The following is a 124,103-nucleotide window of genomic DNA, read 5'->3' as shown; positions in this document are numbered from 1 at the left end:
GGAGCGTCTCTGACAGAACCCATACCGACAATCAGAAAGAAGGTTGTTATAGGAATGATGCTTTAAATTTTTTTTTAAGAATAGACTCGAATACTTTTAAGACACAGGAAATTAAAGCAAGTGGGCGATAGTTAGAGGGTTTGGAATGGTCACTCTTCTTTGGAACAGGCTGAATGACAGCAAACTTCCAGCAAGAAGGAAAGGCAAAAGTTGAATGATAAAGGCAAAAGAGTTTACCTAGGCAGGGTGTAAGCACAGAAGCACAGTTCCTGGGGACAACAGGGAGGGACCCCATCAGGACCATATGCCTTGTTTATTGAGGCTACTGATGGCAGAAAATACAGCAGCTGAAGAAATTTTAATGTCAGCCATAAGGAAGTCAGAGGGGGAAAGTGATGGAGGAACAACACCGGAATCGTCTAAGGTGGAACTGGAATAGAGAGCCAGAACGAAGAGATCTGCTTTATCAGTAGAAGAAATAGCTACAGAGCCATCAGAGTACAAAAGAGGAGGGAAGGAGGATGAGGTAAAGTTGTTAGACAAGTTTTTGGCAAGGTGCCAGAAGGGGCGGGAAGAATTGGAGAGTTGAGAGCATTTAGTATGAATGAAATTATTTTTGGCAGGGCGAAGAGCAGGCTGGAGTGGGTTGGCTCTGGTACCTTTTATAGGCTCTTTCCTAGTTGTGGACAGGATTAGAACAAGCGTGGTAAAACCAAGGCATTTTTGCATTAGTCAAAGGATATGAGAAAGGAATGTATGCTTCCATGCCCGAACTGAGAAAAACCTTGGTAGTGTGCAAGGCACACTCAGATGGCTCCCGGCCATGGATGCAGTAATCATCCGAGGAAAATCGAAGAAGTACTGCCCGAGGGCCTCCCAATCAGCAGATCCAAAGTGCCACAAGTGACATTTCTTTGGAGGGTACAGGCCGTACTGGTGTGATAGGACAGGTTAAGGTAAGAAGGTTGTAACTGGAGGAGCCCAACAGAGGAGAAAGAGTAACAGCGTAAGCACAAGGATTAATTGAAAGGAAAAGGTCAAGTATGTATTGGGATATGGGTTGGGTGCTGTACATTCTGCACTAGGTCATTAAGGATAGAAAAGATGTAGGCTTGTTCACCAGGTGGATCAGTGAAAGGAGAGGAGAGCCAAAGGTGGTGGTGAACATTGAAATCTAAAATGGAGATTTCTGAGAATGGAGAAACGGATTGGATGTGTTCCATCGTAGAAGTAAGATAGTCGAAGAATTTTCCATAATCAGTAGAAATAGGAAATATGTAAACAGCACAGATATATTTAGTCAGAGAATGACAGGAAAGCTGAAGCCAGAGAGTAGAGAATTCGAAAGAATCAAGCTCAGGAACACTTGAACAAGATAAGTCGTTACATACACATATACAACAGCCACCTTTGGCTTTGAAATGAGTATAGAGAAATTAGGAGGATGCAGAGAAGGGTTTGCTATCAGTTGCCTCAAACAGCAGAGTCTTAGTTATGAAGAGGTGAGGTATTGTACCGTACTGTATTGTGGACTAACACTTCAAACTGAACCCCGAACGTTGAACATGCATCCCATCGGACACTGTACTAGTTGACTGAACTAGTTGAAAACTGAACATTGGTTGACTGCAATTATTATATGTAGACTAACAAAATGTAGGCCTGTTCAATGGGATTTATTACCTCATTAACTCTGAAAACTGAACAATGGTTAAGACAGTTTATGTTGACTAATGAAATGTAGGCCCGTACACTGGGAATTTTTACCCTCCCACTCGTTCCCCTCTTCCCGTCAGTAGATGCGAAAGAACAGCGACCCCGTTCCCGATTTTCTGGAACCGCCCTGCTCTCTTTCTTTATCTCTCTCTCTCTCTCTCTCTCTCTCTCTCTCGCGAGGAGACTGGGGAGAGCTACCGCTAAAGTTAGCTTGAGCTCCGCTGGTCCTCATCTCATGATACGTATGGCTTTAAGGAACGTGGTAATAAAAAGTGGGAAATTTTTCAGCAGGAAAAGGTAATTTACCACCCTGAAAATAGAAATATACAGAAAACGAACTGGAGGAACATGAACTGTTAAGGTCCTTTTACCGCTTCTAGTAAAGCGTACCTATACCATATATATATATATATATATATATATATATATATATATATATATATATATATATATATATAACTGAAATGTTTATCGATGAAAGTGCAAAAACAGTCTGAATCTAGTCACGTGTTAATGTTTATAGTTGAGACAAGCAAAGCAGAGAAGTACAGTGTTAGTTGAGAGTACTGTACTTGTAACCTGCCCCTTGTTGGGAAAAGAAATATTGGAGGTGAGAAGGAAGGTCACCGTTAAATACCATGACTTCTTATTCCCTTCCTCCCCTCTCCCCTTAAAAATTGAGGTTTTGTTGCCATAAACTAAATGTGAACCGATATCCCTTTGCAGTGTCTTTTCTGTCTGAGACTGAAGCGGTGGCTGTGACTGAAACATTCCTATAAAACTTTATGCCATTATCGGCGAAGATTCGTGAACGCTACGGCCAGCAATGGGAAAAATACCAAAGAAAAAGCACAAGGGAATCAAAGATCCTTATAAACAACAAGAAGTGCGCCAAAATTTGTAAGTATTGGCATTTGTATGGTTTCGAGACTAGAATGGTATAAAGGAGACTGAATCACTAAAAAAAAAAAAAAATAAAATAAAAAAAAAATAAAAATAAATAATAATAATCTTTGAACTTTTGAACTGATTTTGTGGCAAGGTAAAGGTGTACAGAGGTGCCTTTTCGATTATGAAGATAACAGTAAACAAGGAAAATATGATTACATTGTGATTACACAAGGGACTGTTTAGGTTAGGTTAGGTTAGCATGAAATTGGTTAGGTTAGGTTAGGATGTTTGGTTAGGTTAGCATGAAATTAGTTAGGTTAGGATTTCAGTAGTTCACACACCACTTAATTTTTAAACAAAAAGTATTTTTTCTGGTCGATTTTAGTGTGATATGAATGAATTTTTTTTTTTTTTTAAATCATTTTGGAGATTAGGCCTACCCAGGGCAAACTCAGGGGCACACCTGGGGGGAGGGGGCACTGGGTCTGGGCCCCCCCCCTTAGCTCTCTGGGTCCTTTAAAAATTTGTATATATTTCAATAACAGCAGAATGTGAAAAACTGGCAAATGGGGCCTTCCCCTTAGAAAATTCCTGGATGTTCCCCAGGGCAAAATGGTATGATTTTACAACTTGTGACCATGTGGTACAGGGATATTACCACCATAAATGCATAGTATGATACCTAACTCTAAGGTAAGCATTCCGCTGCAGCAGGTTAGGTTAGGTTAGGTTAACTTGTTGTGAGGGTGTCTTGGCAAGTTGTAAAAATTTACTGGCAAACTATACTTATTTTTGGGTAGTTTAGGAAGCGGCAGGTCGCCTGCTGCAATATTTACCAACGGTTGCTCCGTCTGGCTGCATTGTTTACCAACCATCACTCCGACTGGATGCGTCAGTGTATCCTGTGTCAAAGCTGTAGGAAACATTGATTTAACCAAACCTAACTTAATCCAATGTAACTGCACTTGTGTTTGACAGCCAGCTTCCAAATGTAAAAAAATGCTTGTTAAGAACGTTAAAATACGGCCGGCTACTGGCAGACATTGGTGGAGATCTGAGGTACCAGTAATTAAATATAGGATTCTTACGTTAAATATACATTTCCAAAAAGTTCATAGTGGGTTAGATTCAAAATAATGTGGTCTACAACGCAGTTATGTCAGATTGCCTGGGTCGATTGATGTGAACTACCAAAAATAGACCCAAAACTGGTTAAGTTAGGATATACAGTAATCCCTCCAATATCCGACGTAATAGAGCCAAAGGCATGTCCGGATAGTAATCCTGTCCGGATATTGGACCCCAGCCTCCTGGACTTGTACTTATGGACCCTAACTCAGAAAAACACCTATACAACTCCCTCTAGACATGCATTGCACCTATTTAAGACCCAAATCACACCAATAAGGGACATAAAAGACTGAAATAAATGCAAAAGAACCATAAAATGAGGTGTTAGAGGTAAGTTTATACAATATTAAACATTCTGGGTACTTACAAGTCCCTGGCTCCTGGACTGGTATGAACCGCCAGTTTGCAGTCCACAGTTAATCCTCTGCACTCTAAATTCTAATTTTATTAACACTGCACAACACTGTAAATTCCCATGTGTTCTAGTGGCTAGGTATTGCAGTTTATTCACTGTTTATTCACAAAAAACAAGCACCTGTGGCTTGCACTGCTATGAGCATCTGCTTTCGATCGGAGTTTGGCTGTGACTGTTGATGATGGCGGGGTAACAGAGTTGCCAGATCGGAATGGCCACATTACCAATCTCCAACTTTCATTACCAAATTTAACTTTTCATTACCAAATTCGTAAAGCTAGCATTTATTCTTCACTAATTACTGTATATATACAAGTGTAAATACATGTAATCACTCTCCTTATAATTAACACCATGTTGATTATTTGATTATTTGTGTAAGAAACAGAATCTGAAGGTGAATGTAGGGAAGAGTAAAGTGATGGTCTTTGAGAGAGGTGAAGTCAGTGAATGTACAGCGAGGTTGGATGGTGAGGAATTGGAAAATGTGAGTACGTTTAAGTACTTGGGTAGTGTGATGAGTAAGGATGGAGGTTTGGAGGGTGAAGTGCATGAAAGGGTACAGCAGGGAAGAAAGGTTGCTGGTTCTTTGAAAGCAGTGACAAGAAACAGGGAAGTGAGCATGGAAGTGAAAAAGTTACTACATGACAGTATTGTGATACCAACTCTAACGTATGGAAGTGAAGCTTGGACGTTGTTGGAAGGACACAAATCAAGAGTGAGAGCAGTGGAAATGAGTTATTTAAGAGGAGCCTGTGGAGTCACATGGAGAGAGAGGCTGACGAATGAGGATATAAAGGAACGTTGTGGTGTTGATGTGGATGTGATAGGGAGCGTTATGAGGAACACACTGAGGTGGTTTGGCCATGTGGAGAGGATGGAGGGTGAAAGACTGACGAAGAGAGTGTATGTGAGTGAGGTGGAGGGGGGAAGAGGGAGGGGGAGGCCGAGGATGAGATGGAGGGATGGGGTGGAGAGGTATATGAGAGAGGGGTGTGTGAGTTGGGAGCAGGGTAGTGAAATGGCGGGGGACAGGGCGACTTGGAGGCGATTTGTTTGTGGCCACCCCAAACGGGATTGAGGCGTCTGGCAATAGATAGATAGATTATTTTCACGCTATGTAGGGTAGCAGATTAATCAGAGAGAGCAAACAATCCACCATCTCCATCCTGTTTATCCTCATACATGTGAAAAATCCATTTGGTAATGCATTATTCTGATTCATTACTAAACGAATTTTTCATTACCAAATTGGCCCACATTTGGTAATGAAAAATACCAAATGGCAACCCTGACAGGGGAGGGGGAAGGGGGAGGAAGGAAGGGGTGAAGGGACCATGGTGTAACAGCTGTTCGGCGCCATGCGGCAATTTCAAATTATGGGAGGGAAAAAAAATCAAGATTTTTTTCAAATTTTTTGCGTTTTTTGGCCCATTTTGGGAATATTGGATCCCGGGATGATTATGTCCGGTTAGTGGGGATGTACAGATATTGGGCGTTCGGGTATTAGAGGGATTACTTATATTTTTTTTCAACTCACTTCTTTGGTGGGGAGTGGGGGTGCAGATGAAAGATTGATAAACATACGCCTTACTTTAACTCTTTCGCTGCATTTTATGACTATGGTCGTTCTATGAATTATACCCTTTCACTGTGGAATACGACTGTAGTCAACGGGCCTCAGAAAATGGTTTGAACTGGTCGCACGGTACTCCAGGCTCTCGCCAACGTTGCTATGGCAATGGCATCCCAGAACATTCTGCCATCATACTAGCAAATCAAAACATGTCAACAAACATGCCCGCCCAGCTTATCTGGCGCTTGGCCGAGCGTCACAATTTTCTTGGAGATTTACCGGTACCATTATTTAGGTGAGTTATATGCAATGTAATTTGATTAGATGTTTTTTAAGAAGGTGCTGGACGTGTAAGTGTACAAAAAAATGCTTGACAACGAATATAATATTACGGTTAACTCCGGATCTTTACATATCAGCCAGCCAGCATCTCAGCGTTCTTTTAATTAAATCTCCGGCAAATTTTTGATGTAGTCATCGTCCTGCTGATAATATATGTAGCTCTTAAGGAAATTTAGTACTGAAAATTGAAATGTAAGATTTAGGCAAACAAAAATGTTGTAAACAATTACCGGTACCTAATACGATTTTGATTTTTTGCTGGAGAATTGACACTTTTTGAGAATCAAGCCAAAAATTAATTCTGCAGGCAAAGGGTTAAGCAGTAGAGGCATCTTACCAATCAGGTCTTGCTCGCGGATGATATTCTGGAAGAGGCTCATGCCCGTGGCTGCAGATCCTCAAGTTCTTCACTATTCTGGTTATGGCTGTGTGTGATGGATGATGTTCCATATTCAGTATTTAAATTTTTGGTTAGTGGTAGGTGGTGGTGACCATCATCCACTCACTTGTTGTAGTGCTGCCTGCTTCTTCCTTAGCCTTTGTCACTCTTTTTCTGTGCCTGCTCTCCTCTCCTCCTATTTCTCCTATCTTTCCTGTCACTTCCTATTGCTTTTCTTTCCTTTACAGGTGGCTTTACATTAAGTGACAAGCCAAATGGTTTCCTGTAACCCAAGAAACCATTTACAACGTTGGGTGATAACCATATAACGAAACCATACATGCTCCCTACATGTCAACAAGTGTGTTGTGGAGGGTCAGTGCCCCTCCCCGTAAAACAAATAACTCAAAAGTCAAATGGCCACCCCATATGGGATTGTGGTGTCTGGCAATAGAATAGAAAGTATTGGTCTTGGTGAATCGAGAATTTGTCTAACCATTCAGATGTTTCATCATTTGCCTGAATTGACAAGCCATTGTGGCAGACCATTTTAAGTGTTTATTACTCTCATGGTGAAAGAATATTTTCTCAAATTTAATCTTGTATATTCCTTGAAAATCAGTATTTATTTACTTTATTACCGTTTCTTTAGCGGACAATCTTAACACACCCAGTGAATTTATGCTGTCATATAATGTATGCCTGTATGTTTTTTTTGTGTGGAAATGCATACAGTAATCCCCGTACTATCCGGACACCCACTTTCTGGACACCCCACTTACCGGACATTGTGGGCCTGGACCTTAGGAACTTAAAAATGGCCAAAAAAGAAAAAAATCCCCCCCAAGATCCGAATTTTTTCCCACCTGTTAGTACTTGGATGGGTGACCGCCTGGGAACACCAGATGCTGTTGGCATAACTCCCTACGTGTCAAGTGGGGTTGGTGGAGGATTAGTGCCCCTCCCTGTAAAACAATTAACTCTAAGCCCTTGGCCACCCTGTTTGGGATACATGGCATCTGGCAATGAATGAATGAATGAAAATTTGAAATTGCCGCGCGGCACCGAACAGCTGGTTTAAACCATGGCCCCTTCACGCCTTCCTTCCTCCCCCCCTCCCCCCTCCCTTCTCAGAGTTGCCATTTGGTATTTTTCATTACCAAATGTGGGCCAATTTGGTAATGAGAAGTTTGTTTGGTAATGAATCAGAAAAATGCATTACCAAACGGATTTTTCACATGTACGAGGATACACGAGATGGAGATGGTGGATTGTTTGCTACATAGGGTGAAAATAGTCAACATGCTGTTAGTTATAAGGAGAGTGTTTACATGTATATTCACTTGTATACCCAGTATATAATTAGTGAAGAATAAATGCTAGCTTCATGAGTTTGGTAATGAAAAGTTAAATTTAGTACCGGTAATGAAAATTGAGGAGTTAAATTCTACTTGTATATATAATTAGTGAAGAATAAATGCTAGCTTTATGAATTTGGTAATGAAAAGTTAAATTTGGTAATGAAAATTGAGGAGTTTGGTAATGTGGCCGTTGCGATGTGGCAACTCTGTTTCCCCGTCATCAACAGTTACTGCCTAACTTCGATGGTGAGTAGATGCTTATCACAGTGGAAGTCACACATGCACGTTTTTTGTGAATAAACTGCAATACCTCGCCACTAGACCACACGGGAATTTAGTGTTGTGCAGTGTTAAGAAATTAGAACTTAGAGTGCAAAGGATCAACTGTGTAGTACAAATTGGCGGTTGAAACTGGCGTGATGCAGTTAGGAACAATGCGTAGTGTTAAACAATTGTAACACACAGTGCAAAGAATTAAGTGCAGCACAACACTGGATTACTGTATGTGCTTCAAGAGCATTTTCACCACTGCCAAAGCCTTAGAAAAGGCAGCCACAACATGCTGTAAGTATCCTGGCTGAGGTACAGTCACTTCTAATTCCTCATTCTTTGGTTCCTTTTCATTCATTTTATGCTTTATGTCCATTATTGGTGTGAATAGGGTGTTAAATAGGTTTAAATAGGTGCTATGCATGTCTGGTAGGGAGTTATTTAGGTGGCTTTCAAAGTTAGGCTGGGTTAGGGTCCTTAAGTACCAGTCCAGGAGCCAGGGGCCCACTTTCCGGACATGCCTTTGGCTCTATTACATTGGATAGTAAAGGGATTACTGTTTTACTGAATCTTGCTCAACATACTGAACATAAGAAGAGAGGATAACTGCAGTAGGCTGGTTGGCCCATGCTAGGCAAGTCCTAGAAGAGTAACTAAACTACTAGAATGAGATAAGGACAGCAAAGAAGAAGGCTCTCCCCCGCCCTCCAAACCCTCCAGCCGAAGCCGGCAGGAAAAAGTCGGAAAGAACACCACGCAGTACCGGTATAGAAAAACTGGTGTGAACATTTTATAGGAAAGTGTGAAAGGAGAATACAGACTATCATAGTGTAACCTGAAAAGGAAAAGGTATGAATTAGTATTGTATTGGATATAAGATTTTTTTGTTTTCTATACCCACCCCTTATTTTTCATACACTTATCTAGCCTATGCTTGAAGCTCTCAATGGAAGAGGCAGCAACTACTTTACTAGGTAGCTTATTCTATTCGTCTGCTACTCTATTACCAGACCAATTTCTACCTATTTCCTTACTGAAATTGAATTTTTCTAGTTTGAAACCATTACTTCTAGTTCTATCCTGTATGCTCACTTTAAGTACATACCTTGCTAATATCTCCCTTATTTATACATGTCATCCACTTAAACACCTCAATTAGGTCTCTTCTTACTCTGCACCTCTCTAGTGAGTGAAGAATTAGTCTTTTCAGTCTGTCTTCATACGACAGGTTCCAAACATCGTGTATCTTTTTTGTCATTCTTCTCTGTACAGTTTCTAACGAGTTAATATCCAGTCTATAGTATGGACACCAAAATTGTACTGCATAGTCAAAATGTGGCCTTACTAATGCTAGATAAAGTTACAGTATTACTTCTGATGACCTATTGCTCACGCTTCATGAAATAAATCCTAGGACCCTATTTGCTTTATTTCTCGTATTAATACATTGTTGCCATGGTTTGAGGTCATTACTAACCATAACTACTAGATCTCTTGCATTACGATTTGCTAATATCTTTGTTATCTAAGCTATATATATTTAGTATCCAGTGGTCTTTCCAACATTAAATACTTTACATTTTTCAACATTAAATTCCATTTGCCAGGTTTTTGACCATTTGGACATTATATCGAGGTCCTATTGTAAGTTATGGCTATCGTCATTTGAGTTAATGATACGCTCTATTTTTGTAATGTTGGCAAATTTCTTATACTGCTAGTGATTCCTAAGTCTAGATTATTTATATACAGTCAATACTCATTTTACGTTGATTCGGTATACAGTAACATCTCAGATAACACGAGGGTTAGGTTCCTGGAGAGGTCGTGTTGGTTAAAAATGCGTTACTTAAACATAATTTTCCCATAAGAGACAATGTTAATATTGGGGGTTACTTTCCTGGACTCTTGGAAAGTCTGCACATTTGGGGAGTTATGCTACTCTAAATTTTAAAGCAACAATATTAATTTGAAAGAAAATCCACGTAAAAAACAAAAACAGTATATCTGGGGAGAAATAAACAAAATTTGAGCCCTGGTTGTGCCGAAACGTTGTTTACTTCTCCCCAAATACATAAAGTACTGTTTTCATTTTTTACCTGGATTTTCTTTCAATTCTGCTTCATTCACGGCATTGTGAAAGTTCCTCAACATTATAAATGCATTAGTAGGTCATAAAAACCCTACTGTAAAAGCAATGTTTTCATTACAGTAAGTAGGTCACAAACAATAACAACACACCGCCTCACTTTATCTATGCATCACTTGTCATCTGCTGCTGTCCTTCCTCATCCCTCTACCCCACATCCCGCCGCTCCCCACCCTAAATTTGTTGTCCCTCCTCGCTCTGCTGTCCTTCCTCTTCCTCTGACTCCTGTGCTACTAGTGATGAAGATAACTCCCTAAAGTTTTCTGTCTTTTTCATAAAGAACTGCTCTATCTTGGTCTGAGTGGTTTTCTTCTTTCTGTTCTGCAGCATCGAGTTGTAACAATTTAGATCTGCCATCACTTTCCTGGCCAAATTTTGTCTGAAAATGAACCAAATTGCTCAGAATGGGGCCAAATTTCATTTTTGAATACCATGGTTCGAATAAAACCAGTTTAAGCAACAGGCCAAAAAAAAAAAATTATTTATGCATAACTGCCACAAATAGTCTATCAGCTCGGGACTGTCCAAGGCGCGCGCGGATAATTTGAAACCATTACGTACGTGTAAAGTCGCGTTAAATTGAGAAACCCTTGTTAGTTAAACATATTACCTTAAATATTTGTTCGTATTAAAACGAAAACGTGTTTTTTAAACTCTCATTAGTTGAGAGGTTACTATACAATAATTCACCACAACGATAATAGAAAAGTTCCACCCCAAAATCCGATTTACGATAAATTTCCCGCTATAACGATATTACCATTGGAAAATTTCGTACAAAGCACCAGGCACACGCAAGGTGACCTCGCTTGTCTCAGGCAAGATGGTGGCCCCAGCGTGCAGAGCATTGTTTTGGTTCTGTTGCGGTCCCACCACCCCTTCAAAGCCCTGGCTTTTCTACTCGTTCATGTGTGCCCCCCAGCTATCGTCACCTCTCAGCCAAGCATCTTGCTACTGTAGGCCTATACATTGTGTATCACTAGACCAATGTTGCGCAAGTGTGTTTGTTGTGTTGTTGCAATGATTTACTGTACATGAATAACGCTGCCTGTGTTGGTGTGATAGTGTTTGTTTTGGTCTCGGATACAACTTGGACTGACGTTTCAGTGTTGGGTAGGTGACTTTGGGAAGTTGAGTTGACGTAACCCCCCTTTTATAATGTGTTTCAGTCTCCTGATTTACGATAAAATCGTTATACGTTGAGGTACGACCTGATGTAACCCCATCGTAAAACGAGCAGTGACTATATATAATAAATAATAAAGGACCGAACACTGAACCCTGTGGTACACTGCTAGTTACTGCTCCCCAGTCTGACTTAGTTCCATTTAATACTCTCTGCTTTCGTCCTTTCAGCCATGATTCTATCCATTTTAAGATATCGCCATTTGTACAGTACTGTGTGCTCGAACCTTTCTAACAAACCTTTCATGTGGGACCCTATCAAAAGCTTTAATAAAGTCCAGATAAATAATATCCTAAGCTTTTTCGCCATCTACTGCCTCATAGACCTCTGAGAAAAATGACAACAAGTTTGTGAGGCAGGATCGTCCTTGCTTGAATCCTTGCTGACTTTCGTTTATAAGATTAAATCTTTCTGAGTGTTCTCTAATCTTATTTGCCAAGATTGACTCTAACATTTTTCCCACTATTGATGTTAGACTTATCGGATGATAATTCGACGCAGCTGCATTATCACCCTTTTTAAAAATGGGCACTACGTTTGCGGTCTTCCACGCCTCTGGAACTTCTGAAATTAATCCCTTAACCGCGGGGATTTCGGAAGTGGTCCATGCCATTCCCGTGGGGATAATTGTGCTCTGATTGATTTTTTAAAAATATCTGCCAAAAAATCAGTTATTAGTCCTAGAATATTATAATTACATATGCATGCGGCATATATACAGTATACCTTCAGCTTTCTCCTGGGATGTTTGTTGAGCCTTTGTCGACTACCGTAGGACTTGCAGAGACTTCTGAAGTTGGGTAACAAGGTCTCCACTTTACACTGCCCAACACCCTGTAATATGATTACCACTGCCTGATATTACCACTAGAAACACTATTCTATGAATTTCAAGTAGTTTGGAATCCATACTCCAAAAAAAACACTGTGAAAGCAATGTAAATTACGAGTGCGTACGAGCTGTCCATCCGCGCTCGTTCCCTGCTGGTATTCTGTCATTTATTATTCATAAGCACACTCACACTTTATATTCCTAGTACTTTATTACACTTATTTATATATACAGTATTTATCCATACATTTCCTTCAGTAATAGTTTATTTTCACTTAAGGCATTCACTTTCTCGTCCAGTAAACTAGCATAGAGAGCGAAGCTTTTGCTTTAACTGTCATTACTTCAAGTATCAGTACTCATATGCTTATATTACTAATTATTTATATTTCTGTTTACATTTTCTATTTACATTATTTACATTTTATTTTATTTACCCTATGTTATGCACTGGTGCACTTGCAGTAACTTATAAAACTATTTTCCACTGTTCAGTTATATTTACATCCATTGCTTTCACTTGCTATTTACACATTTTTTACACATTATTTACATTCCCATTTGCACTGTTTTAGAAATGCTTCAGGCTGTGGTAGTCAAAGAAGCAGGGTACACAGAGAGGAACTTTGCACTCAGCACACTGCCAAGAGGTGCATTTGTGCTCAAGTGTGCGTCAGGTGGTATGTGCACACACCTGGCTCCTGCGGATCGCAGCCTTCTTCTTCGTAGTGGCAGGCATTTGCACCAGTCTGTGCCGATCCATGTACGCTCAGGTCTGTCAGGAAGTCTTACAACATGGTGCATTGGAGCTGCTGCTGTCACCCAACCATATCTCTCAAGCAGCTGCTGAACACAGGTCCTGGCAAACAACCTCAGGGAGAAGGACATCAAAATAAAGTTGAATAGTGCTATAGATGCATGCATAAGAAAGGGGGAAAAAAAAAAAAACAATAATTTGGTGGGAAACGTTCGCACCTTGCTGGTGCTAATCACAGTCGTGATAGCCTGGGCTGACCCCTAGCTGACACACCAGGTAACAGGAACATGTGGGTAAAATACAAAGGAATTCATAAAAATAAGTAATCAGTAGTCAGTCATGAAATATACATGCACGTAAGTGTGTTCATTGTGAAGGAAGTGCAAAAAAAAAAAAATGCTGACCAACATTGTCCCATGTAGTGTTGTGTGTTCGTAACGCAGCATTGAGGAGAAAAGAGATGTATACAAAATTTGGAACGAAAGTAATAACTATAAGCAGCCTCAAAGTATTGAGTTGAAAAGAATTAGTGCAAAAAGTATGCAATGCACTGAATCATGAGTTATTTGTTATGTATAGTGCCTCCCTAACTAACTAACTAACTAATAACAAACAGGCAGACAAGTTGACCACGAAGGGCTGGTGGTTGTGTTTACCCAGAGTAAATGTTTGCTTGGAGACGGAGACTAATCAGAGATACTAATCTGGGCAGGTAGGGAGAATGAAAAAATATAATAATAATAAGATGCGTTGTATGTAGTACAACATATAGCATTCTCCAACTACGTACATATGGAAACTGGTAGGTACGACGTGAGAAGTGAACAGAGTGAGGTGAAATTATATGTAAATTTGGAAAGAAGTAGGCATAATATGAAACAGGTATATATATCAGGCCTGATAACTGTCAGGGGTCTGTAGGGGGTTGGAAGGGTAGTGAGGGACAAGGAGGGAGGGATGGAGTGGGGTTTGGGGGGAGGGGGAAGAGGCTAGCAGGGAGGGAGGAGGGGCATGAGAGGGCAGGTAGGGATGCAGGTGGTGGTGGGAGGAGAGATGCAGGTGCGTGGAGGGGTGGGAGAGTGATGGGGAACAAGGAGGGAGTGAGGGAGTGGAGCAGAGGGTGGCATGGAGGCGGCCGAGAGGGGGGGGGTTGCCCCCCCACCGCCTGGGTTGGTCCAATCCCCTTTCACGCCACATCAGGGGCGAGTTCTCATTGGCCTGAAGCCATGTACTTCATAATCGGGTTGGAGCAAGCTCTCCGCAGTGTTTTACAGGCCCTGTTCAATTGATGTGATTATGCATTTTGGCATAAAACTCAAATAGAATCAATTGATGCGATTAGGACTTTAAGGGTTAAGATCCCACTTCTCTTAGACAATGCGCCAGGTCACTCACTACTCCGACAATCGCTACACGAATATCAAGGTTGTGTTCATGCCTCCAAACACAACCTCACTTCTCCAGTCCCTCGACCAAGAAGTGATTGCAGTGTTGAAGGCAACCTACACCTGGAAGACCCTTGCTATGCTGCAAGCTGCCACCAACATTGATGAAGATTTGGATGAGCTGGCAACTTCACCAGATTCACCTACTCTGGCATGAGCTGTGACCCACCACTGCCAACACCACAAAGCACTCTAGGGAGGCACAGTCTGTCATCAACTTTTCGAAGCCATATAACATAAAAAACGGAGTGGAAACCATTGTTGAAGCCTGGAATGAGCTGACGCAGACCACGGTTCATCACTCCTGGCGCAACATTTTATGCAAGGTTTGGCCAGGCCACAAGCTTGACTTAGAGACCAAACTGTGGAGTGTTGATGCAGCGGTTAACACAGTGGTGGAGGCAGCAAGGAGAGTCGCTGGCATGGAACAACTTGACGCTGCTGGCAGACAGGAGGTTCTTGCCCCAGACCCCACCCTGGACCCCAAGGAACTGTTGGACCAGCTGCTGGAAGAAAGTGAAGAACAGGAAGAACCAGAGAAAAGGCCACCAGGAGGAATAGCAACGAGCACGCTGAAACTGTTGAATTGTACGAGAGGCTTACCTTCGCCATCACCAACCAGGACACAAATAAGGACCGAGCTGAGCAAACTGCTGCATTAGTGGCCACTGATGTGAGGCAGAACACAGAGAAGTTTAGGGAGAGAGTGAATGCTTGGCAACAGGAGATGATCAGACTTTTTTAGAGTTCATCAGGAAGCTTCACAACAACCATCCTCTGGCAATGATTCAAGCCTCGAAGACCGTGCTGAACCAGACGAAGAGGTTGTATTCATCGTTTCCTCCATGGACTTTGAAGGGTTTGACCCCAACGATGAAGGCGACCAGCCAGTCACATCTTGACAGCGACTACAGAGAATGGGGTCTGGGGATGCCGGGGACAATGAGTATGGCCAGCAGAGTGAGTTAGGTTAGTGACCTAAGCTTTTTTTTTATTAATGTCTTGGAACTTTATATATTTTCAATAACTTCTTGTATATGAGTACCAGTGAATGTCAGAAGGGTGTATTTTGGAGGGTTTGGGTGGGATTTGGAGTGAAAAGGAAAATGTCCAGTCTAGGTTAGCCCTTTGTAATGTAAACATATGGAATGTATACTGTGGAAAAGTATTCTGCAATATGTGGCCAGTCTGCATTACCCGCATTAAAAGGAGGGAGCACTGTATACACACACACACACACACACACACACACACACACACACACACACACACACACACACACACACACACCGTACTATAAATAAGTACGGTACCTATACTTTTGATATTATGGCATTGCAGTATAATTTCTTCGTGGAGGAGTGGTCACACCTTCAGCATTTTCTTCAAGATTCCCACATAACCTGCAGTTTCCAAAAACCCAGTTTCACCAGATCCACCAGCAGCAAATGTAAGTTCAGATACAACCCAAACATCACACTGAACAGCCATGATTCTAAGTTTACAAACAGTCTTCTGCCAGCATTGTGTCCTGCCTACAATATTTCTCATTCTTCACAAAAGGACAGGGTGTCCATTCTTCTCATACTCTGTGTGCTTCATACTGATATCATGTAAAAATAGTTTATGTAACACCACCCATTGCCACAGCCAGCAGAGAAGTTTTAGTGTGCTTTTGATTACGGCTTTACCTTTGCCACACACTCAGGATCTTTGCCACACACTCAGGATCTTTGGAGTGACATGACACTGGACTCACCTTCAAGGAGCACATACAAGACATTGAGTTGATGCACCCCCAGACTCAGCACACTCAGGGGACCTAACAGTGGCAGAATGGGCATCAAAAGGAAATCTTTCTCTACTCCACAAACCATAGCCTATATCAGAACTGGGATGTCGTCTGCTGCTTGGCATGGGCCCCATCCTATATAGCACAATACAACACCATGTAGGCCATACAGAACAATGCTCTGTGCATCATCACAGGCTGCACCAACACCACTCCCACAGCTCACAGTTTTAAACTAAGGTCTTCTCTGTTAGAGGATATTTTGATATGAGAGGTACACAGTTCTATGCAGGAGCCTGTGCAAACACACAGCATCCCTGTCATTATATGACAGTGCCACACAACACAGCTAGATACCTGGTACTTTAAACAGTCACCACACAAATATTACCGGACTCTCTTCACAAACATCCCACTTCCGCAAAACTAATAGTGAAGAAGCAGCTACATACTCATTTCACTTGCAGGGCAATACAACACCTCAGTCAGAGCACTTTAGAGTATTACAGGCCATCCACCCATCAGCAGTACCATATCATACATTAGAGCTGATTGAGTACACCTAGCTAGGCTTAGATCTCGGTTATGTGGAGATACTGTAACACATTCCTCACTTGCAGAATAGGACCCCAACATAACACACATAATGGAGCACTGCACAACATATGCCACACTGTGGTACAGACCCAGCATCAGTGATGCAGGGAAGCTATGAGATGACCCTTTAGAGGTAGTTGCTTGCCTGCGGTTGATGGTCTGCTGGACCAGGCAGACCAGGGATGAGCATTTGTTAATCTATCACAGTCTACAGAGTGGATATGGGGGACTGGGGGATGGGGGGGGTATATGTTGGGTTGGGCGAGAGACACAGGTAGGGTCGAGAGGTACATGTGTGGGGGTGAGTGAGGGATGCAGAAATGACAGGAAGATACAGACTTAGGAGTGTAAGAATATTGGTGCTAATGTCTTTCTCATCCCTGGGTATCAGTTTGCATACCTTTATTCCCATCCTTTTCCAACTGACCTTGAAGCCAGATTGTCTTGTTTACGGGTGATCAGTAATCTGAAAAAGAATAATTGTGAATAAACTTTTGTGTGTGTGTATGTGTGTGTGTGTGTGTGACAATTTTGAGATATTTTGCAGCTTCTTTGTTACAGGTGCATCTACAACAACAAATTTAGAACCTAATGTAGTCCATTATCTGCCTTAGTTTCAGAAATATCAATTCCCCGTATGATATTTCCTTCATTGATTCAGTCACACTATATGGTACTCATATTTCTATAAACAAATTATTTATTTATGCATGTATATAGTTGCTGGAGAAGCTTTGAAGTGTATGGAGGAGTTTTTTTTTTTTAGTGGACTTTTTGTGCTGGAGGTGGGGCTGTGACTAGGTAAAGCAATAATTGGAGTAGTTCAGGGAGGTTTTGCCTCTCCTAACATTGAAAAGGCTCTCCCTCCATGACAAGGGAACTCTGTATGTTGCATGTGTTAGGAATGTATGGCTTTGAGTCCTAGGCAGTAAAGGAATAGGTTCAAACATACAGAAGCGACAGTGATTAGTTGGACATGTAGTACATCCTTGCACACAGGGCCTGGGAGGCTAGTATTTCAAATGAAGAGTTGAGAGGAAGGATGGGACTTTAATGTATTGGTGTTGTGTTGAGGAAGGGTAGATAGAAATGGTTTGGGTATGCTGAGAGGATGGAGGATGACAGTTGGGTGTGGAAAGGGAGAAGTGTGAATACTTGGGCTAGGGTTGTGAGAAGCATACCAAAAAAAAGATTTGGGATGAGGTCATAGAGTGTAACTTCAGGGATAAGGGACTGAATAGGGAGGCTGCCTGAGATTGAGCAGCTAAACTAAAGGAAAAACAATGCTTCCCAGCCACTAAGGGGACTCTGTCCATCTCTTAGCTACAAAATCTTTGTAAATAACTTAGTCATTCTGACCATAGGGTGAGTCAAGTTACACATCATTACATCAGTGTTAATAACTTAATCAGTCATTCTGACCATAGGGTGAGTAAAGTTATACATCATTACATCAAAGTATCAGAGTTGGCATAAGTCATTTACTGTAGAAAGAGCTAGGCAGCCATACCCTGCCACCAACTCCCAAAATGTTTATTACACTCTGCACTTACTTATGAAATACCTCAGTAGATATCAGTGATAGAGATAAGCTTCTGATTTAGGTGGAGTAATGATTCAGAATTAACTGAAGTGCTGATAGGATTATTTTAGGGAAATTTAATTAGAATAGTGTGATATGTTGCTTGAATTAAATCATGTTCACAAGGACAAAAATTAATGGTTAGGATTGGTTAATTATGAGAATTTGGTTAATTATGAGAATTCCATATACAAATGGATAAAATTTGATGGTTGAGAATGTTGACATACTAGTTACCTGTATGAGAAATGTGAGAAAAGGGCCATGTGGTTCACGACTGAATTGCAGAAACAGTACTACATAAACATCACCAGTCCAGTCCCTCCAGTCTGTTATGGATTAATATTTGGGTGTTCAGCAAAAATGTAAATGTAAACTTGTGAACCCTAAACCATTTACATTTATTTTCATAAATTGCAAAATCCACTCACTTGATGCAGTGCTGCCCACTGCTTCCCGCACCTTTACCAGTCTTTCTGTGTCTGCCCTCCTCTCTTTCTATGTCTCTTATCTCTCCTGTCACTTTTTATTACCCATCATTCCATTCCAGGTGCTTTACATTGAGTGACAAGCTTAACAGTTTCCTGTAAGTCAGGAAACCAATTACAATGCTGGGTGGTAACCATATAATCAACCCATACTTGTTCCCTATGTTTCAACAAGTGGGTTGGGAGAGGATGCATACCCCTCCCCTTAAAACAACTAACTTAAAGACAAACAGCACCCCTTATGGGACTATGAACCCTGGCTATAGATAGATAGATAGACCTTCTGCAGAATGGTAAGAGCAAGCTTCATTTTGTTAGTGTAATGTTCACATTCATGTGAGTCATCTGGTTTATATGAAAGGAACATGTGGAGTAACATGATGTGACAGACAGAAAAATGAGGAAGTAAAGGAGCATTGTGGTGTTGATGTGGATGTGACTGAAAGTGTTAAGACATTTTGAGATGGTTTGGCCATACATTGAGGATAAAGAATGATAGACTGACTAGACTAGAAGAGTCTGTGATTGAGTTGGTGCAAAAAGGAAGGGGAAGACCAAGGATGAGATGAAGGAATGTAAGGGAAAGATATATGAGAGGGTGATGTGAATTGGAGGGAGGGCAGCAAAATGGCAGAGGACAGGGAAGTGTGAAGGTGATTCGTTCGTGGGCATCCCTTCTGGGATTAAGGCATCTGGCAATAGATAGATAGACTTGAATAATAATCAAGGTTGCCTAAAAATGAAATACTGTACTGTACAGGTATACAGTAATATCTCGATATACAATACCCCTAGATATGCTACCCAGGCTTAACAGTGGGGGTAGAAATATCGTCATACCCTGCCTAACGATGGCCAAAGCCCGGTTTAATGATGGATTTTGAATTTTTAAAATGGATTTTGATGATATTTTAGACTAAAATTTTGTGTTCAAGTTGATTTATAAATTGTTTTTAGACTTAGATTTTTGTGTTTTAGCCACATATTTATTTGATGTTTTTCAGGCTTTATTTGTTGGTTTCAGTGAGTTATTTACAGGTGTTAGGCTTAGGTTAGCTTCCTTGACTGGTGGTAGGCCATTTAGATTGGCCTTAAACTTGTTTTGGGGCTCATTTATGGTGGGTTTTGGGCTTGGTTAGGGGGGAAAAAGAAGGCTGGTAAATGGTCCACATTTCATGTTAAAAGTACGGTACCCTGATATACGATACCCTGCCCAACGATGGGATTTTACCCTTCCAATTACATTGTTAAACCGGGTATGCCTGTACAGGTTTTCAATGAAGAAAGTGTAATGTTTTGATCTGGTTTGTTTGTTTTTTTGCTCATCCACACTCATTGTGGTCCTCAGATATGCACCCATGAGATTTGTGTGGTTAGTCATGTAATATGTGAATGAGTAGATGTTAATACTGTACTGTGATCAGATGTATATTTATTAGATGCGTGAAGTGTGGAAAATGGGAGTCCACTGTATTGTACAGTATTACATGGCATCTGATTGCCATTGTTTACCAGAGGCCTTCCCTGAAGGTTAAAGCAGTGCACACTTGGGTCACCCAGTCTGATCTGTAATCGGAAATGAGCACTTAGTAATCATTCCTTACATTGATTCTGAGTTACTCAGCAATAACAATTTGTTTCTTGTATTGTGCTTTAATTATACCTTCTGCAAGTTTTACATCCTTAGAATTTGAGAAAAAAAAAGGGGGATGTTACCACTGATTAGCTGTCCTTCCACATTAGACTTATTAAACTCATTCCCTGAGCTTTCCTTGTTCAGTTTTCATTTGTTTTTCTCATTGTGTTTGATGCCACAGATTGAAGAACAAGGTGAATCAGAAGCCTGGATCTACAGAAGTACAAGAATTACCGAGAAAGCTTCAAGCAATTGCCAGTTTTAACAACCAAAACCAAGACAGGAACATCTCTAGTTGGATGAAGAAGAAGAAGAAGAGGAGGCATGAGAGCCTCATTGATGGAACAAAGTAAGTTTGTTTTGTTATTGTTTTCTTTGTGTTTTTAAATTTTACACCATATTTATGCTTTTCACAGACTTATGAAATTCATTTGCTCCCAACGTTTTTGCTCTAATTTTCCATTACATTTGGTTCATGTTCATCCATCATTGCCTTTCTTCTCAGCTTCTTTGGTTCAGTCTTTCATTTTGAGTAGTCCTCCTGCTCCATACTTTCCATGCTTCTCTCAGTTTCACCATTCATACCACGGACATGTGTTTGATAAGCCTCTGCACTGTCTTCTCACCTCTCTGATGTTGGTAACATTCCCAAGCATCTTTTTCTTTACAGGCTGTGCACAGTTGCAGTTATATACCCAGTGGTGTCTGTTTCCAGGTGGCATAACTGCTACTGCCTGTAGCAAGCTGAAAACAGGGAAAAGTTTTCACACTCTTAGTTTAGCACTTTGTGACACCTCAGTTTTAGCTACCTTCCAAGGAAGATAACTGAGTTGCACCCCACTTGCTTGTGGTGACCATGGAGACCCTTTTTCTGGGTAGAGTAACAAACAGGGGTGGCATTCCATGGATGTATCCCACGTTGTATCATTGCATTTTACCTTTAAATAGTGTTTCCATTCTTTTAATCATGTGTTACATCATCATCATCATCATCATCATCATCATCATCACATCGTCATCATCCAATCTTACATTGCCCCATGAGGAGTGTAAGAGCCTGGGGCTAGGCAAGTTGGTCCTGAGTGACCAGCCTTACTCATCCCTGAGTGGCATTACATAAGCAATAAACCTCAACCACCCCTTGGATATAAACTTTCACTGGCTCAATCCAATTGGAACACCATAATTACCCACTAAACCACCAGGTGCCAAAATTTGGTTTTATGGTTACCACCCAGTGTAGTAAATGGTTTCCTGGTGTATAGGAAACCATTTGGCTTAATGGGGATTGAAAGTGGAGAGTCAGGTGGATTAGCCTCTGGTCAGCTCCGATTAAAGGTAGGGGAGTGGAGGTGCTTTTAGCTGCTCCCACACCACCTGCATGGCTAAAATAGAATCATAATGCAGGTTCAAAACTATGAATAAGTCAAATTATTAGGAATAGAGAGACAAGGCAGAAATAAATACTTACATTATACTGACAGGAAAAAACGTATTTTCCCCATAATAACACTTTTACGTTTCTGTCATTTTACTGTTATTTTTGCAATATATGGTGCTGTCTTTGTGTCGTGAGTGTGGAAAGTATGATATATTCTGCCTGGGTAAGGAAAAAGGGTAAAGCTGTATGTTTGCCTACACTTCTCATGGTCAGAATACAATGAACTCAGAGTATCACACGGTAACTGTGTGCGATATCATACTCATGTCCTACGCATAATTATATTGCTTTCAGTGTGATTCTGCAATGATGGTGAGTAGTTCAAATTCATAAACGGGTAAAAAATACATGGATAACAACATGTGGTGAAGTGGTAGGAATTGGTGAGGTGGCGCGAGAGGTGGTGTGGGGCGGTGAGGTGGTGCGTGCAGTGGTGTGATGTGGTGGCAAGGTGGTGCAGGGTGAGTGCACCCGCACTCCAACCTTCCCTTCCAACCCTTCCTCTCCCTCAGTGAAGAGCCGCTTCACCACCGTCTGTCTCCTCTTTGGTGTTGCTGGAGCTGTACGGTGAGGTGGCGGCTGCTTCTCCTCACTCTCCGAGCAGATGTCACTGTCGTCCTCCTCGGTAGCAGGAGAGTGACACCACTCATCACCACTCTTGTCACTACTCCCTACCATACTCTCCACCTCCAGGTCAGACCCAATTCAGTCCTCGTCTCCCTCCCCACCACGGGGAAACAGCTCCACCCTGTTTTCAGGGCTGGTGAGCAGCCTATAGGGCCGGAGAGGGCTGCGCTGGGTGGGTTTCGGGGTAGGGAGAGAGGCGAAACTCTTATGTCCATTCATCACGGAAGTGTGCGGTGTACTGACGTATGGGTGGAGTATAGGGTAGGTCAGTTTCAAGACATTCAGAACGATCGTTCACTTCCCAAAAATTTTGTCCTTTTTTTTATAGGCCGAGCTCAGATGACTCCTTAGCCATTTATTGGCTAAACGTTATTCGACGCCAGCAGCCACGGAGGTGTTAATTCATTCATTCATTCATTCATTGCCAGACGCCATGTATCCCAGACGGGGTGGCCAATGGCTTAGAGTTAATTGTTTTACAGGGAGGGGCACTAATCCTCCACCAACCCCACTTGACACGTAGGGATGCCAACAGCATCTGGTGTTCCCAGGCAGTCACCCATCCAAGTACTAACCAGACCCAACGTTGCTTAACTTCGCTGATCGGACGGGAAGCGGTGTACTCAACATGGTATGGCTGTTACTTTCTAAAAAGACAGTACAGGATGATACACCAGCCTTTGTGGGTACAGTGCAGTGTACTTACCCATGGAATAATGACAGCGAGAGTTTGCCTTGCAGTACATTATGGACGATGAATGACGAATATTCGGTACTGCATGGCAAGGTGTACTCTGGTTGAATAAAAAAAATCAATTATGAACCACTAGGAATAACTGATTCTGTGAGAATAGCAGGAAATGTCTTCCTGTGAATGTTTAAAATACAGTAATTTACTAGAAAAATACGCCAATATGCAAACCTGTGAATAGCGGGGGTTGCCTGTATTATAGGGCATTTAGCAGTATTGTAGGTGTGTTTTAGGTACTTGTAATCTTTATTCTTCTGTAAAATTACCTGAACCTGAGTTGGTGAGTGTCATTTAGCATGGCCCTTTTTTTCCCATAAGTTATGTACTCTGATTTACGAATTTTTGCTCTCCGAGCAGTCCTCCATTAACATATCCCACTCTTATAACGGGACCTGCCTGCACTTTTGCAAATGAAACAACTGGATGCAGTAGGGTTGCATCAAATGAAGACCTATTGCATAACCAGTTATCACATAATGAGGTCAATATAACATGGATTCAGTTGGGTTAGGGAGGGTAACCTCAACTGCAAAGCCTTTAAAAAAAAAAAAAAAAAAAAAAAAAAAAAAAAAAAAAAAAGCAAACCACCTGAAGTTTGGCCTGTGCCGTTCCGAGTCGTCACCAGGGTTCCCCTCGGAGGCAAGGGGACAGCTGGAGGGCTTGGACAGTCATTTCAGGTCCTCAGGAGGAGGTGAAGAGTGGTATGGAGAGTGATGTGACGGTGACAGACAAGTGATGCAGTGAAGCCGAGGGAGAGATGAGTGGTGCAGGTGAGGGAGAGTGATATGGTGAAGCTGAGGGAGAGCAGAGCGGTGTGGGTGAGGGAGAGCGTGGGGGGTGCAGGTGAGGGAGAACATGGTGGTGCAGCAGAGTGGCATATGAGTGTGTCAGTTGGTGGCAGAGTGCCATATGGGTGTGTCAGTTGTCAATGAAGATGATAGTCATGATGGAGGCAGGTGATGCAAGACGTTTCTTTTGATTAACACTCGTTGATGGCTTTGGCTCTTCCTCAGTGCTCCTGTAAGGGGAGAAGATGGTGGTCTGGCATGCTGCTTTTTTCTCAGATGACACCAGCTCCCTATACACCCTTAGCTATATCCCTACCCAGTTGTAACTTTCTGTACATTACCCTGCCATGCCCAGTTGTGCCTTTCCTTACATTACCCTGCCTTTCTTTACCCATTTGTGACTTTCCGTACATTATCTTGCTTCTCTGTATCATACTTTACCTCTCCTTGCCCCACTTTGCCTCTCTTTACCCTACCCTGCCTCTCATTGTTGTACCTTGCCTCTCCTAGTTATATCTTCCCTCTCCTTGTCGTACCTTGTCTCTCCTTGTCGTACCTTGTCTCTCCTTGTCGTACCTTGCCTCTCCTTATTCTACCTTGCCTCTCCTTACTCTACCCTACTTCTTGTTCCCCTGCCACCCCTCTTACTATCTATTCATGCCCCTCCCTACCCTGCCCTGGCTTTTCCTACACTACCCTGCCTCTCTTTACCCAGCTTTACCTCTTCTTGCCATACACTGCCTTTCTTTACCCTACCCTGCCTTACTTACGCCACCCTGCCTCTCCCTACTCTTTCTTTCCCTCTTCCTACCTCTCTACCCTGCATTAACTTTCCCTGTCCTACCCTGCCTTTTCCTACCCTGCCTTTCTTTTTCATATATTTTCATACCCTACTTTCCCTCTTCCCATCTTTTCATGTTTCCCTCCCCTCCCCTGACTTTCCATACACTATCCTGCCTCTCTTTAGCCTATCGTGCTTTTCCTTGCCCTATCCTGCCTTTCCTTGCCCTATCCTGCCTTTCCTTGCCCTATCCTGCCTTTCCTTAACCTACCCTGTCTTCCCATTCCCTCTTCCTTCTCCCCTCCCCCTCCCCCTCCCCCATAAAAAGTGCATAACTAGTAATAAATATATTAAGTGATAGAAAAATAAGTAAAAAAGTGACAAATTTCAGTGAGTTCAAGTGCTAAACTTCTTCTATCGTGTGGCAACTCAGTGCATCTTACTTCAGTACCTTATAAGTGACAGTGTCACCATAAGCGATAAATTTAGTGAGAAAATGAAAAAGTTGCAAGGAAAATCTGTTGTTGCCTCAGTTACTATTATGCTCATATATCATGTTCATAGCTAAGTGAAGCACTTGTAACTTTGCTCATGTACCGTAGGTTACATCCATACCACAGTACAATGCAAGAAATGTCTTTATGGTTGAAAATTAGTGAATAACTTTTTGTGTATGTTATAAAGCACAGAAGTTGCATAACTTTGTGTTATGAAGAACAGAAATTGCATGAATAAATTTTTGTGTATTATGAAGCACGGAAGTTGTGTGAAAAACTTTTTGTTTGTGTCATGAAGCACAGTTGAGCAACAGAAGTTGCAGGAATAACTTTGTGTGTGTGTTATAAAGCACAAAAGCTGCATGAATAACTTTTTGTGTGTATTATAAAGCATAGAGGTTGCCTCCCAATCTTTGTCCCACACATAGCATGGTGGTCACTTGCAATGCTGCTCTGTGTCCGTCTGAGTGACTTGCACTTACTGATTGTAAAAAAACACCTCCTCATCATTTTGCTCTTGTTCTGGTGCTGGCATCACTCCCACAATGAGTTATGTTCTCACATTACTATGCATGTTATACATGGGTGTGTTTATTGATATTTGATGGGTATGTATAGTAGTGTTGAGACAATTAACCAAATACTGTCGAGTGTAGTGTGGGAGAGAGAGAGGCTGCCCCAGACATTGCCGAGGCTAGCGCTTTTAGACGTAGACAGGGAGATTAAAGGAGGGGTGAGGGAAGTGTATATGTGTCAGTACTACATATGCTGTTAGTACTGCCTTACTGAGATGTATGAAGTGCATTGTAGAGTTGTAATTCACACCTACTTGTGTACATATCTCCATGTGTCTGAGAGATAATGGCATCTCTTAATTTGCTGACCTGTGTCGCTTCCCGGGCTAGGCAGAGAGGGCAGTCAGACAGCTTCTAGCTCCCGCCAGAAGTAGACGCTCTATTCTGTTATCTCTCTTGTCAGTGCTGTATCTTTCTGTGGCATAATAAAGAGGGAGAAACACACCTGCACCTGTTTTCCTGATTCACCTGACATGCTACCTGCTGCTGATCACGGGCTCATCATCATTGTCATAGTTTCGGCGGCTAACTGTGGAATTCAGCAGAGACAACGCCGGAACATTTAAATTGGTGGCCTAGTGCTGGGGTACAAAAGGTGCCAAAAAAGGAGACTTTAACTTATGTGAAGTGAGCAACGCTTGGAACCGCTCGTGTTGCATGTTAATCTCAGGCGAATAACAGAATATCCAAGGAAATCCCACTTTTGCAAAGGGACTAATTGCAGAGTGAGATAAAGGATAGAAACAGTGAGAGCAGGAATAATCGGAGTAGTGAACTTGTTCTCTGAAGATTTGCATCTCTGTCTCTAACAAAATCTCGGCGAGATAACTCTCCCTTACGGGGGAGAAGCTCGAGAGCACTGAGAGGAGTAACATCATCCTGAGAGGTGAGGCGCGGGAGAGAGCGGCAGTTGGCTCGAGGAGAGCGTAGAGGGTACATCTCAGCACAGCTGGAGGGACGAGACCTGGGCGAGTCTGTGCAACTGTGGAGTTGCAGTGCGAACCTACCTGGATGAGCAAGGCAAAGTGCACACTATTGTGTATGCCAGTAGGGCACTAAGACCCCCAGAAAAGGATTACTCAGCAACACACTTGGAGACATTAGCAGTTGTGTGGGCTTTAGGGCATTTCCAGGATATCATCTTCGGTAACCGGATAGTTGTTTTAACTGACCATGCACCCATACGCAACTTGTGCAAAGGGAAGAACTTGCATGGTAAGGTTGCGTGTTGGTACAGCAAGGTGATGGAGTTTGACCCAGAAGTCAGATATTTACCAGGTCATCAAAATGTTGTTGCCGACACGCTGAATAGAAGCATTGCTGCTGCCATGTCTGAGGATATCCCCCCCACTGGGTATTCCCTGGACACAGTAAAAGCAGAACAACGTAAGGATGCGATGTGGTCTCAAGTCATCTATACCTTGGCGTTGGGTGACGAAACTTGTCTACCTGAACTCCCGGTACCGATGACTCACTTCCACCTTCAACAAGGTCTCTTATATAAGAAACTACTGGGAAAGTGTGCTGTGTATCAGGTGGTTGTTTCTGCTACTCTACAGCAAGCCATGTTACAGTTGGTTCATGACGTACCTCAAGCGGGTCATCCCGGACGCGACAGATGCATACGTGAGGCAAGGAAGAAGTACTATTGGCCAACCATGAGGAAGGACATAGAAGCCCACGTTAGCCAATGTGTCAAGTGCGCGGAAATACGAGGAACGACTGGACCTCCAACTCCCATCTTGGAGTATCCCCTGCTGGAAAAACCTTAGGATACAATCTCCATTGATCTGTTGTCGATGCCAAGAAGTCGTCAAGGCTCACCCTATGTGTTAGTGACAGTGGACCATTTTCACGATTCACTGTTTTAGCACCTTTACAGACAAAAACTGCAGAGGAGGTGGCGCACGCTTTTGTAACCTCAGTGATTTATCCAAGGTATTGCTCAGCGATAATGGCAGTGAAATTTGTAACCAGGTGTTCATCCATCCATCCATCATCCAATCCTACATTGCCCCATGAGGAGCATAGGAGCCCGGGGCTAGGCAGTTGGTCTCGACATTTAAGATGAGAGTGACCAGCCTCACTCATCCCTGAGTGGCATTACATGAGCAATCAACCCCAACCACCCCTTGGATATAAACCTTCACCGGCTCAATCTGACTGGAGCGCAATAATTACCCACTAAACCACCAGGTGCCAAAATATGGCTATAGGTGTTTCAGGAAATATTTTGTACGTATGGTGTAAAGCAAGTCTTTGTTACGCCTTACAGTCCCAAGAGCAATGGCCTTGTGGAGAGGACAAACAGGAAGATATTAGAAGTCCTGAGACCAGCAATCAACTCGATGGAGGATGCCTGGCAGAACTGGTTACCACATGTAGAGGCTACCGTAAACTCCTCAGACAATTCGTCAACTGGGAATCTCCTCATTACATCCTCTATGGAGAAGAGAAAGTGTTGCCTGCTAGCTGGACCTCCTACTCCGGTATACAATCCAGAGGATTATAACAAGGTCCAACTTGCAAGATTTCAATGCGTGCATAGTGAAATATGGAAAAGATTAAAAGGCTCAAGAGAAGAGATGATGGCAAAACAACACAAAGGTAGTCAAGAAAAGATGCTGGAGGTAGGCCAGAAGGTAATGGCCCAGACTCTTGAAAGAACTTCTAAGGTCAGCACTAAGTTCCGTGGGCCATGTACAGTTATGGAAAGAGTGCATGAACATACCTAGAGAATAAGGAATGATGCGAGTGGAACTCATGAGATAGTACGTGCTGACAGGATGAAGCCAGTAAGTCAAGAGCTAGTCCTAACTAACCAGTTGTCTGATGTGTTGTCCCCTCTGTCATCATCGCAGTCTATGTCGTCGTCTGTACCTGTCCATATCCAAGCTATGATCCTACAGCAAGGGTGATTAAGGGAGTATCTTCTCTTGTAGATAATGTGGCTGTGGCTTGTACTCCTCTCACGTTGCTTGGGGTGGAGCTATGGAATGACAACGGACATGGACACGACTGCACTGATGCCAGGAGCACTGAAGAGCCCACTAGGAGAAGTCATGGTGATAGAAGATGCTGTCTGTGTGCACTACCCTATGGATGACTATCTCCAAGCTCCTGGCACTGTTAGAGGTGCTTTTGAGGGATTGCGTAACCTGAAACACCAAGTGATGGAGATGGGGAAGTCACATGACATGAAACAGCAGCTGATGGAGATAGGAAAGTTACCTGACCTGAAACAGCAGCTGATTGACTTGAACAGTGAAGCTTTCGTACAAGCCTTACTTGGATTAGTCGAGCTTCAAACTGAGCATATAGGTAGACTCGTAGACAAGCTCACTACATTGCATGTCACTGTACCTAATGCAGATTCTGATCTTTCCCAGCATGTCCATGCATGTACTAAGAGAAGGCTTGTGGTCTTTCTAGGTATCCTGTCTCAAAAGCTCTTAGGTACGGCACTATACAAGGACGTAGTTCAGTTAGGTAGACAGATGCATGATTTGGCATTGGCGGCTAAGGCAAATAACAGACTAATCGTACGCATGTGTAAACAACTAGGTGAGTTCACTAACGAGACTAACGAGATAATTGTGACTACCAACCATCTCGTAGGAATTGTGAATAATATCCAAATTAACCTGCCAACCCTAACTAACTTGGTGTTAATCGCTGAGTATCTACATGCTCTTGATGAGTTAGTCACCACTTTGGAGTTGCATGCAGCCAATATGGTGGACGGCTTAATCGATACATGTTGGAATAGGGTTAATGCTTTATTGCTTCCTGCTCATGTTTTAAGTAATGCTCTAGGTGTAGCTGTAGTGAAGCATGGACTTATGCCACTTTTTGGTATAAATCAGCTGGAGTATTATTATCCACTATTGGATGCCCAGTGACCCGTGATGGCATCCTGATATTGGTACCTACGAGGATTGCTATAACATACCATGCATGGTGGTTCATTCCCTTCCCTTTTGCTACTACTAACAATACACTTGTCATTTTGAAGGAGGGCCCAGAAGTGTTAGTTGTGTCTGGTGACAAAAGTTACATAGCAGAAACGACTGTGGATGAGTTTGATAAGTGTAAGGCTTCCTTTCTCGATCTCCATGTATGTCCTGCTTTTCATTTTGTCTTTATACCGTCAGAGGTAGAGGAGTGTAAGATGGCCTTGTTGGACACAGACACTTCCCCTGCACTGCAACGATGCACTTTCCAACCCATCCAACTGAAGTCAGTTTTCCATGCTCATGTACATGAAAAACAGTACTTCTTTTCCCTAAGACAGGGGACGTAACACTGACGTGTGCATTGCAACACCAGTTCCTTAAAGTGGTCGGATACTATGTTGCACACGGTTTTTTTGAGCAACACAGTAAAGAGTTGGTAATTTTACCTAACAAGCAACATCTAGCTTTGGCGGTGAATTTCTCGTCCCAGTTATGACCCTTTCTACCTTCATTCCATATTTCTTAGTTGAATGTAAAAAGGCCGTCTCGTGTCAAACGGAATTGAGTTTGTTACTTACCTGAACAAGACTGACTTTAAACCATATGTACTGTCCTGTCTTCCTTCATATTTTTCTCCTTCCTATTTTGGTCCTGGCATTGGTCTTCTACTTCTTGTGGTCTTGTCCAGTGTTTGTGTATGGGGCTATTATCTGAAAGGTATTAAAGGGGGAAACTCACTAAAACCACAGGTCTCTTCCCATGGATTACAAGTGGATCTGCCTGAGTAGTTAGCTACCTTACACATTGGTTAGGCTACGCAGTAGTTAGGACTGCAGCATGAATGGGGACGTCAAAAAGGTGTGGTTGAGCGATGTTCTGGTGCTGGCATGACTCCCACAATGAGTTGTGTTCTCACATTACTATGCATGTTATACATGGGTGTGTGTATTCATATTTAATGGGTATGTATAGTGTTGAGACAATTAACCAAATACTGTTGAGTGTAGTGTGGGAGAGAGAGAGAGAGAGGCTGCCCCTGACATTGCCGAGGCTAGCGCTTTTAGACGTAGACAGGGAGATTAAAGGAGGGGTGAGGGAAGTGTATATGTGTCAGTACTACTTATACTGTTAATACTGCCTTACTGAGATGTATGAAGTGCATTGTAGAGTTGTAATTCACACCTACTTGTGTACATATCTCCATGTGTCTGAGAGATAATGGCATCTCTTAATTTGCTGACCTGTGTCGCTTCCCGGGCTAGGCAGAGAGGGCAGTCAGAGAGCTTCTAGCTCCCGCCAGAAGTAGACGCTCTATTCTGTTATCTCTCTTGTCAGTGCTGTATCTTTCTGTGGCATAATAAAGAGGGAGAAACACACCTGCACCTGTTTTCCTGATTCACATGACACGCTACCTGCTGCTGATCACGGGCTCATCATCATTGTCATAGTTTCAGCGGCTAACTGTGGAATTCAGCAGAGACTACGCCGGAACACTCTCTCACTGGCCCTGGACAATTTGCAGACCTCCAGTTTCTTTCAAAGGTCAATGGAAAGATTGAATTTTTTTGTTACAAATATTTAAACATATTTGGTTTCATCTCAGTTGGTTAAAAACAGCTGGTGAAAACACCCTGTTTTCCCCATTTTTTCCACACCAGCATCAACAGCAGTGTGGGCAAGAAAACACATTTCCACAGCCGAAGGGTTCAACACTGAAACTTGTGACTTGGAAGGCATGTTGGGTAAGGGCGCCATCCCCAGTGGAAAGTGTGGTGCTACTGAGGGTGCTGAGGGAAAGCCTAAAAGGGCAGGGTGTAGCCTTTCCCTTGATGTTAAACTGGATATTCTTAAGTGCCATAAAGATGTGCATGGGGCAAACAAAATCAAAGAAACCCTTAAGCTCTCCCACCACCTCACTGCATTGCTCCCCACCTGCCACACTGCTCTGTTCTCCTTCAGCCTCACCATTTCACTATCCCCATCGTGCATTACCTCCTCCTAATGACCTGGCATGATTTCCCAGGCTTTCCAGCTGTCCCTCAGCCTTGGGGGGGACCCTTGGGGACAACATAGACTGGCATATGACATAATTCAGGTGGGTAGCAGAAATTATTTTGGAGACTTTAGGTTACATGGCCCATGACCCCAACATTTCCCCACTGAACCTATGTTTTAAATCAGCATTGATATACTGTCAGTCAGTATGCATTCTTACTGTACTTGACATAGCCCATACACAAATTTGGTCATTACTGTATGAGGGTGCTCACACCCGGGTGAGAGTGAACAGAGGTTTGAGTGAAGGGTTTTCTGTGAATGTTATGTGCATCAGGTAAGTTTGAAGCCCATTATTGTTTATCATGGTGCATGAACCTCTCTCATGTGACTTCAGAACTGGACTCCAGTTGGGGGGGGGGGGAAGGGGTTGTATGCTGATGACTTGGTGTTGATCACAGAAAATGAGAGGGCAGTAGAAGAAAGGTTTAGGAAATGGAGAAATAGAATGGGAAGAGTTTGAGAGTAAACATGACCAAAACAAAAGTGATGGTATCTGGGGCAGATGGTGGTATTGTCAAAGCAGGAGTGTGGCTATGCTTAGTTTGCTGCAGTGATGAAGTACAGTAACTTCATTTTGTACCGTGTTCTCAGGACAGGGGTGAGGAGCATTTGGAAAACGTTTAGGGTGTTGTTGCCCCACCTGACATTGAAAGGGGTCTCCCTACATGCTAAGGGGTCCTTGCACAGGTGTGCAGCATGTGTTAGGAGTGTAATGCTGTATAATAATGAGACCTGGATAGTGGAGGAGGAGGATATTTGTAGGCTGAAGCATAGAGAGACCAGAATGATTAGATGGATGTGTAATGCATCCTTGAGTAACAGGCATGGAGTTGTTGCGAGTGAAGAGTTGAGGCAAAGGATGGTACCAGAATATCTTATTGTTGTGATGAGAAAGGGTAGACTGAGATGGTTTGGGCATGTGGAAAAGATGAAAGATGACAACTACCTGTAGTTGTGGAGGGTGAGAGGAGTGAACATTGAGGGTAGAGTTGTGAGAGGCAAATTGAAAAAGCTTTGGGGCAAGGTCATTGAGTGAGATCTCAGGGATAAGGGACTGAATAGAGTGGCTGTTAGATACCAAGCGCATGGAGAGCTACTATCGGATGACCAAGACCAATGCATACAAGCATATTGGAACCTTTATGAATTAGTAAATGCACAAATGCAGAAATGACAAGTCTTATTATGATGTTCATTAGGGTGCATCCACACGTGTACTCGAACATATGTTGGCAACACAGCTGGCAACATGTTCAGGAACATGTTTGCAGCAGTATTTGGACAGATGTATGCAAACATGTTTCAGCGCAACTTTGAACACTGGCAGCAGAGGGAATGAGATAAGTGTGTCCATACCAGGCAGCTGAGACTTCATCATGATGTTGCCAACATGATCTGGACACTGCTGTTGTCAACATGTTTGCAGTGTGTTCATTACTGTGTTGCTTACATGTTGCCAACACTTGTTCGAGCACACATGTGGACGCACCCTTAGAGTTCATGTGGTTCGCTAGTTTCACACTATTGGTATTTTTCCAGATTTGTAGCGAAGGAGTGTGAGGAACGTGGAATGTCTCGGCCCACCAAGATGGTTCCAGTTATGAAGCAACGTCCGTATGAGAACCATGACACTTTCCTTAAGAGAGTCGACCAAATGACCAAGGTGGAGCATGCAATAAAAAATGGGTTGCTGGTGGCCTAAGTACTAGGATTATTAAGTCTGTATTCTACACTAATAATGATGTGTTGCAAATGCTTTTTATTACTGGCTGTAAGTTACAATTACAGGTATTATCCATCCATATATATGTTATCTAATCCAATGTTGCCCATGAGAAGCATAGGAGCCCGGGACGGTCCTGACATTTAACCCATGGATTGCGATCCACAGCTCAGGGTGGGTAATGTTGTGTTGTGAGCCATAGCTCAGGCTGTATTGGCCATGCATCACCATCTACTACTCGACCCCTACGCAAACTTACACATGGCACTGCGCAAAGACGAAGAGAGAGAATTTTTTTTTTCTTTTCACCAGATGATGCCATGTATGTTTATCTTCAAGTTTGTTATTAAAACTTTTTTTTTTTTTTTTTTTTACTACTCCCCTACATAAACTTACACATGGCTCTACACAAAGATGGAGAGAGAGGAAGATTTTTTTTTTTTTTTTTTTCTTACCAGATTATGCCCTGGATGTTTATCTTCAAGTTTATAATAAACAAAAACTAAAAAAACAAAAAAAACTTTCTTCATTGTTTATGCACCATGGGGTGGGGGAAAAAAAAGGTACTTGCTCAATCCACGGGTTAAGATGAGAGTGACCAGTCTTACTCATCCCTGAGTAGAATTACATGAGCATTAAACTCAAACCATTCCTTGGATATAAACCAGCACTGGCTCAGTCCAATTGGAGCAGCTTAATTGCCCACTAGACCACCAAGTGCCATAATTTGGTTATATGGTTACTACCCAGCATAGTAAATGGTTTCCTGGCGTACAGGAAAACGTGGCTTGTCACTCAGTGTAGAGTCACCCATGGGCAGAAGGAAGGGGAAGGAAAAAAGGACAGGAGGAAGGAAGGAGAGGAAAGGGCAGCCACCTGAGAGCAGTACTACTGTACATCGAGTGAGTGAATGGTGAGTGCCCCCACCTACCACAATTATTAATATTATTGTTATTATTATTATTATTATTATTATAATATTTGAGAGAGGTGAAGTCAGTGAATGTACAGCGAGGTTGGATGGTGAGGAATTGGAAAATGTGAGTACATTTAAGTACTTGGGTAGTGTGATGAGTATGCATGGAGGTTTGGAGGGTGAAGTGCTTGAAAGGGTACAGCAGGGAAGAAAGGTTGCTGGTTCCTTGAAAGCAGTGATAAGAAGCAGGGACATGAGCATGGAAGTGAAAAAGTTACTACATGACAGTTTTGTGATACCAACTCTAATGTATGGAAGTGAAGCTTGGACGTTGCTGGAAGGACACAAGTCAAGAGTGAGAGCAGTGGAAATGAGTTATTTAAGAGGAGCCTGTGGAGTCACATGGAGAGACAGGCTGACAAATGAGGAAATAAAGGACCGATATGGTGTGGATGTGGATGTGATAGGAAGCGTTAGGAGGAATAAACTGAGGTGGTTTGGCCATGTGGTGAGGATGGATGGTGAAAGACTGACGAAGAGAGTGTATGTGAGTGAGGTGGAGGGGGGAAGAGGAAGGGGGAGGCCGAGGATGAGATGGAGGGATGAGGTGGAGAGGTATATGAGAGAGGGGGGTGTGAGTTGGGAGCGGGGAGTGAAATGGTGGGGGACAGGGCGACGTGGAGGAGATTTGTTTGTGGCCACCCCAAACAGGATTGAGGCGTCTGGCAATAGATAGTTTAGTCACTGACCTGATAAATATGATTATTTATGAGTGTGTCGTCCCAGATGATTGGCTGAAGAGTGTAATTGTAAATGTGTATAAAGGGAAGGGTGATGCCCTGGAAAGAGGAAATTATAGAGGTATAAAGCTTTTAGATCAGATAATGAAGGTAATGGAGAGAGTTTTAGAAGGTATGATTAGAGAAAGAGTGAATATTGATGAGATGCAGTTTGGGTTTATGCCAGGTAGGGGGACCACTGATGCCATATTCATTGTTCGACAGCTTCAGGAAAAATATATTGGTAGGAGAAGGGATCTTTATTTTGTTTTTGTTGATTTGGAAAAGGCCTTTGACAGAGTCCCTAGAGAGATGGTGAAGTGGGCAATGAGAAAGCTTGGCTTGGAGGAGTGGCTGGTTAGGGTGGTTATGGCCATGTATGTGGGTGCTCATACCCAGGTGAGAGTGAATGGAGATTTGAGTGATGAGTTTTCCGTGAATGTTGATGTGCATCAGGGGTCAGTCTTGAGTCCCATGTTGTTTATCATGGTACTTGAAGCCCTTTCACGTGACTTTAGAAACGGACTCCCGTGGGAGTTGTTATATGCTGATGATTTGGTGTTGATTGCAGAGAACAAAAGGGAGGCGGAGGAAAGGTTTAGGAAGTGGAGAGATGGTATGGGGCAAAAGGGTTTAAGGGTAAATGCAGATAAAACAAAAGTGATGATATCTAGGGTTGGTGGCGGTACTGTCAAAGACGAGGGAGAGTGGCCATGTGCAGTTTGCCACAAGGGCGTGGGAAGTAATTCCATCTTGTGCGGTGTGTGTGATAAATGGGTGCATAACAGATGTAGTGGTATCAGAGGTAGACTGCGAGATAATGCTGATTTTATGTGTACGGTGTGCCGGGTCGGGTGAGCAGGTGGAGATTGTCAGGCGTGAAAGGATTGAACTTGCTGGTGAATCTCTTCAGTGTGTGGAAGAGTTTTGTTATTTGGGAGACATGTTGTGTGCTGGAGGTGGGGCTGGAGCTAGCTCCAGCCCCACCTCCAGCACACAACATGTCTCCCAAATAACTCTGTGGCTAGGGTGGGAAGTGGTTGGAAGAAGTTCAGGGAGCTCTTGCCTCTCCTGACATTGAGAGGGCTCTCCCTACGTGCTAAGGGGTCTTTGTATGCAGCATGTGTTAGGAGTGTAATGCTGTATGGCAGTGAAGGAGGAAGATATTCGCCAGCTCAGACGTACAGAAATGACAATGATTAGGTGGATATGCAGTGCGTCCCTGGGTCCAAGGCCTGGAGGGGCTGGGTTTACAATGTAAGAGTTGAGAGGTAGGATGGGACTGGAGTGTATTGGTGTTGTGATGAGGAGAGGTAGATTGAGGTGGTTTGGACATGTGGAGAGGATGGAGGATGATAATTGGGTGAGGAAGGTGAGAAGTGTTAATATTGGGGGTGGGGTTATGAGGGGTAGACCGAGAAAGACATGGGACGAGGTCATTAAGTGTGACCTTACGGTTAAGGGACTGAACAGGGAGGCTGCAATGGATCGTGCAGCGTGGAGAGCCGCCATTAGGTGACCAAGGCCGACACATGCAAGCATGTTGGAGCCTTTAAAAACGAAAACGAAAACGATAGATTATTATTATTATTATTACTGTTATTATTATTACAGTATTATTATTATTGTTGTCAGAACCAACTTGCCCAACCCTGGGTTCCTCCGCTCCTCATGGGGCAACGTAGGATTGGGTGATGGATGGATTATTATTATAATTTCAGTAATCCCTCATTTATCTAGACATGCAGTACCTGTTCATTATCCGGATACTGGACCTTGGCTTTATTAAAACATTATCTGAGTTTAAGCAACGTTGGGTCTGGTTAGTACTTGGATGGGTGACCGCCTGGGAACACCAGATGCTGTTGGCATCCTTACGTGTCAAGTGGGGTTGGTGGAGGATTAGTGCCCCTCCCTGTAAAACAGTTAACTCTAAGCCCTTGGCCTTCCCGTTTGGGATACATGGCGTCTGGCAATGAATGGAAAAAAAAAAACTTACATTTTTTTTCTTTTATGTGGGGAAGAAGGAACCAAAGGCAATGAGCCCGCAAAACTGTTCCTTCCAAGAGAAAAACAAAATACAAGAGAAAGCCAAATTCAAGATCCATTCATTTCGAGATGCCTAGACACACTGCGTTTGAAAGACAGGAGTTCATAGGAAGCAGGAAATACAGACAGAGGGAGACAGTTCCAGAGTTGACCTGTTGCATAAATGAAGGACTGGGAGTAATGGATAACTCTTGCATTAGAGAGTTGGACAGAAAAGGGGTGAGAGTTTGCTGCTAGACGGGTGCTACGTGCCCGTCATAGAAGTGGAGGAATGCATGCAGACAGTTCAGAGGAACAGTGACCATTGAAGTAGCGACAGAAAAGAGATAAAGATGCAACATTGCGGCGAAGAGACAGAGGTTGAAGGGAGTCAGTAAGAGGGGGAGAGTTAATGAGACTAAAAGCCTTTGACTCCACCCTATTGAGAAGAGCTGTATGTGGGGAGCCTTCCCACACATGAGAGTTGTACTCTGCACAGGGGTGTATAAAACCCCTGTTTAGAGTCAACAATTGTGCAGGGGCAAAGAAGGAACGGAGTTGGCTTAGCACACCCAATTGCTTGGAAGCAGATTTTACAAGAGATGTAATATGATCTTTCCAAGATAAGTCCCGAGCAAATGAAACCCCAAGCATGTTCAACGATGATGCAGGATTAAGTTGTGTATTATTAAACAAAAGTGGGTATGCCTGTGGAAGATTTTGTCGGGTTGATAGGTGCAAAAACTGAGTCTTTGATGCATTAAAAACAACTAGATTATTTTTACCCCAGTCAGAGATACAAGCCAAGTCAGACATAAGGTGTGCCATAGCCTCATCCCTTGCCTGTTGAAGTAACTGCTGAGATGGACGTTGTGGGAATCGAATGGAAAGGCGAAGGGTGGAGTCATCAGCGTATGAGTGGATAGGGTTAGATGTACAGCTAAGAAGGTCACTGATGAATAAAAGGAAGAGAGTTGGTGATAGGACAGAGCCCTGAGGAACACCACTGTTAATATATCTAGGAGAAGAACGATAGCTGTCTACAACAGCTGCTATAGAACGACAAGAAAAGAAGCTAGAGATGAAGGCACAGATAGAAGGATAGAAACCGTAAGAGGGCAGTTTGGAAATTAAAGATTTATGCCAGACTCAATCGAAAGCCTTTGAGATGTCAAGTGCATTGGCAAAGCTTTCGCCAAAGTCCCGAAAGGAGGATGACCAGGAGTCTGAAAGGCAGGAGAGAAGATCGCCTGTGGAGCGTCCCTGACGGAACCCATACTGACGATCAGAAAGAAGGTTGTGATATGAAAGATGCTTTTAAATTTTTCTGTTAAGAATAGACTCAAAAACTTTTGAGAAACAGGATGTTAAAGCAATTGGACGATAGTTAGAGGGTTGGGAATGGTCACCCTTCTTTGGGACCAGCTGAATGAGAGCAAACTTCCAGCAAGAAGGAAAGGTACAAGTTGATAGACAAAGGCAAAAGAATTTGCCTAGGCAAGGTGTAAGCACAGAAGCACAGGTCTTGAGAACAACAGGAGGGACTCCATCAGGCCCATATGCCTTTTTAGTATTGAGGCCAGCAATGGCAGAAAATACATCTGCTGAAGAAATTTTAATGTTAGCCAAGAGGAAGTCAGAGGAGGGAACTGATGGAGGAACAGCACCGGAATCATCTAAGGTGGAATTGGAGGAGAAAGTCTGAGCGAAGAGGTCTGCTTTATCAGTAGAAGGAATAGCTACAGAGCCATCAGAGTAGAAAAGAGGAGGGAAGGATGATGAGGTAAAGTTGTTAGAAAGGTTTTTGGCAAGGTGCCAGAAGGAGCGGGAAGAGTTCGAGTTAGAGAGTTGAGAGCATTTTGTACGGATGAAATTATTTTTAGCAGAGCGAAGGACAGACTTAGCATGATTCCAGGCAGAAATGTATAAAAGATGTGATTCAGGGGTGGGTTGGCTCCGGTACCTTTTAAAGGCCCTCTCCTTGTTGCGGACAGCATTAGAACAAGCGTGATTAAACCAAGGCTTTCGTGCATTAGTCAAAGGATATGAGAAAGGAATGTATGCTTCCATGCCCGAGAGAATAACCTCTGTAATGCGCAAGGCACACCCAGATGGCTCCCGGCCATTGAAGCAATAATCATTCCAGGGAAAATCAAAGAAGTACTGCCTGAGGGCCTCCCAATCCACAGCTCCAAAGTGCCAGAGACGACGTTTTTTTGGAGGGTCTGCAGGCCGTACCGGAGCGATAGGACAGGTTTAGGTGGTAAGGTTGTGATTGGAGGAGCCCAACAGAGAGAAAAGATTAACAGTGTAAGCAGAAGAATTAGTTGTAAGGAAGAGATCAAGTATGTTGGAGCTCTCTCCAAGGCGGTCAGGGATATGGGTAGAGTGCTGTACAAGCTGCTCTGGGTCATTAAGGATAGAAAAGTGTAGGCTTGTTCACCAGGTGGATCAGTGAAAGGAGAGGTATTATGCAGATGTAAAAGTCCACGAAAACTTTGGCTGGAGAGCCGACATGTTCAAACATTCAGTATTGTGACCGCTGGGCTCTAGCCATGCGTGGGAAATAGGCCATAACCCACAACCCGAGCTAAAATGTCCATCCGCCCCTGTACTGAATGGTCAAAGTCGCCCGCTGGTCTTATCATTCCCTGTGAACCTCTAGCACCCAAGTACTGTAAACTCACCTCTCACACAATGTGTGATCAGAGAGCGCAGAAACAGTCATAGCACGGCCTTTTTTTTTTTTTTTTTTTTTTTTTTTTTTTTTTTTAGTCCAAGAAATGGTCAAAACGTGATTTTAACAAATATAACTCAGATGGAGAAATTGCCCATTTCTTAAAAGAATGTATTACGCTGGTACGATAGTGAAAATGCGGCCTGAGGCCAAAAATTATGGAATATTTAGTCATTACGTGAGAAAATTGGTGAAAACATGGTAAAAAGACACAAAATGTGGGCAGACTGAGTCACAGCGTGCGTTGCATCTGTCCGTGACGTATCCACTGATCCTCCCTCCTTCTTGGCGGTTTGGCCAAACCAAGCCACAGGTTATGCCGATTTTGCTAGGTACTAAAATACATGTATGAGATTTGGTACTTATGGTAGTGCTAAGTACATCTGGTACGACTTAAAAATGTCAGTCAGTTTTCTGTTACTGATCTGTGGTGAGCATAATATACTAGATATAAGCTGTTTAACTTCATTTAAGAAGTAGCACCAGCGTCCATACAGGACATGTCTTCACGAAACTCCAGTATGTGTTAGACCTACACAGTGCACACTATACACTTGGTCATGAGTCTACTACGAGCCCAGAAGGAAGTGCCTGGATTTACTATAAAATGGGCAAGCCACAATATTCGCAGAAATTTAGAAAGGTGTGGCTAAAAGACGAAAAGTACAAAAACTGGCTTCTAAAGGTTCCTGGAGATGATAGAAGTGGATTTTGTAAAATTTGCAAGTGTACTTTGCAAAACTGTGCGACCTTGAGAAGCACAGAAACACAAACATAAGAAAGCAGGAGAGCCTTTCAGTAGAGTGCAACACTCTGTTCTCCCATTTAAGAAACTTGGTGAAGCAAAAAAAGTGGAGGGAACTCTGGCCATGTTTAACTTATTGATTAATATTGACCTATTTTGTCAATATTGTGTAGAAAAAACTGCCATAACATGATTACAAAAATGTGGGGGGGGGGGAGGAGTAATATGCCGACTTTTGATGGAATGGTTAGCGACATTTTAGTGACTTTTAGGCATGAGCATAGCGACATTTGAAAACGTGAGTTGGCAACCTGCTTTTTTTTTTCTTCTTTTTTTTTTTTAACAATTGACCGACGGGACCACCACTCACGCACTCATTTGCATAATCACAATAGGCTGGTCCTCTTTTTTGCCGCTGATTTAGCGATTATTTCTGCACGATCCAGGAAGAGCTCCGTCTCTGTCAGCGACCTGTTTGTGTGTGTGTGTGTGTGTGTGTGTGTGTGTGTGTGTGTAGATGGTATGGTGACATGGAGAGAATGCGTGTGAACAGAGTAGTGAAGAAGGTACAGTATATCAGAGTGAGTTTGAAGGTGGGAATGAGGCATGATAGGCCAAGAAGGTGGACAGATATAATAAATGAGTACATGCAAAAGTGAGGTATGGAGGGTAATGAGGCTAGGGAACTAATAGGCATTGGAGGTGTTTGAAAGAATTTTGTATGGAAAAATGTATCACAGGGGTTTGGCACCTCTTTTCTTTCTTGGTGAAGTGATAGTTGTTGGATTGACTAACTCATTGGTGATATGAAGCTTGTGAGTGTGGATGTTTATGCTTGTGGGTTGAAATCAGGATTCTAAGAGCTTGAATGGTAATGAATGAGAGTGTGGATCAAGTGGGCAGAATGGTTATTACTGCTCTCTCTCTCTCTCTCTCTCTACCCTACCACACCATATCCCATCCAAGAGTGGGAAAGGAGGCATTAATGATTATATCATTATATTATTATTAGTCCTTCTTTCCTTCTTTCTTTCCTTTCCACCTTGCACAGGTGACTCTGCACTGAGTGACAAGCCAAATTGTTTCCTGTACACCGGGAAATTATTTACAATGCTGTGTTGTAATCATATAACCAAACTATGGCGCCTGGTGGTTTAGTGAGTAATTAAGGCGCTCCAGCCAGATTGAGCCTGTGTTAGTTTATATCCAAGGAGTTTTGGGGTTTATTGCACACATAATGCCACTCAGGGATGACTAAGGCTAGTCACTCTCATGTTAAATGTCAGGATCAACTTGCCTAGCCCCGGGCTTCTATGCTTCTCATGGGCAACACAGGATTTGATGATGATGATTATTATTATTTATTATTATTATTATTATTATTATTATAATTCAGTGAACTTTGGCGCCAGCATTATATTTTTCCCTTATTTGCAGGCGATGGTCAAAGAGTCAAAGTTTGAAGACAAGTATCATGTGGAAGTGATGCGAAGCTTCCAGGGTCAAGTTACTTCTGTTATCCCACGAGAGCAGCTTGAGCAAGACATTAACAACCCACAAGGCACCACCCGCTCACAGAAGAGGAGACTTGCAAAGAAGGTCAGCACAGGTACTCTTTCATTTCAGTAAATTTGATCCTTTCACTCCTTTGTTTGTACTGTAGAATTTTTCAGTGAAAGAGTTGTCTGCAGCAGACCCTCCTAATATGATGAACTGGTATAAAATAAGTTGCTTATATGATGATGAAAAAATTAAACCATTTTTTTTTTTAAATACTGTACCATGGAATTTTTGCACGTACGTCATCCACTCACTCGATGTAGTGTTGCTCTCGGGTGACTGCCCATTCCTTTCTTCCTTCATTCTTTCATTCCTTACTTCCTTTTCTGTCTTTCTTTCCTTTATTCTTTCATCTTACTTCTGTCTATAGGTGACTCTACACTGAGTGCTAAGCCAAATGGTTTCCTGTACACCAAGAAACCATTTACTACGCTGGGTGGTAAACATATAACCAAATTATGGTGCCTGGTGGTTTATTGGGTAATTAAGGCACTCCAGTCTGATTGAGCCTGGGCAGGTTTACATCCAAGGGATGGTTGGGGTTTATTGCTCACATAATGCCACCCAGGGATGAGTGAGGCTGGTCATTCTCATCTTAACCCATTGACTGCGGCTGTATCATGTATGATATTTGAGTCTGAATGGCTCTGACTGCGGCTGTATCATATATGATATTTGAGTCTGAATGGCTCTGACTGCAGCTGTATCATATATGATATTTGAGTCTGAATGGCTCTAACTGCGGCTGTATCATATATGATTTCCTGCTTTCAAAAATTCTGCCCTCAGAAATGGCACGAAATAACTTAGCTAGCAACTCATGGAACCCTATAGAATATTGCCATACATAGATTATGCATTTTACGAGGAGCAGAGCTCAGCTCAGTTACCTACCAAATGCTGAAGGTAATGGCATGAAATCTTCTCCATGCCGCCGCTAGCAGTAGCCCAAGCAAATATTGGATGAAATCTCTGGATGAGTGTAGTGATGATAGTGATGGTTCTGATGCTGATTTACACCTTATCTGATCGCAAGATTGACACTGACGACACAGGGCATCCATAACACATCGTTCGCCTGGCACCACCACACAGGGAATATTTATTACTTCACGGACCTGTTTCAGAGGTTATTTTTTTGTTTGCTATATATTGTGTTATATACCATTGAACTCGGGCTTTCTTTCTCTTGACAATACAGTATTATTATTTTTCTAATATTTTTTTCTAAATATTTGAAAACTGCTGCACACGGGATGTACATGTAAACAAACACTGACACAGTGAATGGGTTAAATGTCAAGACCAACTTGCTTAGCCTCGGGCTCCTATACTCCTCACAGGGCAACACAGGATTAGATGATGATGATGATTATGATCTGTACAAAGCCTCACTGGTTGATATACAATAACTATATTTGCCTATTTGATCACTCACGTAAGTTTACGGTTATTTGTTTTTTCAAAGATGGCCTTTCCACTCACTATCGGATGTGCTAATGTCAGTAATGGAATGATAGTGTAATATCGGAGTTCAGAAAGCAAGTGAAGTGCAGTAAAGTGAAATTACTAGTTTATGTATGTTCAGTATATGATAAATTATTATGTGATGGACTTTTTTCAAACTTATCATCGTAAAACAAGAGCTTGCTGTAATAAGTTTTTTTTTTTTAATTGAGCTTCAAGTTTTACACAAGGACTGGGTATCCTCAAGAAAAATTAATAACAATAATTCCAGTAATCGTTTTAAATAACTATAGCATATTTGTACAATATGGCAATAAGAGAGATAAACAAATGAGCACTTCAGGTAGACTTGTGGATGTTGATCCTGTGCAACTTCATGCCAGTCAACTCAGGCATATTTTCCTATGAATACTGTACATAATGTAGGTACTGTGGTAGGTGCTGGTGACCTTCATCCACTTACTTGATGTAATATTGCTCGTTTCTTCCTTCCCTTTTCTCTTTCTATCTGTGTCTGCGCTACTCTTTTCCTACTTTTCCCTTTCCTTCCTATCACTTTCATTTACTTGTCTTGCCATTTCATGTGGCTCTGCTGTTAGTAACAAGCCTAATGGTTTCCTGTAACCCAGGAAACAATTTACAGTGCTGGGTGGGACTATAAAAACAAATTATGGAGTGAAGTGGAGCCCGCTGTAGTGGGCCTGTTAACTGGTTGGAGAGACAAATGCAGAACCCATCCAGAAACCAAATCTCCTCACTGTTCCTCATACATCGTTGTGGTGAGGCGCTGCCAGCTGCAAGGGAACATTGATTCACTACACGGGAGAGCCCTGCCAGTGCAGGTGCTTGCCCAGCAACAATGCAGTACAATAAATAACAAAACAGAACAAATAAATACTCTGTGATGCATTTCCAAATATTTGTTAACATCCATCTCACAGTGACTGTGATACTGTATGTTTTAGATGCTGTGTGTGTGTGTGTGTGTGTGTGTGTGTGTGTGTGTGTGTGTGTGTGTGTGTGTGTGTGTGTGTGTATTACCTATTTGTATTTACCTCTTTGTAGTATACAGGAATTGAGCTAAGCTCATGTCCTGTCTCCATATGTATATTTATCTAATCTAGTTTTAAACACATGAATGTTTTTTGCCTGCACCACCTCTTTGTCTAAGTCATTCCAAATACTTATGCTTCTATTAGGGAAACTGAACCTTTTAAGATCATTAAGACATTACTTTTCGTCTGCTTGAAGTCATGACCTCTTGTTCTTCCATCATCCAACACAAAAAGATCCTCTCTATCCACGCTTTCCAATTCTCTTACATTTCTAAATAATGTGATCAAGTCACCTTTTTCCCTTCTCTCGCGCAGTGTTGGTAACTTCAGTTTTTCCAATCTTTCCTCATAGGTGAGTTCCCTTAAGCACGGTATTTAATGCAAAATTTGGTGTCTGGATAGCAGATAATGACTGGCTGGATAATTAAGTGATCACTTTATTAAGATATGGATGACTAAGAGAAAAGTAGTGCTATAACTAGTGCGATTTTCCAAACTGATATATCGCCAAATTTGGTTTCCATGAGTTTGCCAGAATTGTAAGTGAGGGTGAGTATTCACCTAAACAGGTGTTCAGTATGGATGAGACTGGCCGCTTTTGAAAGAAAATGCCAAACTTTTCTTGCATGGAGATGTATGTTTGCTCCAGGACTTGCGGTTAGCAAGGATCACCTTACTCTGACTCGCATTGATAGTGCAGAGGGCAACATTAACTCCTTACCTGCAGGCCGTCACTACCGTGACGCTCGTCACATAAGTACCATAGTGCAGGGAGTCACTTCTGTGATCCAAGGATTTTTAAAATCGCCTGGGCTTTCAAGTGCAGTCTTGTATCATATGTCAGTACTGCCATTGTGTAGCTATAGGCAGCACTGCTGATACCACTAGTACTCGCATCCAGTGTTACCAATTTAGCCATTTTTCTGTGTTTGCCTCACATCCCACCTCCCCTCCCCTCCCTTACCCCCTCCCCTGTCTAGGTATAGCCTGGCTGTGCAACGCAACTCTCGGCTGTTTTTTTCCATTCGCTTTTTCCATTAAAATGTGCCCTATGCCCTATTCTCATACAAAAAATATATAAAATAAAAGGGAGAAGGCTAATTGATACTGCTATTAGCCATGAAGTAGCTAATTTATCACCTGGAAACACCCCGTGTGCACTTGGTCGCTAATTTTCCCTGTTCATTACCCATTGAAATGTCCCTTATGACCTATTCTCATACTAAAAAATATATATATATATAAAAAAAGGGAAAAGGCTGTGATACTTCCACTGATCAGGAAGTAGCTAATTTATCATGCATTATCTAGATTTCCTGCTATCCCCACGGGAGGGGCACGACGTGGTCCAGCCATCCCCACGGGTAAGGGGTTAAGTGAAGCCATTGCTTGTCTGCCATTCATATACACCATGTGGGCTTCTTGGGACTTAAGCAGAAGTTACTGGTCATGTGGCGTTCATATGCAGAGGCCTGGATGACGCAGTCTGTTTTCATGGACCACATAGTAGACTACTGTACTTTTCACCCGTAGTTGAGAAATAAACACGAGAGAATAACCTCGCAAATAAGTGCCTTCTATTTCTCGACAACGCCCAAGGACATCCAATGACAGTCCAGGATGTCTGCCTCAATGTCAAGAGTTGTCTTTCTGCCACTTAACACCACCTCTCTCCTGTCGCCGATGGACCAGAGCATTATCGCAGCGTTCAAGCCGTACTACACGAGAAGGTGTATGCGGGTCTTGGTGACAGTGATGGAGGACAAGAGGAAGATGGTTAAGAAGTTCTGGCAGGGCTACACCATCAAGCATGCCCTTGGAATCATCAAACTGTTATGGGAGGAAGTGACATCCTCCAATATGAATGGTGTGGGATGAGCCTTGTGGCCAGACATGGTATAATTACAGGGTTTCCCGAATGAGGAAGTCCCTGCCATTTGTCAGTAGATAGCTACCCTGGCACAAGAGGCTGGCTTTCACAAGGTGGATGATGCTGATGTAGCAGACCTCCTCGAATCCCACATCCAGGAGCTCACAGAGGAGGATCTTTCCTCCTGGATGAGCAGCAGAACCAGGAGGCAATCAAGGAGCCAGGGAAGAGCTGCTGCCAGCCAAGGAGCTTATCATGAAGCACCTGGCAAACATCATGGACTCTGCCAAATGCATGTCTGACCCCAGCAATGGACCACGGCCTGCAGATGGATAGAGTTCTGGAGTGCAAGGCCAAGCCAATGAAGGTAGTAAATGCAAACCAGGTGCTTTACTTATAAAAAAGGCCCAAGACAAGACATAAGACTTTCGAGTAGTTCTTCGCTCCAGTTCAATCACCGCCATCTGAACCACAGCCCTCTGCCAATTTTGAGGAAGCGCAGACTCTGACTTCCAATGGCAAAGGTGTTTTCTTCAAAGGAGAATCAGTTGCTAGGAGCAGGTCCTCATCGTCCTTGACTGCTGCCACATTACTAGACGTACTGTCTCCTCCAACCACATAGTCTCCTCAAGTCACAGGCATTAAGTCTCCAGTCTCCCTGGACCCTGGCAAGCCAAAGAACTGGCAGGGGTGTTGTTAAAGGAAAATCTGTTGCCAGGAGCAGGTTCTGGTCATCCTTAACCCCTTAACCGCAGGGCGTCACTTTCGTGACGCTTGGGAGCAAGAGATCATACCACGGGGCGTCACTTTTGTGATTGTGTGTTATTTTGAATTCACCCGGGCCTCCAAGTGGTGGCTTGTATCATCTATCAGTACTGCCAATGTCCAACACTAGTTAGCACTCCTAATCTCATCTGTACTCCCATCCATTGTTGACAATTTAGCCATTTCTCCCTGTTCTTGACTCCCCTCCCTACCCCCCCTCCATTACCCTATCCTCTCGCCTGCCCGGCTGTGCTACGCTAAGTAAATCTTCCTGGAATTTTTCACTGATTTCATCCATTGAAATAAGCCCTATGCCCTATTCTTATACCAAATAATATATACAAGAAAGAAATAAGGTAAGTGAGAGTGCCATACACCTAGAATTGGCTAATTATCACCTGACAACACCTCACGTGCACTCGTTCGCTAATTTTCGCTGTTTATTTCCCCTTGAAATATGCTGTATAATCTGTTTTCGTAATAAAAATATATATAAGAAAGGAAGGGAGAAGCCTAAGTGATATTTACATTCACCTGGAACTACCTAATTATTGCAGGCCACCATACTGTATTCTACGCTAAGTAAATCTTCCCTGGAATTTTCCACTGATTTCATCCATTGAAATAAGCCCTGTGCCATATTCTTATACCAAATAATATATACAAAAAAGAAATAAGGTAAGTGATAGTGCCATACACCTGGAATTGGCTAATTATCACCTGACAACACCTCACGTGTACTCGTTCGCTAATTTTCGCTGTTTATTTCCCCTTGAAATATGCCGTATAATCTATTTTCCTAATAAATATACATATAAGGAGGGAAGGGAGAAGCCTAAGTAATATTTACATTCACCTGGAACTACCTAATTTATTATGTATTTTCTTGGTTTCCTGCCAGTCATTTCATTGCTATATATTAGCAGGTCTCATAGGGCTGAAGTTGGTAGTATTGCACTCACCCAAGCCAGGCGGCAGGAGGTCACCACTATCAGTTCACTGTCATCTTTCAAAGTGAGGGTATGTCTGATTTGCTCCTGCTAACTTCCGCCGCTTTTTAGCCCCATGCAAAGGGCCCTGTGACCTTTACCCCCTACTAAACCTCGTGTGGAAAGAGGTAAAGGACTGACAATTGATAAAAGAGTGACTACGATCTTTCTATTGAGTAAAACAGTGCAAGTGGAATTGTAAATAATGTGTAAACAGCAAGTGAAAGTGATGAATGTAAATGTACATGAACAGTGGAAAATAGTTTTATAAGTTACTTCAAGTGACAGTGCATAACACAGTGTAAATAAAATAGAAATGTAAATAACGTAAATAAAATAGAGAACGTAAATAGAAATGTAAATGAGTAGTATTATAAGAATACGAGTATATACCCTAGGAGTAATGAAAGTGAAAGTTTCACTCTAGCATGTATGAATACTATGAGTTATGAGAGTGAAGGTGAAAGTGACATTCACTCTCAATGCTAGTGTACAGGACGAGAAAGTGAATGCTACGTATTTTGCTTAAAGAAATTGAATGCCTACAGTGACAATAAACTACTACTACTGAAGGAAACTTATGGATAAAGACTGTAGATATATATAAGTGTTATATAGTAATAGAAATATAAAGTGTGAGTGTTTTTATGAATAATAAATGACAGAACACCAGCAGCGAACTAGCGCAAGTGGGAAGGTCATACGCCCTCGTAATTTTCATTGTTTACACAGTGTTTTTTTTTTGGAGTATGGATTCCAAACTATTTGAGAATCACAGAATAGTGTTTCTAGTGATAATATCAGACTGTGGTAATCATATTACTGGTTGTCGGGAAGTGTAAAGTGGAGACTTTGTTACCCAACTTCAGAGGTCTCCACAAGTCCTATGGTACTCGACGAAGGCTCAACAAACACCCCAGGAGAAAGCTGAAGGTATGTGCCATAAGCATATATGATTTTAATATTCTAGGACTAATAACTGATTTTTGGCAAATATTTTTAGAGAGTCTGTCGAAGCGCGTATATGCTCGCGGGAGCCGCAAGAAAAAGCAAAACAAGCCCTCGGTTAAAGGGTTAACAAGCTGCCACATCTCCAGTCACTCTGTTTCTTCCAGCCACACAATCTCCTCAAGTCATAGGCACCTTGTCTCCAGTCTCCTCAGACCCTGATAAGCCTCTAGAATTTCCCCTGGAGGTGGAGGTTCTCCTGACATCTCTGGCAAGTGAGGCAGAGAAGGGAGTTCTTTAGCCACTCAATAACGTCACCATTACTGTTTTCTCTCTTGTGTTTCAGTGAGAGAAAATGTAGTCACTAGTCAGCCCCAGCAGTGGTGGAGAGACTCAGGGGTGGCTCAATCAGAAAGCACTTACTACTTTACTAGTAAGTTTACATACTTTTATTCATGCTATTTCCTACTTCCATTTACTTCCAGTACCATAATTGTGCATTATGATAGGGCATATGGTAGTATTATACGTGTGTATAAGTTGTGTGTAATCATTATCCATCCATCCATCATCCAATTCTACGTTGCCCCATGAGGAGCGTAGAAGCCCGGGGCTAGGCAATTCGGTCCTGACGTTTAAGATGAGAGTGACCAGCCTCACTCATCCCTGAGTGGCATTACATGAGCAATAACCCCAACCACCCCTTGGATATAAACCTTCACCAGCTCAATCCAATTGGAGCGCTGTAATTACCCACTAAACCACCAGGTGCCATAATTTGGTTATATGGTTACCACCCAGCGTAGTAAATGGTTTCCTGGTGTACAGGAAACCATTAGGCTTGTCACTCAGTGTACTGTAGAGTCACCCATAGGCAGAAGGATTCTTCCATAAAATTACCTGGACCTGGGTTGGTGAGTGTCACTTAATCTAACCTTTTTTTTTTTTTCCATAAGTGAAGTACTCCATTATATGAGTATTCTCTTTCTGAGCAGTCTTCCATTAACATATCCCACTTGAATAACAGGACCCCTGTAATAAGTAGATGAGAGGGAAAGGAGAACAATAATAAAACTAAAGGCCCCCCCAAGGGGGGAATCACACCAACTGTGAACCGATATATCTAGCGCAGCTCGGAATTTGACCTTGACTTACTTCGATCAATTTTGAACTCGTAGGAAATTTTCGTCCCTACTACACACCTGTCAAATATTACGGTGATATCTTGAGCAGTTGGATAGTTATCGTGGTAACAGACACAGACCTTGACTTACTTTCACCAATTTCGAACTCGTAGGATATTTTTGTCCCTACAACACACCTGTAAAATTTTGTGATGATACCTTGAATGGTTGCGAAGTTATCTTGCTAACAGATACACAGACAGACAGACAAACTGAAAATAATACTCGTAGGAGATTTTCATCTCTACAACACACCTGTAAAATTTTGTGATGATATCTTGAATGGTTGCGAATTTATCATGGTAACAGACACATAGACCTTGACCTACTTTCACCTAGTTTCGAACTTGAGATTGATTATTTTGTCTTTACTACACACCTATAAAATTTTGTGATATCTTGAGCAGTTACAAAGTTATCATGGTAACAGACACACAGCCACACACACCCATAGACAAACTGAAAATAATACCAGCTTTGCTATTGTGGCTGGTAATAAGCAGATAACTCTCAAGGCCAAAAATAGTGAGTTGAGAGTAAGGCCTACTGGGCCTACTGTGCTGATGGTGTGTAAGTGTGGTAGCCATTTTGAATTACTTAACTGGTAAGTATAAGAATGTCATATTTTTAGACAAAAGTACATTGATAGGAATGCTGACTCTCTAGTTATGATAAATATGGGAGACAAGGGTCATCTTGTTCTTGATCAAGAGTAGCAGAATCAGTGTAAAGATCTCCAGCCATGTTGACTGATGGACATCACAATGTGGGATTTTCAGTGTCAGTGGTTAGCTGCCTGTGTGTTGGAGGTTGGTTTTTGGAATTCTCCCATGCATGTTGATTTTTTGTGCCGTACGTATCGAATATGGATAGGATTTATCTATCCACTCAAATGGTAAATAGCGAATATGGAATCCACACAAATGGAGGGGTTACTGTACAGTACAAGACTGTTTACAGTGTAAAGACTGAGCAGTGGGGTTACCATATCACTTCCTTGTCTATCTATCTATCTATAGCCCGACGCCCTAATCCCACAAAGGGTGGCCTCCAAGTCGCTCTGTCACCCACCATTTGACTACCCTCCCCCCAACTCACCCCCCCCTCCCTCATATACCTCTCAACTCCATCCCTCCACCTCATCCTCGGTCTACCTCTCCCTCTCCCTCCCTCCACATCACCCACATACACCCTCTTAGTCAGTCTTTCATTCTCCATTCTCTTCACATGTCCAAACCACCTCAGTGTATTTCTCCTAATCTTCTCAACCACATCCACATCCACCCCACATCATTTCTTCACTTCTTCATTCGTCAATGTGTCCCTCCACGTCACTCCACATGCTCCACTCAGGTAACTCATTTCCACTGCTCTTACTCTTGACTTGTTTCCCTCTTGCAAGGTCCATGCCTCGCTTCCATACGTCAGGGTAGGGATCACAATACTATCATGCAGTGACTTCTTAACTTCCATACTCACCTCCCTATTTCTCATCACTGCTTTCAGTGTACCAACTGTGGTAAAGACTACATATTATATAGATAGATAAATAGATAGATAGAGAGACAGATAGAAGCAGGAAGTCAAATGATGAGAAGGTGTTGTGTCTGCGAGAATCGAGCAGTGCTAAGCATGCTTACACACTCTTAACACTGAGGAAAGCTGACGACAGCGGCCAGTAAGGAGATGATGCAGTTAGCTGTCAGCAGTCCTCTCGTGAACAAAGATCCACGAGGAACACACGTGACACACCCCTGCTACACCAGATTTTAGGAAAGAGAGGGGAGAAGGAGACAAGCGACCCTAGAGAGAGGTCGAGACGGAGATTAGCCTTAGAACAGAAAGAGAGAGAGATAGCGAGACAGGGAGGTAGCTACCCGGGACTTATACTCTTATACCTGTTTAATATTTCCAAGACAAATAAAAATAGTCCCATACTATTCTTTACCTCTCCCGTCACTACATGACATCTGGTGGGGAAACTACTACAAGATATAAAAGCCGCTCGACCACAAGTCTAAAATATCCTGCCTCTACAAGCAAATACAAAGTCGCTGCTTTATGATACAAAGTTCTTATGACATTTGGTAGCAGCGAACGTATACGAACCTCGTCTACGAATCAACATTAAATTCCTACAAAATATCAAGATTGAAAACAACCAACAATATCAGCTCCTGACAGTATTCTCTCCATCCTGCCCCCTCCGTCTCCCAGATCATTACGCTGATGCAGAGGTCAAGAGATCACTCGACGCCTTGCACGTAGCTTAACGACAAACCAGCAAATCTGCGGACATCGTCTCCGAATTAAAAGCAAATTTCTACAAAAGCAACCGGGACTACAAGATTAGCTTCAGTTCTACATTGAATTCTACAAAATACAGCCTACAGTGCAAATAGTCTTCATCCCACAACGAGTAAATCACAAGAAAAAAGGACCAAGAATACATCAAGAAAGAAAGAAAACATACAAACAAACAAACAAACAAACGAAGAGTGAGAGACGACTCACAACTCATAACCACCAGACCTCACCCTCCTCTCTCTGCTACATCCACCCAACCCCCAACGCTTACGCAGGTGTGAAGAGGTCAGGACGACGAAGCAAACACCAAGTCCATATTCACAACTCGTCTTACTCACTCGTCTTCACTCAAGTTACTCATCGCTACTCATTCACTCACCACAGCTACCTGTGTGGGAAGCCGACGTCACCATGTGCTGAGACGACAGCACGCCAATCAACCCGCGAAGGACAACGCTATCACAAATGCAACACCACTCACACCATTTTCCTCCACGGTAAAAATTAGTGAGTTACATAGTTACTTCATTTATACAATACACAGTGATAGACAATAAGCTTCTGCACAAACATAAAAAACGTGCTGTATAGTTACAGTTTAAATACACATACTTACTTCAGTTATCTGCATAACTCAAACACTAAATAATCACCAACAATAAATATTCTACACTGTATATATTCATTCATTTATTATAACATTTATTTACTACCAACGAGTGTTACCATTTATACCTACATAAAATACGTGTTTCATACATACAACTATACATTACTATATCTACAAAGTGATAAAGAAAATATACCATCACAGTTACTCAGTGAGCAATTAAAAGAACTGTATTTAACATTTATTAATTAAAGCTACCTAGTGGAAACATATAAATTAAGTTACAAGGTAAACTAGAAAAAAAAAATGGCCAACACAAATGACGTTAGCAAGAGTGAACATCTTCAACACAGTCGTGAAGACAATGATTTCCACACAGTGCTGACACACATATTACTCACGATAGGTACAGGTGAACAACGAATCAGTGTGTATAGTTAATACTGTATATAGTGTATATATTTTTTATATAAAATAACAAAATATGGGACTATATAATATCGTTTTCAGTAGTATCTGTGCAATATAAACTAAACTTTAAAAAAGTATCCCAAGAAAATTAGTCAGCAATTATGCAACCATGAACAACATGGAAAAAGCGTACACAAGCAAAGAAAAACAAACTATAGAAAATCAATACATACAAAAAAGAAAAAAAAAGAGAAATAGAGTAAGATCACATAACAAACAAATGAAAATAAGTGTAAATGTTACTACATAAGTCAAAATACCACATAAACTACAAACAAAAAAGCAAATTGTTGTCTCCACAAACAAGTGGCATGACACATCATCACTATCATCGACCGCAGCATATGTTAGGACTGCAGTTATTACAATTATGTTACACTTATTACAATTATGTAACTACAAACAATACTACAAACAATATGTACCATTTCTGTAACAGTTGCATTAACAAGATGTAACTTTTATGTAACTTTAACTACAATTTTGTAACTACAAACGATATGTAACAATTATGTAACGACAAACGATTGCATTATGTTACACTAACTACAATTATGTACCTACAAACGATATGTAACAATTATGTAACGACAAACGATTGCATTATGTTACACTTTGCCAATTATGTAACAGTTGCATTAACAAGATGTAACTTTTATGTAACTTTAACTACAATTATAAGGCCAAGACACTTATGTAATAGTTGCATTAACAAAATGTAACTACAATTATAAGGCCAACACAATTATGCATTAACACAATATAAGTCATACAATTATAGCACAATTCTGTATTACCAGTATCATCATACAAGTTAGATGAAATATTAGACATTACTAAAGTGATAACTCAAATATGTAATGTATAACTTAGCAGTATTACCATTGCACAATTATATTGCATTTATTCAAATATGTATACAACTTATTTAAATGTAATATTACTGAATAATCACTATTTACTATGAATAATATATGTATACAATATTCATACAATTATGTTACTTTACAATATTATGTATTTCACTTAATTAGCTTATAAGTTCATTATAATGTATATGTAGTATGTATTAATATGTTATAACTATTAAATGTCGATGGTACGCCATTTTCGCGCGACCGAGCAGTGTGGTAAAGACTACATATTATATAGATAGATAAATAGATAGATAGAGAGACAGATAGAAGCAGGAAGTCAAATGATGAGAAGGTGTTGTGTCTGCGAGAATCGAGCAGTGCTAAGCATGCTTACACACTCTTAACACTGAGGAAAGCTGATGACAGCGGCCAGTAAGGAGATGATGCAGTTAGCTGTCAGCAGTCCTCTCGTGAACAAAGATCCACGAGGAACACACGTGACACACCCCTGCTACACCAGATTTTAGGAAAGAGAGGGGAGAAGGAGACAAGCGACCCTAGAGAGAGGTCGAGACGGAGATTAGCCTTAGAACAGAAAGAGAGAGAGATAGCGAGACAGGGAGGTAGCTGCCCGGGACTTATACTCTTATACCTGTTTAATATTTCCAAGACAAATAAAAATAGTCCCATACTATTCTTTACCTCTCCCGTCACTACATGACATCTGGTGGGGAAACTACTACAAGATATAAAAGCCGCTCGACCACAAGTCTAAAATATACTTCTCTAAAAGTAACTACAAAGTCTTTATGACACAACGACCTTCCTTCCCTGCTGTACCCTTTCACGCACTTCATCCCCCAAAGTTCCATCCTTACTCATCACACTACCCAAGTACTTGAATGCACTCACATTCTCCATATCCTCAACATTCAACCTCACTGCACACTCTGTGACTTCATTCTTCTCAAACACCATAACTTTACTTTTGTTTACATTAACTTTCAGATTCCTCCTCCTACACACTGTCCCAAATTCATTCACCAAACCTTGCAACTCCCATTCATCTTCACTCAACAATACTGTATCATCAGCAAACAGCAACACCGGAAGCTTCCAAATCTCACCCTCATTCATTAGAGCCACCCCCACATCCACTGCCCTACCCTGCACCTCCTTTACAACCCCATCCATGTATATATTAAACAACCATGGAGACATCATACAACCTGTTTCAGTCCCACATTGAGATCAAAGAACTCACTCAGCTCACCATCCACTCGCACCGTAACCCTAGCTCCCTGGTACATACTCTTCACAGCACTCAGCAATTTCCCCTCCACTCCATATATTCTTAATACCTTCCACATACCTTGCCTATCTATTCTGTCATAAGCTTTCTCCAAGTCCATGAAGGCAGCATACACTTTCCTTCCCTTCTCTAGATACTTCTCCACTAAACATCTTAGAACAAATATCTGATCTACACACCCTTTTCCCTTCCTAAATCCCCCTTGTTCTTCAACTAGCTCGTCTGTCATATGCCTAACCCTATCAATGAGTATTCTACCATATATTTTACCAGTCACACTAAATAGGCAAATACCCCTATGGTTACCACATACTTCTCTCTCTCCTTTTCCTTTGTATAAGGGAACAATTATACCTGATTTCCAGTCCTGTGGAACCCTTCCCTCTTCCCAGGCCAATCTACACAACTTCCATATCCACTCCACAACAATCTTACCCCTTGTTCCAGTACAATTTTTTTTTTTTTTTTTTCGGTAGCTACTGTTACATCTTTTAGTTATTTCTTATGATGTACAAGGAATACAGGAATAGTGTTCATTGTCTCTCTTTCCAGGGGATATCTAGAAACAGAACTTCAAATTTTGAAGTATTGATAACCTTTGCAGAAAGGGTTGTGTAAATTTCAGTCAGTTTTCCTTGTCATGTGGGAGATAGGGATTTTGAAATTTCCCTCAGCTAAGCATAATTTCAAGCAGCTGCTAAGTACAACTCCTGTTCAAAAATATTTTTGCAATGAAGAATTATTTTGTAGTGAGCTCTAGGTAATTTTCTAGATTGAGGGGAAACTTTCCCCACCCAGAGAGTAGAAGCTACTATAGTTTCATTACCCTTTTCAGTAGTATTATCACTCTGGCTAAAACCAGATTAATGCCTCCACTCAGAGGGAAATTGTCTCTATTCAAAAAGTTAATTTATAATTGATATTTGCCATAGCAAACATTATACAAGATATAATTTTCTGTGATAACTGATATCATGGATGGAATAAAGAACTACAATTATATGTTATTTCCAGGAGCGTAAGCAGCAGAAAAAGCTGAAAAGGAAGAAGAAAGTTGAAGATGATGATGAATTTTCATACTTCCAAGACAAAATAGAGTTTGGAGACATTGTATCTGAACCACCGAATTTGGATACGAAGAAGCTTACCAGCAAAGTCAATGGAGGTGTGCCAAAGGTAATATTTTTAAGCACAGAATTATTTATCGCAGTAGGTGTTGCATGATTGTTGACGAATAAAAAAGGAACATCATGGTGGAATATTCATCATCATCATCATCATCCGGACCTCCTTTCCCACCCAAGGGCAGGGTGAGGAGTAGCAATGTCCAGACAGCACAAACTTGCCCAATCGAAATAGGCTACACTTCCATTCACTCATCATTCAAACCCTCGGAATCCTGGCTTTACCGGATACGCCAAAAAACATTCACCACATTCTGCAGCTTCACACAAACGTATCCGGTTGAGTCAATCCCGACACTACCATGCTCACAGGGGGTGCCAAAATTCTTGATCATGCATTTCTCCTCACAACATTCATCCAGCCAGCTTGTTCTCTTGTCAGTTCCCCAGCCTCACCGACTTCCAAACTTCTCTTCCTCAAACACTCATCCACCAAATCTCTCCACCTTCTCCTTGGCCTACCTCGCCTCCTCCCTCCTTCAGATTCGCACAAGTAAACCTTTGTCACCACTCTATTGTTATATTGGCAAGTACAAAGAGTAACAGATGAGCCAGCAGCTCTCTGACTCTAAACCTGCATGTGACCTCCCGGTAATTATTGGATTACCTGACCTCACCTCACTACCCCCCCCCCCTAGAAAATTCCTGGGTGCACCCCTGCAGAAAATACAGTCTTTTTCCTCCCATGCAAAACATACACAACCACCCTGTTTATGAGACAGCAATATATAGTGCAAAAATAACAAGGTGTAATGATAAAGATGAATGTAAAATGATCGAGAAAGATGAACGTTTTATTACGGAAAAAATACGTTGTCCCCCGTCTGTAAACATATTTATTTCTGCTTTGTATCCTTATTCATAATAGGTAGACATATTCTTAGTTCTGAAACTGCATTACGATTCTATTTTTAGCCATGCTCGTGGTGTGGGAGCTTGAAGTTGCGACTCAACTTCTGTATTGCTAATAAGATCTGACCATCCAGTTTATTCTCCTGTAGCAGAGTCTAGCCTTGGAGGACGTGCAGTTTTCTCATTTAGGACCGAAAATTCAACTCTTTCGCTCCCTTTTCCAAGTATGGGCACAACGATAACATAAAAAATAACTCGAAACTACCATAAACATATTTTATATCAAAAAGGTGAAAATGCATTCATAATTTTTTTTTTTCCCAGCCATTCCTAACTTATTATGTATCGAAATCATTCGATATCATCGTATCTCATATATGCACAACATTTCAGCACCATTCGCATTGTTTTTGGAGTTAAAAATAAATAAATAAATAACAGCACCTTCCCAGTTGCGTTGTGGCAGCACCCCTCGGTGGCGGATATCGGTTGCTGATATTTCTGCAACTTCTGTGCTCCATTGCAAGCCACAAAATGCTTCTAGGAAGCTGAGATTTGCATTGTTAGGTGCATCTGAACTTTCTCTTCAATATGGCAAGAAAAAAAAAAAAAATTTCAAAACTTCAAAAAATGGCCCCGGCGTCTGCCTGGCGTGCACGGAAAATTCCAGGCCTTTGGCCACGGAGGGGTTAAAGTAAAGCATATGTTTAGCCCCTTATTGGCCATGAGTTCAGAAATGTGCTTGCTCCCGTGGCCAGCCTGGGATTTTTTTTTTTTTTTTTTTTTCAGAGGTCTGAAATAAATTTCTTTTTCTTACTGATGTGAAAAGACCTGTCTGGCACACCAGGCTTACCCCCCCCAACCCATCCTGTGATTTCCTATGATTTGTGAAAGAATAAATAAAATATAGGGTGCTTGTTACATTAACATGTAAATATTGGCAAAAATATCTGGGATGAAGTGAACGCTTGACTGCTTGGGATGGTTCAGTAGGGTTGTGTAAACATACCAGTGACCTTCTTTCCTTTTCTGTAAGTGTTTGCAGCTTTTTGTAGTTCACCCTAACTCAACGTCGCTGACACCGGTGCAGTAAAGCATTGTTCAAGGCCAGCAGCTATGAAGGGGTTAATAAGATACATTATTGTTTGTATCAGTACTCTGTCTTTCACACATACACTTAAGAACAAACAAAAGAATGAGTGGTAAATGTGCACTTAACTTTAAGGAGCAGCAATAGCTGTATGCTCAGTGAGCCGAAATGTGTTGGGAAGAGCGACATCGAACAAAGAATGTGGAGCTGAATGCCAGCGTATGAAAACATGTGGGATGAAAGAGTAACACTTTTTCTGATTAGTAAACATTTTTGTTCCATTTCGTCCCCTAAAATTGTGAAACCCATAAATTTTTGAGTAAGCATACAGCCTAAAAACCTTTCCAATTTAGTTCATATTCCTCTAGTTTGATTTCTGTATTTTTCTGACTATTTTGAGGGTGGTAAATTACCTTCTCATGCCAAAAGATTTCCTCCCTTATCATCATCACATTCCTTAACTTGTACCTACAGTTGTTTCCAGCATAATGGAAGAAACTTACTCAGCGCACTCAAAGGTGGATTTCGTTTCCCAATTTCCCAGCTGGAGCCCAGGTTAGGTCTACGGGTGACTTTACACTCCCTCTTCTGTCTTTCTTTCCTTCACTCATTCCTCTTCCTTCTGCCTGTGGGTGACTGTACACTGAGTGACAAGCCAAATGGTTTCCTGTACACCAGGAAACCATTTACTATGCTGGTTGGTAACCATATAACCAAATTATGGTGCCTGGTGGTTTAGTGGGTAGTTAAGGCGCTCCAATTGGATTGAACCTGTGTAGGTTTATATCCAAGGGATTGTTGGGGTTTATTGTTCACATAATGTCACTCAGGGATGAGTGAGGCTGGTCACTTTCATCTTAAATGTCAGGTAGCCCTGGGCTCCTACGCTCCTCATGGGGCAACGTAGGATTGGATGAAGAAGAAGGATATATATTTTGCTGAATAAATGTTTTCCATACTTCTAATTTCTCATTCTCTGGTTCCTTTTCATTTATTTCTTGGTTTCTGTCCCTTATTTGTGTGCATAGGATCTTAAATAGGTGCTGTGTATGTTCGGTAGGGAGTTATTTAGGTGGCTTTTAAAGTTATGTTGGGTTGGGGTCTAGAAGTACCTGTCCAGGGGCATTTTTTCAAAGTCCCGGACAAACCCAAGTCCCGGACATACCTTTGGCTCTATTACTTCGGATCTTGGAGGGATTACTGTATATCGGAAGAAGTCTGATACAACCAGAAGCAGTCCAGGCTGCCAAACCACTTCTGCTATGTTCACCACAATAAGGTATGGTAGAGTCTTCATACAACACGAGATAGGTAATGCAGAACCTCATGCAAAATCAAATTCGCGCTAAAACGTGACATATATTTACATGTAATATAGGGGGTTAGGTTCTAGGAGCCTTATATTTTTTGTTAAAAATATAATGTAGATAGATTATTCCAAATATGTCTTCCTAAAAACACCAAGACGGTGTGTTTAGATACAATCTCACCGACCAGACACATCAGTGCATACTGCATTCTAACCTAACGTAACTGATTAGTTTTGCCCCCTAATACTGTACTCCCCATAAAAAGTTTAATCACCAAGGATTGCCACTAAGCCTCTTGAAAGTCCTCATTACCAATCAAACAAAAAACTTTTGACCTAAACAACACGTGAATAATGGACACCCAGCATCAAGCATATTTCGCCAGGTATCTTTTTCGGTGCTCAAAAAAAAAAAAAAAAAAAAAAAAAAAAAAAATGCAGTGTGAAACTATTTTTGAATGCCATTAGTCATCAGCAATAAAGGAAAAAAAATGCAATAAAGAAGTCGTCAGCATGGAGTGATTGCATATTTCTCACTTCCCAGATACACATGAATGCAGTAATCGTGAATAATAAGCAAGTCAACGAAGCAGTATAATTTGTATGACAGTATAATTCACAAGAACTGAATTCACATAATTATATTACCTGTGTATGTCAACACGTAGTGTTTTCACATATCGTAAGATCCGAATTTTCTCAACCAAAGACCGTCAGTTCATAACAAACATCGGGCACAAAGCCCCCCACACGTTGCACTAAAGGCGAAAACATCAATTTTATTGCTCCTTCATCACTAAATTTTTTTTTCCAACAAAGAAAACTATCCACATTGTACACACACCTGACTCATATTTGTCTGATCGTTTGCATTTAAGCTCCCACATTACACGCCACTGTTTCCAACAATTTTACATTATCATTTAGAATAAATGCTTTCCTTGTGTTCATAGCACTTTCAGGGTGCCTAGGCATAACTAAAGGTAGTTTGGAACAACATGCTCAGAGTTCTGAGAGGAAATGAGGAGCAAGGAAATAAGCAAATAAACTTTTTATCACAGCAACTGTCTACACAACACTGAGGCAGGCTGTGGCAGGTGGTATGGGACGTAGGTCACGTGGGTCGGGTCGGGTCAAGGAAGCCAATCAGCGACCAACAAAAGCATAACACAGAAGTTGTATCTGGAAATCCAGTACCTAAATGCACCCATTTCCCACAGTTTTTTTGCGCAGTTGGATGGTATTATCGTGTTATTAAGTAATTATGGGAGAAATGAAAATGCCCATGTTATTGTAAGATCGTTGTTTTGTTTTGTCTTAAATCGTGACTCTACTGTACATAAAAGATGTGTTTATCAGTGTACAGTACAGTATTATTATACATTACTCCCTTATTTATCCAGACATACTAGAGCCAAAGGCATGTCCGGGTAATGGCAACATCCGGATAAAGAACACTATTCTCCTACTGCACCCAGACCCTACCTATACCCACCTCCAACCTATACCTAACTTATTTATATAGTACCTATGCTTAACCCACTAGGACTGCAATTATTTCTGATGGGTACCCCCCTGCAACCTCAATTCAGGGGGGTTTTGGCGACTTTCACCAAGGGCAAATTGATTGTGTTCTGGCTAAAGAGGAAGAATTTACACAACTGACAACACAATCAGCACCCGTAGGCCTAATGGTTACCACATAATCGCACATCAAAGTTACCTCTCGAAAACTATCTAAAATTTGAAAATTTTGATAACTACCTATTTTTCTTATTGAAACAGGTCATTTCAAAGTGTTTTGTCACACCAACAATGAAAACAGGTGTATGTAGGTGTGGGGAGATTACTGGGCTGTGGGAAGATAAAGTAGGCTGTGGGGAGTAGGCCTATACGAACAGGGGTTGGAAAAATAACCAACTTTTCAAATGAAAAGAAAGCACTTCAGTGTGTTCTGTAACATCTTGGCTGCCTGATACCTCTTGGGGGTCTGTAGGGGGTAAGGAGGGAGGGATGGGGTGGGGTTCAGGGGGGACACAAGGCTAGCAGGGTGGGAGGAGGGGCAAGAGTGGGTGGGAAGGGACACAGCTGGTGGTGGGTGGAGAGATGCAGGTGCATGAAGGAGTGGGAGGGTGATGGGAGACAAGGAAGGAGTGGGGTAGAGGGTGGCACGGGGGCGGCCCAGAGGGGGGGGTGCCTCCCAGCTGCCCGGGTCGGTCTGATACCCCCTTGCGCCACCTCAGGAACGAATTCTCATTGGCCTGAAGCCATGTATGTTATAATCCGGGCAGAGAAAGTGCTCCACAGTTTTTTACAGGCCCCGATCAGTTGATGCGATTAGGCAGTTTGGCATAAAACTCTCATCGCAACAGTTGATGCGATTAGGCATTAAGGGGTTGATTTGGTTGTGTTTTATGGTCATTCAGACATATTTAGATATCAAGACACACATAGGAATATCTAAAGTAATGCTGAACACCAAGAAGACAATGCAGAAAAACCATAAAACCAAAAAACACCCTGCCTAAACACTACTGTATGTACAATACCCCTCCTTATTTTGGCACTGTTTTCCAGTCATTCTGCCATATTTTGACATCAAAACATACATAGGATTATCCAAAATAATTTTCAAAAAAAAAAAAAAAAAAAAAAAAAAAAATACTGATACACCACTGTATGTACAGTACCCCTCCTAATTTTGGCACTGTTTTTAGGTCAATCTGCCACATTTAGACATTAAAACACAGATAGGAATATCCAAAGTAATGCTTTAAAAAAAAAAAAAAAAAAAAAAAAAAAACTATACACCACTGTATATACAGTACAGTACCCCTCCTAATTTTGGCACTGTTTTCATGTCAATCTGCTATATTTAGACATCAAAACACACACAGGAATATCCAAAGTAATGCTAAACACCAAGAAAACCATTAAAAGAAAGAACAAAAATTGAAAACTAAAAAACACTCGACCTACTGTATACATGACTGTGTACAGTACCCCTCCTAATTTTGGCAGTTTTCAGGTCAGTCTACCATATTTAGACATCAAAACACACATAGGAATATCCAACATAATGGGAAACACCAAGAAAACCATGAATATAAACCACTGAAAATGAAAAACATCCACCCTATACATGATTGTATGTACAGTACCCATCCTAATTTTAGCACTGTTTTCAGGTCAATCTGCCATTTTTAGACATCAAAACACACGTAGGATTATCTGTATTAATGCAAAACATCAAGAAAACAATGCATAAACAACAAAAATCCACAAAAAACTGACGGTGGTTTGAAAATCTGTTGTCTGTGATGAGTGATTGATCCCAGGGCTCAAATAAAATTCCACGGCCAAATATGCTACCGTAAATTGGTTATATTGGTATAAATCGTGTACCATCATCTTTGCAGGTATTTATACTATAAGTTAAGCTGATAAAAACACATAAAACAGATAAGTAAAAGTACAGAAATGCAGCAGTAATAAAGTGTTCAGAAGTAAAACTTACCTTCAAGAGTTAAGAATATGTCTAGATGCAGAATTTGATGAGCTTTCCCGTGGACTTATCGGAACTTCGATACGACCAGTAGTAGTCAAATAAATCGCAAAGAAACTTTGAAAACTCATGAGTCAGTGTTATCACCACAGAGGAGGGTAGGTAATGAGGGCGTGAGGGGGGAGCCGGGAAGGTATGGAGGAAGGACAGGAAGGGGGGAGAAGCAAGGCTTTGGGCAGGATTCTCCCCCTTCTGTCAACAGGCGGACGGGCGCTTTTGCCGTACATTTACTTGCGGCTTGTGGTCTGTTAGATGCCAAGTGTCCGTGCAGAAACACAGCTCACCATGCCCATGAGACTTTTGACCTTCGGTAGAGAGGCGGACGGCTGCTGTCGCCGAACATGTACTTATGGCTTGTGGTCTGTGTTCGATGGAGGTGGCTGTTTGGAAACACTTAGCCCCCTGTGGCCGCGCGCTATTTGACATTCAGTGGGGAATGCGTACTGACTTTTTGACACTGCTTGCGGGTTACGTTCGTACTACTTGGGTGCTGGAGGTTCATTGGGAGTGACAGGACGAGTGCGCAACTTTGACCATTCAGTACAGAGATGGACGGACATTCTAGCTCTGGTTGTGGGTTACAGATGACTTCACGCTCACAGCTTGAGCCCAGCGGCCACGATACCGAATGTTTTAACATGTTGGCTGGCCGGCCAAAGTTTTCAGGTAATTTTCCATCCAGATAATAGCAAGTAAATTCGGATAATGGTTTAATAGAGCCAAGGCCAAGCATCTGGATACTGAGTGTCCGGATAAATGAGGGACTGCTGTATATTGTATACCATTTGATTATTGTAGTGAATGTATTGTTACGTCCCCCGTCCCACAATGCCACGGGCTCCAACAGCAGTAGTTCAGTATGAGAAGGACGTTTCCCAGCGAGTTGCTCTTCCTAGAGGTAGCCTTTCAGTGTACAACAACACAGAGCAGCACAGGTGTTGAATGTAAGCAAGCCTGTCATGTTCGTTGTCTTTATTTACCAAGTGATTACATGGTATGCTCACCAACTACATTTCACAGATATCACAAGTACCAAAGCTACACTAACTTCACAGGGCCACAAGTCAAACTAAGCTCAAAGTGAAATGAAAACCCTTTAGTCCCTTCCCCATTCTTAAATAATCTTGCATTACACTCGAATCTTTGTGTATACTCTAGCTACCACAGTTGCCAAATCAAAGACATTCGAAACAGTCGGAGTTTCCTTACATTACGTAGCACTCTAAATTCTTTAGCATACAAACAAATTAAATAATTTAACAGTCACATAAATAAAATGTTATAGAGAAAAAAAAAAGCATAAAATTTAATGTATAACTTTACAAAATAACTCCTCTCACAAGTAACAAGGTAACTGGCAACTCTGACACGTAGCGGAAAATTTTGAGAATTGTCGGGAATACTCCAGCCCTACCTAACTGGTTAATCCCGCTTCTCAACAGTATAATACAGTGCAGTACTGCAGTGGTAAAGAAAACAGTTTAAAAACCTTTGGTGTGATCCGGACTAGTGGCTGATATATCGGAAGCTGTCCGGGTTAGCAGGGGGAAGTCTGGATGCCACTTTTATCGGATTATCGCTTTTTTCGGAACGGCTTGGATCTCAATTAGTCCGTTACAGTGAGATTTTACTGTAATCGGTTTTAAGCTACGAAGAATACACCTCGTCCTCATTATAACAATAAGATGCCTTTGGGAAAACCCATCATTGAGCCGGGGTATCGTTAACGGGACGTTATAACATAGAAAATATAGGGATGCGTTGGAGGGCCTTGGAATCCCCTCCCAACCAAGTCCGAAACCCGCCCAAATGAGTCCAAAACAAAGTTTCTAGCTCACCTAAACCCCCAAATAGCTTTCGAATAAGCTAAACTAATCTAAAAGCAGTTTATAACTCACCTAAACCCAAAAATAAAATCTTAAAATCATCAAAAATAAGTCTGGAAAAAATCAGACTTAGTAAACTGTTCCCCAAAATGACAGTGTTCACCCGACCTATGACTAAAACAAATTAATCTAAGTCTGAAAAGTTTATAAATCAACTTAAACACAAAATTTAAGTTTAAATTATAAGGAAAATTGGTAAAAAAAAAAAAAAAGTTATACTGGGGTTTGGCCATCGTTCCGCGGAGTAGGGCGGTATTTCTACTCCCCCTCGCTATGCCAGGGTATCATATCTCGGGCTCTGCCTGTATAGTGCTTGTCTGGTGTCATAAATGGCATGATGCCACTTCCTAGTGTGCCTCTGAAAGTTACTATAAGTGAATAATAGCTTTTTAGCCTTGGTGATACTTGTTGATTTAAAAACTGAGTTATGTGTTTAGTTATTATTAATTGCTATGTGAAAATATATTAAACAAACTCTTATTTTATATTTACAGCCAAAGACATTTTTGTTCATGGACAAGCTGAAGCCAAGGAGCAGTCCAGGGATGAAGAAATGCAACAAGAAAGTGAAGAATGTATCCCTTGGACATCATCGGATGTTAGAGGAAGAAAGACAGAGGGTGGTGGAGGCATACCACAGAGTCAAGACTGCCCGTACTCATGCTGTTCCTCCCCCATCCCTCACGTGATTTCCATCCTTCCTTGAGTTAACATGTTGTGTGGTGTCATTGAAATTATTATTTTTTATTTTTATTTTTTTTTATAGTGAAGTTGAAAGAGCAAAGGAGATAACAAGGAAAAAGTGGTTGGAGTGGATACAAGAAAGGAATTCATGTGAAAAAGGAAATAGAGTAAAAAATGTGTAAAGAAGTTAGTAAAGAGAAAGTCATCATCATCATCATCATCTGGACCCCCTTTCCCACCCAAGGGCAGGGTGAGGAGTAGCAGTGTCCAGACAGCACAAACTTGCCCAATCCAAATAGGCCACACTTCCATTCACTCATCATTCAAGCCCGCAGAATCCTGGCTCTACCGGATACGCCAAAAACATTCACCACATTCTGCACCTTCACACAAATGTAACCAATTGAGTCAGTCCGGATGCTGCCATGCTCACAAGGGGTGCCAGAATCCCTGATCATGCACTTCTCCTCACAAAATTCATCCAGCCAGCTCTATCTCTTGTCAGTTCCCTAGCCTCATCGACTTCCAAACCTCTCTTCCTTACACACTCATCTACCATATCTCTCCACCTTCTCCTTGGCCTACCTCGCCTCCTCCCTCCTTCAAATTTGCTCAGGTATACCTTTTTCACCTCTCTATTGTTATCCATCCTTTCCTCACGACCATACCATCTCAGGACACTCTCTTCAATTAGAGGCTTCACCAAACCCTGTTTCAGAGGTCTGCCACCAGGTGGTCTAGTGTCGCCCAGCCTCGATTAAATATTTTTGCAGGGTTTTAAAGACCTGTGAAATTGTACCTAATACTAAGTTTATAATAATATTGCTATTTATAGGAATATCTTTTCCTATTCAATCAAACGCATATATATATACCTGTAAAGAAAGAATAACCAGGCTTTCAGAGAATCTTAGCTTTGGGAGTAAAATAGTGTGCTGGCTGTTTACATATATTTGAATAAATCATGTGCAGTTAGTAAAAGGAGATTACCTTCAGAACTTCTGATGTGTGTGATTTAGCATGCTTTGTGTGGTAGGTGGGGGTGCTTACCATCCACTCACTCAATGTAGTGCTACTCTTGGGTGTCTGCCCTGTCCTCTCCTCCATCCTTCTTTCCTTCCATCCTGTCTTTCTTTCCTTCATTCTTTCCTCGTCCTTCTGCCTGTGGTCGACTTTACACTCCCTCTTCTGTCTTTCATTCCTTCATTCTTTCCTCTTCCTTCTGCCCGTGGGTGGCTCTACACTGAGTGACAAGCCAAATGGTTTCCTGTACACCAGGAAACCATTTACTATGCTGGGTGGTAACCATATAACCAAATTTTAGCTCCTGGTGGTTTAGTGGGTATTTATTGAGCTCCAATCGGATTGAGCCGGTGAAGGTTTATATCCAAGGGTTTGTGTGGGCATATTGCTCACGTAATCCCACTCAGGGATGAGTGAGGCTGGTCACTCTCATCTTAAATGTCAGGACCAACTGCCTAGCCCCGGGCTCCTACGCTCCTCATGGGACAACGTAAGATTGGATGATGGATGGATGGATAAAGAAGTATGCAGTTCCACTGAAAATAATGTACTAAACGATTGCTTAGTTGGTGAATCAGCCATATTAATCCAAACAAATGGCAGTGCGGTACGAAACTATAACCATAACAGAGTACGAAGAGTTGAAGTGTAAGCTTGCTAAACTGTGCAGTGGTGCCAGGGGAACATTTAAAAGAATTATTTGTGTTAGACTTTGGTTACTAAGATGACCAAGACGCCCAACAGGTCCGTATTGTTAGGAAAAGTCATACGTCAGGCAGGGTAGCACATCGAAAGGTATGCGGCTACGCATCTGTTTTCTTTTGTGGATACTAGTGAATGATAAATATTTTAATCCCTGTTATCTTGCTTTATGGATGGTTCTGGTAAAATTGTCTAGGTTTTGTCTCTATGTTATGCTTACAGAGATGAGTAAACTGACGAAACCTGAGTTTACAAAATGACACTTATAATACATTATATATCTTACTCTCATCTTAAATGTCAGGACCAACTGCCTAGCCCCGGGCTCCTACACTCCCTATGGGGCAACGTAGGATTGGATGATGGATGGATGGATATAATCAAAGGGCTCCCATATTTTAATATCTTTGTAGCATATCATGCCATCTGGATAATTTGATGAGTTAAATGTGTTTTTATGTGTTTTACTTTGTGTCAAAATTAAAAAGAAATTAAGCACTGGCTACTTTTTCAGTGCCTACCCCGCATCAGAGCTGGGCAACGGAAGCGAACCTAGTGGCAGATTTCTGAAACAGGATCTGGTGAAGTTTCTAATTCTGGTGTCCACCGACTTCCTCACTCCACACCTTTTACAAATCACATTATTTCGTATGCTATCCACCCTCTGAACTCCACATACATTCCTCAGCAGTCCCATCTCCACTGCTGTTACTCTTGACTTTTCGTTTTCATGCCACACCATAGTCTCACACCCATATGTTAGAGTTGGCACTAACACTCCCTCATGTAAGCCTCGTGCAGCTGCAACACTCAAGCCTCTGTTTCTTATCAAGGCCTTCATTGCACCAACCACTTTTCTTCTTTGTGTCTCTCTACTTTCAACTTGTTTTGCACATTTTCCTCTCTTTTCTATCACTGTACCCAAGTATATGAACTCTCTCACCAATTCCAGTCTCTCTTCATTCACTGTGACATCACACTGGGAGTCACCTTCTCTCTCAGTAACCATCACTTTACTCTTCTTTACATTTGCTCTCAAGGCATGATGCTCACAGACATCGAGAGAAAAAAAAAAAAAAAAAAATGAAGCAGAAGCATGTGTACTGTACTGCACCATGAAAATGGCAAAGTTTGAGGTATGCAGGAGCAGGAGGAGACTGGGAAGTATACTACTGTAGGTATTTACAGATGATTTAGCATTGGTTGCAGACTTGTCAGTGAGATTAGAATTGTGAAAGTTTTGTGAGAGGAAGAAATGGGAGTAGTTGAGGGAAAGGAAAAGATGATGTACCAGAACAGAGCAAAGCACTAAGAGTAAATCTAAGTGGGGAGGATTAGGATTCTGGAGTCATGGATGCTGAATGAATGAGGGTGTGACCTGTTTCCTTGGATATGATTTTGATTAGTTTTTCCAATGTAATTTTTTTCCATTTTCCTTGTTTTCTTGAACCTATCTCTTCCCACCTGTGGGTGAGGAAAGGAGGTGGCATAATGATGATGATGGTGATGTATTTGGAATTGTATTTAGCTACAGATGAAAATTACAGACCTAACCACTGGATAGGAGGAAAAACAAAAGTACAGTGCATGAGTGGATGGGCGGTCCACGACCTCGCGCATTGTGATTTTGCATACTGTGAATGCATAATCGTATGGGAAAAATAACATATGGGTGGGACCCCCTCAAAGCTTGATATTTTTTTAACCTTGGAGATATAATAAAGGGAAAACTTTTAAGATATATACTACAGATACAGCTAGAATAACAAAAATATGGTCACTCACCTTAAAAACAGTAGATGACAGGCCTGATGGACTTAAATAGCAGGGGTTCCGAGGTGCAGCAACACTCTTAGAGTGCCTCCGCTGCCCCGGCTGCACCATGTGTGTTTAACGGTTGCCAGTATTGTATTATTCCAGACTTTGACGAAGAATTTATAGCCTGTCAAATGTTATATTCCTTCCAGAATGTAGCAGCCTCAGGCTACTAAACTGGAGGTAACAAGCTCAGAAACACATACTTTCAAGGTGAGGAAATTTGTTTTGGTGCCAAAATAGGTCTAGGTCGATGTTTTTAGGGGCACTTTTCGAAGATTTTGTGACAACATTAATTTTTTCCATAAGGTTTTGTGTTGGTCTAAGACATTTCTCATCCAAGACGGGACCTCCAGGCAACAATATTACCATCTTGGATGCGAGGGTACTGTATATATGTATGTGTGTATATATATATATATATATATATATATATATATACAATAAATCCTCGTTTTTCGCGGCTTCGATGTTCCGCCAAAACTGCGTAAAACGCTGTGGTGGTCAGAATCATGGTCAAAGTGAAATGGAGAAACAGAAGAAGGGAAGGGCAGGAGGAAGTAGTATATGCATGGAGAGTGGAAAGGTTACAAGAGGATAACAAAAACTCAGAATATAAGAGAAAAGTGGAGGAGCGATTGGGTAAATATGGATTGGAGCAGACGGGGGATGTGGAAGGTGTGCAAGATATTCACAGGAGAAATCTGTGCAGCATGTGAGGTGGTGAAGAGATAACAAAAAGGGGTGCAAGGAACAGCATGGTGGCATGAAGAGGCGAGAGAGGCTGTGGCACAAAAGAAGAAAGCATGTAGTGAGTGGATGAGAAACAGGGGCGTGGAAGAAGTTGAGAGATGGAAGAGAGAGTTATACCGTATGTAGAGAGGAAGAGAGAGGTGAAAAGATTAGTAAGAAGAAAGTGGATGAGGATTTTGGAAGGAATTTGAATGTAAAGTGGAGAGAATGTAAGAAAATGTTCTAGAAAGACATAAAAAGAGTTAGACCGGGTGGCAAAGAAGTTTGTCAGGGAGTGAAAGATAAAAATGGTAGATTACAAGCAACGTTGGGTCTGGTTAGTACTTGGATGGGTGACCGCCTGGGAACACCAGATGCTGTTGGCATCCCTACGTGTCAAGTGGGGTTGGTGGAGGATTAGTGCCCCTCCCTGTAAAAACAACTCTAAGCCCTTGGCCACCCCATTTGGGATACATGGCGTCTGGCAATGGATGGATGGATGGACTAGTGGAGAAAGGAGAAAAAGTGAGCAGATGGAGAGAACACTTTAAGGAATTGTTGATCACAGAGAATGAAATTAATGCTAGTATAAATGGCTAGGGAATGGCTGGGAGATGGAAGGATGTGAGAAGAGAGGAAGAAATCAGTAGGATGGAAGTTGTGGAAGCATTGAAGAAAGTCAAAATGGGGAAAGTCCCAGGAACTGATGAAGTGTGTGGTGAAATGCTGAAGCATGGGGGAGAGATAGTAGTTGAATGGCTGTGGAAGATGTGCAGATTGGCCTGGGGCCAGGAAGGTAGAGTCTCGGATGAATGGAAGTCAGGTATAATTATTCCCTTGTACAAAGGAAAAGGAGAAAAAGAAGTGTGTGGTAATCATAGGGGCATTTGTCTTCTTAGTGTAACAGGAAAAGTATATGGTAGGACATTTATTGACAGAGTTAGGGAAATGACAGGAATTAGTTGGAAAAGAACAGGGAGGTTTTAGGAAGGGAAGGGGTTGTGTAGATATTCATTCCTAGATTTTTAGTGGAAAAGTTTCTAGGGAAGGGAAAGAAGTTATATACGGCCTTCATGGATTTGGAGAAAGCATATGAAAGGGTGGATAGCCAAGGACTGTGGAAAGTAATAAGAATATATGGAGTAGATGGGAAATTGTTGAATGCTGTGAAGAGTATTTATGAGGGTGCTAAGGCTGCAGCGCATGTGGATAGTAAACTGAGTGAATTTTTCTATTTGAAGGTTGGATTGATACAGGGATGTGTCATGTCACCATGGTTGTTCAATCTGTATATGGATGGGGATATAAAAGAGATACAGATAGGGCAGTGGATGTTGGAGCAGCCCTAATGAGAGAGGGCAGAGTTTGGAAACTGCCTGTACTGTTGTTTGCAGATGATACTGTGTTGTTAATTGAAGACGAAGGGGAGCTGCAAGGCATGGTGGATGAGTTTGGTAGTGTGTGTAAGAAACGGACTCGAAAAGTGAATGTAGGGAAGAGTAAAGTTATGGTCTTCGAGAGAAGTGAAGTCGGTGAATGTACAGTAAGGTTGGATGAGGAGGAAATGGAAAATGTGAGTGCGTTTAAGTACTAAGGTAGTGTGATGAGTAAGGATGGAACTTTGGAGGATGAAGTGCTTGAAATGGTACAACAATGAAGAAAAGCTGCTGGTTCCTTGAAAGCAGTGATAAGAAACAGTGAAGTGAGCATGGAAGTGATACCAGCATTAGTGTATGAAAGTGAAGCTTGGACCTTGGAGAGACAGAAGTCAAGAGTGAGAGCAGCGGAAATGAGTTATTTGAGAGGAGCCTGTGGAGTAACAAGGAGAGACAGACTGACAAATAAGGATGTGAAAGAGCGTTGTGGTGTGGATGTAGATGTGATAGGAAGTGTTAGGAGAAATACACTGAGGTGGCTTGGCCATGTGGAGAGGATGGAGGGTGAGAAACTGCTGAGGAGAGTGTATGTGAGTGAGGTGGAGCGGGGAGAGGGAGGGGGAGACCAAGGATGAGAGGGAGGGATGGAGTGGAAATGTATATGAGAGAGGGAGGTGTGAGCTGGGAGCAGGGTAATGAAATGGTGGGGGACAGGGCGACACAGAGGCGATCTGTTTGTGGCCACCCCTTACAGGATAAAGGCATCTGGCAATAGATAGATACAGTAAGACCTCACTATAATGGACTAATTGGGGCCCAAGCCATTCCAAAAAAAGCAAAATTCCAGTAAAAGCAACATCCGGACTTCCCCCTGCTAACGCGGACTTTTTCCGATATATCTGACACACGTCCGGATCGCACCAATGGTTTTGAAACTGTTTTCACTACCACTGCAGTACTGTACTGTATTAGACCTTCACTATAATAATCAAATGGTATAATATATATAATTGTACTGTACACTGATAATGTCTTTTGTTTACCTTATTGTGGTGAACGTAGCTGAAGTGGTCAAGTAGTCCAGACTGCTTCTGGCTTTATTCAAGTTTTTCCATATATAGGAATTTAGTCCGGTAGCTCCTCAATTCCAGTAAAAGCGAATACCGGTCTATTGAAGTCTGTTATATCGAGGTCTTACTGTATTTTCATATATACTGTACTGCGATAAAGTACAACTAGCCAGCTTTGATATGACACCAAAACCAACATTCTATCATGATAAGTGTATTTACACAGAATGATAAAAGAATAATATTGCGGTACGAAGATGTAGGCCAGCATAAGAGTGGCTGACTCTAGTACAGGCATAGTCTGCCCGGCCCAGGATAGGACTAAATGTCAGGGCCAACTTGCCTAGCCCCGGGCTCCTACACTCCTCATGGGGCAAAACAGGATTAGATGATGTATGTATGTATACGTATTATAATTTTTATCATCATGTAGGTTCATACACACACAGTTATCAGAAATCCAGTCAAATTTCTTTGTTTACTTTCAATGTTAAAAAAAATTTTTGCTAAAGTTAGCGGAAGTGTTTTGCCTTTTGCTTGACAACTCGCCTTGTGCTTGGTGTAAATATTGATTTAATATGCATATACATTTATCTGCACTGTTAATTAATATTCATTCAAAGAATGGGTCTGTCAAGGCATGTTGGCGATCTGCAGAGGAAATGCCTGCCAGTGTTAGTTTTTGCTTTGAGTCCTTATTTTTTATTAAGTTATATTAAGCACAATTTTTTTTATTGGATTTCAGATAATAAGGCATGTATGAACCTGTATGGTGAGAAAAAAAAAAAATAACATTTTTCCTATTGAAACTGCCGATTTGGTATTCGGTATTTCATCGCACCATAAATTTCACACGAGAGTTTAACATTAGTTTTTGATAGCAATATCTTCTACATGCAGCACGGATTCACAATGCATAATTCGTTGCTTGACATATTCATGGAGGTTGAACTTACGATCTACTCAAATTATAACATGCCAAAAAAAAAAAAAAAAAAATCTGATGAAATACCCACCCCATGGAGGAGTCATAGAAGGGGTGGCACAATACCTACCCCATGGAGGAGCCACAGAAGGGGTGGCACAATACCCACCACACGAAGGAACCACAGGGAGGTACGCAGAGTGCGTAGAGGGCCCGGGCCAGATGGTTTTATGTCCCTTGCCACCATGCGCCCCTCTTCCTCTCAAGCGGACCTGAGAGGTACGCAGTACTGCTGCATTACCCTCTGACCGGGATAGCGCTTGCCAGAATCGGGGTGGGACTTGCCCTAGGAAAGTCTCAAGTAGGCCCTCGGATGCAGAGTCCACCGGAACTGCCTTCACAAGAGGGAGAGCCACAGCCAGCACTCACAGTCCTACTTCACCCAGGGGAGCAGCGGCGCAGTAGTATCCACCGTATCTATTGTAGGAGCGTCCACTGGATCTCCTTCTGCCACCCACCTCCAGGAGCAGACATCTTAGACCGTCACCTTGACAACCTTCGCCTGTGCTCCTCAGGAGGGCGGCGGGCCCCATGATGGTATCCACCGGATCTGCCACCGGGGAAGAGACCACTAGTCGTCCCCCAGCTGTACTTTTCCCCGACAGCAGGAGGGCAGCAGAGTCCACCAGACCTGTCAGCCCAAGGGAGTATCCACCGGATCTCTCTCGACCACTACTTAGGGAGGGAGCCTGGGCAGTGTCCCCCGGACCTGCCAGGCAGAAGGGGCGTCCTCCGGACCCCTTTCCTCCACCCCGGCGTGGAGTTTTGGCAGGGACTGCCAGGCCCGCCAGGCTGAGGAACAGGCCACCGGTCATTCCTCCTCTGCGACTCTGGAGGCTCCCTACGAGGGCTTATGTAATATATCCAGGTGAAAAATTAACCCCTTCACTGCGATGACGATTGTTTTTACTGCTGTTAATAGTTTTTTCAAGTCAGCATGCAGTCTCAGGACAGGATATACAGTTTACACGTTTTCTCTGAATGCAAAGGAAGAAACTGCACATCTACTTTATAATATATATATATTTTTAAATTTAATTAATTTAATTTGAGTAAGGAGAACATTACCTGGCAATCACATCGCCCCTTTCAGGTTTTACGGTCTGAGGTTACACTCTCGTAGTGTGATACATTTAACGGTACACCCGCGAACCAAAGTTTCGGTACCCCCCTCGATGGAAGGAAGTGGAAGTCAGGGTTAGAGAGAGGGCATGTGAACGGACAACCGTGAGTGGTACTTTGGAACTGAGCTACGAGGCGAATAGTGAGAAGCCTAATGACACTGAATTCGAAACATTTTCATGCTATTCACCTGCAAAACATTATGCGTTCGTAACATACATACTGTAACATATAACATAGACTACTGTGTTATCATGGTGTCCTGTGATACTGACCCATCTGTTTCGGATCCTCATCACACAAATAAAGCACCGAACCAGTTGTATATAAGTTGCAACTTGTCATTATAACTGCAGTCATAATTTTTGTGAATGTTATCCCTGGATTGTGTATAGCTATAACAACGAATGATTGTGAATTTAATGTTGATTTTCACAGTAGTTGTGCGGATGGTTATAAATGGGGCAATTATGACTAAACCACATTGTGATGGACAGCGGAGAGCATTCGCCAATAAATTACTATAACCAGATGAAATTAGATGCAAACAACACAAAATATTATGAGACAACGAAGACACAGCTGTGGTATCCTGCTCCACCTTGTTATCCAGGCCTTAACTGGGGCTTCACCTCATACGTGCATTATTTTCCTTCAGTCTCTGCCTCTTTTATTACTCTTACTTCCCCGTATCCTCTTACTGCGAGTCGTCATATTCCTTGGAGGGTTTCTTGTCGTCCGGTCCTATAACCCCTACTGTATTACAATATTCCTCACATCATCACTCCCAGACAAACAACGTTAGCACAAGACTGCTGAATCTGTTAATACCATTATTGCCACTGCTACTGTAATCCCCCTTTTCCTATTGTGTCTAATTTCCTTCACAGTACTACTACTGCTGCTTCTATTAATACTCCACTATAAATCTGTATAATAATAAATATGATTGTCCTTATGTCTGTGTATCTGTTAATCATAATTATTGTCCCTGTCCCACCGTCGACAACTCGTCACTGACCCGGCACCGCTACTCCAGTTCCCACCCACCATGGATTCTACTCCTCCCCTACTCCGACACCACATTACCCTTCACCTCATCCTTGGGCCAGAAAGCCTGTTGTTCACCCTTTACCGGTGAATATACGTGGCATGCATTAATAATAAGGCATTTGAGAGTTAAACGGTAATCGCCCTCTAATATATTCTGTTTGCCAAGTCCAAACTTTAGGCCATATTTTGATACCATGAAGGTTTTATGTTGATAGCTCAAGCCATTCATGAGATTTAATGGTGCTAAAGGCAGGCAATAAAAACTAGTTGACCTTTAGCAGTTAGTTTGGTGACCTTGACTCTGACCCCGAGTTGCTATTTTCGAACTCCTCCAAGATTTTGGCCATATCTTGATATGCTGAAGGCTTCATGTTGATAGCTCAAGCCGTTCATGAGATATAATAGGAACACACACACACACACACACACACACACACACACACAGATGCAATTAAAAACATGATCGCTCAGCCTTCTGAAGGTAGGCGATAATAATATAATAATAACAACATCGTAGATGTGTACTGTAGTGTTCCTAACATTACACTTAATAACTGCAGACCCAAACGTGCTTATAATACGGAGCACTGTTATATTAACCACAAAACCGACCACAGACCGTTCTTATCATTACCACTGCACCTTCCCTATAGCACTTCACCATGGTAATACAACCCACTGTAGTCCTCTGTGAGATCGCTACACGTGTTTGGGAAAAGTAACTGTGCACAACATGCCTACAAACCACTAAAATAAGCATATGATGTTTCACTGACACCCATCAAATAGCCTAGGAGAAGTTAGTGGACAAACAAACAAACGACTGGACACAGACAGACAGAAGCAGAATGTCTCGCATCGGTATGTAGGCTAACGACCTGACAAAACTCTTGTGATCCTGCATTGCAGGTGTCATCACAGTAATAATAATAATAATAATAATAATTAATCACATGTTATTAGGCACGATACTGAGAAGGACACACTGGAATCGCATGTGTCGACGCAATGCAGAATCTGTTTGCCATGACAGAAGGTTGGGTTGCGGTCAAACATTAATTTAGTATTACTATAACCTTACCATTACAGCATATTATGGCACTGTTTGGTTTTATATGTCACGGCTGTTTTCACTTGTTTTATCAGGGAGATTATGGTGTTTGTCCTCCTCTGTATCATGGATATTAACATGTGATTACTACTACTACTACTACTACTGTTACTACTACTACTAATACTATTACTACTACTACTAATGGTACTACTACTACTACGATTATTATTATTATTATTATTATTATAACTATGATGACACCTACAAAGCAGGATCGTAATAGTTTTGGCAGGTTCTCATATACCGATGCGAGACATTCGGCCTCAGTCTATGTCCAGCCGTGTGTTTGTTTGTCCGCTAACTTCTAGGCAATTTAATGGACGTCAGTGAAACGTCACAGGTGTATTTTAATGGGTTGTAGGCATGTTGTGCGCTGTTATTTTTCCCAAACATGTGTAGTGATCCCACAAAGGACTTCAGTGGGTTGTATTACTATGGTGAAGTGCTACAGGTAAGGTCCAGTAGCAATGATAGGAACGGTCTGTGGTAGGTTCTGTGGTTAATATATCAGAGTTCCGTAATATAGGCACGTTTGGGTCTGCGACTTTTATAATCATGTAATGTTCGGAATACTGCAGATGTATGTTGTTGTTGTCAATTTTATAATTATTCTTATTAATGCATGCCACGTATATTCACCGGTAAAAGGTGAACAACAGGCCTGGTGGCCCAAGAAGGAGGTGAGGGGTAAAATGATTCGGAGTGGGGGAGGAATAGAGCTTATGGCGGGTGGGAGAGAGGGGGGTGGGGTACAACTGGGGTAGCGTTGCGGGGTAGGTGACGAGTTGTCGACGGTGGGACAGGGACAATATGATTAACAGATACACAGACATAAGGACAATCATATTTATTATTATACAGATTTATAGTGGAGTAGTAATAGGAGTAGCAGTAGTAGTACTGTGAGGGGAATTGCAGTAGACACAATGGGGAAAGGGGGAATAGTAGTGGCAGTGGCAATAATGGTATTAACAGATTCAGCAGTCTTGGGCTAACGTTGTTTGTTTGGAAGTGATGATGCGAGGAATAATGTAATACAATACGGGTTATAGGACCGGACGACAAGAAACCCTCCAAGGATTATGACGACTCGCAGTAAGAGGATACCGGGAAGTAAGAGTAAAGAAAGAGGCAGAGACTGAAGGAAAATAATGCACGTATGAGGTGAAGCCACAGTTAAGGCCTTGATAACAAGGCGGAGCAGGATACCACAGCTGTGTCTTCGTTGTCTCATAATATTTTGTGTTGTTTGCATCTAATTTCATCTGGTTATAGTAAATTATTGGCGAAAGCTTTCCGCTGTCCATCACAATGTGGTTTAGTCGTCCACATAAAATAACTGCCTCATTTTTAACCATCCGCACAACTACTGTGAAAATCAACATTAAATTCACAATCATTCTTTATTATAGCTATACACAATCCAGGGATAACATTCACAAAAATTATGACTGCAGTTATAATGACAAGTTGCAACTTATATACAACTGGTTCGGTGCTTTATTTGTGTGATGAGGATCCGAAACAGATGGGTCAGTATCACAGGACACCATGATAACACAGTAGTCTGTTATATGTTACAGTATGTATGTTACGAACGCATAATGTTTTGCAGGTGAATAGCATGAAAATGTTTCGAATTCAGTGTCATTAGGCTTCTCACTATTCGCCTCGTAGCTCAGTTCCAAAGTACCACTCACGGTTGTCCGTTCACCTGCCCTCTCACTAACCCTGACTTCCACTTCCTTCCATCGAGGGGGGTACCGAAACTTTGGTTCGCGGGTGTACATGACTAACAATATGGATGGCGAAGTACACGACTGGTAAACCTTCAGTCAGCTGTGAGTGATTTAACCAGCCATATAACAGTGGCTATTCTAAATATTACATCACAAGAGCAAAAATTGCAGTTATTAAAAAGCATTAATGATATGCTGAGGTTGGGTGGGAAAATATGACGTCTAATAACGGCAGTCGAATTATACAGTGCTAAAGAACCGGAGATTACATGTTTGTACTTGTATTACCCTTTCGGCCACAAACAATAAATCATACTACATTTACTAGGCATTGTTAGTATGGAAACTGGGATGTAAAATTCATGTATATCCTACAGGTGTAGGCTATATAGCATGCAGTATGACCTAAGTTCAATACTGTACCATGAGAGTGCAGTACCAGCAGGCTACTGTACTATGTTATCTACCAGACTATTGTACTTTATGGCCGTATTACTAAATGAGCATTATTATATGTCCACACTAGCCGGCTACATCACCAGATTAATGTAATATATCACCAAACTACTGTACTATCTCTTCAAACTACAATACTGTTTCACAAACTAGTGTATGACCACAAGAATATTTTATTATAGCACCGAACTACATCATCAGATTCACCTTATCACCAGATTATTGCACTGTTCCACAAGGCTTCTATATACCCATACTACAGTCTTACAGTAAACTCTCAGTTACCAGTCATCATAATATCCAGGCCAACACAATATGTGTTACAGCTATTTTGGTTGTATTAAAGAAATACCCGCGAAATTATAAATCATCCGGTTCCGAAACGGGACGTAACTTGCAGTCCAATGCGATATCCGGCATTGAGGCATCTCAACTGGCTCGTAAGAAGTAGCCAACTGGCGCCAGAGATACTCCTGAAATGTGGAAGCCAATGAAAATGCCTGTTATGCACCACCCAGTCAGAATCTGTCACAGGTGTGGCTCACTTGCACCATGAGAATACCGCCACTCTCTCATTTCTTGCATGTTCTTACGTAATTGTTCTTACCTAATTGTATCTTTACAGGAATGAGTCAAGCTCGTACTGTCCCGTGTCTTAACCCGCCCCGTCCCGACGACGTATGGGTACGTCACCACGATTTGCATTTGCCAGTCCCGGCGACGTACCAGTACGTCGTGCAATTGCAAGGTACCTAATTTGCACAATTTTCAATTTTCGCACGTGATTTTTCGTATGTATACACGGGACACCTTCCTCTATTCCTGTACAAGATACCAAGCAGGGACAATGCCTTACACTGCATAACCTCCCCCCTCCCCCCCTCATGCCATTGTCTTGGCAAAGGACCTGTTACCAGTGACCTGGCTAGTAAAGTTATTCAGGGTCAGAGTGATTCCCCAATCGATGACAATGTGGAGGACAATGTTTATATAGCATTAGAAGAAGAAACAGCCAGAAATAATGATCAGGTAGTGTGGCAAAAATAGGTCAGGTATGGTGATTAGTTAGTGAGTGAAACAATGCTTATAATCCCTTTATTACTGCTTGAAAACCAATATACTGTCATACTACATATACATTCGTACCAAGTAAATAAATAAATACCGTTTATGAGTGGATAAAATAGTTACCCTCCCATAGAACTCGTTTTCTTTGGTGCCAGCATGTTAGAAAACCCACTCAGGTAAGGAGGAACTCCTACCTGGATTGGGCACTTTAAACCTCAGGAGAGCGATTTCTCTATGAATTTTCGATGTTTCTCACCAAAAGCGAAGGTTTTAGCCAAAAAAAAAAAAATCGAAAATACCTCGGGACTGGGGGATGTCAGAGGTGCGGAAAACCTCGGGACGTGACGGGTTAAACGATATTTATCGTACATATCCTTAAATTTGTGAATTGCTTTGGCACACACTATTTCATTCGGTAGTGCATTCCATTGATCAATTGCTCTGTTTGGGAAACTGAATTTCCTTACGTCTTTATCACCTCTCTTCTTATGCAGTTTTTTGCAATGTCCTCTTGCTGATGCTTCTCCATATGTTAAGTAATCATTTATGTCTATTTTCTCCTTCCCTGATATGCACTTATATAGCATTATCATGTCACCTCTTTTCCTTCTCTCCTGTAGTGTTGGTAGATTCAGTTTATTTAGGCTTTCTTCGTAGCTTTGGTCCCTTCTTGTAGCGGCCCTTTTGAACTTTTTCAATCTTGTCTATATGCTTTTTGAGATGAGGACTCCAGACTACTGATGCATATTCCAGGGTTGGTCTAATGAATGATGTTATTATCCTTCTTAGCATGTCTTCATTTATGTATGTGAATGCTATTCTCATATTTGCAAGCAGTGTATACATGTTCCGTACCTTCTCGCTGATGTGGTCAGCCGGAGATAGTCTGTTATTGATAATCACACCTAGGTCTTTCTCTCTTTCTGATGTGTATAGGGTTTTATTTCCTAACTTATAATCCCAATCAGGTCTTTTTCCACTTTTACCAAACTTGATTACATGACACTTGTCCACATTGAATTCCATTTGCCATGTACTACTCCATTCCTGAAGTTTATTTAATTCTTCTTGTAGCTCCCTACAAAAGTCTGTGCTAGTAATTCTCCTTTGTATTTTTGCATCATCTGCAAACATATTCAGATAGCTCTCATTTCCAGTGTTACTGTTTATATCATTTATTTACACTAAAAACATGATTGGTGCCAGCACTGAACCCTGTGGTACTCCACTAGTCACTTCTTTCCATGATGAGTAGTTTCCTCTTAGTATTGTCCTCATTTCTCTTTTTATGAGAAAGTCTTGCATCCAACAAAACAGTTTGCCTCGAATTCCTCCTTGATGGTACAGTTTCCATAAAAGTCTTTGGTGTGGTACTGTGTCAAAAGCTTTCTTGAAATCTAAATAGATACTGTCCACCCATCCTTCCCTTTCCTGTATTGTGTTTGTTACTCTCATAGTAGCTCAACAGATTTGTAACACATGATTTTCCTTTTCTGAAACCAAACTGTCTTTCTGTTATCATACTGTGTTCTTCTAGATGATTTACCCAAGCTTTTCTTATAAGCTTTTCTAATACCTTGCTTACAACACTGGTCAGTGATACTGGTTGGTAGTTGAGTGGATTTTGTCTATTTCCTTTCTTGAATAAGGGGACAATATTTGCTTTTTTCCAAATATCAGGTAATTTACCTTGACTCAAGGATTTCTTGAAAACTAAAAATAATGGTTTACTTAACTCCTTTTCACATTCTCATCATACCCAACATGAAATTTCATCAGGACCACTTGCTTTTCCGCTGTCTAATCTACTTAACTCGTCCTGTATTACTTTTTCTGCTATTTGTATATCTGGTAGTATGTGTGGACATGTGTGTTCCACATAGTCCCTCTCAAAATTTTTTTCTTCTGTAAAAACTAATTGGAAATTCTTATTTAGTGCTTCACAAATATCTTTCTCTTGTGTATAAGTGATTCCCTCGTCCGTAATGGATTGTATTATATCTTTTACTTTGGTTTTGCTTCTGATATAGCTGTAAAATAGCTTTGGTTGATCACTACTTTTATTTATTATATCCTCCTCAAACTGTTTTTGGGCTTCCCTCCTTATTCTTGTATAGTCGTTTCTTGCCTGTTTGTAATTATCAGACGCCCTTTCACTATTGTGTCTTCTGTATCTATTCCACAACAAATCTCTTCTTTCTTTTGATTTTTTACATTCTGTATGGAATCATTTCTGTATTTTCTTATCTGCTTCTTTGTGCTGTGGGATATACTTCTGGACTCCTATTTCATAAAATTCACAGAATTTTTTATATACAGCATTTAAATCTTGTCCTCTAAGCTCATTTTCCCAATCAACTTCTAAGAAATACTTCTTTAGGTCTTGATAATTTCCCTGTTTATAGTTTAGGCTCTTTTTGTAACTGTCATTGCTGTTTACTATGTCATATGCTATCCTGAAGTTATAATTTAGTACTGCATGATCGCTTTTACCGAGTGGAGGGTGATATATTAAACTGTCAATATCATTTTCTTGCCTAGTAAATATTAGATCTAGCACTGAAGGTACAGACGTCGGAATAAGTTCGTTTCCTTTTCCGTGGACTAAGGTGTTTGTAACACTGCTCGATGGAGAACTATCCCCTCCCCCTCCCTTCCTCATAGTCCCACACTCCCACCAAACCCCCCCACTTTTCTCTCCGATCCCGTACTCTCGCTAGCAGCCAGCTTGGGGTTTCTGTACTTCATGCACCTCTCTAATTACGTGTAGTCCGAACAACAAATAAAAGGATAGTACAGTACATATAAACCAAGTTACAAGATTTACTACACACACACACACACATACAGAGAGAGAGAGAGAGAGAGAGAGAGAGAGAGAGAGAGTTAAAAGACAGGGAGCGACAGGCGCAGAGGGGGAGCGAATGGAAAAATTTGGAATGTGAAAGGGCAGTTACGAAGAAAATAAAAAGGGGAGAGGCAAGGAAAGAACAACGAGAGTTAAGAAAAGAGACAGAGAGTGAGAAGTGACAGTGAGAGGTGAAATGAGATACAGGCAGTGTGAAAGGGAAAGAGAAAAGGGAGATGTGAATCGAAAGGCCGGGAGACAGGGAAGTAGAGACAAAAGGGGAGACAGCTGAGACGAAATGGGCATGGAGCAACCACAGAAACAGGGATAATAAAAAAGAAAGTGGGAAAGAAAGCTACGGAACGGAATACTGAGAACGATAATGAGGAAAATTAGAAAAGAAGGCAGTGTAACAGAGAGTAGGAAAAAAGTGTTATTCTGGCAAGGACGCAGGGAAAGAACTAAGCAGGATAAGACGAAAGCATTGAGGCTGAGTAAAACGAATGACATTCAAGTAAAAAGGGAGGGAGAGAAACAGAGAAATTAGAAAAATTTGCGGAAAGTAGAGATTAAGGGTGGGAAGAAAATAGGTTAATTTTTACGGCAAGAAAAAGGAAGGGGATGTTAAGAAGGGAAGACAAGGGAAGGGCCAGGGAGGAAGGAAGGGAGGGAAAGACAGTGGCAAGAGAGGAGTGGAAGAAGAGATTTCGGGTGACAGGGAGAGACGGAGAAAGAAAAGAGAAAAATGAGCACGCAGTTATTACTGGGGAAAGAAAGCAGTGAAGGAAATGGATTTAGTACAAGTAAAGAAATAAGGAGAGAGTAATGAAGAAAAAAGATAACACATGTAACGGATGTAAAAAGTAAGACAAAGTTATGACACAGGGAGGAAGAAAGAAGAGTGAGGTAAGGAGGGAGTGACAGAGGGGAAGAGAGACGAAGGAAAGGAAAGAGAGGGAGGAAGGTAGGGACTGAGCAGATTGCTATAAAGAGGGGAAGGAGGGAAAAGGAAACTGGGGATGAGACAAAGGATCCAGAGAGAGAGAGAGAGGGAGGGGGAGGGGCAGTACACAGACAGGTCGACAAATGTTCAGAAAGTGTGTGTGTGTGTGTGTGCGCTTCCGTCCCTGCGTCACTTCTATAACATTGTTCCATTTTTTCACCTGCGTGTTTTCCTCTTCTCAGCTTGTTTCTCCTCTCACCCACTTTTTTTTATCATTATTTCTCCTGATTGTTCTTGTCATTCCAAGTCTCTCTCTCTCTCTCTCTCTCTCTCTCCCCCTCCCTCTAGGAATAAAGAGATTGTTCTCACAGTCTATATCTCCTTAATACGGCCACTTCCTCAGTTACTGAGGAATTTTGGTCGACATTCATGGACTTAAAAAGAGTTCAGGAGACTAAGGTATCAGTTTCGCCTGAGGGCTGTGAGACTTTTTTAGTAGAAACTCGTAGACAACGGGGTCAGCTCATTACAGTGTTTAAAATCTGAATGGGTTTCACCAGTGGTGTACCTGAGGGGGGGGGGCGAGGGGGGCTGTTTGAAACTGCCCCCCGGGCCCCCAATTGAGGGGGGCCCAAAAAAAACTTAAAATTTGTTTTTTTTAATTAATATTTAAAAATATATATGTTTATCATCCCGACAATCCCGGCTGAGATATTAGATAAGTTTTGAGAATAAGGGGGGCTAGGTTCTTTGCGGGGCCCCCCTCCTGGAGGGGGGCCCCACAATGAACCTAACCCCCCGGGCCCCTAAATCTCTAGGTACACCCCTGGGTTTCACAATCATTACATAGAAAGTTGCATACTCTTAACACGGACTCGGCACACAACCATGGTTGGGAGCTGTAAATGAAAAAAATTACCGGCAGAATTACGTGAAAACTTTTTCACGTGCAAGATCAGCTCCACATGTGGAACTGACTCAACATGGACGTTGTTAACATTACAGTAGAGGAGTTTAAGGGATTCATCGGCAGGATCTTACACTAGAATAAATGTGAATTGGATATGCATTCCCAGGCAAACAAGAAGTATCTCCACGGTATGGGCTGCATAGTTATTTAGATCCTAATTTTCCCTTGTAACTCCTCTTTCTCTCTCTCTCTCTCTATCTATCTATCTGTGTGTGTGTGTGTGTGTGTGTGTGTGTGTGTGTGTGTGTGTAAAAGAGGTTTCTACTATCGCAACATTTAATCACAGCAGATTTATTGTGTGTGTGTGTGTGTGTGTGTGTGTGTGTGTGTGTCAAAGAGGTGTCTACTACTGTAACATTTAATCACAAGACTAATTCTCTCTCTCTCTCTCTCTCTCTCTCTCTGCGTTTGTGTGTGTGTGTGTGTGTGTGTGTGTGTGTGTGTGTAAAAGAGGTGTCTACTACCGCAATATTTAATCACAGCAGATTTATTTGTGTGTGTGTGTGTGTGTGTGTGTGTGTGTAGTGAATCTTCTCCTAACTTGGTTTATATGTACTGTACTATTCCTTTATTAGTTGTTCGGACTACACGTAATTAGAGAGGTGCTTGAAGTACAGAAACCCCTAGCTGGCTGTGAGCAAGAGTATGGAGGGTACCGGGTGGAGTCATGGGGGGGAGAGAAAAGTGGGGGGGTTGGGTGGGAGTGTGGGACCATGAGGAAGGGAGGGGGAGGGGATACCTCTCAATCGAGCAGTGTTACAAACACGGAAAAGGAAACCAACTTATTCCGACGTCTGTACATCAAGTCCTCTTTTTCTGGTGGTTTCCCTCACATGTTGCGTTAGGAAAAACTCTTGTACTAGATCCAGGAGCTTTTGGTCCCAACAGCGTTCTTGGCTATTTATATCTAGAGTATTCCAATTTATATTTGTATTGAAATCCCCAGTTAGTATAATTCTTTCCGAGTTCTCTTCCATTTTATGTAGTAATGATCTTATACTTTGAATTGTACTCTCTACCAGGTCCTCATATTCGTTTCTTTCCCATGTGTTTGATCTGGGTGGCATGTACAAATTGGCTACAATTACTTTACCTTCAGATGTGTTGATCTCTACTGCAATCAGTTCTACTTGTGATGGTATATCTAGGTTTATTTCCTTGACTTTTAGAGTTTTCTTAGTTAATATTATAATTCCTCCTCCTTTTTTAAAATTTCTGTCTCTTCTCCATATATTGTATTCCTCTAAGTTTAGTATGTCATTGGATATCCCTGGTGTTAATTTTGTTTCAGTTAGGCATATTATTTGTGGTTCATTTTCTCTGACATAATCATTCATCTCTAGTAATTTAGATACCATTCCATCCACATTTGAGTACATCAACTTTAACATTTTGTTTATATACTTGTTATGACATGGTTCTACTACCTTCCTCCTTTTTCTTCCATCCTGTTTGTGTACCACTTTCGTACCTGCAATCCTATTACTTTGTAAAAAAAATTCTTCTTCTCCTCTTCTGATCTTCCCTAATTTTTTTGTTTTTGCTTCCTCCCTTTTCTCTTTCAGTAATTCCAGTTCCTCTTGTGTTAGGCATCTTTTTATCCATACATTTTTGAACTCCTCTTTTTCCATAAGATTCTTTGCATTTTTTAGTATCTCTTCCACAGTGTTTACACTCTGGAAAGTCACCTTTAGAGGTCTTGTCTTGCTTTTCTCGTATTTCCCTAACCTTTTGTGTTCCTCTATGTCTTTACTACAGATTTCCTCTGATACTTCTTTCAGTAAGCTCATTACATTTGCCATCTCCTTTTTGTCTCCTGTGATCTTGTTTTTTACTTCTTCCTCTTCTATACCAGTGATTACTATAAATTTGTTTATCTCTACTGAATCTCTGACTAACTTTGGATTGTTTTGGATTATTCTTTTCACTTCCTTTTTAATGCTTTTTTCCTCCACCCTTGTTTCTAAGTCTTTCTTTACTTTCACCATTTCAGCATACGTGGTTTCTACATCATTTTTGTAGCTTTGCACAGCTTCATTCACCTGTGTTATCTTCTCCTCAATATCACTGCTCTGGTCCATAAGACTGCTTGCTTGCCTAATTGTCTCTGTGTCATTTTTGAACTCTTCCATAACACTCTCGTGATTGACTACTGTCCTTGCCATTTCACTCACTTTCTTCCTAAGCGTACTCAATTCCACTGTTAGTTCACTGATGGTTGTGTCTTTCTTATTGGCCTCCCTTCCTAGTTTTTCTAACTCTTCCTTTTGCAAGTGCATTTGCTTCTTTATTTCATCAATTTCATTTTTGAAAGCCATTTCTAGTTTGTGTACACGTTCAGCCAGTCTATTGTGAGTCTCCACTTCAACCAGTTCTTGGTAGAAATAATCATTTTGCTTTTTACTTTTACCCCTTTTCTCTTCCAAATTTGTTTTACTGAAGTATGTATCCATTTTGCAATAATAAAAGAACAGAGTATGTACTTAGAGAGTATGTACACTTTCCCTGTGTTGCTGTAGTCTAAACAAACCCAGCTGACTCAGCGCATTTTTTTCCTCGTGGTTCTTTTTTCTGTTTGAACAAGTCTTGTTTAAACTTATTATTTTTTTTCCTTTTAATAATGAAAAATCATTTAGTCTAACCTGGTACAGAGCTTGAGTCATACAAAGATACTAATTTAGGTAATGCCACTGGCCGTGTTGCTTCAAACTTCCTCTGTGTGGATGCCATGTAGTGAAGATGTGCCTGTGCGCACATGGTTGCAAAACCCTGGTGCTGTTACTAACTCTGTGCTGTTCTACACTTCTATGTTCGAAATACTGTACAGTACATACTACTGTTTACTGTGAAGCTAATGTCCTGTCAGTGCTCCTGTGCCAGTGCTCTATTGTGCCTGTGAGTACCGCAATGTTTACAAGTGCAAGTGCGAATCACTCAGTGCAGTTTCGCCCCACGTGCCTCACCTGTGATCTCAAAGTGCACGTTACTAGTTATGTGTGATGGCTGAGTTTGTGACTTTTGTGGTGGAGGCCTGGCTGCTGCAGGTCCTGATGACCTTGTGTTAGGTCCTGGTTAATGTCTCCTTGGCACCTCCACCACCTGCTATGACGCATCATAGTTTTCTTCATGGTGAAGATAATGGAGATAATCGAAAAGATGGAGCAAGGCTTGACCATTGCAAGGCTAATGTAGCATTATGAAATGCCCCACTCCATGTTGCAGGATTTGCAGAAAAATAAGCACTCCATCAAGATAGTCTTCCAAGGTCAACATGGTGTGACTGTGCGACGGAACAAAGGCAAAATGATGGCCAAAGCCACACTTTGGTGAACTCGACCAGGTCTGCCTGAAGTCGTTTCGGCAACAGCATGGCAGTGACTTGACTGTGTGTTCTGTCAAGCTAAAGGCTGCAGCCACCAAGTTCACTGAACAATTGAGGATAGCGAATTTCAAGGCGTCTGAAGTTTGGCTGACTGTGTTCAACCTTTGACATGGATTGTCCAACAAGATGGATGCAGACATAGGAATTGACAAGTTTTGCACCAAGCTTAAAAACTTGATTGATGAGGAAAGTTTATTATCTCAATTATGTTCATAATGCTGATAAAACTGGCCTTTTCTTCATGTTAGTCCCAACTAACACCCTGGCTGATGAGAAGGAAAAGTCGTTACCTGGTGATAAGGCAAAAAATCTCGATAGCGTGGTCTTAGGCACTTAGAGATAGGGAAATCTATTATGGATTGCTAAGCTCAGCCAGAATAGAGCACCGAGACGTAGTGTCAACGAGATGAGTTACAGCACTCTTGGGTTACGAAGTTTATTGCACACAGTTATAATAGAGTTAATGTACAGTGTAGTGGTGCGTGACCCTTGCGTCGGACCTTCTCTCTGGCCCTCCTCTCCCCTTTCTCTGATCTTCGTGTTATCTGGCCTACTCTCCAACCCCTTCTAATCTGAAGGGAAGCTCTCCGAACATTATATGCAGCTTGGAGAGGATGTGTGTGTCTGCCAGATTTCCTTTCACGATGACTAACCACCTACTATCCACTTCAGACCATGAGGCATCGTTTTTCGCAAATATGTTCTAAACAAACAGTTGGATCAATATGACATTTTGGCACAGCTTGTTTGACACCGTCCCCTAACTTATGGCACTACAGTGCATTGCCAAGTATGTTTCAATAAGGAGTTTACTCTTGGCTTTGAAAGCGAAGCTGGCAAAAGCCGAGCAGCCATTCGGACAGGGGAAAGTTTTTCGTGACGTAGTTGTGACGTGTATCACTCCACCCCCTCTCCCTCCACTCCCGTCTTCCCCTCCCTCCCTCCTTGCCTTCCTCCTACCCCGTATCCCCACCTTCCCCCTCGTGCTCTCATCCTCCTTCTATCTTTTCATCTCTGTCCCTGTCTCTCTCTCTCTCTCACTCTCTCTCTCACTGCATTGTGCATGAGATATGAAGCCATGCACATATTACTTGTCTATAATGGCAAATAACCCAAAAGTATATGCCGAGTATGATATGATCGGTTACGCAAACGATCATGATCGCTGTTCTACCTTGTTTGACTGTTATACGGTGTTTGGTAGGTGAAAAAGTTAACGTGGTAACTCACGGGTATGCGGCCAGAGAAGGTGTATAGCCACGTGCTGTGGAGGAAGGTGTGCTTCATCGCTGTCGGTCATGGCCATAGAGGTAGGAGTAGGTAGAGGCGGCATATGGGATTAACCAAGGGTAGGTCAGAGCGAGGCCGACAGACCTGACTCGACCAACATGGTGGCGACCTCTTTGACAGCTGTCTGACTTGGTTCCGCTGACCAGGCGGGAGTGTTTTCTTAGTTGCAAACAGAAAAAAATATGTTTTATCTTTATTTATTTATTTATCTATTTTTGCATACTAACCTACAAACTATAATTCACTCTAAAGATACTCACCGATGAAATGTAATGGATGGGTCAGATTTCTTATCTCCTCTTTCATTACACCCAAATGCGGCACAGGTGGTGGGCATTTTTGGAGACTTAGGTTATTTGATGGTGAGTTACAACTTAGGACAGAACATCTCACACCCACAGCTGAACCACAACTAAAACCAGAGGTAGAATGAAGTCTACTTTGTTTCTGGCATTCTCCCTGCGGAATACCAGGTGGACACACAGCTGGAGGTATTAAAGGCTTAATAATCTCATGGCCACACCCACGGAGGTAGGATTAGGACTCTTACCTCTATGGGCACAGCCATAGAGGTAGGATTGCACAGCAATCTTCTTCAAGTCTGGTAGGTGTTGCCGTGACCTCTTGACTTGACCAATATGGCCGTTTGACAGTTCTCTGGCTTCACCAGAGCCTTCTCACGCCGACTCTACCCTATTCCTACCTCTATGGTCATGGCCAACATGCTACGATGTCTGCGTGGGTCCAAAGGAGTAATTGCGCTTCGACTCTTCCGTGTCTTTAACCAAGTGAAAAGCGCTAAGAAAATGAGGATTAGTCTGAATAGGTAAGTAATTAATCATAGTTATATTTCGTAGTTACAGATAAACAGTCAGTATGTTTTACTGCTATGACAATAAAAGGGAAAATTATTTTGATCATGATACCGTTATCAAAATTCGTTAAATATTATAATTATTTTCAAGCATTTCATCTAATCTACAGATTTGGCTTCCCCACACAGGTCTTATGATCATGTTGCAGAGGCCATGGGAATGACCGCAAAAGCAGTGCTGTTGATGGTGCAGCGCAGCACGGGTTCTCGCCCAGATACACCACCTGGGACAGCCACTCCCCCCGTAACACCGCCAGACTTTTTTTTTTTTTTTATGCGAGGAAGAAGGAACCAAAGGCCATGGCCCGCAGTAACAGTTCCCTCCAAGAGAAAAACAAAATACAATAGAGAGCCAAATTCAAGATCCGATCATTTGGAGATGCCTGGACACACTGCGTTTGAAAGACTGGAGATCATAGGCAGCAGGAAATACAGATAGAGGGAGACAGTTCCAGAGCTGACCTGTTGCATAAATGAAAGACTGGGAGTAACGGTTAACTCTTGCATTAGAGAGCTGGACAGAAAAGGGATGAGAGTTTGCTGCCAGACGGGTGCTACGCGCCCGTCGTAGAGGTGGAGGAATGCAAGCAGACAGTTCAGAGGAGCAGTGACCATTAAAGTAGCGATAGAAAAGAGATAAAGATGCAACAGTGCGGCGAAGAGACAGAGGTTGAAGAGAGCAAGTAAGAGGAGGAGAGTTAATGAGACGAAAAGCCTTTGACTCCACCCTATTGAGAAGAGCTGTATGTGGGGAGCCTCCCCACACATGAGAGTTGTACTCCACACAGGGGCGGATAAAACCTCTGTATAGAGTCAACAATTGTGCAGGGGTAAAGAAAGAGCGGAGTCAGCTTAGCACACCCAATCTCTTGGAAGCAGATTTTACAAGAGATGTAATATGGTCTTTCCAAGATAAGTCCTGAGTAAATGAAACCCCAAGCATGTTCAAGGATGATGCAGGATTAAGCTGAATATTATTAAACATTAATGGGTATACCTGTGGAAGATTTTGTCGGGTTGATAGGTGTAAGAACTGAGTCTTAGATGCATTAAAGACAACCATATTATTTTTACCCCAGTCAGCGATACGAGCCAAGTCAGACATTAGGTGTGCCATAGCCTCATCCCTTGTTTCTTGAAGTAACTGTTGAGATGGGCGTTGCGGGAACCGAATGGAAAGGTGAAGGGTGGAGTCATCAGCGTATGAGTGGATAGGGTTAGATGTACAGCTTAGAAGATCATTGATGAATAAAAGGAAGAGAGTTGGTGATAGGACAGAGCCCTGAGGAACACCACTGTTGATAGATCTAGGAGAAGAACGATGGCCGTCTACAACAGCGGCTATAGAACGACCAGAAAGGAAGCTAGCGATGAAGGCACAGATAGAAGGATAGAAACCGTAGGAGGGCAGTTTGGAAATTAAAGATTTATGCCAGACTCGATCGAAAGCCTTTGAGATGTCAAGTGCAATGGCAAAGCTTTCGCCAAAGTCCCGAAAGGAGGATGACCAGGAGTCTGAAAGGTAGGTGAGAAGATCGCCAGTGGAGCGTCCCTGACAGAACCCATACTGACGATCGGAAAGAAGGTTGTGATAGGAAAGATGCCTTAAAATTTTTCTATTAAGAATTGACTCGAAAACTTTTGAAATACAGGACGTTAAAGCAATTGGACGATAGTTGGAGGGTTGGGAGTGGTCACCCTTCTTTGGGACTGGCTGAATGAGAGCAAACTTCCAGCAAGAAGGAAAGGTACAAGTTGACAGACAAAGGCGAAAGAGTTTGCCTAGGCAGGGTGTAAGCACAGAAGCACAGTTCTTGAGAACAACAGGAGGGACCCCATCAGGCCCATATGCCTTGTTAGTACTGAGGCCAGTGATGGCAAAAAATACATCAACTGAAGAAATTTTAATGTCAGCCATGAGGAAGTCAGAGGGGAGAAGTGATGGAGGAACAGCACCGGAATTGTCTAAGGTGGAATTGGAGGAGAAAGTCTGTGCGAAGAGATCTGCTTTATCAGTAGAAGAAATAGCTACAGAACCATCAGAGTAGAAAAGAGGAGGGAAGGATGATGAGGTAAAGTTGTTAGAAAGATTTTTGGCAAGGTGCCAGAAGGAGCGGGAAGAATTCGAGTTGGAGAGTTGAGAGCATTTAGTATGGATGAAATTATTTTTAGTAGAGCGAAGAACAGACTTAGCACGATTCCGGGCAGAAACGTAAAGATGATGTGATTCAGGGGTGGGTTGGCTCCGGTACCTTTTGTAGGCCTTCTCCTTGTTGCGGACAGCATTAGAACAAGCGTGATTAAACCAAGGCTTTCTTGCGTTAGTCAAAGGATATGAGAAGGGAATGTATGCTTCCATGCCCGAGTGAATAACCTCCGTAATGCGCAAGGCACACTCAGATGGCTCTCGGCCATGGAAGCAATAATCATTCCAGGGAAAATCAAAGAAGTACTGCCTGAGGGCCTCCCAGTTCGCGGCTCCAAAATGCCACAGACGACGTTTCCCTGGAGGGTCCACAGGCCGTACCGGAGTGATAGGACAGGTTAAGGTAATAAGGTTGTGATCGGAGGAGCCCAACGGAAAGAAAAGATTAACAGAGTAAGCAGAAGGATTAGTTGTGAGGAAGAGGTCAAGTATGTTGGAGCTCTCTCCAAGGCGGTCAGGGATACGGGTAGGGTGCTGTACAAGCTGCTCTAGGTCATTAAGGATAGAAAAGATGTAGGCTTGTTCACCAGGTGGATCCGTGAAAGGAGAGGAGAGCCAAAGGTGGTGGTGAACATTGAAATCTCCAAGAATGGAGATTTCAGAGAAAGGAGAAATGGACAGAATGTGTTCCATCGTAGAAGTAAGATAGTCGAAGAATTTTTGATAGTCAGTAGAATTAGGGGATAAGTAAACAGCACAGATATATTTAGTCAGAGAATGACAGGGAAGCCGAAGCCAGAGTGTGGAGAATTCAGAAGAATCAAGTTCAGGAACACGAGAGCAAGATAAGTCGTTGCGTATGTATACACAACAGCCACCTTTGGCTTTGAAATGAGTATAGAGAAAGTAGGAGGATACAGAAAAGGGTTTGCTGTCGGTTGCCTCAGACAGCTGAGTCTCCGTCAGAAAAAGAAGATGAGGTTTAGAGGAGGAGAGGTGGTGCTCAACAGAGCGAAAGTTAGATGAAAGGCCGCGAATGTTGCAGAAATGAAGAAGAAGAGAGTCAGACAGTGGTTCCAGGCACCTCGAGTCGTCACCGGGAGAGGGGCAGATGGCGGGGGCATTTATGGTCCCCCCCCCTGGGGACTCCGAGGCTTGATTAGTGGACGCCATTTTCGTTGATTTTTGAATAGGAAGTGTAGTGTGTACTGTGCATGTAGTTTGGTGAAGATAGAGAAATTTGTACTGGAGAGCATGCTGGCCTACTCTCTGTGTAAATGAGACACTGAAAAAGTTCAGCAAAGGGAGATGGTCAGGAACTAGTCCTGAGGGCTGATGAAACGGGAGCTCCAGCACTCCCTGTCATCAGCTTTCCATCCACCTCGGGAGTACTGCCCTGCTCGACTGGTGCTACAGTCTACTCCTCTGGCTGAGCCATCAGTGCTGGTGTGTGATAATGCGCCCTACCACAGCCAGTTGACAGAGGAGAGTTGCTGCCCCACCACCGCCACCAACAAAGCGAAGCTGGTGAAATGGCTGAAGCGCCGCAAGATCCCCCTCCCACCACACGCCACATGTCCAGAGCTTCTGCAACTCTGCAAGAAGAAGCAGCCAGAACCACGGTACACGGTTGACAATATCATCCATGAATGGGGTTATGAAGTCGTCCAACTGCCACCTGCACATCCAGAGCTTAACGCCATCGAGCAGGTTTCGAGTTGCATGAAGCGGTATGTGCACTCCTCGTTGCAGTGGTTCACCCGAGCAGGTCTACAGGTCAGGCTAGAAGCCAAACTTTGCGCAACAAAGGAGGTGTGGGTAGGTGCGATATGATGAGCCAGAGCCTTCGAAGATGAGTATTGGTCTTCTGACAAAAATACATGAAGGTGTGGACCCTATCTGCATCACCATCAACAGCAATGACGAAGATGAGCTGTTTCTCGATAGTGATGAAGATTAAAATATAATATATGCTCGATTATTTGCATTATTACTCCACCCATCATATATCCGCTTTCTATCTTTGTCTGCAATGACTTTTTAACACGTCTATAAGAACGCTGATCGTACGATACTGTCTTCCTAAAGTCAGAAGTAATTTATTTATGTAATTCTCATTTGAATTTCGTTTTACGTTCTTACTCTGCTCTTGAATCCCCGCTCCATTTCCACCCGTATTCCTTTCTGACTCCCACCCAATTTCTTATAAATGATCAAGCCTCAGCTACCTCATCCCATTATACACACAACGCAGCCTGTGGGAAAGAGGGTCATATACAACCTTCAACGGTTATATAATTACTAAACAACCCTCATGCAGCACTTATGCAACAGCCAATTATGCTGGAACAGCAATCACTATCGTTTGCAGAAAAAAAAATAAACTACCATACGTACCATATACTTTCGAGTTATCTGCCATTATAGACAAGTACATGGATTCATGTCTCATGTACAATGCAATGAGAGAGAGAGAGAGAGAGAGAGAGAGAGAGAGAGAGAGAGAGAGAGAGAAACGAAAGGATAGAAGGAGGATGGGAGCGCAAGGGGGAAGGCGGGGATACAGGGTAGGAGGAAGGCAAAGAGGGAGGGAGGGAAAGACGGGAGTGGAGAGAGAGGTGGTGGAGGATACACGTCACAACTACGTCACGTGAAACCTTCCCCTGTCGTCTACTCGGTTATTGCCAGCTTCGCCTTCAAAGCCAAGAGTAAACTCCTTAATGAAACTAAAATGCCCGCCGCCGGGCCTTCCGCCCCGCCACCCCCCACTCCACCACCGGGCCACCACCACCCCACCACCCGAGGAAGAGATAACGGGGAGGTTAATGACCCAGGGCAAAAGGGTCACCCAACCACCACTGACCTGTGCCCCTTCTCCCCGCAACTGCCCCAACGCCAGGTGAGCCTAGATCCGCAACAACTTACACGGCGGGTTGACCATCGACAGCAGTGGGGTGGGACTGATCTAATATTAGTCCCTAGTAGTTTTGTGGTGACGACCACAGCTTCACCCTAACAGGGCAGGAGGTCCCTAGATGAGCCACGAGGTGTTCGCACCTGCTGCCACCGCGAGCCACAAGGAAATACCATCCTCTGCCGCTACTCTGGTGAGCCACGAGGGTCTAGTACCCTCTGCCACAGTGAGCCACGAGGGAGAAATACCCTCTGCCACTACCAGAACAGGAGGTCCTTTAATGAGGGAGAAATACCCTCTATCACAAACAGGGCAGGAGGCCCAGTAGTGGACTATACGGGGCCAACACCCCTAGCCACCCCAAGGGTAAGAGCCCCTTGTATAAAGCCACAAGTGGGTCCCAGGACCGATCGACCTGGCGCCACGGCTGTATCGGAGACAAGAGAGAGAGTAGCCTCTGTGCTACCCTCCCTGTGTAAGAGAGAGATCACGACCTCCGTGTGTCCTCTAAATTCAACCAACTCCTGCAGGAGTAGCTGGACACCACCCGGGAGAGTTGCCCCGAAAGTGTCACCCGAGCAGAGACCCGGTCCCAGTCGGGACCTACCTCCCACACCCGGGAAATTCTTGTCTTCCCCAGGTACCAGCAGGAGACGAGGCTGCAGCCCACACCTGACGGCGCGTCCCCTGACAGACCTCCACAGCCCTCGGACCCCCAGGCGAGCCCAGCAGCCTACCAACGCTGACCTCCCTCTGCCGCAGACCCTCCGACGCCAGACACGACTGCTTCACCTGTTTGGCCCCAGTCCTGAGGGCCAACACCAGAAGTCGAGGTCCCACATAGATGGGCCTCCCTGCACCACGACGACAGGACCCTGAGAAGGAGGTCTACAACAGGTCGAGACCCCAGGCAAGAGGGTCTCCCTGCACCGTGACGACGGGACCAGAGAGAGGGTCTACAACAGGTCGAGACCCCAGGCAAGGTCTCCCTGCAACGCCTCAGTGGATCAGACCCGGGTCGAGTCTCCCTCCAGCGGGTACGGTGATTCCCGCCACGGGTAGAGCCCCCGGAGGTCCCCTTAAAGTGACAGAGTGATATCACCCCAGAAAATCGGGCAAGATTAGTGACTTTCCCTCCTACAGTGAGACAGAGACAGTGATACAGTGACAAAGTGAATAAGAGGGATCCCATCTATAAGTGTCCGTGATTACTTTCCCTTGATAAAGACTATAAGTTCCGGGCCCGTGAAACTAGTGTTATTCCCCAGCCCAGAATAGAGGAGTTCCCCCTTATCAGTGCACGCGCGGGCGAGAGTCGCTGTGCCGAGCCCAGCCAGTAAATTATAGAGATCTGCTCCCCCTGTTCTTTTATAGTAGTAATCCTCCCCTTGCTCATCAAGCCCATACATCTCTATTGTACCAGTGCACTAAGACCTTTTGGACTTTAATGAAAGCTAGTCACATTCACTTATGGACCCTTAACCCATTGTAAAGTATAATTATAGTGTGTGTGAATATCCCGTGTTGTCTTAACGTAACTTTGTATATCTGTATCCCCTGTCCAGAATATCATTCAATGTAATATTGTCACGGTGTTAGAATTAAGGTAATAGATGTGTTAAAGGTGGACTGCCTAGTTTTTATGTCCTGTTCCTTTGTTAGTGCTTTACTTCCGGTCCGGAAAGAGGACCCCGCTCAGTAGCTAGTGTTTTTAGTACGAGGAGTCGGCCTAAAAACACTCGGCATAACTGTAGTGCCATAAATTAGGGAACGGTGTCAAACAAGCTGTGCCAAAATGTCATATTGATCCAACTTTTTGTTTAGAACATATTTGCGAAAAAAGATGCCTCATAGGGTCTGAAATGGATAGTAGGGCTGGTTACATGTTTGAATACGTCATGAAATTCTTGGTCGTCTGGACTACGAGGAAGTTTGAGATACATCACGTGGTTAAGGATTCTTGATGGTCTGGGACAACAAGGTTGTGGTAATACATTATGTGAATTGACATTCCTAGTGAGAAACTGTGTATGTCCCCAGCAGACACTACTTCTTGTACCTTGTGTTTATGAGATCTATACAAATGCCTATATAATGCCTATATTATGTCTACATATCGCTTGGTCACGCGAAACTGGCGTACCATCAACAGTAAATATTGTCCTAACGTATCAATGCATACTATATACACATTACAGTACAATCACCTTGCAACTTAAGTGAAATACATATTACTGTAAAAGTAACATAATTGTATGAATATTGCAGTTACATCGTGTTGATGCTATTGTAGTTACATCATTTTAATTCAACTGTTATGCAAGTGTGACTAACATAACACGGTGTTACTGCACCTGTTTCATAATTGTGTTTCCCATAATTTTAGTTACATCTTGACATAACATGGTGTTACTGCACCTGTTACATAATTGTGTTTGTCATAATTTTAGTTACATCTTACTGTACATAACATGGTGTTACTGCACCTGTTACATAAGTGTGTTTGCCATAATTTTAGTTACATCTTGTTAATGCAACTAAAATGCCCGCCGCCAGACCTCCCACCTCACCACCCCCCACACCACCACCGGGCCGCCACCGCTCCACCACCCCAGGAGGACACAACGGTGGGATTAGTGACCCCAGTCAAGAGGGTCACCAGTGCATCACGGCCCTGGGTCCCTATTCCCCGCAAGTGCCCCAACCCCAGGTGATCAGGGGAAGTGAACTACTGTGCGGGCGGAGCAGTGATCGACAGAATAGGGGTGGGACTGAAGCTAAATCAGTCCCAGGTAACACCGTATTGACGGTCTTGTTACACCCTCTAGGGCAGAAGGCCCAAGGCTACGGCCTAAACAAAAGTAAAAAGAGACAGACAAACCTAGGCTACGGCCTAACAGAGTGTGCAAAGGGGAAGGCGACCCCAGGCTCCGGCCTTAACACACCAGGGAGAGAGAGTTGCCCTAGTGCATCCCTCTCCTGCTGTTCTTCGGCTACGGCCAGAATACGGTCCAGGGTAAAGAGCCCCTCCTACCATACGTGTAGCACTACCCTATTACGGAAGCGGAGTCCCGGGGTCGGTACCCAGCCGCAACGGACGGGCAAACCAGTTTGCCCGTTAGTCGTCTTCCGTACGGGCAGACACTCGGCTCTGGCCGGGGCACGTACCAGGGTAGAGAATTCCCTGCAGGTAGGATCAGTCCGTATTGGAGAGAGTGCGGCCTCTGTGCCCCTCCCTCCGGCTTGTCTCCTACTACGGGAGGAACACCACGCCGGCGGTACCTTGCCACGGCGAAAGGGCGACACCGATCACCCTATAGGTGTACCCCGTACGCCGGGCAAGTTCACGGCTACAGCCAAGGTGTGCAATAGGGGAAGGAGATCCCCAGCTCAGGCCTCCAGACACACTCGAGAGACCACGGGCAACGTGAGTCCTCCTCTAGCCTCTTTCCCTTCGGGGAGCCCTTCGTCGCCATCCGGGAATATAGTCCCGGATGAGACATTAGAGTGGTGGCAAGGCCCGATATCGGACGTACCGCCCACACCCGGGAGTTCCTTGTTCCTGCCGGAGCCCCGTAGGAGACGCTGCCGCAGTCCAGTCCTGACGGCGCCTCTCCCCAGGACGCCCAGGCCCGATTCCACAACCCACGACGAAGGCGATCCAGGCTCCCTCACTCCCCGGAGTCGGAGGAAACAGGCCCGACTGCTCCGGTTGTTCGGCCCCAGTCCTGAGGGCCACCTGTCAGGTCGAGGCCCCCAGACCATAGGGCCTCCCTGCACCCCACCGGCGCAGCCCTAACATGAGGGCCGCCTCTCAGGTCGGGGCCCCCAGACGGGAGAGCCTCCCTGTATCCTAAGTGCAACAGTGATAGTACTATACCCAGGAAACAAGGGGAAACAGTGACAGTGACAGTGACCAGGAGAACAGTGACAGTGCCAACACAGGAGAATATATTAAACAGTGGCCCACTAGAATCTAGTGCTATCTTGGCAGAAAGTGTAATTTTTGTAAATTGGTTTAGTCCCTCCCCACATTAAGGAACCAGGGAGTTTTCTGTGAGTCTAGAGGTAGGAGCGTGGGCGAGTCAAAAGATAAGTGTACGTGTCTCCGTGACCAGGTGACAGTGTCGAGTGTCGCTATCCGCACCCTACCTCTTTTATAGTAATATCCTTGAACCAGACTCTCAATCTCGGTATTCTTACAGTGAACAACCCCATTTATATATTACCTCCCAGTGACATAAGAATCCCATTAAAGAACATACAGTGAACAACCCCATTTATATATTACCTCCAAGTGACATGAGAACCCTATTAAAGAATACTCGCAATCTCCCTGTGTAATAATGATAATGTACATGATCATTCTGTGAAGCCAAGTGTTAATTCTGTATCTCTGTGTCTCTGTATCCTAAATATCATTCTATGTGTACTGTTATGAGTAGGACCTAGGTAATAGATGTGATACGGTATACTGCCTGGTTTTTATGTCCTGTTCCTTTGTTAGTGCTTTACATCCGGTCTAGAAAGAGGACCCCGCTTCAGTAGCTAGTGTTTTTACGACGAGAAGTCGCCTTAAAAACACAGCATTACAGCAACTGTTACATAATTGTGTTGGCCATAAAATTATAATTACATATTGTTAATGCAACTGTAATAATTGTAGTCAAATCTGGTAACGCTACTAATAAAAAGTAGCGGCGCTCCCATTCCCGTTACTAGCTCGAAAAAGTAGTGGCTTTACTGGTTTCGCTACTTGATACGAAATGTAGCGGCGCTCCCGCTCCAGCTACTTTGGATAAGAAAAAGGTACACGAAGGAAAGGTTAACAAAATCTGTGATGTAGCAATACACTTGTAATGCTGTGTTTTTAAGGCGACTTCTCGTCGTAAAAACACGAGCTACTGGAACGGGGTCCTTTTGCTAGACCGGATGTAATGCACTAACAAAGGAACAGGACATAAAAATAGGCAGTATACCGTATCACATCTATTACTTAGGTCCTACTCATCACAGTGTACATACAATGATATTTAGCATATAGGGGAACAGAGATACAGGATTACACTCGGCTTCACAGAATGATCACATATATATTAACACTATGGCACAGGGAGATCGCGGGTATCCATTAATGTTACCTGGAGGGTAATTATGCAACTGGGGTTGTTCGTTTGAATTAATTATTATGTCACTTCAAGATAATAATAAACTGGGGCTGTTCACTTTAAGATCACTGAGATTGGGAGTCTGTTTCGAGGATATTACCATAATAGAGGTAGGGTGCGGATAGCGACACTCGACACTGTCACCTGGTCACGGGGACACATACACTTGCCTTTCGACTCGCCCGCGCACCTACCTCTAGATTCACAGAAAACTCCCTGGTTCCTTGATGCGGGGAGGGACTGAATTATTTATCAATATACACTTCTTACCCTGATGGCACGAGTTTCTGTTAGGCCACTGTTAATATATTTTCCGTGTAAGCATTGTCACTGTACTCTGGATCACTGTCACTGTTTCACTTACTGTCAGGGAGGCTCACCTGTCTGGGGCCTCAACCTGAGGGGCGGCTCCTATATTAGGGCCACGCCGGTGAGGTGCAGGGAGGCCCTGTGGTCTGGGGGCCCCGACCTGATCGGGGGCCCTCGGGACTAGGGCCGAACAGCCGGAGCAGTCGGGCCTGCTTCCTCTGCCTCCGGGGAGTGAGGGAGCCTGGATCTCCTTCGTTGTAGACTGCGGCGGCGGGCCTGGGCGTCCTGGGACTGCGGGTGCTCAGGGGGAGAGGCGCCGTCAGGGCTGGGCTGCGGCAGCGTCTCCTGCAGGGCTCCGGCAGGGTCAAAGAACTCCCGGGTGTGGGCGGTAGGTCCGTTATCGGGCCTTGCCACCACTCTAGTGTCTCCTCCGGGCCTATAAGCCCGGATGGCGACGAAGGGCTCCTCGAAGGGAAAGAGGCTAAAGGGAGACTCACGCTCTTCGTGGTCCCTTGAGTGTGTCTATAGGCCTGAGCCGGGGCTCTCCTTCCCCTATTGTGCACCTTGACTGTAGCCGTGAACTTGCCCGGCATACGGGGGACACCTATAGGGTGATCGAGGTCGCCCTTTCGCCGTGGCAAGGTACCGCCGGCGTGGTGTTCCTCCCGCAGTAGGGGACAAGCCGGAGTGAGGGGCTCAGAGGCCACACTCTCTCCAATACGGACAGATCCTACCTGCAGGGAATTCTCCACCCTGGTACGTGCCCCAGCCGGAGCCGAGTGTCTGCCCATACAGAAGACGACTAACGGGTGAACTGGTTCGCCCGTCCGTTGCGGCAAGGTACCGACCCCGGGACGCCGCTTCCGTAATTGGGTAGCGCTACACGTACGGTAGCAGGGTCTCTCTACCCTGGACCGTATTCTGGACGTAGCCAAAGAGCAACTGGAGAGGGATGCACACAGGCAACTCTCTCTCCTCAGTGTGTTAAGGCCGGAGCCTGGGGTCACCTTCCCCTCTACACACTCTGTTAGGCCGTAGCCTATGTCTATCACTTTCTCTTTCTTTAGGCCATAGCCTTGGGCCTCCTGCCCTAGAGGGTGTAACAAGACCGTCAATACGGTGTTACCTGGGACTGAATTCTTTTCAGTCCCACCCCTGGTCTGACGATCACTACCCCGTCCGCACAGTAGTTCGGTTTCCCTGAACACCTGGGGTTGGGGCACTTGCGGGGAATAGGGGCTCAGGCCCGGGATGCCCCGATGACCCTCTTGCCCGGAACTACTAACCTCACCAGTGTGTCCTCCTGGGGTGGTGGTGGGGTGGCGGCTCGGTGGTGGTGTGAGGGGTGGTGAGGTGGGAGGTCCTGCGGCGGGCACGGCGGGCATTTTAACACTATATACTGTTTTGATAATATTAGTCACCCTGAGTGGTTATGTTGTGTACCAGTAATGTCAATATGTGTACTAATAATGAAAAAAAAAAAAATCATATACATGTTGGTGTCAATTTATTGAAGCTTAGAGCCGAAGGTACAGGAAAAATCTATTTACTGTATAATGTAACAAATGTTCTTGTACATTGTTACCTAGTATACCTACTGAAAGTTACATACGTAAGTAAAAGGCAAAAAAATGTGGCCTACCATTGATACATATAGTATAGGTTTATTATAGTTTCAAAAATACCAATTTAAGATATGTACGAAAACGAAAGTACTAATGAACTGGGGCTTTAATTTAAAGGCTATTTGTACAGTAGCAATGTTGTTTTTTCCATTACTTTAAACTGAAAGTTACAAACTGTTACCAAATAATAACGCAGTGAGTGAGAATTACAGTCTGAAAGAGAGAGTGAGGGAGAGAGCGGGAGTTAGAGACGGGGATAGTTAGAGGTGTGTGTGTGTGTGTCCCCGTGCTGCTCGCCAAGCTGCCAGTTACTTGATTTAAATGATCGATACTAAATTAGCAAATTCCTGTCAAATTACTGCACATTACTAATAAATAATAATTAATAAATTACTGATGTAATGTAGAACAAACATCATTGACAGAATTGACGAAAGTATTATTTTTCGTCATTAACAAATACAATCAAACCGTCTGCACATCTGTATGTACTCACCGACTACGAACCTGTATTCATCACGTGAGTAGCGAGGAGCGCGGTAACGTGCGAGTACGGCCAAAAAGTAGCGGCGCTCTTAGTTCCGCTACTGGCTAAAAAAAAGTAATGGCGTTACCATCATCGCTATTAAAATAGCAGCGGCGCTGCATAGCGCCGCTACTAATAGCGGCGCTATTCCCAGCTTTGATTGTAGTGATGCTGTCGTTTGTAGTTACATAATTGTAGCATAATTGCAGTAATGCAAGTGTTTGTAGTTACATAATTGTAGCATAATTGCAGTAATGCAAGTGTTTGTAGTTACATAATTGTAGCAACTATAACAATAGTTACATACTTGTAGCAATTGTAACATAATTGCAGTAATGCAAGCATTTGTAGCTACATAATTGTAGCAACTGTAACATAATTGTTGTAATGCTATCGTTTGTAGTTACATATATAATTGTCGGAACTGTAACATAAATGTATTAATGCTATCGTCTGGAGTTACATAATTGTCGGAACTGGAACATAAGTGTAGTAATGCTATCGTTTGTAGTTACATATCTGTAGCAACTGTAACATAATTTATTAAGGAATTGTTGAACGTAGAGGATGGAAGTAATGCGAGTATAAGAGGCTGGGGAATGGCTGGGAGAAGGAGGGAGGTGAGAAGACAGGAAGAAATCAGTAGGAGAGAAGTTGTGGAAGCAATGAAGAAAGTTAAATCGGGGAAAGCCCCAGGAATTGATGGAGTGTGTGGTGAAATGCTGAAGCATGGGGGAGAGATAGTAGTAGAATGGATGTGGAAGATGTGCAGATTGGCTTGGGAGGAAGGTAGAGTCCCGGAGGATTGGAAGTCAGGTATAATTATTCCCTTGTACAAAGGAAAAGGGGAAAAAGAAGTGTGTGGTAATCATAGCGGCATTTGTCTTCTTAGTATAATAAGAAAAGTGTATGGTAGGATACTTATAGACAGAGTTAGAGAAAGAACAGAGAAATTAGTTGGAGAAGAACAGGGAGGCTTTAGGAAGGGAAGAGGTTGTGTAGATCAGATATTCATTCTTAGATCTTTAGTGGAAAAGTTTCTACAGAAGGGAAAGAAGTTGTATGCGGCTTTCATGGATTTGGAGAAAGCATATGACAGGGTGGATAGACAAGGATTGTGGAAAGTGTTAAGAATATATGGAGTAGATGGGAAGTTGTTGAATGCTGTGAAGAATATGTACGATGGTGCGAAGGCTGCAGTGCGTGTGGATGGTGAACTAAGTGAATTTTTCTCTTTGAAAGTTGGTTTGAAACAGGGATGTGTTATGTCTCCATGGTTGTTCAATCTGTACATGGATGGGGTAATAAAAGTGGTACAAGGTAGGGTAGTGGATGTTGGAGTGGCCCTGGTGAGAGAGGATAGTGTTTGGAAACTCCCTGTACTGTTGTTTGCAGATGATACTGTGTTGTTGAGTGAAGACGAAGGGGAGCTGCAAGGCTTGGTGGATGAGTTTGAGTGTGTAAGAAACGGAATCTAAAGGTGAATGTAGGGAAGAGTAAAGTGATGGTCTTTGAGAGAGGTGAAGTTAGTGAATGTACAGCGAGGTTGGATGGTGAGGAATTGGAAAATGTGAGTACGTTTAAGTACTTGGGTAGTGTGATGAGTAAGGATGGAGGTTTGGAGGGTGAAGCTTGAAAGGGTACAGCAGGGAAGAAAGGTTGCTGGTTCTTTGAAAGCAGTGATAAGAAACAGGGAAGTGAGCATGGAAGTGAAAAAGTTACCACATGACAGTATTGTGATACCAACTCTAACGTACGGAAGTGAAGCTTGGACATTGTTGGAAGGACACAAGTCAAGAGTGAGAGCAGTGGAAATGAGTTATTTAAGAGGAGCCTGTGGAGTCACGTGGAGAGACAGGCTGACGAATGAGGATATAAAGGAGCGTTGTGGTGTTGATGTGGATGTGATAGGAAGCGTTATGAGGAACACACTGAGGTGGTTTGGCCATGTGGAGAGGATGGAGGGTGAAAAACTGACAAAGAGAGTGTATGTGAGTGAGGTGGAAGGGGGAAGAGGGAGGGGGAGGCCGAGGATGAGATGGAGGGATGGGGTGGAGAGGTATATGAGAGAGGGGGGTGTGAGTTGGGAGCAGGGCAGTGAAATGGCGGGGGACAGGGCGACTTGGAGGCGATTTGATTGTGGCCACCCCAAACGGGATTGAGGCGTCTGGCAATAGATAGATAGAGTAATAATAGTGAAGATGTAATAATAGTGAAGATGTAATAATAGTGAAGATGTAATAATAGTGAAGATGTAATAATAGTGAAGGGGTAATAATAGTGAAGAGGTAATAATAGTGAAGATGTAATAGTGAAGATGTAATAATAGTGAAGAGGTAATAATAGTGAAGATGTAATAATAGTGAAGAGGTAATAATAGTGAAGGGGTAATAATAGTGAAGAGGTAATAATAGTGAAGATGTAATAATAGTGAAGGGGTAATAATAGTGAAGGGGTAATAATAGTGAAGATGTAATAATAGTGAAGATGTAATAATAGTGAAGGGGTAATAATAGTGAAGATGTAATAATAGTGAAGATGTAATAATAGTGAAGATGTAATAATAGTGAAGAGGTAATAATAGTGAAGATGTAATAATAGTGAAGAGGTAATAATAGTGAAGAGGTAATAATAGTGAAGATGTAATAGTGAAGATGTAATAGTGAAGATGTAATAATAGTGAAGATGTAATAGTGAAGATGTAATAATAGTGAAGATGTAATAATAGTGAAGATGTAATAGTGAAGAGGTAATAATAGTGAAGATGTAATAATAGTGAAGAGGTAATAATAGTGAAGATGTAATAGTGAAGAGGTAATAATAGTGAAGATGTAATAGTGAAGAGGTAATAATAGTGAAGAGGTAATAATAGTGAAGATGTAATAATAGTGAAGAGGTAATAATAGTGAAGGGGTAATAATAGTGAAGAGGTAATAATAGTGAAGATGTAATAATAGTGAAGATGTAATAATAGTGAAGGGGTAATAATAGTGAAGAGGTAATAATAGTGAAGATGTAATAATAGTGAAGATGTAATAATAGTGAAGATGTAATAATAGTGAAGAGGTAATAATAGTGAAGAGGTAATAATAGTGAAGATGTAATAGTGAAGAGGTAATAATAGTGAAGATGTAATAATAGTGAAGGGGTAATAATAGTGAAGAGGTAATACCAGGTAATAATAGTGAAGTAATAATAGGTAATAACAGTGAAGAGGTAATAATAGGTAATAATAGTGAAGAGGTAATACTAGGTAATAATAGTGAAGAGGTAATAATAGGTAATAATAGTGAAGAGGTAATAATAGGTAATAACAGTGAAGAGGTAATAATAGGTAATAATAGTGAAGAGGTAATACTAGGTAATAATAGTGAAGAGGTAATAATAGGTAATAATAGTGAAGAGGTAATAATAGGTAATAATAGTGAAGAGGTAATACTAGGTAATAATAGTGAAGAGGTAATAATAGGTAATAACAGTGAAGAGGTAATAATAGGTAATAACAGTGAAGAGGTAATAATGGTGAAGTTAATAACAGGTAATAATAGTGAAGAGGTAATAATAGGTAATAACAGTGAAGAGGTAATACCAGGTAATAATAGTGAAGTAATAATAGGTAATAACAGTGAGGAGGTAATACCAGGTAATAATAGTGGAGGTAATAATAGGTAATAACAGTGGAGGTAATACCAGGTAATAAGTGAAGTAATAATAGGTAATAACAGTGAAGAGGTAATAATAGGTAATAACAGTGAATAGGTAATACTAGGTAATAATAGCGAAGTAATAATAGGTAATAACAGTGAAGAGGTAATACCAGGTAATAATAGTGAAGTAATAATAGGTAATAACAGTGACTGAAAGTTGGACTACAAATGTGGGCGATGGTGTGCGTGTATGCGCCAACATAAGAGCGTGCAAGCAGAATGAGAGAAGAGTTCTGGACAATGTGGAAGCGTGCATGGAAAAGTTTGAAAGGAATGAGACAGCGTTTTTGACTGGCGATATGAATGGTAAAGCAGGGAATGTGAAGTTGGATGAAGTAGTTGGTGAGTGGGGTGTGCCTGCTGAGACAGATGAGAATGGCAGTGCTTTAGTGGACATCTGGGCCGGGAGGGGGTTGGTGATAGCCAATACCCTCTTCAGGCAAAAAATGATCCATACGTACTGTATACGTGGCGACTGATGAGAAGGGTGGGTGTTGAACTGAATGAACAGAAAGCAATGATTGATTATGTGTGTGTGGATGAAAGGATGAGGTGTGTAATGGATGCAAGAGCATATAGAGGTTAGGGGAGTGAACATTCGGGGTCAGAATCGAGGTCCAACTGAATTGGAGAATTAGAAGAAAGAAAGGACAGGAGGAAGTAGTTCATACAAGGAGGGTGGAAAGGTTTCAAGAGGATGAAAAAAGGGCAAAATACAAGACAGAAGTGGAGGAGAGATTGGGTAAATATGGACTGGAGCAGATGGGGGACGTGGAAGGTGTGTTCAAGATATTCACAGAAAAAATCTGTGCAGCATGTGAAGTGGTGTGTGGGGTGAAGAGAAGACGAAAGGGGGTGCAAGGAACAGCATGGTAGAATGAAGAGGTGAGACACGCTGTGGCACAAAATACGAAAGCATATAGTGAGTGGATGAGAATAGGGGCGTGGAAGAAGTTGAGAGATGGAAGAGAGTTATGTGTAGAGAGGAAGAGAGGGGAAAGGATTAGTAAGAGACAGTAAGAAGAGAGTGGATGAGGAATCTGGAAGGAGTTTGAGTGTAAAATGGAAGAAACGTAAGAAAATGTTCTAGAAAGAGGTAAAGAGAGTTAGAATGGGTGCCAAAGAAGTTAGTAGGGGAGGGGCCAAAGAAGTTAGTAGGGGAGTGAAAGATAAAAATGGTAGATTACTAGTGGAGAGGGGAGAAAAAGTGACCAGATGGAGAGAACACTTTATGGAATTACTGAACACAGAGAATGAAAGTAATGAGAGTATAAGTGGTTGGGGCATGGATGGGAGTAGGAGGGATGTGAGAAGAGAGGAAGAAATCAGTAAGACAGAAGTTGTGGACGCAATGGTGAAAGTCAAAAAGCCCCAGGAACTGATGGAGTGTGTGTTGAAATGCTGAAGCATGGGATAGAAATAGTAGTAGAATGGATGTGGAAGATGTGCAGATTGGACTGGGAGGAAGGTAGAGTCCCAGAGGATTGGAAGTCAGTTCTTTTTTTTTTTTTTTTTTAATAACATAACAGAGGAAGGAAAAACAAATTAATAAAAAATAACAATCCATACACCAGATTACTGGCGTCCTCTATTCATAAATTATCTGTAACAGTTAGACTTGAACAGCTGTAGGTTGAAGTTTGGAGGGAAACAACTCTGGGGAAGCGAGTTCCAAAGAGATGCAGTTCAGGGATGAAAGAATTCTGATAGGCTGAAGTTCTGCAATATGGCTGAGTGACATTCCAGTCATGAGCGCTACCAGATGCCTGTGTAGCACGAGGGAAGGCATGGAGAGGTGGCACCATGGACGCAACTTTGTCTGAGCATTTGCCATAAAAATATCTAAAATAATGCAAAGGAGGCAACATTCCTTCTTACTTGTTGCGGAGGTAGTTTATTTGTAACGGCAGGGTTGTTAATAATTCTAATAGCTTTGTTCTGAATTTTGTCTAGTTGTCTTACTGCAACCTCTCCACATCCATTCCACAAGGGTGAGCATTATTCAAGCTGAGAGTGCACATGACTCTTATAAATTATAGCTAACTGCTCGTCAGTGAAGAAGTTACGGACTTTGTACAATAATCCAAGTTTCTTTGAGGTGGTTTTAGCAAGTGATCTAACATGAGAAGTCCAGCTAAGGGCATTGTTAAGTGAGACACCGAGAATTTCAATACTTTTGTAGATGGGAATATTAGTAGCACTGAAGGTAATATACGAATCCGGCAATATCTGTCTATTAATAAATTGTATATATTTAGTTTTACTAGCATTAAATGAGACAAGGTTGTTTTGTCCCCATTCACTGATCGTAGATAGGTCTTGATTTATGGAGATGGCTGTACTGAGTTGACAGGTGGAGATATTAGACTTTGTAAATGGATGTCTGAGTGTGAAAGAACTATGTAGTGTTGAGTCATCTGCATATGGGTGGATGGGATTGTGGATGACAGATAAGAGATCATTAATATGAACCAGGAACAGGGTTGGTGCCAGAACTGATCCCTGCGGCACGCCGGAGTTAATGAGTGGAAATTGGAATATACATCATCTACGTTTACTCTTATTTTTCTGTCACTGAGATATGAGGAAAACAAAGGAGCAAATTACATTAGTCCATAGCAAGGGAGTCTGGACAACAGGGAACGGTGCCATACTCTGTCGAAAGCTTTAGAAATATCAAGGGCTACTACATGAGTTTCTCCATGTAGGTCAATTGATTGATGGACGGTGTGAGTTAGGAGACTATGTCAATGGTGGATCTTTCGTGGCGAAAACCATACTGTCTACCACTAATTAAGTTGTTGAATTCAAGATGTTTAACAATGTGCTCATTAATTAAAGTTTCAAATACCTTACAAAAAGAAGATGTGATAGCTACTGGTCTGTAATCAGAGGGGCAGAGGAACTTCCTTTCTTCGGAATTGGGTGGATATTGGCTTCTTTCAATGAATTTGGGAATAAAGAAGTACGTATGCGTAGTCTGAATAATTTAGCTACAACAGAGGCAAGTTCAGGGGAACACTTTTTCAAAACAATTGGCGGAATTCCATCTGGGCCTGGAGCTTTGTTGATAAGTAAATTGTCGAGAACGGATTTTACGTATCTTGTCTGTATTTTAAGCAGAACAATTTCGGGAGAGTCAAGTTCTAGTACTGGGACGTCATGGCTGGCATCGTCTATGGTAGAATTTCTGGCAAATGTACTGGCAAAAATATCTGCTTTCCCACGCGGGTCATTTGTAATGTTGCCAACTGAAGATTTTACAGTGGGAATGGCTGATGACTTGTTAAAGTTATTATTGAAAGAATTAAGAGTTGACCAGAATATTCTATTGTCATTAGGGTTGTTAAGTAGTTTTGACTCTTGCTTTTGAAGATAATTTGATTTAACTAGATTTATTACAGCTTTTGCATGATTTCTAGCAATTAAAAACTGAGAGTGATTCAGATGTTTTTGATTTTAAGTAAGGGTTATATGCTAATGACTTTTGGGCTGTTGCTCTGGCACAGTTGCCATCAAACCATTTTGGAAAGTTCGATCTTTTAGTGAACTGCAGACTTGGTATGAATAAATCCATAACAGCTAGTATTAAGTCGCAAATGTGGGACTGGGTAGAATTGGGATCACTAGAGAAGAAAGACTGCCATGGAATGTCAGCAAGATAATTTCTAAATCCATCCCAGTTTTCCCTATCAAAGTGCCATTGGGTCACCCTGACAGGTTCAGAACAGGGAGGTGTGGGAGGGTTAACTAATGAGGCTTTGATGAGATTGCGGTCAGAGGATCCAAGTGGTGTCAGTACCTCTATCCTGTATTGATCTGGATTATTTGTCAAGAATAAATTCAAGAGATGGGCATTATGGTAAGGATTATCAAGTATTCTGGTTGGTTGCTTTACCAGCTGTGTGAGATTAAACGATTCTGCAAACAGCTCGTACTCTAGACCAGCATCGTCAGTCCTGGCAGAATGCAATAACTATTCAACATTATGTATGTTAAAATCACCCAAAATGGTAATTTCGGTGCTAAGGGCAAGGTTAAGGTTACTCAACTGTGTGGATATGGAATCAAATACATTGGGTTCCGAAGAAGCACTGGGGGAGCGATAGACTAAACAGATATATTTGGTAACATTTTGACAATTTAGTTTATACAATGAGTAATCAAAACTGGATGAAATGAAGCTTAAAATAGTGTCAACTGCATATTGGAATTTGATATAACAACAGGTGCCGCCCTTGTTACGGAAGTTTGTGAGGAGATGGTAACCAGGAAAACAAAATGGGGATATATCAGTACAGGGTGAGATTTGTATAATTTGTATAATTACTCCCTTGTACAAAGGAAAAGGGGAAAAGGAATTGTGTGGTAATCATAGGGGCATTTATCTTCTTAGTATAACAGGAAAAGTATATGGCAGAATACTATTGACAAAGTTAGGGAAATAACAGAGGAATTAGTTGGAGAAGAACAGGGAGGTTTTAGGAAGGGACGAGGTTGTGTAGATCAAATATTCATTCTTAAGTCTTTAGTAGAAAGGTTTTTAGACAGGGGAAAGAAGTTGTATGCGGCCTGCATGGATTTGGAGAGAACATATGACAGGATGGATAAACAAAGATTGTGGAATGTATTAAGAATATATGGAGGAAATGGGAAGTTGATGAATGCCGAGATGAGTAAAGTATGTATGAGGATGCTACGGTTGCAGTGCGTGTGGACAGTGAACTGAATGAATTTTTCTATTTGAAGGTTGGATTGAAACAGGGATGTGTCATGTCTCCATGGTCGTTCAATCTGTATATGGATGGGGTTATAAAAGAAATACGAGGTAGGGCAGTGGATGTCGGAGCAGCCCTAATGGGAGAGGGCAGTGTGTGGAAACTCCCTGTACTGTTGTTTGCAGATGATACTGTGTTGTTAAGTGAAGATGAAGCGAAGCTGCAATGCTTGGTGAATGAGTCTGGGAGTGTAGGAAACGGAATCTAAAGGTGAATGCAGGGAAGAGAAAAGCTATGGTCTTCGAGAGAATTGAAGTCACTGAATGTACAGTGAGACTGGATGAGGAGGAAATGGAATATGTATGTGCATTTAAGTAATTGGCTAGTGTGATGACTAAGGATGGAAGTTTAGATGGTGAAGTGCTTGAAAGGGTACAACAAGGAAGAAAGGTTGCTGGTTCTTTGAAAGCAGTGACAATAACCAGGGAAGTGGGCATGGAAGTGAAAAAGTTACTGCATGACAGTATTGTGATACCAATTCTAATGTATGGAAGTGAAGCTGTTGGAGGGACAAAGTCAAGAGTGAGAGCAGTGGAAATAAGTTACTTGAGAGGAGCAAGTGGAGTCACATGGAGAGGCAGAGTGACAAATGAGGAAATGAAGGAGCGTTGTGGTGTGGATGTGGACATGATAGGAAGTGCTAGGAGAAACACACTGAGGTGGTTTGGCCATTTGGAGAGGATGCAGAGCGAGAGACTGGCGAGGAGAGTGTATGTGAGTGATGTGGAGGCCAAGGATGAGATGGAGGGATGGAGTGGAGAGGTATATGAGAGATGGGGATGTGAGCTGGGAGCAGGGCAGTGAAATGGCGGGGGACAGGGCAACATGGAGGTGATTTGTTTGTGGTCACCCCTTAAGGGATTACAGCATCTGGCAATATAGATAGATTATTATTATTATTATTATTATTTTATGATAATTTTTATCGTGGTCCTTTTTTTCCCCTTGCTGCATGATGCACCTGAGAGGAACCTGTGTCAAGCCACTGGGCAGTGTTGCTACACAAAAATTTGGTAAACCTGAAGCTGGACGCCAAAAAATCTGTAGAAATCTGCATATCCCTCAAAGTGACCATTCCGTGGGTGGAAATGAAGAATTACCCTGTCCAAATTTTCCACAGCCTTCCCCTTGAACCTCCCGAATTTTTCCCTAACTGACCACAAAAATCACGTACCACATGTTGAAGACAGAATTTGCTCATAATAGTACCATACAGCGGTTACAAACTAATACATATATATATATATATATTTTTTTAATAGTGGATTGTGTATAGCCAGTTGTTAGCTCATGGAACTGGGCCAGTCACACAACTTGAATACAAAATTGTGGTTGGGTGAATTTTGATGGGGCTTTCTTATGAGATAGGACTGGATCTTCTTGGTTACAAGTCAAATCAATTGTCCAATCCAACTACACTTGGTCATCAGCTACTCTGGAAAAGGGTGTAGAATCTTTGTTGAGTGATAATAAGTTGAATTCAGTCATTCATATTAACTCATTATAGCAAAGGCTCCATGCCAGAATTAGAGCAAATACTGTACAATGTACTTCCAGGTGAAATAATGCACTTCTTTGCATCCTCCGATTTAAAAATGCGGCAGATGTTTTACTGAGCAGCTCCCAGTGGAGGTGGTAGATTACACAACATGTGAAATATTGTGTTAGTGTGGAACTTTAAAAAAATTCTCAAAAGGCAGATGTAATATTAATATTTGATAGGTTTCTTCTTATTGACAAAGGATGCGAAGTCTGTAAATACACTGAAAATGTCTTCCAGTATGAAAATCTATATATTAAGCCTCTGTATCAAACCAAATCTGACAATCTGAAAATAGTAACAAACTCCGTAGATTTAAAGATAAGTCTGTAGAAGTGGCAACACTGCCACTGGGTTACTCAAGTCGGCAGGGACGAATCAGTTTGATGTATTCCTAATTTTTTTTTTTTTTTTTAAGAGAATGAATGGAGGAAGGAAAAACAATGGAAATAAAATAAAACAAGTCCATGTGCCTAAAGGCATCCTACATTCGTAAAATATTTATAACAATTGGATTTAAATAAATGTGGGTTAAATGTTTGTGGGAAGCAACTCCCACGAAGTGAATTCCAGAGGGTAGTAATTTGGGGGATAAATGAATTTTGATAAGCAGAGGTTCTGCATTGCGGGGGTGAGAGTGTGAGTCATGAGCGCTCCCAGCTGCTCAAGCATTTCGGAAGAAAATATGAAGGCGAGACACAATTGATGCATGTTCGTCAGAGCACTTATGGTAAAAATATCAGTAAAATAATGCTAAGGAAGCAACATCTCCACATGCTGATAGTGGAGGAAGGTCCTGCGTAATGGCAGGATTACTGATTATCTAATGGCTTTATTCTGAATTTCATCCAACTGCCTCAGTCCAACCGCTCTACCACTCCACAGAAGCGAACAGCATTCGATCTAAGAATGCACATGACTTTTATATATTGTGGCCAACTGTTCATTAGTGAAAAATTCACAAACTCTGTACTGAAATCCCAATTTTTTAGAAGCATTTTTAGCAAAGGATTTAACATAAGCTGTTCAGCTTAGGTTGATGTTAGTAGTGTGACACCTATGATATCAACTGTAAAGGATATAGGAATACTGACATCATTTAAAATTATGTGGAAGTCTGAGGACGTCTTTCTGTCGGAGAAATTAATGTATTTAGTTTTCTGAGCATTAAAAGAGACCAGATTTGTTTGTCCCCATTGGTTAATTTTAGAAAGGTCCTGGTTTAGAGAAATTGTTGTTTATATGGGAATTTATAATATCCGATTGTGTAAAGGAGGTACTAAATGTGAAAGAACTACGAAGTGTTGAGTCTTCAGCATAAGAATGTATTGAGTTGTGAGTGACAGGTCATTTATATGAATGAGAAAGAGGGTTGGGGCCAAAACTGATCCTTGAGGTGCGCCAGCATTTATGGAATGAAATTGGGAATACGTTCCATCTACCATGACCCGTATTTTTCTATTATGAAGGTAAGAAGAATTTAGAGAAACCAGTGATGCAAGGCCATAGTGACATCTTAAGACAATATGGCCTGGTGCCATACTCTGTCAAATGCTTTTGAAATGTCAAGTACTATTGTGTGTGTTTCACCATGTCGATCTATTGTTTTGTTAATCTGATGGGTAAGATGGCAAAGAATGTCTACAGTTGAATGTTCTTATCTAAATCCATACTGCCGATCATTGATTAATTTATTAATTTCTAGGTGCTTGCCTATGTGTTTGTTTATTAGCCCTTTAACCGCGGGTGTCATTCCTGAATGACATCGACAAAACTGGACCAAACCGCGGGTGTCATTCTGGAATGTTCGTGAATATTTTGAACACCGCGCGTTTTTCCTGTGCGCAAATTGTCTCACGCAAGAGTAGCTGTCGAGTTCTTTCACGCCAGCCATCCCACACCTCCCTCCTCCCACCCCGAGGGGGCCCCCCCCACCCCTGCCCTGACACGCATCAGTCAGTATCTGTCCAGCTCTGTGCGTGATAATGGCGCTCCGTCCCGACTCATCGTCGCTCGCTTCCTCCTCGCAAATGATTAGTGCTAGTGTGCCTTCGACCTCTACACCGGTGAAGGAACTGCCGACGGTGAGGCAGAAGGGGTTGAGCACTCCAGAAATTAGAACAGAGCTGGACAAAACTGTAAGTACAACTCCGGACTGTGGCAGTGAGAGTGATACACTTACAGCAAGTAGTGACGATTTTGCAGCGATTGGTGGTGAACCCTTTAGCACTGACAGTGACAGTGATGAAAGTGAGCGTGTAGTTTCCCCCCCACCACCCCCAACTTACTCTGGGAAATGGAAGGCGCCTATGGGGAAAATTGGTGTTGCACGTGGGAAGGAAGTGAAGCGCAGACTTACGTCTCCTACACCAGGCCCTAGCAAGCATTTCCCACCACTTTCCCGTTCCCCTAGCCCTATTGCCCTCACATCATCTTCATCTTCTGCTGTGCCCTCTCCTCAGTCTACATCATCTGAGGAATATGAATTCCCAGAGGCTGCACAGCGAGGGAAGGCAGGCCGTGCAGGCAGGGTAAGCAGGGCAGGCCGGCCTAGAACAAAGGGGATGCGTGGCAGTTGGAGGGAAAAGCTGGGCGATAAGCGAGGTGATAAGCGAGGTGATAAGTGGGGAAGAAAGGGTCAAATTTCACCACGCACCAGGTCAGTAACCCCCCCGCCTGCCCCCCGCTCAGCTCCCTCACCCTCGCCACCTCCCCACTCACCACCCCTGCACTCGCCCCCCTCCCGCTCACCTCCTGCCTCACCCATTGCCTCCACCTCAGCTCCTTCTCACAGGGAAACGAGTGCAATGCGACCTGCCACTTCCACTGAACCACGCACAGGGAAAATTGATGCATTTGTTTGGTCTGACGGTGCAGATTTTCAGCCACACAATCCGCCGTTTGATATGACAAATGCTGGAATACAGCCTGCCTTTCCATGCAACGCAGGAGATGATTTTGTAGACTACTTCCTGGCCTTCATGGATGACGAAATCGTGCAGCATGTCAGCGATGAGACCAATAGGTATGCAGCTCAGTGTGCAGCAGAAGGGTTGGGACCTATTGGCTCACCAAAGCAAGTGTCGTGGTTGCCTGTCGGGATCAGAGAGCTGTATGTGTTCTTTGCACTGATGTTATTGATGCCCCATATCAAGAGACATGAGTTGGAGGAGTACTGGCTCGTGGATGACATTACTTCTATCCCAACATTCGGGAAGTATATGTCACGGGATCGGTTCTGACAGCTGCTAGGATACCTGCACTTCGCTGACAATGGAAACCCGTCCCAAACTGACCCTTTGTGGAAAGTGAGGGATTTTCTCAACAGGATTAGGGATCGATTTATGCGATTTTTCCGTCCTATGCAGAAAGTCGTCATAGACGAATCCCTGGTATTGTTCAGAGGACGTCTCAAATTCATGCAGTACATCCCCAGCAAACGCCACCGCTTTGGGATACAGTTCTTTGTGCTGTGTGACTGTGAGACGGGGTATATCCTTGATTTCGTCATCTACTTTGCAAGCACAATGGACGTGAACAGGAAAGACCCCCTTGGCTTCTCTGGCTCCGTTGTAAAAGTGCTGATGGAGAGGTATTTTGGTGGGAATCATGTGCTGTACACAGACAATTATTACACAGCACCGAAACTCTCCAAATACCTGGCTGAGCACGGCATTGGCACTGTTGGCACTGTACAGAGCTATAGGAAAGAGTGGCCAAGTTTCCCAGAAGCATCATCCTCATCCAAGGGAGATGTGCACCTGAAGAAGTCAGACAAGCTTCTGGCGATCAGGTGGCATGACAAGAAGGTCGTGAATATGATCAGCACCATCCACAAGGGGGAATTGCAGAGAACTGGGAAGGTCAGCTACAGGACGGGAGAGCCAATCATGAAGCCTGATGCCGTCATTGATTACAATGTGAACATGAGACTTGTTGATAAGTCTGATATGATGATTGGCGAAATAGACTGTCTCAGGAGAAACACCCGATGGTACAGGAAGGCTTGCCTGCACATGCTCGATATGTGCATGCTCAACGCCTTCATCCTCTACAAGACACAAGTCGGGGGCATAAGGCAACCATCCCTGAGACAGTTCTCCAAGACTGTCGTGCAGCAGCTGCTTGCACGATTTGGTCAGGTGACGGCATTGATCCCGAGACGACACTGACACACAACCTGACCGTCTTGAGTGCCGCAATTACATGAGCCGGCACCAGCTTGTGAAATTGCCTCTTACCGCAGGCAGCAGGTTGTCACAGGGCCGCTGCAGAGTATGTCATAACACCACACGGAGGCCTTGGACGAGAAAAATGAGCACACACCAGTGCCAGGAATGCCAAGTCGCTCTCTGTGTGACTCCGTGCTTTGCCGAGTACCACTCTCTGAGTAAATACTGAAAGTGACAGTGATATACAGTGATGCGACAGTGACGTGCTTTACCAATAATTGTATAATGGATAATGTAGTAATAAGGGATATTTTGCCTAGAAAAAAATGTAAATATTGGCCAGTATAATAAGTGATATTGTAATAAGAGAATCTGCGGCACTTGTGTAATTCTGCGGCTCTTGTGTAATTCTGTGATGCGATAGTGACGCAATATAGTAATAAGTGCAGTGTAAATATAATGTATATTGCCCAGATTATATGTAAAATAATATTAGAAGTTAGAAATAATGAAAACATCGCCGCTAACCAAACGTCAGTGAGCGGGTGAAGCCGCAGTGAAGTGCGGGCAATTACAGTGCCTTTTACCTACCTCAGTGAACATAGAGTGGGTGTTTATCGTATGTGCATTGTTCATATATGTTTATATTACTATTATCAGAGAGTGGTTGGCATTTGGTAATGGTGTGTGGGGCGTAAAATAGTGATTTTACACCCCTCACTTCTAACGGCACTGCCCGTCCTGTGAAAGTCAACAAAGTCATGAAACTTACATCAATGGAAAGCTGAAGGTTAGTACTTTCTAATGGTACCTTATTTTTTTTTCTCTAGCTTTATTCTGTGCAGAGTTATTAAGGTTTAAAGGTTTGTTTACATTTGGCTGAAACCCCCGCGGGAGAGGACAGTCAGGCCAAAACAATGCCCGCGGTTAAAGGGTAAGTGTCTCAAAAACTAATCTGAGAACAGAAGTTATAGCAATTGGTCTATAGTTTGATGGATCAGAAGTGGCCCCCTTCTTAGGAACAGGATGGGTATTTGCTTCTTTCCAAGAGGCTGGAAAACCTGAGGTACAGAAGCATAAGTGGAAAAATTTTGTCAATGCAGGAGCCAACACTGGGGAGCAATTTCTAAGTATTACTGAAGGAATTTCATCTGGACCAGTAGCTTTGTCTATTAAGATATTCTGTAATACAGCTTGTAAGTATCTTGTGTGATTTTTGAAAGGAGGTATTTGAGGGGAATCAAAATCAAGTACAGGAATATTGTGATTTTCCGTATTTAGGGTTGAGTTTGTTGAAAAAATAGCAACAAGAAGGTTGGCTTTTCCACATGGTTCACTTACTAGATTTCCACTGGGGGACTGTAACGGTGGAATGGATGAGGTGGTAGTGAAGTTAGATTTGAATGAATTAATGGTGGACCAGAATATTCTGTTATCATTTGGGTTGTTTAGTAGTTTGTTAGCTTGTCTATGAAGAAAGTTTGATTTAGAAAGACTGATAATAGTTTTGGCATGGTTTCTGATATTTCTATAATAGTTAAAGGCTTCTTTAGTTTAGGTCCTTGTATATGTGTTATAGGCTATTGTTTTATGTTCGGTTACTCTAGCACAATTGTGGTCAAACTATTTAGATGAATTACATCTTCTTCTGTAACTACGATGGGGAATGAATGTTTCCATGCCGACTTTAATGAAATCCTGTATGTGGCCCAATGTGGAGTTTGCATCTTGAGAAAAAGGAGGTCCAAGGAACATCTATGAAAAAATTTTGGAGACCCTCCCAGTCTGCCCTGTTGTAGTGCCATTTAGTCACCATGACAGGTTCAGAGCAGGAGGGTGTGGTAGGTGTTGAACCGGTGGCTTGTATCAGACATTGATCCGAGGATCCGAGGGGGAACTTTACTTCGACATTATATTTATCTGAACTGGCTGTTGGAAACAAGTCCAATAGAAGGGGATTTTGACTGGGGTTGTCTGGTACACTGGTAGGATGATTGACTAACTGGGTGAGATTAAATGAGTCTGCAAATAGCTCACATTCAAGACCAGAGTCATCAGTTCTGGCTGAATAAGTGAGCCATTCAACATTAAGGACATCAAAATCACCCAGGATGGTAATTTCTGATGCAGTATTATGTTGAGGACACAGCTGTGAAGACAGAGTCAAATAAACTGGGCTCTGGAGGGGCATTAGAGAAATGATACACACAACAGGAATACTTAATTTTACAAAAGAATGTAATTTGTAGATGGCATAGTTGAAATAAGACCAAATAAATTTAGCAATCTCCTCCAGGGTAATTTCTGATTTAGCAAGGCAAAATACTCCTCCTTTGGGTCTGAAATTTTGAATCAAGATAAAACCAAGAAAATTAAATCTAGCTAAATCAGAGGTGGAGCTTACTTGAGTCACTGTCAAAAATAGCAGATCTGGGGATTCAAACAGGAGGAAATTATGAAAAGAGCTGATGTTGAAGTGAAGTCCCCTAATACTGCAGAAGAAAATTTTACTGCACTGACGAGCAGTTTTGGGGCGCCGCAACGATGAAGGTGGCACAGTCGCTTGATAATAACCGGGAGGGCCCTGTGCAGACGACCCAGCCCTGCCGGTGGTGGTCATTCGAGAAACCACCGCACTAATTGCCAGTATTGCAGCAGCCATGGTTCCTTTTATGGGGGGGGGGGAAGCAGGGATGTGTTGTGGAATGTGTATGATATGTAATGACAAGATCGGTGTTTTATGGAGAGAGGATAGCTGGTTTAAGGCAATGTGATATAATGTGGATGTGTGCGTTGTGTAATGAGGGCAGCCTGATGCCCTCTGATGTGTGAGGCAGAAAGATGTGTAACCAACTACCATGGCCTAGGAGAGAAAATAGAATCCTGGCTATCCCGTTATCTTGGCAGTAGTACTTCCCTGGGCGGGGGTGCCTACCCCTACTACTCACAAAGTGGGCTGGCAGTCCTTCCTCCTACTTGGTATCAAGTCACTGGGTTATTCAAGTCAGCAGGGACGAAGTAGTGTGATGTATCCCTAAGGAAACGGGTTAGCAAGCAAACAGTCCTTCCTCCTACTTGGTATGTTTCACACCAATCTGGGATTCAAGAATTCATCTGAGAGTAACCATGGTGTCTTGGAGACCCAACATCACGGAGTCTTACACCAGGGAGATGACACAGGAAGTTGTAACTCAGCCAGTTACCCACATGGGCAATGAGTGGGACGGACAAGAAAGACATGGAGAACCTACAACTGGCATCCATATTCCCAGCAGGCAGTCTAGGAAAAATGATGCCAAAGGCAAACCACAAACTCATATACAACCAGCAACACTAATATCTATATGGGTATGATGCAAGCAAACATGGTGGTAAAAACATATGAAAAGCCACCAGAAAATACAAATAACAAACTACAAAGGAAAAGAAATCACTGAAGGGACGACCAACAAAAATAAATAAGGAAGCATATTACATGAGCTGCATCAGTGAAGGCAAGTAGTCAGTCCTCAAAAGAACAAAAAAAAAAGGGGATTCAATTTGAAAGGCTGATCAAAGTAAATTCTGAAATGTCAGGCATGTCCTAACACAAGAAAATTTAACAAACTCACTTAAAAATCGTTTCGTTTCGTTTTTAAAGGCTCCAACATGCTTGCATGTGTCGGCCTTGGTCACCTAATGGCGGCTCTCCACGCTGCACGATCCATTGCAGCCTCCCTGTTCAGTCCCTTAACCCTAGGGTCACACTTAATGACCTCATCCCATGTCTTTCTCGGTCTACCCCTCATAACCCCACCCCCAATATCAACACTTCTCACCTTCCTCACCCAATTATCATCCCCCATCCTCTCCACATGTCCAAACCACCTCAATCTACCTCTCCTCATCACAACACCAATACACTCCAGTCCCATCCTACCTCTCAACTCTTCCATTGTAAACCCAGCCCCTCCAGGCCTTGGACGCAGGGACGCACTGCACATCCACCTAATCATTGTCATTTCTGTACGTCTGAGCCGGCGAATATCTTCCTCCTTCACTGCCCAGGTCTCACTGCCATACAGCATTACACTCCTAACACATGCTGCATACAAAGACCCCTTAGCACGTAGGGAGAGCCCTCTCAATTCAGGAGAGGCAAGAGCTCCCTGAACTTCTTCCAACCACTTCTCACCCTAGCCACAGAGCTAGCTCCAGCCCCACCTCCAGCATACAACATGTCTCCCAAATAACAAAACTCTTCCACACACTCAAGAGATTCACCAGCAAGTTCAATCCTTTCACGTCTGACAATCTCCACCTGCTCACCCCGGCACGCCGTACACATAAAATCAGCATTATCTCGCAGTCTACCTCTGATACCACTACATCTCTTATGCACCCATTTATCACACACACCGCACAAGATGGAATTACTTCCCACGCCCTTGTGGCAAACTGCACATGGCCAATCTCCCTCATCTTTGACAGTACCGCCACCAACCCTACATATCATCACTTTTGTTTTATCTGCATTTACCCTTAAACCCTTTTGCCTCATACCATCTCTCCACTTCGTAAACCTTTCCTCCGCCTCCCTGTCATCCTCTGCAATCAACACCAAATCATCAGCATACAACAACTCCCACGGGAGTCCGTTTCTAAAGTCACGTGAAAGGGCTTCAAGTACCATGATAAACAACATGGGACTCAAGACTGACCCCTGATGCACACCAACATTCACGGAAAACTCATCACTCAAATCTCCATTCACTCTCACCTGGGTGTGAGCACCCACATACATGGCCATAACCACCCTAACCAGCCACTCCTCCAAGCCAAGCTTTCTCATTGCCCACTTCACCACCTCTCTAGGGACTCTGTCAAAGGCCTTTTCCAAATCAACAAAAACAAAATAAAGATCCCTTCTCCTACCAATATATTTTTCCTGAAGCTGTCGAACAATGAATATGGCATCAGTGGTCCCCCTACCTGGCATGAACCCGAACTGCATCTCATCAATATTCATTCTTTCTCTAATCATACCTTCTATAACTCTCTCCATTACCTTCATTATCTGATCTAAAAGCTTTATACCTCTATAATTTCCTCTTTCCAGGGCATCACCCTTCCCTTTATACACATTTACAATTACACTCTTCAGCCAATCATCTGGGACAACACACTCATAAATGGTTCTAAAAAAAAGAAAAAAGAAAAATGCAAAACAAAGCAAAGGCACTGGGACTAGAGGACAACACAAAGATAAATGAACACTGCTATGCACCTACAGTTTATGGCTGTGTTAGAATGCACAAAACCATCCCTGAGAAAGTTAATGGGAAGAAAGTATATGTCCTGCCAATGATTTTCCACTGAAAATTCTCTCCCCTGCTGAATGATTTAAAATACAGGAAGCTTACCAAATTCTAGCCTGTGCTTTGGTAGTATATGGCACTACTCCCTGTCTGCCTATAAATAAAGGGTTTTATTAGGTTTTACTCTAAAACGTGCCAATTTCACGCAATCCTTTTTCTGCTTACGACATTTCCCACTCTAAAACTGAACACCAGAAACACAAGCAATTAACAGCCTTTACTCATGAATATACTTGCACAACTGAGGCCAGGGAAGGTAATACCAGCTCAAGCAGCATTACAGACTCTTCAGGTTTACAAAATCTTACTACAGATGTTTACGAGGCTGACTTACAACATAGCTGAGAGGGAAGATTATCTTCATTTTGAGCAAATGTTCAAATGAAC

General features: G+C 42.5%; 1 protein-coding gene and 1 non-coding gene across 3 annotated transcripts; one reads left to right on the top strand and one right to left on the bottom strand.

Moving 5' to 3' along the window:
* Window positions 1-2,472: 2,472 nt before the first annotated feature.
* LOC145412595 (uncharacterized) lies at window positions 2,473-70,482 on the top strand. Of its 2 annotated transcripts, XM_080282506.1 has the most exons (6): window positions 2,473-2,616; window positions 20,727-20,894; window positions 33,559-33,682; window positions 42,385-42,546; window positions 57,357-57,518; window positions 66,723-70,482. In XM_080282506.1, the coding sequence occupies exons 1-6, from the start codon at window positions 2,543-2,545 to the stop codon at window positions 66,915-66,917; spliced, it is 885 nt and encodes a 294-aa protein (XP_080138632.1). In that variant the 5' UTR covers window positions 2,473-2,542; the 3' UTR covers window positions 66,918-70,482. The 2 variants fall into 2 exon arrangements, with proteins under 2 accessions (XP_080138632.1, XP_080138633.1); XM_080282507.1 differs by lacking the exon at window positions 20,727-20,894 and having other exon boundaries at window positions 2,474-2,616.
* LOC145412720 (5S ribosomal RNA) lies at window positions 23,140-23,258 on the bottom strand. The gene has a single exon (XR_013899631.1). It is a non-coding gene; the product is annotated as a 5S ribosomal RNA (ribosomal RNA).
* Window positions 70,483-124,103: the final 53,621 nt, after the last annotated feature.

Source organism: Coenobita brevimanus, chromosome 93 (assembly GCF_032717465.1).
Source record: "Coenobita brevimanus isolate Jiangsu-jjx chromosome 93, ASM3271746v2, whole genome shotgun sequence".
NCBI lineage: Eukaryota > Metazoa > Arthropoda > Malacostraca > Decapoda > Coenobitidae > Coenobita > Coenobita brevimanus.
The sequence above is the reverse complement of the archived record's forward strand: the minus strand, read 5'-3'. Positions and strand labels throughout refer to the sequence as shown.

What these genes read in the sequence shown, in the direction of transcription:
- LOC145412595 (XM_080282506.1), top strand. Translation starts at nt 2,543, where the DNA reads ATGGGAAAAATACCAAAGAAAAAGCACAAGGGAATCAAAGATCCTTAT. An exon ending in CAAGAAGTGCGCCAAAATTT is followed by an intron (nt 2,617 to 20,726) that starts GTAAGTATTGGC and finishes TTGATGCCACAG; the next exon opens with ATTGAAGAACAAGGTGAATC. An exon ending in AGAGGAGACTTGCAAAGAAG is followed by an intron (nt 42,547 to 57,356) that starts GTCAGCACAGGT and finishes TGTTATTTCCAG; the next exon opens with GAGCGTAAGCAGCAGAAAAA.